We start from the raw sequence: 132,223 nt of genomic DNA, 5'->3' as shown, positions 1-132,223 counted from the left end.
TGAATTTAAATAAATTTTATATTTTTATACGAGATTAAAATTAAAATTTACCAAAATTTTACATACTCGTATTTCAATTATTATGTATAAAAATGACATACAAATTGAATTTATTGTGTTAAATCAATATTTTTATAATTTTGTAAGGTTTAGATAATATTTTTGTAGAAATTTGAAACATTTTGGGCAAAGAAAACTTTTATCAACGTTGACTTGACACAAAATAAATGCAAAAATAAAGATATACTTACATAATATCTCCGAGCTTGAGACGCGTTTGAATAAGGGCACATGATTTATGGTCCGCGGTGTTGACGGCGCGCCGGCGGCGGGCATACCGCGGGGGCGGCAGGTCATCGGTGGCACGCACCGCCGGCGAAGAGCCGCGCCGCCGGTTAGACATATGCCTGCCAGCAACGCCACCCAGCATTCTGCAAAACAAAACCAAACACAACGCATCAATCACCATGTATCCGATATTTTACAAACAAGCAACACGTGTTTACACCACAAACTCCAAAATACCGCATGTATTATCATTGCTACAAACGCAGCAATTTACCGACTCATAAAATCAAATATTTGCAAATAATTTAAAATTTATTTCAACCGCTAATTAACAACAAAAAACATTTTTAGGAATTATTATATAAATATACTAGCTTTTGCCCGCGACTTCGTCCCGGTAGTGTTTAATAAAAATGTAATTCTTTTTTACCCTCTTGTTCTAGACATACTACTCGTATGTGTCAATTCTAACAATAAGATTTGCTAATTTATTTATAGAAATTAATTATATAAAGAATTGCTAATAATGCACTTCAGCGCGCCATCTCGGATTCAACTATTTAACTATAACTATGATTGAAACTCAATGCCAACTTTTATCCTATTGAAAAAGGCTGTCTTTAGGGTTTTCCCGGCAATAATTCAAATTTTTATCGCGGTACAAACTATACTTGGACATTAACGAACATTTAAAAAAAGAATTGGCCAAATTGGTCTAGGCGTTGTTGAGTTATGCGCTTACCAACAGACTTTGCGATTCATTTTTATATTATATATATATTAGTTTTCGCTTGCGATTTCGTTCCTAGACCTAAAAGTTAGTACTTTTATTAAAAAGATTCGCAATTTTTATTTTAATAAAATGATAAATATTAATAATACACTTTAGCGCCATCTAGGATTCAATTATTTATCAATAACTATAATTGTATCTCTGTAACAACTTATATTCCTTATTTAACATCCTTTTACTCATAATTTCTGACATTTAAATAGTTATTCTGCTATTCCATGTTGAGGCCTATCTAACAAATCATAAATCATTAAAATCTGTCCAGTTATTCTTGAGTTATAAATGCTGTAACTAACACAACTTTGTTTTGTATATAGAGATTATAAATTAAAACATTCTGGCTGTAGTTTTAGCCAAAAATATGATGGATGTTGTTGTCGCGTCGAAAAGTTGTGCGACGTACTGAAAACTGCGATTTTAACTTCGTGGCGGTTTTGAACGATTTGACGTAATCGAATTTTACTATAGTTTCCACTCGTCTGAAATCCATTTACGAGGTGCGTGCACAACCCCCGCAGTTTGCGCTGTTTTTACACTTTTTCACCCTCGGCAATGTACTCATAACCCTCACTGGCCTTCTACGAGTGTTTTAAAAATTCAATTATCAAATGTGTCAAAAGCACAACATCAAAACCAGTTTAGTTCGTAATATTTCCACGAACCTCACCAGATTTAAACTTTTAGTTATAAAAAAATTATAAGTTTAATGTAAAACACTTAGTATTTTATTCCTGTCTACTTTTATACTTTTCATTTGGTTTGCAAGATGCAGGCGTGCTCGTGAGCGTACATCAAGACGCAGACGTCTCGACGCCAAAGACGCGCTACGCCGTTAAAGTAGTTACAAAGTGGCAGTTAATCCATATTACCGTGGCGCGGTACCTCAGTGCCTGCAAAGTTGCCTTGTTTTCGGTGCTTTCGCAATGCCTGTCGTACGCGAGTGAAGGCGCCGGGACGTACACTACCGACGCAAGCAACAAGCAGTCAATTTCCGGCGCCTCCACCATCACATCACCCAACTTTGAAAAATAGATTTCATTTAAGTTTATTTGCTTAAACTTACACATTTTCAATTTGTTAACCACTTTATATTCAAATATGAAACATTTAAAGCATAATTTTCTTTTAAAATTAAATTTAAAGTGTAATACGCTTAGGCAGGATGAATCTCCGGATAGGATTTGAGAAGCTTTTGGAAAGCCTGTCCGTTTGCGGGTCCAAGCTCGCTTGATACACGTATAACTTTTCTGCTATTGTTTGCGCAGGCCACTCCAACCCTCAACCCGCAACCCTCACTACTGTCATGCTGCAAGTTTTAATTGGATAGCAAATTTAATCTCAGCATTATCAGATTATGCATTTATTAATTTGTTAATGTACAACAAATAAAAATTTTACACGAGCTTCGATTCGATTATATTTATATATTGAATGATGAATAATGCAGTGGCGTAATCAATCATGCATTTAATTAATTGAGTTTGAATGGTTGTGATGTTGGATGTGACGGCGGCGTCCATTAGAAAATTTCACGGAACAGCGTCAGTTCAGCGCGTTAAACCAATTAAACAAGTAACTCAGTTTTGCCAATTTGCGGTGCTGCAACGCAATTTCGAGTTTGTTGTTGTAGCTGGCGTTAGTTGAGTAAATCCTGTTTAAATTGCGACAAACTCAATCAATCACATTTTTACACATTAATTACAACAGGTAATTCACATACAAATCAAAAAATAAAACTGTTTTAACAGAAAAACATGTTTACATCATGCAGCGCCATCTAGTTATGTAATTCTGTACTAAATCGTTAATTTTGAGGTTAGGTTGATGTAAATTGGCCTGATTTTAAGTTGGTTGTTATAAGTGGCAGTAGTTGAGTTAATCCTGTTTAAATTACGACAAATTAAATCAATCACATTAATGTTTAACTGTAATTTACACAAAAAACAGGAAATTGCATTGTTTTAACCTAAAAACACGTTTACATCATGTTCATAAAATTCTAACCTAAATAATTAAGTTTGAGGTTATTTTGATGTAAATTTAATTGAAATAATCTATTATAATGTTAATACCTGCTATTGTATACGAGGAATTGTAATCGCATTCAATTCGCGTTAATCACAAATACATTGGCTACATTGGTTACGCCCGCCAGTTGCTACACATAATGAAGTTTGCGGTTGTTGACAGCTTGAATTCTGCATCCAGGTTGCGCGAGTAGGTAAAGACTGTAATCCTGCCGCTTACAAGCTCGCCACATTCAATAACATTGACAACACAAACGATAACAACGGCAGACGTCGAACGCATCAAAAACTCGCAGGTTGAACAATTGTTTGTGTCACACAGGCAGCTAACTATATTGTCGATGATGTTTTGCTCTTGTTAGATGTTAATTTCGCGCTGTGGCCATTGCAAGTGGATTTCATTCAATGGTTTTATTATTTCGGCGAATAGCGTTGGATACGCGTGGGTGGCGGGACAAGAAAGCAACAGGTTCTGGCGGTTTGGAAGCAGCAAAGGGGATGAAGCACATCGTTCAACAAGTGCTGCCGCTGAGTTAATGCACTTCAGTACAAAACCAAAAACAAAATCAATCATAATACAATATAACATAATAAATTTTAATTGAAATGACGCGGAAATATCTTAAAACTTTTTAATTATTTTTTATCTTCATACTTAATGCTTATAATAAAGAATAATAATAAAATACTCGCGTTAAACATGCGTCTGGCTAGTTGTCGGTCGTGAAGCATCATGAATAAATCATTAAACGTGTCGAGCGCAACTTTTATTCTTCGCAACAACGTCGAGTACTCGTGGAAAAAAAGCTCAGTTAAGTGCAACCAGTAAAAATTGTAAACCGACGCAGATTGCAGCACGTCGAATGGAATTACAGAAATCACGAATGCGATGCGTTGGAAAGCGATACGATGCGCAGCTTTGAGCGACCGCAGCGAACGTGCCTGCTTTAAAATTCGCTGAACGGTAAATATACAATGCTAAATAATTTTTTAGCGTCGTCAACGACTGCGAGGCCAAACGTGGAAAGCGTGGAAATGCGAGCGCAAAAATTCGAATTACATCTCTGAATATTCATCGCATATTAACACAAAAGCGTTACGGTTTGACGTTATGAAATATTCTTACTAACTCAAGTGTCATTTTACACAAGTTATGTAATAAAAGAAGTTTATTTCAATACATATTTTATTTAAACACATAATGTGTTGATTTTAACTTTTTAGATTCACAATTTGTGTGAAAATTACAAACTAATTACTAAAGTTTCACACTAAACTTCATAAACTTCATAACTTTACTGAAAGCTTAACAACGTGGTAGTGAATTTAGTAGGGGAGGGTGGGGCAAAGTGGGCCCCAAAAGCGAAAAAAGGGAATTTGTTTACCTTTTTTCACTCGTTACACTATTTTTTACATCCTTGTTCAGTATTCAATATTAATAAGCCGTGTCTATCAAAATAAAAAAAATCAGAATATGGGGCAGAGTGGGCCCCCACTCATAAAAATTAGGCTCTTACCTTTGTATCAATTTTTTGCTTATATTATTTTCTTTTTTTATTTCTAACTTCGAATTTGTTGTGGATAAGTTGTTTTTGCAACTTCATCTTATATATCAAAAATTTTAGGGGGCCCACTTTGCCCCTCAATTGTTTAAGCCTCCTGAATTTCAGGGGGCCCACATTGCCCCCAGGGGCCCATTTTGCCCCCCCTTCCCCTAAATCGACATATTTTACGTTTATTTGTATATAAAATGCAATTTTTCTCAATTGTGGTTCGTAAAATTGATTTCTTATTAATAAAAAACGAATTTTTAAGAATTTCACAACTTTTATTAAAAACGGCGACCTGATTTTGCATAATACCTACGTCGCAGTTTTAAATAAAAATTTATTATAAATTCATTTAAAATAATAAATTTATGGCATTCAACAGGATACCTCTCAATATAGCATCTTTTCTACAAAACTTATATGAGAAAAAGTTTAGGTCCCGCCACAGGTGTTGCACTGGTTGTCGCTGCCGGCGGCGCAACAGTTGCGCGGTGACTAAAGTGCGCGGCTATAAATATAGACGAGCCGGCGGCGGACCGGGCGAGATCGATGAGACCGCGAGGATTCGGTGCCCGGAGCAATGCATGCACCAACGAAGCATACCGTGGTTTCATGCATTTAAGATGTTTCAACGCAGAATCAATCTTTCAATTTGCCTGCTCGCAGTATTTCGGTGTTTGCAAAACGATGTCATTTTCCTACTTTATTGAGCATTCCAATTTATTATAATGTTGCACTCACAGAAACTTTCCAAGTGGTGCATTTTCAAAACAAAAATTCTCTTTGATTTTATAACGTCACGAATAATTGTTAAACTAATTGTACGTACGCAGAAAAGGTTTTCATTAAATTTTAAGTTATTATCATATTTGTAATATTCATACGCCGCTAGAGGCATCAGTAGTTTCACTTTTATTTATTTAACGACAAGTATTATTTCTGATAGCCTTTAAATATAAAGTATCTATATAGTTCAGCAATGTGTATTCCTACACCTGGTTTGCAAGCGACAAGATATTCGTTATCATGTCATCATTATTTTGTGATGTGGGTTGACTAAGCGTCAAAACCACACGTATTAATCGCTGGAAATTACCGCAACACGTGAAATATTCCAACTATGGCCATTACACACCTGAAGAATTTAATTAAAATTCTTTAATTTGTTAAATCTTTTTCACATTATTTTAATTTTATTGGTACCAACTCTGAAAATATTACACGTTTTATTTCTTAGGATTGGTGTCTAAGTATTGAAGAAAGGTAGTGCGTAGAAAATGGTGGTTGTGGTAACGGTGTTGAGAACAACTCTCCACGGCACTTACAATCAATCAATCAAAGATTTTTCTTCTTTGTTTGCTTGGAAACAACCTAGATTCTACTTTGAGTTGTATGAAAGCAAGATTACTCAGGAGTACTTTGTCTGGAGTGCATTTTACACTTTATGACATTTGATTAACAAGCAAATATAAACTACTAGCTTTTGCCCGCGACTTCGTCCCGGTAGTGTTTAATAAAAATGTAATTCGTTGTTTCCCTCTTCTAGACATAGCACATGTCAATTCGATCAATAAATTTGCGATTTTATTTAAAGAAATTAATTATATAAAGAATTGCTAATAATGCTCTTCAGAACGCCATCTCGGATTCAACTATTTAATTATAACTATGATTGAATCTCAATGCCAACTTTTATCCTATAGAAAAGGGCTGTCGTTAGGGTTTTTCCGGCAATTATTCGAATTTTTCTCACCGTAAAAACAATCCTTGAACTTTAACGAACATGGTAAAAAAAGAATTGGCCAAATTGGTTAAGGCGTTGTTGTGTTATGCGCTTACCAACAGATTTTGCGATTCATTTTTATATTATAGATTTTTGTTGCCAGATGATAAGAAAATTGATTACAAACAACTGCAATTTATCTAAATATGTGAATAATTACAATAAAAATGATTATTATTCAAAAAATAGCAAATTTAATAATAATTACATAAGAATTGAAACATGTTGATTAAATTTTAAGGTTAAAATAGTTCTTGTCAATGTACTTTTAAGGTTATTATCTATTAATGTTCGAAGTGATTTGTTTCGCAAATTTTCCACACCGCCGCATCAATATTTGATAATCTGCAACTGATCCCATTTTGAATTTCGACTCGGACGCGTCCACGCGCACCGGAAGTCGATTCGTCAGGTGCTGGCGTAAAGCGTTAATTGTACAGCTAACTAGTTAGAAGAGTCGATCAGACGTAAAACGGCACGTCCTAATTATTTCGAATCCGGGCGACGCTAATTAGTGCCACGAGCTAGCTGTTCCTTTCAACCCTCGTAAACATTTCACGGTCGCCGACCTTTAACTCCAGTTTACAACCGTTTGTTGTTTTTTTTATCATCGTCTGCAATCACGTAATACTAATATAAATGCTTGTTGAAGTAAGAAATTAAAAAGATATCCAAAGAAAAACAGCGTGTTGTGAGGAAGGTAGGGGATGAAGCTTTCGGAGGCGGTTGATTTGAGTGCAGCACGATGGTAAACAATGCAAACGTTTCGGTCGACAGCCGGTGACGAGTGTGCGTGCTGAGCAACGCGCGTCTTTGATCTCGACACGGCCGCATTTTTGTTTACTCCGCTTTAGCCTAAGCCGCCGCCGTCGCTCTGGCAGAACAATGCTAAAGCAAACACACGAAACGCCTCGAAAAACTGAAGAGGCTGAGTCGGGGCTGTCCGAATGAATGACGGCGATCAGCCGTTGAAGCTCGACCCGAGAAAATTGCGTGTCTTAAGGATTTTTACGGATTTTATAAAAAGTTTTAACGTTTTGCCTTCAAAAACTCAAAAAAAAATTTTAAAATAATTCACATTTTTGTTAACTTTACTTAAATATATTTTTCGGCTTTACAACAACATGCTTGCCTGTTTGCACCCGTCAGTTTACGCTTTGCGCTGTTTTTTAAGGCGACGAAGTAAGTGTTTGCAGCCTGTTGCTTCCAGAGGTTTGCGATCGATGCGTCTGACGCGTGGTAGTTCTTTCATCTCGTATCGCCGCTCCGTTCCGCCACTCGACTTTTCTAAATATTGCGTATTGTGCTCGGCTGCGCCATTTTTCGTCCGGGGACAAACACCAAATCAGTGCCAAATGAATAGACCGGCTGGGCCACCTTTTGCTTGTACAAATCAAAGAGGAAATCGAAAGATTGCGCGTCGAGCGGAGACACAAAGAAATGGGACTACTGTCGGTGCAAGGCATTACTAAATAGAAATGTCAGCCATTCTTATATCATTGTAAAATGTTAATATATAAAGTTTAAATTATGTTAAACAAGTAGTATAACACTTTTTAATGCAAAAGAATTGTTTTTTTGAGGTTATTTCTGTAAATCAACAGTTTTAACAGTGAATTAACCTCAAATATACTCTATTCAATCTGTCAACAACCAACTTAACCTTCAAATATGTGAATTATTTTACTATAAAACTTGTTCATTTCCTGAATGTTTACGATTTATATTAAAATCCTATAATTATCCTGAATAATCGAAATATTTACATAAAATGAAAACTTAAATGGAAATGACAGTCATTTCGACTATTGCACCATCTTTAAAATGAAACAATATATAAAGTTTAAATTATGTTAAACAAATGGATTTAGCACGTTTTGTCGTCGAAACAGTTTTTTAAAGGATTATCTGAATTCCTATAGTTGACGGTGAAATAGCAAATGCCTCTATTCCCCTCAGTCAGTAGCGCGGCGCAACCTCAAACCTAATTTTTCCCATCACAAAAATACAAATATGGTGATTTTTAGTATAAAACATGTTTTATTCTATATATATATACTATCTACATTTAAACCCAATAATTAATCACAGATAATCGAGTATCGCATCGTTACGTCTGCATTGTCACAGAGTGTCAAACACTCGCCGCGATAACTATCATGAAATGCGTTCGATGTTCACCGTTCAGCGTTCAACTTATGGGTTCAACGTTCAATCTTCTGCGGCTCAATGCAATGTCGAATGAACTGCGTGGCGTGGTTGCGCTTGCGAATGGAAACTTGCGATAAGCAATAATCAACAGCAAACACGCATTCCACACATTTACTCGCTCGAGTTTAACGCCCAATAATGCGGTGCTAAACTTTCAGCTGAAACGATCGTCAATGTTCGACGAGTTAATTAAACGCTAATCAATATCCACACACTTATTTTCACGCATACGCTACATATTTGTGTAATGTATTCAAATCGAAAGTATTTCAATCTCATCTGTCCAATTTGGTATTGATTAAATTGCGCATAATTTCCTATTTGATTGTTTAAACATTTCATCGTCTACTATTGAAGGATTAATCAAACACATTCCTGGAAATGCTTGAAAATAAATATTATGTTGTTTTGATGGTGTTAATATTCGAATTTTAAATAAAATTTCATTTATATTATATTTATCATTTATATTTATATTTGAAGTATTCATGTAAATTTTATTATCTATATATATAAAATTTGCGTGTCACAGTGTTTGTTTCCATACTCCTCCGAAACGGCTTTACCAATTTTTACCAAATTTTAAATGCGTATTCAGTAGGTCTGAGAATCGGCTAACATCTATTTTTCATACCCCTAAGTGATAAGGGTTGTTCACCCTTAACTTTTTTTAAAATTTTTGGACAAATTCTTTTGATTTTATTTTTTTATAATGTGGCATTAAAAAATACAGACATCTCTATATTTTTATTTTTTTATCACCAACCCCTATTTCTTTATAGCCATTTTAGTAATTTAATCATTTTTCATGCCGCTCAAAGAAAAATTTTATATGCGTATTCAATAGGTCTGAGAATCGGATATTATCTATTCTTCATATCTCTAAGTAATAAGGGTTGTTCACCCTTAAATATTTTTTTTAAATTTTGTTCGAAATTTTTTGTTTTTATTTTTTTATGTGGCATTAAAAAATGCATACAACTCTAAATTTTTACTTTTTTATCACCAACCCCTATTTTTTCAGTAGCCATTTTAGTAATTTAATCATTTTTCATCTCGCTCGAAAAAAAATTTTATATGCGTAGTCAGTAGGTTTGAGAATCGGCTACTATCTATTCTTCTCGCCGTTCAGCGTTCAACTTATGGGTTCAACGTTCAATCTTCTGCGGCTCAATGCAATGTCAGATGAACTGCGTGGCGTGGTTGCGCTTGCGAATGGAAACTTGCGATAAGCAATAATCAACAGCAAACACGCATTCCACACATTTACTCGCTCGAGGTTTAACGCCCAATAATGCGGTGCTAAGCTTTCAGCTGAAACGATCGTCAATGTTCGACGAGTTAATTAAACGCTAATCAATATCCACACACTTATTTTCACGCATACGCTACATATTTGTGTAGTGTATTCAAATCGAAAGTATTTCAATCTCATCTGTCTAATTTGGTATTGATTAAATTGCGCATAATTTCTATTTGATTGTTTAAACATTTCATCGTCTACTATTGAGGATTAATCAAACACATTCCACAAATGCTTGAAAATAAATATTACATGTTGTTTTTGATGGTGTTAATATTCGAATTTTAAATAAAATTTCATTTTATATTATGTGTATTTATCATTTATATTTATATTTGGAAGTATTCATGCAAATTTTATTATAGTATTATAAAATTACTAGTGGATTTTTTAACATTTTGCTTTCCTGTTATCATCTTTCATTCTAAAAATAGCAAAATTCGTCGAACGTATTTTATGATATGATTTCCGACAAATCGTATGATTCACACGCAGATATTGCGTATGTTGGGATCGGTTTTCACCTGCCCCTAGACACCTTATTAAATTTATCCCATAGTAGATAATATTGCGTCGTGTTGAAAGTATTGGCGTTGAGTTTAATTGGAATTTATATTACTTTTACACCTCGTAGAATTGATGTTAATATAGCTTTTGCATTAAAAGTTATAAACAATAAAATTTTGCTTTTGATAATCTATAATAAAAAAAAAATGAATTGCAAAATCTGTTAGTAAGCCCCTACCTCAACAATGCCTAGACCAATTTGACCAATTCTTTTTTTAAAATGTTTGTGGAAGTCCTACGATGGCTTTTACAGTAAGAAAAATTCAAATAATTGCTGGGAAAACTCTAAAAACAGCCCATTTCTATAGGATAAACATTGGCATTGAGATTCAATCATATTAATAATTAAATAGTTGAATCCGAGATGGCGCGCTTAAGTGCATTATTAACTATTCTTTACCAAATTAATTTCTTTAAAATAAAATTGCAAATCTTATTGATAAAATTGACACATACTAGGGTCTAGAACAAGAGAGTAAAAACTAATTCCATTTTTATTAAACACTACCGGACGAAGTCGCGGGCGAAAGCTATTTTTTAATAAAAACTACTGAGATTAGTAGCTAGTTTTGAAATAATGATTAAAATTTAATATTTTACTATTTAATGTGTTTTATTATTATTTCGCTTTCGTATTATCTCCCTCTAAGTACATCGCACTATCTCCCGTGTGATGAGATTTAACAAACAATGAAAATGTGATTGCATTTGCATATTAGATTTGTGCGGTTGGTAATCCACGTGCGTGAAAGCAACCGCAACGGCAGCCCGCAAGTGGAATGACGATTAGAACGCAGCGCCGCCACCAGCCTGCCCGGCGCCTTCGCCAAAGCCAGCACCGATACACGTTTCCTTGTAGAATATGCCAAATATGTTGAACGTGCCTGCAGCAAAGGCACAAAGCAAAGTGTTACTTTACGATTGTACGCGATTACAACCGTGGCAACTAAACAAATAATACCCGCATTAGCGGGGGTTCTTCACGATGTAGAGCGCTGTCAACTGCAGATGTAAGAATTTTAATTATATTTCCCAAAAGAAGCAGAAATTTAAAAAAAATCGTTTTTAGTCCGTAATAAATTTTTAAATCCGATGTGGGATTAATTTTTTTGTTTTCGAGCGTTCTATGCATATCAATCGTTGATTACCTGCCGGAATGTGAATCCGTGAGCATAGAATTCTGAATTTCGAAAAGAAAATGAGAATAAAACAGCATCACACACATCTGCATGGAATTGATTAGTAATTCTAAGCAATTCATAACAAACCCACGAGAGATTGATTGATGAATCAATCAAATTTTATTTTGTATATTACTCAATAGGAAAAATTATAATTCTAAGATTTTTCCATTTTTATATCTTTTGTAGTAAATATTCTTTAGAAATGTTTATCCGCATATTGAAAACAGAAGCAACAAATATTTACTCTACTCGTTTCTGATATTTTTTGGCTTCGTTTCTTTTTTATCTGTTTGCTTACCAGGGAATATTTCTGCTTTTGTTATCGCTGGTGCAAACGTAAAAAAAATCAAAGATATTACACAAGGTAAAGAAAAAATTATCGATTTTTGTGATGGCTTTGCCCGCGTGGCTAGTTTTGTTTATTTTTATTATTGAGAATGACTTTGTATACTGTACAGCGATAAACAATTATGAATGTGTCAATCAATCAACGTCTGATGAAAGCAACGCAATATGTGTTCACACCTTTTAGTAGAACATTAAAAAATTAATGAAAACACAGGTTGCACTAAAAGACAAAAAATATTTTTCTTAATCTGCACGCCACTGGATTAACTCTTTGTCAGTTCAAGAAAATATAGCATCTATAGTTGCATTTTGCTTTTGTTCCCATGACAACGCCATGGCAACGCATAACAACCAGTGGCGTGCACTAGAAATATATAACTGGATTAAGCCGCCATCTTGCGGTGTTAAAGTAAGCGTTACACTTGACTATATACAATTTAAAGATTAATTTAATGTTACAAACGACTTTACACGAGCAAATATTTGAGTAATTAATACAATATGCACCATTTTGCTAAATCAACAGCATGAATGAGAATTACCGACAGTCTATCATCCGAATATAATTACAGTCATGACCAGTTGCCTACCATTGCACATCCATGACTCCAGTCGCAGTCATGGCGTTTACGTTTAAACTTTATCAGCACCGTACACGTTGACAATGTGCCTAGCATTCGTCGATAACGAGCACAGCAAGCCGCCTTTGACGTCCTCGTCAACGATGCACGAGCAATAATCTAATGGCGTTTGCATAGTTTTGCGCCTTGCGAGTCCTCCACATTGTTTGTTATCGCTATCGATTTGCTATACTTGTGTAGAAAACTTCACCTACAGTGCGTACAACGTGAATTTTACGCACTTAATGATTCATTAACAATATACAATTAATATTAAAGCAGATATTTCATTGGTGAATATATAATGTGGTATTTTACTATGAATTCCTTAAATTTATATTTCAATAGAAGCGAATTGACAGGAGAGAAACGCGACCGGAAAAGAAAGGGAACAATTGAATAAACCGAACGCCAGCTTTATTGAAATGTATTTCAATAGATCCCATTAGCTTGATAATTAATTAAATTACGCTCTGTTTGCTTTCATTCAGACAAGTTCTTTATTGCATGCATTTTTCATCAGTTCCAATTTATTGAAAGTGTTCAATTTTGCAATTATTCAATATTTTCTGTTTGGCATTAAATTTTGAAAAATATTATGTCCAATTTCTGAAATAAATTTACTACGAAAGTTTGATACTACAGAATGATGGAGAGAAAAAAAAGTAACTACATTGCAAAACATGAACATAATGTTCAACTAACGAAAAAATAACACCTTAGGTGAAACGCTAGCCGGGCCGGGCGTTTTATTAATAGGTTTATGCATTATTTATGGTCTAACATCATTTTAATGTCGGTGCTTATGAGTTTGCTAACGCTAGTTTATACCGAGTGATCTTCAAAGTTCAATCAAGTAATAAAACTAAATCATATAAAAATCACACTTAAAGTAGTATTATTATTTATATTATATTAATATTAAATATTGTTTATATAATTATGTTATTTAACATTTAAATAAATAAATTTATCTTATTAAATTATCATTTTGTAGGGTTTTACTTAGAATAGAATAATATTAGAAAAGTTGTAAGTACATGAACTTATTGAAGAAAGAACGCATTATGGCGGTAATATTTTACTACAACCATGATAATACAACATAGTTTCTTTTAGGTCGTAATGTAGAGTGGAAATAACCCTCGTTTACAAGTTCTTATATTAAGGATTTTATTGTTATATAACAGGGTTTACTGACTGATTCAATGGTGAATCGTAATGATGTATTTAAAAATAAATAAATCATTTTTGGGGTTCAATTAACATAAAAATTTGTTTACATAACCAAACAACTAGGAAAATAGAATATAATTTTATCTATAATATAAAAATTAATTGCAAAATATGTTGGTAAGCGCATAACTCAATAACGCATAAACCAATTTGGCCGATTATTTTTTTAAAATGTTCGGTAAAGTCCAAGAATGGTTTTTAAGGCGAGAAAATTTCGATTAATTGCCGGGGAAACCTTAAAAACAGCCCTTTTTTATAGGATAAAAGTTGGCATTGAGATTCAATCATAGTTATAGTTAAATTGTTTATATAATTAATGTCTTTAAAACAAAATTGCGAATCTTTTTGATAGAATTGACACATACTATGTCAAGAACAAAAGAGTAAAAGCGAATTTTATTTTTATTAAACTCTACCGGGACGAAGTCGCGGGCAAAAGCTAGTTTCATATATGTATATATATATTTACTAGCTTTCGCTTTCGCCTTTGTACCCATGTGTCGATTCCATCAATAAGATTCGAAATTTTATTTTAAAGAAATAGGAATGGCAAAAATGCACTTTAACACCATTTTGAATTCAATTATTTAGCTATAACATGATGAAAACATTTTTACCAACACCTTCCCTTATTTAACACCTTTTAAATCATTTTTTAATTTCTTAATAGTAATTCTGCTATTCGGGGCGCAGACAAATTCAAAAAAATAATAGATTATCAAAATCTGTCCAGTTGTTCGTGAATTATAAATGCTCTAACTAATACAACTTTGGTTTATATATAGGTATGCTTTTATATTTCGTACTTTCCGTTGGATATTTGATTTTAATCATCACAGACTAAAGTTAGTTTAATATACCAGCATGAACTTGGTTACCTCAAAGTATTTAGCCCCGGTGCATAATTTTCATTTTCGCAATCAAGATGCAGTACATTTAAAACACATTTACAACATCGGAGATACTAAATTACACACCTGTTCGTGATCCGATCAAAGCCAGCGCAAATGATAAAAGCGCAGCTCACGCAAATTAAAGCCTGCATAAAATAGGTCACAAGTAAGAGTTCACTACCATACAACAACCACTTGTCGACCCAGCCATGCCCAGTTTTCAACTTCTAATAGTCGCTCGAATAAAACACAAACATGGCGCGTTCAGACGCTTTCACGTCAAACGAACAAAGAAATAACAGGTGAGTGCACGTATACACACACACACATAAATAAATTAAAGTAGAATTTGTTTCTTAGGAGTGTTTTTAGGTGTTGGAAACACTATGCGCGGTTTCGGCTGAGTATCTATTAGTTGATTAGTATTGATTCTACATTTATTTTAATACCATGTTTTACTCTAATCACATTATTGTTTTCAGAACACTGTAATTCAGCTAAAAATGTATTTATTCATTAAAGGCAGACGCAGTCCTTAAAAGATTCAGCAGTGTAAAAATATATTCTGCATTTTTTTATCGACGGCAAACTATTGTGATATTTTGTATAAGGCGCAACAAATGAACGAAATACGAAGGAGGAATTATGCGCCTCGTAAAGCAAGTAATGGCTATAAAGCTTATAGACGCATTGAAAAAGCTCACGTTCAGCGCCGGGAGTGCAATGATAAAGAGCAGGTACATAAAAGCTTTTTTATATTTAAATCTGCGACTTAAAACTAAAAAAAAAAAACTAAAAATTTTAAAAGTTGTTAGGCACTCGTATTATTAATTCGTTAACATTGTATTTATTTGACGTAATATTTGCGTCGGTTTGTTATATTTTAATAAACTTCACACGTACGCACACATTTGATGAAAGCAGCACAAACAAACCCCTAATAGCAGTCGGGTTATTTGCCTTGTCCTTCCGAGCTTCCTCGACTTCCGCACACTTTGTATCCGCGCCTAATACGAATACATTTACAATACTATACCGAATGCAAACCTTTGCATTTGACGAGAGTTTATAAGTTTGTGATTATATGTGAGCATGTGTGTGCGTGCGTGTGTACATAAGGTTGGGAAACATCCAATCCTTCAATCGGGCGCAACCGTTTGAAGTTCGCATCAAATAAACCGGCTGGGTTTTCCCAAGTTACGGAAAATGCTTTTATTGCATTCTCCTGCGTGCCGATAAAGTTTTAACCTTATTTTTAAGTTTAGATTTAAAAGTTAGTAAAACTTACAACAGGTGGCGCTGGTGTAACTTAAATAACCAACATTACTATAAATATATGCAACTCAAAATGCAAGTGAAAGGAAATAAACACAAATACATTATTGCATCATTTCTAGGGTTCAATGATATTTTAAAGATGTTTGTTTGTAGAGAGATTATCCAAATGCGCATTATTCATACAGGAAAATACAATAAATCACATCTGGCATGTGCGAACAGGATGCAAATGCACGCACACGCACACACGCTCGAGCGTTTTATTACGTATGTTTGCCGATCATATTTTTACGATAATGCAGCGGATATTGATAACTCGGAATAAAATTCGCGTCTCACACGCGTAAAGTAGGTTTTATTACGTCACGTTTATGTGCGTCTCCGTAATGGTGGCGGCGTAACAGGTTAGCAGGAAAAGGAAACGCAAACCTATAATAAGATATACCGGCAAACAAAAATGCGGAAATAATGCAAAAGGCTCGTAAACGAGTGTTTGCAAATTTATATTATGCTAGAGTAACCATAAAAATGCGGAAATAGAAATTACAAGAAATATACCAATAAAATATCATTAAATATCTTAAAAAAAAAAACAAATATAAAGGATATAGTAAATATATATTTCATTTTATTTCAGATGTATTTGTAAAAAATATACATTTTGCAGTTTGATGCAAGAAGGAATAAAATCGATCAGATATTCAAAAGTTATTTGATGGAATTGAAGCAAAAGCAGCGGATTGAAGCGGAAAATGTAAAATCCGCTTTTTAAATTCATAAATCCTAGTTTACACTGCAAGATCTATACTCGTAAATCATTTTTCGGTTTTACTTTTATTATTACATTTATAAAGAAACCCAGGATAAAGTTATTTGTTTTCGTGGAATAATTGTTGATTAAATAATTTTTGAAATGACTAAATGTACATATATTTTTAAATAATTTGTAGTTGCAATAATACGAAGGTATAATCAGCTTAACTGTTTAAATGTCTGCCTCAATGTCTAAGTTTAATCCTTTTAGCGCTAAATAGCCGTAATTTTCCATTTTGTCCCGACTGAAACTGATTTATAATTATCTTCTCAACAGACAAAGAGGGATTATGAAACGTCTAAATGCAGAAATGCATCATACGCATGATGCAAATTTAATATTAATACATTTACAATATTTCTAACTATCATTCTAATGATTCTTATAAGAACACTTGAATATTTGTGAATTTTAAATTTTTTGTTAACTTTTATATCGATTATTTATTTAATTGTATAACTTGCTGTGCACTACGTACCACCGTGCACGTTTTATAGGTTTTATTTTGTCACGTGAAATAAAATTGTGATGTGTACGAGGAAATGACGAGTTCCTTCCTTCGGACGCATTATTGATGTGACACCTGTTGGTGGAAGCGCCGGGCAAACAGGCACATATCCACGCTTACGAGCGCGCATACGACTTGAAACACACCGGAACACAAAGAAATTGGTCACGGACGAGGTGCACACACGCGCTGGAGTGCCTGATAATGTTGTCACAACGATGCAAAGCGGAGACGGTAGAAAATTGTCACGAAATATGAACGTGATCAAACTTGACAACAGACCACACAGGAAAAATATTAGTATTAATTTCTAATTTTAAATTGGTGTTGCTTGTAATATACCAGCAATTGTAATTAATTTTGATAAATGTTTAGCAATAAAAGGTGTAGTTATAAAGTGCTTGCGTGTCAAACGATAATTTATTAAAATTTCTGTTTATTTACATTTCAAACATAAAAAATTATGTATGTGTGTGTATTTTCACCTCATCATGATGTAAAAGCTATATTTCTGTTTCTTTCAACAATAAAAAATCATTGTTTAGGTTATGGTGCATGTTTATGACTTTAATTTATATGTTTTTATCATTTTTCATAACATAACCTCAAATATAAACTATTATACCCTGTTTTAAGTAAATTATCGCAAATCTACTAGCAATAGACATAAAAACAAGCACCGTCTGGCGAATTCGGCATTATCATAAAAAACACATTTGATATGCACGTGATACAAGATGTGTTTAGGTTTAAACATGTACTTACGTGCGTGTGTTTGTAGTTTTCACGCCGCACACGCGATTACACGCCAAACATTCGGCTAACTCAAAAGTACACCTATGGGCGCATGGGCATATTTAAAATGAGACAAGAAAAGGTCGATTCGGCCGACTGTCCGAGTTGCTAAGCACGCAACCCACCGATTACCGATTAAATATACGACGTCCCGATGCGGACGATGCGGTGGCAAAAAAATTATGAGCGGGCGTGTATTCTACGCGCTATGTGATAATGCGACCGAGGGGATTAAACAAATGTGAGGCTCACATCGATGATAACATATTGTTGGATAATTACGTGTGTAGTGCGACTAGTCAAGCGTTCATGGTATTATGATTTAGTGTCACAGTAAATACCGTTAACAGAATAATAATTTACATAAAAATGACAGCATAGATCGAAAAAAATTGAAAAAAAAATTATGGTTAAAAATGTATTTTTCTATCAGTTAATTTAATATCTTCGTAAAATTTTATAATTATCTCATTTACACTTATTTTATTTGTGTGTTTCTATTTGTATTTCAGGTTGTGCTGGCTAAGCAGACAGGATCAAAGCATCTTTGCGCCTCTCACCCCATTCGCAAAAGTGTCCTAGTTGGGTAACCAAGTTACAAGCCGCCGGAATTCGCATAATTTCGGATTCGTGCGCGAATCCAAGTCGACGAATGTCCGCATCTCCCTTTGACGTTATAGGTAATTACGAGGGACGCCGGCGGGCACCGGATTTCTTTATGTAAGGACCGCTTTCAATCTGCGTACATCTTTTCACTTTCTTCTGCGCTGTCTCGTGCAACTCCAACTTCTGCGTTTCACTTTCGTGGATTTTCGCCTTACGCATTCAAACTGGAGTTTCAACACTTCATTGAATTGATAGGAATCCGCGTTATTTAAATTTGCTTCATTAATACCTACTTAAATCATACTTACTGAAAATTTCAATTAAATTTATGTAAAATTAGACTTATGTTTAAACAATAAAAGCATGTTAACTGTTTTCTTGCAAAAGTAGAAGAATAAATAAGTAGATTACAATAATGCCATTTTTGATTCATAAACAACTCTCTTAGTGAAATTGTCACGCAAGTTTTCCAAGAATTTTCATTCTCAATCGGACTTGTTGTGTCTCAAACTCGCGCGCGAGTGCAATTAGGTCTAATTAACTGCAATCCGGCGTAATCAAGTCACAACCTTTGCAATATTTACATAATTGCTACTCAAATTGCTACAACTTGACATAATAACCAAGAAAACTTTATTATTATTGAGGGGACATAATTAACTTCCTTATTTTCAACTAGAAGTAATAAAATCATTATAAGATAAATGTGTATTATTAAAAATCTTTTATATTTTGTATGTGTGCTCACTTTATACTCCATAACCACTCAATATATTTTACTATATTTTTGTATAGAGGTTGATAAAATATTAGAGAAAAATATAGGATACATTTAGTTAAAAACTAATACGTAAGAATAATTTTAAAAAACAATAAAAAGTATTAATGATTATAATAGTTAAAAAGTTGAAGTGATGACTTTGCAAGTCTTGCATAATTATGGAATATATTTACATTTAATTTAATTTAAATTCAGTTTGTTTGGATATTTTTGTTTGGCGAAATTTCATTCCATTAAAATGTAAGCAAATTGTTAGCATAAATCAAATATTGTCCCTTCCTTTTTAGGAATGCCGTCCGTGCAGTAAGGCACGATTTTAATTAACTCACCCGGCATTCTTGAAATCCAGCGCAAAGGCTTGATGAGTCACGTTCATACCTGTTGAAAGCGGTGGGACCTGCAGAGTCAGAGAGCACATAGACGGTTTTACGTATTGCATAATGTTATATGAATTGACGCAATTTGAACACTTGTTTCATTATTGTAATTTAGGTAGGGGAGTCAGGTTATGTTCTGATTAGTGCAGAGAATCAGAATATAAAAATTACATTAAAAATAACAGAAAAAATATATGTACGATTTACTACAATAACTCTATTACATAAATAAAGTTCAAATGTAAATTTTAGGTTATGTTAATTTGTAGTGAGTTATATTGAAATTTATACTCATACGTAGGTAGTAAAAAAACACATAGCACTCATGTGTCGATTCCATCAATAAGATATACTGAAATTTATTTTAAATAAATGAGAACTTACAGCAATAATGCCCTTTAGCGCCATCTCGTTAATTATAGTTAAATTATTTAAGTATAACTATAATTTGTATCTCTATACCAAATGTCATCTCTTATTTAACGCTTTCAAACATTATTTTTGCTATTTTTAGTAGTTATTCTGCTATTATTATTCAGGGGCGAGACAAATCTAACCAATCAGCAGATTATCAAAATCTGCTGCACTGTTCTAGAGTTATAAATGCTATAACTAACAATATTGTTTTTATATTGAACTGTAGCTTTTGCCCGGCTTCGTCAGTAGTGTTAAACAAAATGTAATTCGTTTTTACTTCCTTGTTCTAGACATAATATATTGTCAATTCTATCAATGAGCTTCGCAATTTTATTTTAAAAGTAATTATATAAATAATTGTATATAATAATTATATAAATAAAATTATAAATATACACTTCAGTGCGCCATCTCAGTTCAACTATTTAACTATAACTATGATTGAATTTCAATGTCAACTTTTATAATTATAGAAAGGGAGGCTTTGCCTTTTGAGGCTTTCAGCAATTATTCAAATTTTTCAGCTATAAAAACTATCCTTGGATTTTTAAGAAACATTTAAAAAAGAATTGGCCAAATTGGTTTTGTACGTTTGTTGAGTTATGCACTTACCAACAGATTTGCGACTTATTTCTATAGTATAGATATAAATTGTTATAATGATTTGCATTTCAATATGAATTGGAAATTACCGCGAAGTTGTAATACTTGCATTGTTTATCATAAATTTTAAAAAGCCACAAGTTTGCTATACTCAACGGTAAGTTAGGGAAATATGACAATATGGTTTGTCAATCGAACTGATCAAAATGTTTGCATCAGAAAGCAGCTCCGCCTGTTTCTAAGTTATTCAAATAAGCTCACAGTCAGGCTTCACTTTCGACATGCAATAACTTTATTAACGCAAAGTTTTGCCAACTTGGTTTTTCCAGACAGCTTCGAACATGCGAGCGCTAGAATTAATGTGGCGGACGCTAAGTTACTTTGAAGGCGCTGACGGTTTTTTGACAAAGGTTTGACGAGCATGTTTTTGCTGAATTTTTAAAGTTGAAAGTCAAGGAGGCAATAAACAAGCATTTTAATATTTCATTAGGCGGCGTAGATGGAAATTTGATTAAGTCACGTATCGACATTCAAAACAAATAATTTATTATTGCATTAACTAATTTAATAAAAGAAATTTGGGTCAGAATCAAATTCTGATACAATTTTAATTCGTTTGAATGTCATTGTAGTGCTTCCATTCGTGTCGTCATTACGTTTTCATTCAAACTTTACATATTCGTTCATTAACACTATTTTTTTGTAAATAAATAAAATATGTTTGTTGATAAACGCGTATTTTAATTTAGAAGATAGGTTAGCCAAAACAAACAAAAATGCATAGTTAATCAAATATTTGTAGCATTTACGTAAACATTTTATTGTTTCAATGGTATATCAACACTGTCTGAGTTCAATTACATTACGTTTTATGTTTTCGTTAAAAAAAAAACATGCAAAAATAAATTATTTATTGAAAGATTATTGGCTCAAAGCACGCGCTTCCTAGTTTTATGCACCCAGTTGAATCGAATCATATTGGATGTGAGCGGAAGAGGATTTTGCCGGTTTTGCTTGTGGATGCTGCAGTGCAAATCTCCAAAGCGAACTTTTTATTTGATGCAAGTAAAATAAAAATAAAACAAATCAATCGAGCGTGAATAAAATTTTCGACCGAAACTATACTGGTATTGAAATTTTACCATAAATGAAATTATAGATTAACTAACAAAGAGAAAAAAATTTAAATTAATGTAGTTTTAAACGTGCAATGCAAATATATAATAATATATAATGAATATTCTACATTCCTCAAATTATCCTAAAAATAAATTTATTGAATTTTGTAAAGTTGCGTACCTTTTGATTTCATTTAATAGAATCGCTTATTATTTTGAGCTTAGTATTATGTTGGTAATTAATAATAATACAATTCATCCTCGCGTATTTATAGACTATAAATTTCTCTCAAAACCAAATTAGTGCTTTGTGCTCTATGCGTAAAATTTGAAAATATGAGCAAATTCTCACAAGCATTGTCAGTATCCATATGTTCTGTAAAACGTTGATTACATTAAATACTGATCTACATGCTTTCGAAATTGAATTTTAATTAATTTAATCAATTTATTTGCGCATATAATTTCAATTGTTAAATTTAATAGAAAATTATTATCAAATCATGGAATATATTATTGATTTGATCCTAGAATTATTATTGATAATAAAAATAAGTGACAAAAAATGGATTGTAATAAATTGCGTTGTTTTAAAGTTAAAATAGAAAAGTTCCATCAAATCGAATAACGTAATGTAAAATACAATTTAAATTAATTTTGCAGATAACAAATAACCTGTGATAATAAAGCAAACTCAATTTGGAATTTTGCTCGTCAATCAAATCAATAATAATATGAGTCACGTGATAATATTGTTTTATTAAATTCTCGCATCTGTTCAATCAAATTAAATTACACAATACCTACATTCCATACTACCTAGATATTCACGCTTGATGTTAGAGACAAAAACGTGTTTTACTATATTTTTCTATTTTTATTTTTCTAATTAACTAAAAATTAAATTAGGTAATCTTAAACCAAGTTAGAATTGGCTGTCTTGACACGACACTCGCAAAATGAAAAATCACAAGACAAAAAGTTAAAAGAAACACATTTTTAATTAAGTAAATTATTTCACATCACATAATGATGTTTTTTCTTGCGCGCTCATTTTGAACTCAGCGATTCTTTTTTCGATGCTTCGCATTTGAAACAAACTTTTAATGAGTTTTGTTCAACGAGCGACGGGTTATGCCTAGCATTTTGCGTAAATGCAATGTTTCAAAAATATTTAGGTTTTAATTTGAGTGCATAGTTTTCATTTTTGCATGTTTTATAAATTTATAGAATTTAAGAATTACGTGCAATAAAATTTTGTCGGAAAATAAATTTTTTGAATATTCTTAAATGAATAAACATAGTTTTAGTCAAAATTTTGTAATTTATTTCTTAAAAAATTATAATTTTGTTTGTGCGGACATTGTTAAATCTGTAGTGAATTTTTAGATGCAAAATTTATTCCTTTGACTTACTTTGTACGTTAATTAGTTGCGCTTTAAAAATTGTTGAAATCATAATCTCGCGTAGGCATTGCTGGCACTCGCGAACGAAGAAGTCCGTCGGCGGCAGACGGACTCACGCACGTGTTGCTCAAACTACAAAAAACTACGAAACTTCCTTCGGCGCTTCCAAAATTGGTCGATGAGAGAGCACGTAACCAAAACACTAGTTAAGCAACTACACCTTAAAATGTCCTAAATATTAAAGATAATTATTATGAAGCTAAAACTGCGAGCGGAACTACGCGCACTACCATTTACTACGAACGCGATCGCGGCGATGCTCGGGCCATGCTTTACGAGACGCGGCCGCCAGCCGACTGCCGTTGAACTGCTATGCCGCCGCCGCCACCGCTGCCGCCATACCAGCTTACAGGGATGGCGGACGCGATGCGCTTCATGTCAATCAACCGATTGCAAATGGATTATTTGCGCTGTGTCTAGTCAGTCGTGCAGTGATGGATAATCTCTTCAACAGGTTTGTAAATTAGTCGTATGGGCGGCCAGAAGGTTTTAAATCGTTTGTCTCCACTTGTTGCGCTATCAACTTGTATCATTAGTTTATTAACATTTATATATCATTTTATAACTAGTGAAATACTGCTTTACCTGATGTAAAACAATGTTTGTGGCAAAAATGTCAGTTTAATTTTTTTTATCTTTGAATTTTGCAAAAAATACAAGATTTCTATAAATAATTCTTTGAGAATTGCTTGTCTGTCACTAACACTATTATATTGTCATTAAATTTGCCGTTAATTTTATCAGGTAGCCCAGATATCCTAGCCTCAAACAGGAACTTGTTTATTGCAGGCAGCCAGCTGAGTAATTTCTTATTAGCCCAGCGCATCCGCAATATTAAATTCAGTGCATTAAAAGTAATTGCAATAAAGTGCATCGTGTGACAGATTTTGTTTTCATATAGAGTGCTAACCAAACCTGATTATTTTACCGCATGAATTCAATATAAACAAAACAATTTTAATTATTTATTGCGTTTTTATATTAAATTAAACAAAAATTGTGTTTTAAAACATTGAAATTTATCTTATAATAACTTTTATTTGTTGTTTAAACTTTTAATTAATATTTAATAACTTCTTTACTTATTCTAGGGAATATATATTTTAGATTATGATTGCTCGTTACTAAAACTAACATAATTAGATAATATGAGAAATAAAAGTTGATAATATGATATAAAATTATTTGCTGCCGTTAAACGAAATGCGAAATGCGAGCTGCATCGTGTCAGATGCATCAAACAGCGCGCGCTCGCGAAGGAACAATGCCAGCGCCTGCGAAGGTGGCACAGAGGTAATGCAGAACGCATTAATTATCGCTAATTAGGTGCGGTGATGTTATGCTTGCCCGTCGTAACACTAATTAGATCCTGGCAAATATTATCCCAGGGTGCATTGGCTAGACAATAAGCAAGATGCAAGGAAATGCTAAGATGATAAGATTAATGAAGAAATCGAATAACAAGATTAATTTACAAGGAAGACTCCAATCCAATTATATTCAAATATAGTTTCCGGTCCAAAGACGATATGGTAGATAAGTTCATTGCAAGTTCGCTCCACTATTCTTTAAATAATGATTTTTATTGAGTTAACGTAAGTACTCAGTACTGTGGCAGTAAAAAATGCGAAATGATTAGACGAAACATGTCCAAACAACAAAATAACTAACACAAAGCACTATAAAATGGAAATAATTAATTATATCCTTTAAATATGTATAAATTACTTAGGAGAAATAAGTATCTTCCTCTCACAGCTGAACCAGTTCCCTACAGGCGTCCACGACTTGTACCCTTGCGCGCATCACACACTTAACTCCTGCTGACGCGTTTACTAAAACATTTTTTCACGGTTGGCCGCAGGTACAAAAGGCGAGCACGCAGTGCGCACCGCGCTCAGTCGTGCCTGAGTCGATCAGCACTCCAATCGCAGTCCTCTAGGTTCCTGTCGTCAGGCTTATTTGGATAGTGCTCAGCGGATTAAGAGCTTACGGCTAACATAAACTGCGTTAATAATTGGTTTTTGTAATTTTTTATTCTATCCCAATCATTAAAACAAAATTCTTAACACAAATGAATAAAAGTAATAAGTAAAGTAGAACAATAAAATAAGGCATTCATGTTCCATAATTCAGCTAAATCTAGCTTTCCCTATGACTTAATGGACAAATACATCTTCCCTTTGAGCATCTGCTTGACAGGATTGATCTTCTTCAATATTTGCGTCATAATATTTACCAACTGCTCGCTGGAAAGTCCAGTCTTCTTCGATTTGAACTTTTGAAGCAACTCTGTAGTAGTCATTGGCTTCCGCATCAAATACTTACGTACTGCATCTTCAGTTATACCAGATTCACTAAAAATAAACATAATTTTAGTATTTTGTATAATTTAATTAAATTAAAACATACCTTGCTCCAGGAATATAATTAACAACAGGCTCCATCTTAGATTTCTTTTGTGGTAGTCCCGATCCACCTGCAACTGCACCATCCATTTTCCTTTTATTACTCTCAAGCGTGGGACTACCTGATCGAGAACTATTCGGACTATCAACCTCCTTCTCAGGTTTTGGTTTTTCTTCAGCAGGTTTCTCACCTTTGTTCTTTTTCGACTTCTGTGCCGCTTTTTTCTTCGTTACTTCTTCGTCTGTTGAACTGTCTGAACTAAAATCGCTGTTGTCATCCTTTTTATCTTTCTTATCATCTTTCTTCGAATCCTTCTTGCTTTTTTTACTCTTACTCTTAGAAGACTCCTTGGGTTTGTCTTCTTTCTCATCAGACTTCTCTTTGTCTTCATCGTTCTCATCCTTTTCGGACTTATCACTGTCGCTGTCCTCCTCTTCGTCTGAGTTCAACAACTTCTTAAGACCTTTCTCATCTGCTACACCTTCGAGCTTAGAGGTTTCTGGTTCACTATCAGAACTATCAGTGATATAATCTAATTCTCGTCCTTCACCATCGCCATCATCAGAGTCTTCAAATGCTTCACCATCTGTATCACGCTTCTTTTTCTTCTTCTTGACATCCAATTTCTTTCCTTCTTCTTTTTCTTGTCTGCTTTATCCTCATCATCTTGTTTCTCACCATCTTCTTCATCATCTGAGTCATCATCTGATGTTTCCATCCATTCATCCATTTCAGATATTTTCAATTCCTTAGATTTACTTGTCTTTTTACCTTTTCCTTTACCATCCTCACCTTCTCCATCTAAAACTGTGTCATCTTCACCCTTCAGCCGTTTACGCAACATAAGAGAGAAGAAGTTCAAGTGTTGATTCCTCTTGCTAAACTCCTGTTCAGCTTCTTCAGCTGACAAAGCTTTGTATCTTTGAATGGGTTGAAATTTGTACCATTCATTAAGTGGAAATGCTTGTATCACATTATTAGCAGCATGTGTAAATACATAATAAGCAGCATTCTCAGAAACACCACCCTCTCTAATGCCTTTGAATTTCTTCACAGTACTGCCAGATGATTTTAGAATCCATGGCTGATTGTCAGGTTTGTACTTTTTGGGTATTATTCCTAATTTTTTACGTCGAGCTTCCTCCTTTGCTTCTCTACCAAACTCAGAACCTGCACCAAACCTACAAATACACAGTAAATATTAAATTTCTCTTTTAAATGATGGATTTTAGAATTCATACTTTGGATGTTCTTCTTCATGGGTTCCTTTGAACTCTCTCATGTTATTTTCTCTCTCCATTTTCACCTGACTCCATTTATCAAACTCTACCCCAAGGGTAGAATTAAATCTCATTACATGATATTTTTTATTTACATTTTTGGGCACAATGATGGAATATTCTTTAACAGTTGTTCGCTGCAAAAATATATAATTTTGATTTAAAATGTATTATTAAAAGCTTATTGAGAGTACTTACAGGATTAGAATTTGACGACATGTTTAAAAGCTTTACAATACTTATATAAAACAAAAATATGAGAAATTATCTGCTCAAAGAGTGCAATCCAGAGTGTTGGCCAGAGAACAAAATCAGAGGTTATAACTTTTACTGGTGATTGCTTGATTTTTAATTTTATTATGCAAGAACTCTAGTCTTGGCTGTAGTAAAAATAAAAATAGATGAATAATAATTACAAAATAGAGAATATAATTTAAGATATTTTAACTTCTATCTAAAACTAAATATTACTTGTAATAAGTTTAAATTGTAAATATGGTTGCATACCTTCAAAGTGAATCGAAATGTCACAGGTGTTGAGGTTGACATCTGGATGAGTCATTTAAGTCATTTCTCCTGCACTGAATACAAACAATTTTCACTTGTTTAGTTTATTTCTAATTAACAAATAGTTGCACATAATGGAGGTTTTTAATAAATTTGTGTCGCAAGTGAGCAGTTCTGTGAGCAGCGCAGCATCACAATTGTCAGGGGTGCTGCCAGGAAATCCAGTGACTCGCGAATTCGATGCAAATGAACACATTGCATCTGGAGGATCAGGTACATTTAGGTTTTTATTACTCTACTTACGTAGTTGCATTAAATGATTAATAAATACCTTAGCAAAGTTGTAAACTTTATCTTGTGTAAATTACATGGTAAAAATTAGTTAAGTTTTCTTATATATTATATTATAACATTTTCTACAATAATATGTTGTTTTAATTACAAGGATTGCTGTGGAAAATCTACAGAGGAACAAAGAAATCCACCAAACAAGAAGCGTCAATCTTTGTATTTGAAAAACGCCAGCTGGACAAATACAGTAAAACTGACCGTGATATAATCCTGGAAGTATTGAGGCGAGGAGTAACTCAACTAACTAAAATTAGACATCCACAAGTGCTTACTGTTCAACATCCACTGGAGGAAAGCAGGGAAAGTTTAGCGTTTGCTACCGAGCCGGTATTTGCCAGCTTGGCAAATGTTCTTGGTGAAACATACAACATGCCCCAGTCTCACAATATGGCTGATTACAAATTCTATGACATTGAGATTAAATACGGCCTGTTGCAAGTGGGCGAAGGCCTCGCCTTTCTGCACAATGACATGAAACTTCTCCATAAAAATATCTGCCCTGAAACAATCATTATAAACCACCAGGGCGCGTGGAAAATCTTCGGTTTTGATTTTTGCGTGCATAACACAAGTGCGGCGAATGCTCCGCCACATTATCCATTAGATGAGTTCGTACCATCGTTGCCAAATGTTGCACAGCCGACTTTAGATTATCTAGCGCCGGAATGTATCGTGAGTCAGACTCAATCAGCGGCGAGCGACTTGTTTTCGTTGGGAATGGTTGCTTTTGCACTTTATTCACCTAGTCATGTGAGTGTTATGCCTGTAAGGGATATACAACAGTTTCGAGGAAGAGTTGGCCAGCTTAAAAATTTACCGGCATCGAAATTGTCACCTGTGCCGGAAGCTCTCAAAGAATATGTTAAGTTAATGTTGCATGTTACTCCAGAGTTGAGGCCGGATGCACATCAATTTATTAAGGTACGATTTTGTTATAAAATTATTTTTGACAGTACAAAGAAGCAACATTATGTTTATTTATTTTCTAGATTCCATACTTTGAAGATGTTGGTGTAAAAACTCTCAACTACTTGGATTCGCTCTTGCAATGGGATAATTTACAAAAATCACAGTTTTACAAAGGACTCCCTGAATCTTTAGCCAAACTACCCCAAAGAGTGCGTCTTCAACGAGTATTTCCTTGTTTGGTACGTGACTTGACTCAACCTGCGATGGTACCCTTCGTGCTACCGAACATTCTTGACATTGCACAACACTGCAGTCAAAAAGAATTCGTCAAGTATATTCTACCGTTTTTAAAACCCGTGATGAAACTAACAGATCCCGTGCAAATTCTGTTAATTTTCTTGCAACGAATGGAGTTGATGTTGAAGCTGACACCGGCTGAAGATGTACAACAGCATGTTTTACCAATGTTGTACCGTGGTTTGGATGCAGACACACCTCAGATTCATGAACTGTGTTTGTCGATTCTACCTACATTTGCCGGTCTTATAGATCATGCCAATGTTAAGAATCATTTGTTGCCACGTATCAAAAAGTTATGTCTTTCTACGGCAAATCTCTCCGTACGTGTAAATTGTTTATTATGCATTGGCCGTCTGCTGGAACACCTTGACAAGTGGCTGGTACTGGATGAGGTGTTGCCGTTTTTAACACAGATACCATCGAGAGAGCCGGCTGTTTTGATGGGCATCTTAGGTATTTATAAACTTGCGTTAAATCATAAAAAGCTGGGTATTAGTAAGGAAGTAATGGCGACGCGTGTTCTACCATTTTTGATGCCTTTATGCATAGAAAATGGATTGAATTTATCACAGTTTAATGCTTTGGTGGCATTGGTGAAGCAAATGTTTAGTTTAGTTGAGACTGAACATCGTACGAAATTAGAACAGTTAAATTCCGTCCAGCAAGAGCGAAAACTTTGAGGCTACCATGCCCGAGGTGGCATCACCTACGAGTACCAATGGCGTGCAACTTCATTCCGCATTTAATGGTCTTGGTTTAGATAACTTTATGTCATCTTCAACTACCTCACCTTCTTTATCACTTCAAGACAAACAAAAATTGTCGCAGCAACAGGAAACGATGAAAGTGTTGCAGAATCAGTCACCGTTGGATCCAGCGCCAGTATCGAATGTTTCCAGAGTTGTGCAACCTAAAGATTTAACTCAAGAATTGCCCAAGAATATCATTCCACAGATTTCAAGCCCGCCACAGTCAAAAACGCCATTGAATTCAATGAATTCGCTAAATTCGTTAAGTTCTCTCAGTATGATTGGTAATGATTTAATATCAAAGCCTGCAATTCCCACATCAATGACATTCCCGACAGCAATGAACATGCAGTCACCGCAATCGTTAAAAATGCAACCTGTGATGGGCATAAATTCCATGCAGAACACAAACGGAAGCAACTGGAATAAAGCACCAGCACCCATGTGGCAGTCTCCAGCCCAAAACATGTCTAATTCACAAAGTATGCAATGGGCAAGTCCTACTCCTATGAATGGACAGAGTAAAAACTGGAGTGCTCTTGATAATCTGTTACCAAATTCAGTAAATGCGCCTGCGATGGGCGGTCGAACGCCAATGAATCAAATGATGTCCAATCAGCCCTTGATTCAATCGCCTCCGAATAACACAAATAAAAGCAACGCGTTGAGTAAAGACGATATCATGGATCTGCTTAGTTGAATAATGTTCATGTATTATAACTTTCGTGTTTGTATCGCTTAAATTTTACATTTTGACGAAACCGGTTGAGAAATGTTTGCAATGTGATGCGTCGTTGAAGTATTGAGCATTTGTGATGTGAACTGATCAGTGTTCATTAATTGTTGACTATTTATTATGATAATAGGGAAGAATTAGTTCGGTGCGGCGCGCTTGTACTGAATATTTTTGAATTTATCCATGAAATTATGCTATTATACAACATTGTAATTATGTAATTAAATTATAGAGTAGCTTTTGAAGAAACTGTAACATTCGAAATGAAATTCAAACATTCTTTTCTCATTAATATTGCAAGTTTTGGTGTAAAATACAAAGTGAAATATTGACTGTTGTATGTGACTGTAGTACTATTGGTTGCCTACGTTAGATACCTGCAACTTATTTTATTTGACTTAAGTAATGGTTACTTATACACATTCGCTCAGTACACATGGCTATGTTTATGTTTTGTTTTGCATATGTAGGAGCTAGGTGCTTGAGCCAGTTTGAAATAACTCGCTTGGCTCAACTCAGTCGAGCACGAGAACACCGAGTGGTTTGGCACTTATCAAACAAAAACCGTCTCAATGAGAGTTGTATCATCCCATCAATAATTATAAGTTTCACTCGCTTAGTGCCGTCGCTCGCTCGACCGGTATCAGTTTGAGTGTGTAACCGACGAGTCGCGGGGTCTAGGCCGGTCACAAAGAAAGTCGTGCGTTCCACATACACCACATCCAAACTTAAGTCACATGGACTTGACTTGACTCACTTGACTCCACTTTCGTGTCGTGTGGAGTTGATGCAGTTGTGCGCTTACCACACCATCATCGAAAACAAACGACCCGTCAACAATAAAAATAAAATTATCAAAATGTTTTTAATTTATTTATAGTTATGGTGCGGAACGTGTCGGTGTGCTGCTTAGCGTCCTCGACAGTGCGTGTTGTGAACAATAATACAATGTATTTGTGATAAATGAGTAAACTAAAGTTAATTCTGAGTCAGATAAAATGCGTGATAACCGAAGTGCAATGTGGGATGATTAACACATCAGAATTAATTCAAGTTATAACAGACACTGCACGCAATTAACGTTCAATAAAAAGAATATTTTGAGGTGTAATTCAATCAATTTCTCACAGGTGGGGACATCAATACTGAACGTGATATAAATAGACAAAGGTAAGTGGCATATGAGATCGTCATACGGTATTTTGTACAACACAATAATTACTATGACAATTTGCACAGTTTACATGTAGTGTTTCCGATATCTAAAACAAAATTCAGCACATATATTATGCATTCGTGTTTTATCTTCGCATTCCACACATTTGGATGGTAATTTATGCATACAACATGCTTTCTAACTATGTATATTTTTTAAAAATTTGTTTGTTAAAAGTCAAGTTTTGGAGAGTCCTCTGTTGGTTTTAATATAAGAGTTGTACTTGTTGAAATGTAACTAATGACGATACACATTAATATATACTTCCGAGATAATAAACTGCGTCCGGTTGTTTATTGTGCGGTATGCATACAAATTAGTTAAATTATTATTTGCGCCCATCGTGTTTACCATGCTTAAATCTTTAATATTATTCATAATCGAAATTATGCGTAACCGTTTTCATTGTGAAAGTAAATTGTTTTTGTATAAAGATCCGTTTTTACAATAATATTGATGATTTATACTTCGAATAAAATTGACCTTGTTTAACATTGTTTAACTTGTCTTGTGGTAGTCATCCACGGGTAAGCAACGCTTTAAATCATATTAGAAATTGTTGTGTACGTTATTAGATATGTGGTCGCCTTGAAATCTTTCTCTCTAGTTCGCAAACATGTAATTTTACTGATTAATAGTATGCCTCACTTTAATATAAGTACTTCAGTTGTTTGCGCGCAAACAGAACTCCAATTATATTTATCAGTCTATGTTAGTTAATCATTTTGCAAACAATATATTGCCATAATCTCTGTACTTGTTATGCTACAATCTATAAGTTATTTCGATTGTAATTTTTATTGTAATTTTGATATAACCTATCATAAAACTATTCATGGTGACAAACAGAAATAATAATATAAAAAAACTAAATTCAGCTTTTTTAAAAGTTTTATTGGTCATTTACTCGTAAAAATCGAATATACAACGATTCTAGTGCATTTTATGAGCCCAGACATACAATGGCCTTCAGGTAGAAATTGTTCCCCTAATTTGAACCGTACTTTAAAGTTGGTTGCACCTTTCTCTACCAAAATAAAATAGGGATGCCCTTCATATCGGTTTACAACCTTTATTCCCTTTGTTATCCCTCTACTCACTTTTTATATAGTAAATTTACGGTCAGTATGTGTGGAACGTTATCCATAAATAGACGTTTAAATATGCGTGTTTAATAAACATTAAAAATATTTATAACAAAGTGAGTTATTATAGTGTTTACACATGGACACATTACATTCCACACGACATCTTTAGGTTTAAAGGTTGAAAGTGTAAAAAAAACGTTTTTTTCAGTGGAACACAATGGATCTCTGGAAGAAAGCGAAGAAATGGTATGATTCCAAACAAACTCCCAAAGACAGTTCAAAGAACAACACTCCGCCATCGGGATGGATTGACGATGGTTTGGAAACCGATGCCGAGTACAAAGAACGATGGTTTTCCATTTATATTATTTATTTCACCATGTTTCTGATATCGCTCGGTTTCGGTATTATTCTGACCGGTGTCTGGCCATATTTAGATAGAGTGAGTTATAATTTAAACTATTTATTTTACACGGATCTATGAGGTTTATTTATTCTAGCTTGATCCTACCGCGGGAAAAGAGTTTATGGGTTACGTGGTAGCAGCGAATCCGTTTGCCCAAATGTTGCTTTCACCCTTGTTTGGCTGGTGGAGCAACAAACTGGGTTCCATAAGACTGCCTGTCATGTCGTCCCTGGCGGTTTTTACTATTGCCAGCGCTATGTATTCGTCTCTAGAAGTAGTTGCAGATCATCGAAAATATTGGATGTTGTTTACTAGATTATTGGTTGGGGTCAGTTCAGGTATGGTTCAGACCAATGTATTTCTTGATTAAATTATTGATTGATTTAATTTACAGCTTGTATAGCACCATGTCGATCTTACGTCTCTGCTGCAACAAGATTTACAGAACGAACCAAAGCAGTCTCTATGATCTCCTTAGCTCAAGTATTGGGCTTTGTTATAGGCCCGGCGATCCAAACTAGTGTTGTACCTCTTGGTAACCATGGTTTCTGGCTGATTAAGAACTTTATTAAGCTAGACATGTACACTGCCTGCGGTTGGATCAACGTTGTGATGTCCATCTTCAATTTTTGCCTCTTTATGCCCAGATTCTTTAAGGAACGTCGCATTGCAACGAAAGAAGCTATGTTGAAACAGGGTGTCAGCACTGAAAAGACACATATGATGCTCCGGATTATTTGTCAGCGTGGACTCTAATCATCGCTTTCTTTGTTCTCGTATTCAATTTTATGTTACTGGAAACTCTTGGAACCTCCTTGACGATGGATCAATTTGCGTGGACGAAAAGCGAGTCTTTAAAATATATGGGTATTATGATGTTTATTGGCGGGATTATTTCTATTATTTGCTTCATGATGATATCGCCACTTACTGGAAGTTCCCAGAACATAAAGTTATGATCTGGTGCGGGTTCTTCTTCATGGTAGTGGGACGCCTCGTGCATATTCCAATGGGGGATGCTCCACCTGTGATCTATGATGATTCTTTAAGAGTTCTAAATCAATGTGATAATACAACATTTTTGCCAATTGTTAATGAGACATATGTAGACACCACATTAGATTATTTGAATGTGACTACAGTTCCTCTTGGAATTTTGAAAGATGAAATTTCCTGTAATAATACTCTTGAGACTATTGAATTATTGGGGTGTCCATCAAGTCAAAAGTGGTGTGAATATACCAATGCAATGACACTCACACAGTTCATAGCCGGCTATATTTTTACTTGTTTTGGATATCCGATTGGTGTGACGTTGATTCAAACAATCTTCTCGAAGATTCTTGGACCTCGTCCGCAAGGTGTGTGGATGGGATTACTCACAGGCGCAGGATGTCTCTCCCGTGTCATGGGACCTGTATTTGTTACTTACATCTACACCGAGTTCGGTACTTATTGGACTTTTGGATTTACAGCAGTAATGATGATTGTTTCTATGATTTGGTTGGTGTTTTTTACCGATAAACTGGAAGTAAAAGAAAAGGTTAAAGAGGATGTTGAAGAAGCGACTGAGTTGAATAATTTTGTTACGGTTTCATTACCGAATGTCAATGAGATTGCAAACTAAACAAATTTATAAAATATTATATTACTGACGCTAGTATGACAAAGACAAATCGGTATAATTCTACCATACGTAATGTTATTGTTAGGAATCGTGCCAAAAATGTACTTATATTCATATCATGACTTAATGAGACATGTAAAACCAACAACGATAAAGATTATTAATTTCATAAATAATTCAGGCAAGTTACATCACTTTTTATTTTTACAAATAAAACTTTGAATTCAAATTCCAAATTAAACACGCATAAATAGAATCATAAAACAGAGTGATTTCATCAAATATAGATATATTTGTTTAAAAATAAATAGATTGTATATTTTAAGTCATAAATTGTTTATTTGAAGAGCTCAAGTGAAAGGCATGAATATTCGACATGTGTCGGTGACTTTACATGTAAAAATCAACAATGCAATGAACTTTGTATTTTTTATACAGAAACTGGTAAAATAAAAAAAAATAAAAATTTAAGTTTATAATTCGTGTAAATTGAATATGTATGAAATGTTTTTTGAACACAATGAAATCGTGTTTGCGATTTGATTAACGAACTCCTCGAAATTCGGCCGGTGGCGTTCCCAAAATAAACAACCGGCATAAAAAGATACGACGACACGAAATTTGCTATATATTCGGCCCACCGCGCTCGGAAAATGTTAAATCATGTGCAATACGATTCATGTCGGAGACGTTCAAAGCGTTTAGAGCATTGAAAGCCAAAGTTTAAAGCGGTTTAACAGCGCGTGTGCATTGTCATCGTTATTACAATTATCGGACCGCGCTCGTATCATCCAGAGTAAACTACAAAGACGCGTTGTGCGATAACGACAATGGAAATTGTTCGCATTCGTGCGGATGAAAGCGAAACTTTATTATAATATCATTATTGTCTGTGATGTAGTGTCATGATGCAAGTAAAAATAGTTGTTAAACCTTCGTTGACTTAAGTTACGTGACTTTAATTTTAATGTATTAGACACAATGTAAAGCCTTTTATGTGAGGTGTAGTTTTGGTTAATTCAATTGTAAACATGCGAGTGTTAAAAAACGTCTTATCATTGCCCAAGTAAGCCATCTTACACGTAACGAAATGAGTGATTAAGCAAGAAATTGTTTTCGAGGGCGACACGCCGCTTGTGAGTGAACACAGTGGAAATTTTCAGCGTCTCTTAGGTCGTGTACAAGTGTAATCGAATGACGAAAATATCTTGGAAAGTCTAGTTCTGGCAAATTCAACGGGTTCCGCGCTTAATAATAGTAGTATACTAGTGCACATTCAGAAATAAAACGAACAAACAGCATTATGTAGTTACAATCATAGTATCAAAATATAATTGGCATAAATTGTCATATTTAAAGTGCAAAAATGGGGCTTTGTTGTAAATATGGAAAAAAGAGCGAGTATGAAACTGAAGAGGAATATGAAGAGCGTGCGCGATCACATTTTATTGTTTTCTTCACACAATTCAACGTTGTCATTTCGTATAGTACGATATTAATTGGGATATGGCCATATTTAGTTAAAGTACGAACATAACCTAAAATGTTACCTATTTTGTAATGTATATATTTGTAGATTGATCCATCAGCCGGTAAAAGCTTCTTGGGATATCTAGTAGGTGCAAGTGCTCTTGGGCAAACAATATTCTCGCCATTGATTGGTTGGTGGAGCAACAAACTTAACTCTAGCAGAGTGCCATTTATTGTTAGTCTAGTGGTCCTGCTATTATCTCATTTAATCTATGCAACATTAGAGATTTTTCCACATAAGAAGTACTGGATGTTAGCGTCTAGATTTTTAGCGGGCGTTGGTTCCTGTAAGACTTACGTGACTATTTATGTTAATACTTTTGTTTTATTATAATGCTTTTTTGTTAACAGCAAATTTTGCTTTGTGTCGCTCGCACGTCTCTTCAACAACTTTAGTAAAAGAACGCCGGAAAGTGGTAACCATTCTTTCATCATGTGCAACAGTATCATTTGCTCTTGGACCAGCAATCCAATCCATGACCATCCCTTTTGGAGAAACTGGAGTATGGTTAATCCCAAACACTTTGAAACTAGACATGTACACCGCTGTAGGTTGGATTGGATTGATAATATCTGTCATCAACATGCTCTTGTTTATGCCATCAGTGTTTCAAGAACATCCAATGAATAAGCGTGAAGAAATTTCACCTGAGAAAGACGTCTATCGATCAAAGAACTATAAAATATTAGCAATGCTCTTTATTCTGCTGAATTTCTCATTGACTTTCAATTTTATGTTTTTGAAAGTCTTGGGAACTCCATTGGTGATGGATGAATACGCTATGACTAGAGCACGAGCAATGGCATTAAATTCAATTGTCGTCATTGTAGGAGCTGCGATTTCTTTTGTTTCCATCTTGCTGATTAATCCAGTCAGCAAATTCTTTAGTGAAATAACGTTGTTGATATTTTCTTTACTACTTATGATAATAGGAAGATTCTGTTTCTATCCGTTTACTAATGAAACAGTTGTTACTTATAACGATGTGAGTTTGAACGAGACTGAACTCAGTAACACCGAATATGTTGGATGTCCTTTGAGTCAACAATGGTGTGCTGGCGAAGGAAAGATATTTTTCTTTCAATTTATTTTAGGGAATGCTTTAGAGAATGTTGGATATGCAATCGCCATTACTTTGACTATGACTATATTCTCACAGGTGTTAGGCTCCAAAAAACAAGTATGTTTAATTTAATAAAATTATTTATTTATTATTTATGTTAAAATAACTAAAAAATATTTCTAGGGAACATGGATGGGTTTCCTAACGGCATTTGGTAGTCTGGCAAGGATTACATCTCCGGTTTTCATTACGTTTTTGTATGAACAATACGGTCCACGAACTGTTACAATAGTAACGAATACGATGTTTGCGCTTATCTCAATATTTGTAATGAAAACATCTCATCACCTATTTATTAATAAGAATAATGATATCGATGACGCAAAGGAACAGCTCCAGGAAGATAAACCGGGTAAGGAGTCTACAGTTGACGATGAGACGGCCGGCGATGAACCCGCCAGCGATAATAATTTGTTGAACAAACAAGCCAGAACGCAAACAAACACCATCGAAATTGTGAGCAATGCGTGATGACTATGGAATTACTATGTTTTGTTTATATTGTGAATTGTATATAGGAAATAAATAAATATTGACTGTGATTTAACAAAAAATAAATACTTTTAAAAAAAGCATTTAAAACTGGAATTAGATAACTAGTTCAATAAACTGATAACATTTTTTTTTGTTTCAGTGCGAAAAAATTTAAACATTTTAACTGTTCTCGTTGTGTGGCGAAGTGTAATCGTTTTTGTCATTGGTTTTATAACTATCGACTTGTTTTTAAATATATTTTTATATTGTTGTTTAATTGTTGGTTTACTAAGTCATTGTCAGTCTGCCAGCCGGCGTCGTTTCGAGCAGTTGAAAGTAGTGAAAACTGTTGTAATCTTAATCATTTAATACTATTTATTCAGTGTTAATATATTAAACATACGTAGATGCGCTTATTGCTTTGAATTAAGGAGTGAGTATGGACATTTACGTTCAATTCAAATAAAAACGAGGGAATGCTTTAGAGAATGTTGGATATGCAATCGCCATTACTTTGACTATGACTATATTCTCACAGGTGTTAGGCTCCAAAAAACAAGTATGTTAAACGTTATGAGGACGATTTATATTTTAAAATAACCAAAAAATATTTCAAGGGCACATGGATGGGTTTCCTAACGGCATTTGGTAGTCTGGCAAGGATTACATCTCCGGTTTTCATTACGTTTTTGTATGAACAATACGGTCCACGAACTGTTACAATAGTAACAAATACGATGTTTGCGCTTATCTCAATATTTGTAATGAAAACATCCCATCACCTATTTATTAATAAGAATAATGATATCGATGACGCAAAGGAACAGCTCCAAGAAGATAAACCGGGTAAGGAGTCTACAGTTGACGATGAGACGGCCGGCGGTGAACCCGCCAGTGATAATAATTTGTTGAACAAACAAGCCAGAACGCAAACAAACACCATCGAAATTGTGAGCAATGCGTGATGACTATGGAATTACTATGTTTTGTTTATATTGTGAATTGTATATATGAAATAAATAAATATTGATCAGATTAATAAAAATAAATACTTTTAAAAAGCATTTAAAACTGAATTAGATAACTGCCCAATAAACTGATAACATTTTTTTGTTTCAGTGCGAAAAATTTAAACATTTTAACTGTTCTCGTTGTGTGGCGGCGTAATCGTTTTGTCATTGGTTTTATAACTATCGACTTGTTTTAAATATACTTTTATATTGTTGTTTAATTGTTGGTTTACTAAGTCATTGTCAGTCTGCCAGCCGGCGTCGTTTCGAGCAGTTGAAAGTAGTGAAAACTGTTGCACTTAATACTATTTATTCAGTGTTATATTAAACATACGTAGATGCGCTTATTGCTTTGAATTAAGGAGTGAGTATGGACATTTACGTTCAATTCAAATAAAAAATATTTATTTCAAGGTCAGCCAGTTATAATTACGAAGTTATATGATTTTACAATTTCTTAATTGTGGAAAACTATTGAATTAACGAGATTAGTTTTGTGCAATACAAGTGACTTGAAGTGATTTAGGTTACATGACCTAAATAGTTCGTCTGTAAAACTCGATATCTCGTCTTTACTAACTATTTATAAATAAACTTTTAATTGGTTGATTTATCTCAAAGAAATCTATTTTGCGTCAAAAGATAAACAAATTATCGATCACGATGGTATGAATAAGGACACCCGATGCGGGTAGAGATCTGTTAATGTGCATGTTTACTTTTGTCTGGAGCTAAACTAATAATCATAATTCACATTTGTGCAAACTTATCTTTTGTTATGTTAATTTACAAAAGTGATACGCATAATATAATTTAAAATCTAAGTTGCTAGTTCATTATCTAACCGTTTTTATTGTTCAAGCTACAAGCTACAGTGCAGGCAACATGAACGAATCGAAACTATTACCAATATCCAATGAAGCCGAGAAATCGCATATTGAATCACCACAAGAATATCGCTATCGAAAAATTTCACATTATGTTATATATTTTACGATAACAAGCAGTTCCTTATATTACAGCGTGATGCTTGTCAGTTTATGGCCATATTTAAACCATGTAAGTATTTGTTAGAATATTTTTTATTTTTATTATTATTGAAGGAGTGTTTTTAGTTAGATTCTTCTGCAGATAAACAATTTCTGGGTTATTTAGCTGCAATTGGTGCTATTGGAACTACATTATTCTGCCCGTTATTTGGAAAATGGTCAAACTCACTGAAATCATGTCGCACGCCATTTCTTTTTACTTTAATCTGCGGTGCTGTCCATTATATCATTTATGTCAGCTTACCTTTGATTCATCGGGATAGTAGAAGAAATTGGTTTCTATTTGCTCGGTTTATGACTGGAATGCATGATAGTAATTTGAATGCATGTAAATTCAACAATTCATTGTATTAATAATAGATATTTCTAGTCAATATTGGATTAGCTCGTGGATATATTGCGGAATCCACGTTGAGATCTGAACGTCGAAAGGCTGTGTCCATCCTGACAGGTCTTCAAACTGTGGCATTTGCTTGCGGCCCATTATTGCAATCCTTGATGGTACCACTTAAAGAAAATGGGTTCACTATATTTGGAGGATATGTAAGGATTGACATGTACACTTCAATTGGTTGGCTGGCGTTGATAACAATTGTCATCAACATTATCATTTTCTTGCCTGCAATATTTCAACATAAAGATGTGCGTCACATGGAAACATCTACGAGTAGTAGTACGAGTCTAAATCAAAACTACAAACTTATTGCGTGGATTTTTATATTTTTACAATTCTGGTTAATTTGTAATTACCTATATTTGAAAGTGTTGGGCACACCGATTGTTATGGATGGGTTTGCGATGAATCGCCCAGATGCCCTACAATTTAACTCGTATATTATGACAGGCGGGGCAATTGTGTCTTTAGTCGCCATCGCAGTCTTGGATATGTGCTGTAAAAAGTTTGGAGAAATGGATGTTATGTATCTTGGGTTTCTTATAATGATTGTGGGACGGTTTTTGATGTACCCATCTGTGAGTAGTACTGTTGTCACAGCCGTAAATCAAACAGAGCAAGGCTGTCCTCAGTGGTCCCAAGAATGGTGCATGGATGAGAAGCAAATGTCTCAGCTCCAGTTTATTCTGAGTAATGTTTTGGATAATTTTGGATACTCGTGGGCCATCACAATTATCTACACAAAATTTTCTCAAGTTCTTGGAACAAAACAGCAGGTTTGTTTTTTATATGCGTTTTTGAGGGTGGTTAGAAATAATTAATGCTTCTTTTTATTTTTGCTCAATTAAGGGTACCTGGATGGGTTTTATGACATCATTTTCGGGCTTGGCAAGGATTTTAAGTCCGGTTGTTCTGTCGTATCTATACGTTTTGGTGGGAAATCGTATTACTATGCTCATTTCGAACTTTGTTTTTATTGGACTCATTGTGGCCACTTTATGGGCGATTAAACACTGGACCCAGAAAGGTTCAGTTAATTCAGTTGAAGAAAGTTGCGAAATGATTGATCAAAACGGCAAAGAAATGAACGAAATTATTAAATAATAATGATTAGAATCTGAAGCAATTATTTTCGTTAATAAATGTTTAATATTATATGCGTGTTGTTAAAACTTTAACATTAAAAAATAATCATTTCTTTCTTGAATACATATAAGCCCTTTAGCAAACAAATACTATAAGCATGAAATCCTAGAAGAATCACCCTCCGCCAATTTTTGACACGATCAGGCCACCAAATGACTCACAAAGTCACCGTTAGGGGTGGAGCCACGAGCTCCCCTCGCCACGACAAACTACTAGGGTGCCAGCCAACACCACGGACTCCCCTCATGGGACGAACTACTGGGGTGCCAGCCAACTACGGACTCCCCTCGCGAGGATGAACGGTTGGGGTACCAACTAAATTTTTTCACGAACTCATCTCATTTCCGTTTTGTGCCAGCATCACACTACATCGGTACACGGTATTCCATTTTGCAAAATTACTGCTACAAGGTACGACAGAACTACATCGGTACAGTATTTCAGTTCACCCCAAAACTACTGCTACAAGGTATGAGTAAACGCATTTATTACGAACTCCACTTGATACTAACAGCCATCCCATGCGACTCAGCTACCTAACCTCAATCGACCAAGGCTACGCTCATTAATAACGCTGTGTACATTTCTCTTTCTTTTCCGGGTAGTTCAGCCCCTCGTGCTGAGCTGCCCCTGGGGATTCAAAAACTCCGTACTGGGTTTTACAGTGTTATTTTGGAGTCTTCGGCTTAACTTTGTCTGTGCAAGGTTTTTGTTCGAACGCTCGTACTGAACCGCCTCATTTAAATGTTACTTTATACACGTGTTGTGTAGTATTCTCCCAGATTAAACAGCCTTAATATCAAGACAAACATTCCAGTTTGCACGCGCAACGCCCCATGTCCACGCGCACGACAGCGTAAAGAAGTTTTTCGGTCGATTCGGTGTTGCGATAGTCCGGCACGCTTCAGCCACAGTCGGGCGCACCAACCTGCTGGCTTTATAGGTTGCTTTTGTTTTCACCGCAGTATTCCCGCACGGTTGCTGGGTTGAGCTGCGCGTATCTCGAGAACATGTAAAATTTCTTGCGATTTTAACATTAAATTGCATTGATTTAATTAGCCGTGAAAGTGAGTTTGTGATCAAAAAGTGTGTACGCTTTCCTAATGCTAGAGTACGAAATATTCATTAAACGGAAAAATAAAGTACCGTGTGTTAAGGGATTTATATCGCTGACCGTCGGATCACTTTACATATAGGTACTTCCAACGGGCATCGTGGCGACGCATTTGCACAGGTGAGATGCAGGTATTTTAATTTTTCAGTAATCATCGCTTGTAGTAAAGCGAGAACCGCGCAAAACTGCCACTTTAATAAAATTTAATTAGATTTTCATCCAAGCGTCTGATTTGAGATGTTAAGCGTACGATTGCACTAAGTTATAAATAGCTAAGTACCCTTCACAGTACCCTATTGGTAAAATATAATTCAAATATTTGATGATGTAAATAGTGCACCAACACGATCTGCGAGAGAAATGTTATTCAAAGGATTTTATTTACAGATGTTCAACTTTTTAGATTTTGATCTAAAAGATAGACGATTTCAGCTCTGTGGCCTGATATTATTAAACCGCGCCTAAATCATAATCCTTCGCTTAAATATGTATCTCCTGCTTTGTATTTAATTTTTTATCTCCAAAGTAAATAAACTCTACAGTCGATGAAGATATATTCAACGCAAAATTTTTTACCCTCTACAAAAATGATCTCTTTGGTTTTTGGTTAAAAACATTCCTGTAAAAGTTATTATTTTGCGACAAGTTATATACACAGTTTATAATCACTTATGGTAAATTCTAACTGCGCTACCTATAATCAATTGATCGAAACTAGAGTTTACGTTGTTAATAATCGCGTATCGACAACGCGACTTAATTCCAACAATTTTTACAGGGTTGATTTATCGAAAAGTATTCAGACCTTTTTGTAGAGCGCGTACCCCGGACAAACAGGTTCCAGCGGTATTTTTAGCTATATTTGTTTGATAAAAACAATAACTGTAAAGTGCAAAAATCCTACGTTATTTTAAAATGGGAAAAGGATTATGATTTAGGTAATGGCTTCAGAATATCAACTTAAGGGCTGAAATGACCGATGCAGTCAAAATCTAAAAGTTTGGGGGGCGTCTGAAAAATAAAATCCATTTTGGGAAATAACGGACACCCTAATATATATATACGTAGATAATGATTTGTGCGTGAATCGATGATAAAACTTGTATTACTCTGATTGGTTTTACGTAATTTATTTCCATAACTTAATATAATTCCTTTAAAAACTTTACCATATATTTAACATTATGTATTGTATATTGAGTAGTATTCGTCGTGAATACTACTAAGTATATTTGTTTATACTTTTTATTGCATTGAAGAGTAGATTACGGTACTACGTATTATCCGGTCTATACCTGCACGACCTTCACCATATTGGCCGTGGGGAGCTGGAGAGAGGATAGTTTAGCAGACTGCTAACTGTTTCGGGCCGATTGTCAGCTGATACTGTGGCTGATTCGCGTTATTCACTCGCGTGTCTGCAGATACATTTGTTTTTATTTCGATAGTTGTATAGGTATATCATTATTTTTAATATCAATTAAAGAGTAGCCGTTTCAAGAAGCGTTATAAAAATATGGTGTGGAAAACGCCCAGTATCTCGTACATTGATTCACTTTTTTCCGTTTTTTATCGTCATGTTAGAGCCGGAGAGCTCTACAAGATGCATACCCCTCCTACCTACCCTTTTTTTGTCCTTCAAAAATGAACAATTTTTGGAAAATTTAAAAACATGGTGTGGAAAACACTGTGTATCTAGTGAATTAATGGACTTTCTTTGAGTTTCTCTACGCCAGAATAGACCAAGAGAGTTTTTCTATACGATGTATTCCCTCCAACCTTCCAACTCTTTCGGAAGTGCCCTAAAATGCCCTTTAAAAATAAGCAATTTTAGGAAATTTTGACTCTCTTAAAGTTTCTCCACACCAAAATAGAGTTAGAGAATTCATCTATTCGATGAATATCAATTCAAACTTCCATCCCTTCCGGAAGTTCCTTAAAATGTCCTTCAAAAATCAGCATTTTTAGGAAAAGTTTTAAAAGATGAAGTGGACAACACTCTATATCTCCGAAAATAATTGACTTTTTTGGAGTTTCTGCACGCCAGAATAGAGTCGGAGAGTTTGTCTACACGATGCATACCTTTTCAACCTTCCAGCTCTTTCGGAATTTGAAAACATAGTGTAGAAAACACCCTGTATCTCGTAAACATGACTATCTGCTAGTTTCTCTTCGCCAGAAGAGAGTCAGGGAGTTTGTCTACACGATGCATTCTCTTTATACCTTCCAGGCCTTTTGGAAGTGCCCTAAAATACTCTTCAAAAATGAGCAATTTTTGGAAAATTTAAAAACATGGTGTGGAAAACACCTTGTATCACGTGAACTAATTGATTTTCTTGAAGTTTCTTAACGTCATGTTCGAGAAACCCTTTATACTATGCATACCTCTTTAACCTTATAAACCTTATGAAAGTGTTTTAAAATACTATTCGAATATCGCTATTTTTGTCAAATAAATTTCATTTTTTGGTCGAAAACAGGGTCAAACTTGTTTTACGAGTAATAAATATTTTTCGGTCGAAGAACAGAGTCGAACTTTTTTACTTAAAATTTTTTCGGTTGTATTTTTTTGTTAAAATTTTTTCGGTCGAAAAACAGGATCGAACTTTTTTTCATAAAATTTTTTCGGTCGAATTTTATGTTAAAATTTTTTCGGTTGAATTTTTTTGTTAAAATTTTCTTTGTCGATTTTTTTTTATTAAAATTTTTTTCGGTCGAATTTTTTTTGTTAAAATATTTTCGGTCGAAAAACAGGATTGAACTTTTTTACTTAACATTTTTTTGGTCAATGAACAGGGTCGAACTATTGTGTTTAAATATTTCTCGGTCGAAAAGCAGGGCCGAATTTTTTGGCGATTATGTCAATAACAAAAAGGTTTACGAAAAACGAATGAATTTTTCTCAAATATAGTAAATAGGGTCTAAACGGTTAATGTTAGTTACTGAAATAAACGATGTAGAATTAAATTATCCTTCAGAATCCGATTAAGAATTTAATAAAAATGAATAGTTCCATGCATGGTACGAGTTCAATTCTTCTCATGTTCTGCACTACCGCATGTAATGAAAATGTTAGTTTTTACAAACAAACATGTTTTCTTATCGCTTCCAATTTTTGTACGGTCGTCACGCGGTTGGCTTGCGTATCACGTTAGTCTTATTTTAGTCGTCAAGTGATCTGGACGCACATTTTCTTTACAATATTTGGAGTTCCTTAATTTTTTGTCGCGTTATTACGTAATGTTTCTAAATGCTCCTTCGATTGTGCGCGAGTGATGTGCGGCATTCGTTAAGCGCGGATTGTACACACATACATGCAAAAATTTATTTTGCATCAAGGTATGTTCTCACATTTCTTCAGCCATATGAAAATCAAATCCATTATTGACTTAACTTGTTTTTACTTCAACCGCGTGGTCTTTAACCACCCAAATAATTTTTGTCTCTGGCATTGGCATTTATAAATTCTGTTTTTGGATTTTGAAAGATAATTTAATTCTTAATTGTTTATTTAAGTAATTATTTTTCTATCACTGAGGGTTTAGGCCCTATTTGCAATTTTAATTTAAAAAAAAAAAGATTTTTAAATGCCAAAATGGCTTTAATCTACAATTGTGTTACATGTTTCAAATGTTTCAGAACCAAAAACAGAATTCAAAAATTCTAATTGTTACAGGATCTGAAATTGTTGAAATAAAATATTTCGACATAAAAAAGACAAAAGATTTCTCTTTTTTTATGTCGAATGCAGTTTTCACTAAAATTTGCAAATAGGGCCTGAACGGTTAATCTTAGGAAAAAAAGTTAAGAAAATAATCGACGATAAATTAAAAGAACTGTTTTAGTATTTATTATCCTAACAATGAACGTTTAGGGCATATTTGCAATTAAAAAAAATAGGTGATTTCACGCCAATAAATCTATAATTTTGTTACTGGTGTCCTAATTTAATCGAAATTAAAAGTTCCATGCATTGTACGAGGACAATTCTTTTCATGTTCTGCATTACCACACTGAATGTATCAGTGTTTACAAACAAACAAGTTTTCTTATCTCGTGCAATCTTTGTGCGGTCGCCACGCGGTTCGCCACGCGGTTGGCTTGCCTATCACGTTAGTCTCATATTTGTCGTCGGTTGATCTGCTAACCCTTCCATTGTGCGCGAGTGATGTGCGGCGTTCATTAAATGCGAATTGATTATACACAGAGGTAAAACGTGAGTGATGTTCCGTCGACCGTCGGATTCTCTTTTTGTATGATAGGCGTATTTTATCATTTCTACAATGTGCATAATTAGGTCCTTATAATTTATTGGTTAGGCCAAAAGCGCAAAAATTAATTTTGCATCAAGGTATGTTCTCGCATTTCTTAAGCCATTTGAAAATCAAATCTATTATTGCCTTTACTTGTTTTTACTTCAACTGCGTGGTCTTTAAGCCTACAAATAATTTTTGTTTCTGTTTCAAAACCGTTGATTTGCATTACGTATTTGATACCTTGTTTTGTTTTTGTTTAATCTACAAATTAAAAAGATTAAGATAGACGCGTGCCGTCGGCTGCGCCCTTGATCCTCTGGCGGCTTTCCGGGCTGGTCGCCGGTTGTTTTACATGATTTAAAATAAAATTCTGCTTTGTGCTATATTTTTGTAATATCCAACCCATCACTTTTCCTTCATAACCAAAGAAAATACAATTTTGGAAATGTCCTATTTTTAGGTTTTCTTCTTTTCACTATTCTCTGATTTCCGGTTTAAACATTTTGATTTTTTAAATTTCCTGGTGGGTTTCTTCCTTTATTATCTTGTTAATATCGCCTTGTTAATTGTTTCTATCCGTTTTCCTACTTAAATCTTAATTTTTCTTTGTGTATCACCCAGGAGATATAATTTCCTTAACATTTAATAGACCAAATTTATTAGTGTTTGGGCGTTCTACTTTTAATACTTACAGTTTTCTTTTTGTAACACCCTGTATTGGACTGAAACTTAGAATTTTCTTTTAAAAGATTGTAGTTTTCTTTTGTATCACCCTGTATTATAATTTCCCTTGGTGAATTTGTCAAAAGGGGGAAGATATACATATGTTATCCCACTGAAACTTAGGATTTTTCTTTAAAATGTTGTCGTTTTCTCTTTAAATCACCCTGTTCATTAATTTTCTTTGATTTTTACTGTGGTTTTAGATATGTATTTCCCTACTTGAATTTTGCATTTTCTCTTTAAATGTTATTATATTGCTTTTGGAACACCTTGTATAATAGTTTTTCTTTGTTAACTTTTACCCTTGGTAATTGTCTGCATGTGCAGGGCTATACTGCTCTTATAACTAGATTCAAAATACTATTAGTATTACATTTTACAAGTTTTCATTGTATACATCTATATATATATATATATAAAAGAAAGTCGTGTTGGTTACCTTGATTTTAACTAAAGAACGGCTAAGGTAGCTTAGGGCCAGGAGAAGGTAATGGGATACTTTTTGAAATGAAAACTTTTCTAAAAAAGGTACTAAACGACACTAAAAATAGACAAACATATTTGCGTATATGGATTATCTTGCGGGAGAATAAGAGAACGCAAATACAAAGTTTTCTATTATCCCCGTCTCCTCTTTGTGCGATGCTTCGTAGCATAGACGTGTGTATGTGTGTGTACGTGTGGGTTGAGAGTTGACCGGTTGATGTTTTGTTTTGGAGGAAGGTTACTAGGATACTTTTAGAAGTAGAAAACTCTTTAAGGGAACACTAGAAACGACATTAAAGAAAAGGGAAACCGACATATTCGCTTATATGGTTTTAGCCTACGGAAGAAAAGGCACACAAATATAATGTTTTCTATTATTATCTCGTCTGCCCTTTGTGCAATTCGTAGCTTCCCCTAAGCATAGACGTGCGTGAAACGTTACATTTTTAAAGGAAACCGCAACCCAAATCAGTGTAGAAACAAACACTTATTCAGCTTATATGGTTTAGCCTGGGGAAAAAAAGAGCACACAAATATAATGTTTTCTAGTATCCCGTCTCCCCTTTGTGCAATTCGTAGCTTCCCCTAAAGCATATAGACGTGCGTGGGATTTGTACGTGTTGGTTGAAGTTGCCAGTTGATGTGTTTGTTTTGAATAAGACTTAGTAAGTGTAGGATACTTTTTTTAATACTTTTAAAGTTAGAAACTTCTTTGGAAGATACTAAATGAAGAGTTTTCTTTGTGCGATGCTTCGTAGCTTCCCCACTCAACGTACACGATCAAAACGATTAAGATACTTATCCGACAAAACCGTAATGCAACGCTAGGATTCGAAGGATTGCGAATGAAAAGGACTGAAGAAGAACAAAAATTGCACGTGAAAGCGCCGTGTTAGTATGAGCTCGACTTCGTGCTTCTCAATCCACAAGAGCAAAGCGAGGCGGAACAAAGAAGTTTGCCAGGTCAGCTAGATGTTTCAATAAAGAAATGTTAAAAGTGACTGTGCCTCCTATGATTTGTGTGTACCCACTACATCATTTCAGGTACAAGGTCAGAACTTGTAAAATATTTGTACCAAGTGTCGCCTTATTAATTTGGAGACGACTTAAAACTTCGAAATATTTTTACAAGTCCTCATAAGGAATGTCCCCACCATAAAAATTGTTGATATACCTAAGAATCCTGGGGATGAAGCGTAGAGGAATCGTAGCTGTAGGATGGGCCGGGAGCATCGATAGCAGTACACTATAGAACGACACGCTGCCAAAAAATTTAAAAATCCGAGCCACTCCCGTATTCTTTCGGGGTGGCTTTCCTCTATTCTGTCCTCTCGTCTAACTGCTCTCTCTCTCTCTCTCTTATACTCTTCATCTCTTTTCACCTGTTCTGCTTGTTTCTATATTGTATTGCATCTTCTCATCTTATTTATTTGCCTTGCACCTTACTAAATTGAACTGACATATGCAACCCAGATTGCACCATTTATTTTTATATTTGAGAAAAATGCCTTCTTTATCTGAAGATCGAACCATCGACCTACGGTATGGCAGCATGTGCTTCACACCTGAGAGCCACACGGCTCACTTATCAAATCTTATTCGTATCTTTTTATCTTTTATTTATACTTTCATATCTTACAGTACAATAAAACTACAGCATACATAAAATGCACTGTGCTATACTACACTATACTATGGTGTCCTCTTAGAGTTCAACATGGCTTAAAATACTAATCCTGAAAACGACTAAGTGAACACTAGGGACTCACGTAAGCAATAATGTAAAATTAAATTAGCCTTTTGTTAAGTATGGCCTTGTGGCGTACTCGGCTGAACTGCGCGCAAGCGCTGCGGGTGAAGGGGGAAGGATACTCAAGGTGTGCGAGAGACGACAGACGAGAGGGGAGTCGACGAGAACGCGGCAGAGACGACCGTGTAAAAGGGGAGAAGTCGAGATCATGAGACATACGAGTATAGAGATTGTATAATTAGAGAAATAAATAAGAGATTTTGAATTAGAGACCACATGCGGAGTTATTTCTTAACACTTTATTGACTGAATCATTTTCATTATTATAAAGCAATAACATGGTGTAAGATTTAAAAATTAAATAAAAGTAAAGTTTTATTTGATGCTACTTACTCCTATGTTCTTCTATCAATAAAGGACTAAGGCGCACACACACGTTTCCGCAAATTGAATGTAGAATTGATTATACGCACTTCTTTACTATTCCACGCAGAGATTCTAAATGTATTCACGTCAAACACATAAATTTAACTTCATTTAACCAGAACATACCTATTCGACGGACGGCACGCGCGCTCCGCAAAGAATCACTCAAATCATTCGTTGTGCGCTGCAGTGGGCTGTTACTACTAAATGCCGCTGATCGTCAATCGATTTAAGTAATGCTACAAAATATCAAGAATCGCGAGAAAGGGTCACTACGTTTGATTAATGAACATGAATAAACAAAACACGTGAGCACTCCCAACAGCGCTTAACCGACTAAGCCGAACTAAGCAAAACAGATTGACAACCGACCCGCAGTTGCAGGGGCACTAGTCGGACTCTAGTTATAATACAGTTTACCATAAAAAAAAAATTGGTTTGAGTTTTATGTGTAATAAAAATGAACTTAAAATTTAAATTAAGCAGGCATCAATCGTTTTTTATCTAAATGTTATTTTTGTTTCAACAATAAATTACAAAATTTAAAGTAAAATTTGTATACAATTTTACCCTAAACATTTTATTTTATTTTGCATTATTTACGTTGCACTTTAATGTCATAAGTACCTCAGAATTCCACCCTTTCCAAATGGTTCAATTAAAACAAAAATGCAATGCAAAGAATGCTACATACACTTCATATTCATCGACTTAACTATTCATTCATATTAGTAATCTTATTATTTTACAATATTTTCTTTTGCAAGCAGAACAGCACCGTCATTGATTTTGGTGCGGCGTGCTGTCCCCTAAAACGTTGTATTGTCTTATCACACACTTTGTCACTGAATTTGTTCGTTTTTAAAAGTTAATTTGCTGAAATTAATTTGCAACTGTTGTCATCACGTTGCTCGTATTATCATCTTGTTGTCATATCATATGTATAATAATTGTCACTTGTTTATCTTACCAATAGGTTCGAGTCTACTAGATTAATCAGGGCATTCATATCAGTTCTGCGACAAACTCCGTCTTGTCGAGACCACCGCTGGTGTTGTTCTGCTTGAATCGGCTGCGATTAAATGAGTTGAAATCTTCGGATGAGCTGCTAGCCGGTTCTGGGACTTGGAATGTTGAGCCTTGAAAGCCCATAGCTGCCTCATAATACTGCAATACAATAAGAAAACATCGTGTAAATTAAATGAAACATCCACTAGTTTCATAAGCTTACATTTGGCGATCCACGCAGTGTACTGCTATTGGAATGTTGTGCCACTCCAGATAACGTTGCATAATCGGCGAATTCATCCGCCATTGATAAGGTCGCCATATGCACAGAGCCACGGCGGTTTGGATGTTGAATCGTCGCATATGTATTGTCATCCTGAACAAGCAAGAGATTAAGCAACATGATCAATTTACTACCTTGAATAGACTTACTGGCATAAATTCATCACTACTTCTCCGATTATTCATATTCTCTGGCTCATTGAAAACCTGCATCGTCAACTCTTGTTCTTCATATATTTTTAATTTCCTGAAAATAATTAAATTAATAATTTTAAAATTATTATAATATTATAATCGACTTACTGTTCAATCCACAATGGATTCTCGGTTGTGTTGAGATCGTCAATTATTGCCTTCTTAATAAGAGCGTCCTTTTTCTTTAGATTAGGCGCAATAGTCCAATGACGCAAACAACAACACACCACCGTAAACGTAATAATTCCAACAATCAACACAATGAGCAAAGCTATGAGTGCCGCTAATGCCGGATCAAACGCGTCGTCCTTTTCAGTAGCAAATGCTGGTACAACGTTTTCAATGGCAAACCCAGCGTAGTAATCCTTCAAGAAGTCATACTTTGAATCGATTGTTTTCAGTACTTCAGGAACGGGAATGATAGAATGCGTTCTGGGATCTACCACGAGGATATACATATCACTCCTGAAAAGTAAAGAACAGAGAATTACATAATATTCGATTGAGTAAAATATTACAAAAGGCTTACCATTCTTCGTTCTTTTTACCCATATCATCTGTATGATATCGAATCTCGTCTACAATCACACGACTTTCAGTTGCATTGCTCAACTCTGCGACGATCTCATCCTTTTCCCGTAGGACCTCGTCTACCGGTCTCGACAGAATAATCCGATTTAATTGATTTGGCTCAAAAATCCATACGTGCACCTTCGTGACTGTCTCGCGTTCGGGAAAGGCGTTTTCCCTAGCTACCACGTCGACGATAAACCGATGCTGATTGTTCTCGGCAAGATACGAAGCAGTGTTGATCTGCCCCTGCTGCGTGATGTTGAAGGGCGAAGGGATGATCGAACCGGAGCTCTTGTCCGACCCGTACTTGTATAGATTGGACGCCTTGATATAGTAGGATATGCTACCGTTCGCTCCGTAATCCGGGTCCGAGGCGGTTGCGTTTAGGATAAAATTGTTGACTTTGGTCATCGCGTTCACCGCCGTGTAGTAGACGTCTCGCTCAAACGTGGGCGCGTTGTCATTTACGTCGCGAATGTAGACCTTCACTTTGGCGATGCTACCGTCGTGCGTGACCTGCTCCTCGGTAAGATTGTCGCGGTCCTCGCTGGTGAGATAAAAGTCGGGATCGTTGTTAGCAAGAATGTACAGGTCGTACTCGGCACGCTGTTCGCGATCGAAGGAACGATTCGTGTACAGCGAGCCGTCAGACTTGTCCAGGGTAAAGGCACCCTGCTCGCTACCAGACAGGAGGTAGTAGTAGACGCGGGCGTGTTTGCCCTCGTCTCGATCCAAAGCTCGTACTTGTCCGATGCGGACACCAGGCGCGTCGTTCTCGCTGATATAGAACGTGTACGGATTAGTCGTCTTGGAGTCGGGGAACTCAGGACGGTTATCGTCCATGTCCACCAACAAAATTGTTAAGTAGCAGAGGGTCTCATACCACTTGGGCATGCCGTGATCGCGAGCAGCCAAGATTAACTGAAAATTCGAGTAAATAAAACAAGAGCGGTAGAATGGAAATTGAGCGAGTGACCAACACGGTTGGTAATCGATACTCACATCATATTGGGCGCGTTGCTCTCGGTCTAATAATTTGCGAGTTTTCAGCTCGCCAGTATTCGCATCGATGGAGAATTCGGGAGTTTCTTGTGTGATCATGTCGTCGATCTTCAGATGATATGTGATTCGACCGTTTTCACCAAAATCTTTATCCGTCGCTTTCACAGTCATCACCAAAAAATCGGGAACTGCATCAGTCTGTACCATTGTATCAAAGAAACAAAGATTAGTAATGCAATTAAGTAAATTTAAGTAAATTCAACATTACCTCGGTAACTTCGACGGTAGCGTTTGCTAACGCAGGCATAATAAACGACGGGCGGAATTCGTTGACGTTCTGCACTTCGATGTTCACACTCGCTCGATCAGTCAGCGCCCCGCCGCCTTCACCGTCTCTCGCCTCGATAATTAATTGATAATTGCGAGGGCCGTCGATTAACGATTTATGTGCGTACAGGATGCCGGTTTCCTCGCCCAACAGAAATACATCTATCGCAGGAGCACAGAACAACGGTTAATTTATCATTAAAACAATTGCACCCTTCAACAAGACAGTTAACAAAACCAAAACGTTGTCGACATAGCTAGACGTCTTAGCGCGCAATTAGAATACAATGAATAGTGGGAAAATTATATAGCAGAGGTGCTTACCTTTGTTGTTTCCTGCGATAATCCTATATCTTACGACGCCATTGGCACCCACGTCCCCATCTGTGGCATTGATGGTCAACAATGGTACGGGTGGGTTGAGTCTAACGTTTTCTACGACGCTAATGTTATACGTGCTCTGATTGAATTTCGGCGGGTTGTCGTTAACGTCGAGGATCTCGATGTGAATCGGTACGCTGGCGGAACGCTTGAGCGTGCCAGGCGCATTGTCCGAGGCAACCACTTGTATCGTCGTCTCGTGAATGGCCTCGCGGTCGAGAAATTCGGGGTTTTCCACGCGTATGTCGCCCGTCCGTGGATCGATGCGGAAATGTTGGCTATGGTGGCCGATGAGGGCGTACGTGACGTCGCCGAAGACTCCGCTGTCGGCATCGCTAGCCTTGACTGTGAGCACGTGCGCGTCCTTGGCGAGATTCTCCTGAACGCTGACGTTATAGCTGGACGCGGAAAAGATCGGGTCGTTATCGTTCACGTTGATCACGCTCACGAGCACAGTCGCGGTGACGTTCAGTTGCGGAAAGCCGGAATCGAACGCGACGATGGTAAAGTTTAATTTTTCGGTCTCCTCATAATCGATTTTCTTTTTGATCTGAACGATCCCCGTGCCGTTGTTCACGGCAAAGTATTCACTTGGGGGGATAATACTATAGCCGGCAATCTCCGAATCTTCATCAAATGCACTGTACGTTGCAACGATAGTCCCCACGGGTTGTTCCTCCTTCAATTCCAAAGTGTAGAATGGAAAATCCAATGTCCAAGGTGGCGTGAACATCGGAGGAGAATCATTTACATCTGTTATCGTAATAATCAACATGCCTTCGCCTTGTTGCATGGTTGATGCAGTAATGTCCGTCACCAGAACGGTAATTCTGACCACAGCAGCAATGTCTCTGATTAAAGGATTCACCACTGTAACGCGTCCGGTGTTCCTATCCACCGAAAAGAAAGCTTTATAGTCGTCACTATGCAGCACTTGATGACCATGTTTGTCCAGAGCTGTTATAGGTTCAGTCGCCGCAAAATTCAAAGCCTCTGAATTGTTAACATCCGGATCTAGGGCAATTAATGTGTGAACATGTGTGCCAACCGGAGCATCTTCCAATACTTCTGCTTTTTGCGTGGTCGGAACAAAGTATGGCATTTTATCGTTTGTATTGATAACATTGACAGTCAAAGTGGTGGTGCCGGACAATGTAGGAGTGCCTTTGTCATCTGCGACCACTTCAATCGTGTACGTGTTGCGCCTGTCATAGTCCAGTTTGTTGGCGATTGTCACGGCGCCAGTCTCAGAGTTAATGGCAAAATCATCAAAATGACCCTTGGATAATCTATAGACTAGCTCGGCATTGATGCCAGTGTCAGCATCCGTGGCGTTCAAGACCAAAACTTCACTTCCTACAATAGCGTCTTCTTTAATGGCGATCACGTAGTCGTCTTTTGTGAAGACTGGAGCGTTGTTGTTTATGTCCCGAATGTTGATTTCAACTTGGGCGCTAGCGGTGAACTTGCCATCACTTGCCTAATGCAAAAAAATGTTTGCCCGTAATTAAGTTTCTGAATAATGAGTTGACTGGGACTTACCTCGATTGTGAGTAAAATACTGTTTGTGTTAGTATCATTACTAAGGTCCAAGCCACCGTGCTTGGCAATGCGGATCTTGCCAGTGTTGGGGTCCATGTAGAAAAGCTTCTCGGGATCGCCGGCAATGAGCGCGTAAGTTATATGCGAAGTTTTGTCCTTATCGCTAGCCGCAATCACCAGCTCGGGATCGAAACGCGTCGCGCCCTCGTCGACAAACACCTTGTAGATCGATTGGCTGAACATGGGCGCGTTGTCGTTGTTGTCGGTGAGGGTGATTCGCAGTGGAACGATTGATGTTTGTCCCATGCCATCATCATCCGCGGCGCGGAACGAGAGTAAATACTCAGATTTGGTCTCGTAGTCAAGGCAGTCACCCTCGCCTGGTTGCGCACAGGGTGCGATTGTAATAGTGCCTGTGCGGTTGTTCACCGTGAATTTTTCAGCACCATTTCCAACCAACGAGTAAACAATGCCATTCTCCCCAAATCTACCACTATCTCTATCCTTAGCCACAATTGTAGTAACTAAGGTTCCAGGGGTTGCAACTTCAGATACAGTTGCTGCGTAACTGTCCAGATCAAACGATGGCGCGTTATCGTTAGCGTCTGTGACCGTGATGGTCAAAGTAGCAGTTGAGGACAATTGTTCTTCAGTGTGAAGCTCTTTCGCTACCACAAGTATCAAGAATTTTCGTTGGTTTAGGTTTTCATAATCCAAAGAACTATTCACAACGCGAATTGTTACCGGAGTTGATCCGGTCGCTGTTTTCGGTTCAATTGCAAACGCATTTGAGATGTCAATCAACGAAAGAGAAAATTCAGCGTTTCGATCCTTTTCAAGCAGAAAGAAACTAAATTTAGTTTATGTATGATATTTTATTAGCTGACAAGCTATGAACCATTTAATAAGAACGCTATGCTCGTTTTCAGTTATTATTAAAAAAAAGGCAAGCGCATTAGAAGTCGTAATCGGCAGCAAGTGTTACCAAACACAGCAAAGAAAATTGCTAGCAAACGAGGATATAACTTATAACTTATGACTTACAACATCTGGATCGCGGACGCTCATATCCAGATTTGGCAAAGGCGATCCCTCGGCGATGTTTTCCGGTATCTCAACGTGGTAGTCGCGCTTATTGAACGTGGGTGGCTCATCGTTAACGTCTTTTATCGTTATCGTCGCCCGGGCGGTGCTCGTCGTCAGTGGGTCGTTGCCTTTCTGTCCATCGATTAATTCCCTAGCCTGTAGAAACAAACACACGCAAAAAATTAATTGTTATCGAGTATGTAAGCAGTTCTTGCATTTAAGTTTATTGCGGATGCACTGAGTAAATATTATTTAGGTTCTGAAACTTTTCCAGCGAATTATTTCAGATCGTTTGAAGTTCATTGAGAGCTTTTCCCCGACAGTAAATCATTGAAATTGAGAATTTAATCAAGCGATGGATTTTCCGCCCGCGTTAATTCCGCCGGTAAAACGCTCGCGGTGGCTGCGGCACAACCGATAACTTTTCTTTTTCGGTTTTCGGCGTAAGCGCTCCTTTTCGTCTTCTAATTTGGCCTCCTTCGGCTCCTTCCTTCCTGCGGTGGCCACGTTCGTGCGTTTACTTTGCGCGGCGGGCACTTATAATGCATTCATAATTCTTCAAATAATTCGCCAACGCTTGTAGCCATCGATGCGGAGAGAAGCGCCGAACAAGAATTTACGCCAACCCTATTACCTATCGCGTTTAATAACTCGAACTTTGATTACTTTCATAAAGATTTAAGCGCTCTGCGTGGTTATATTTCCACGGAAACTTGTTTTTCTAAGCGTAAGCGTTCGAGCTTGATTTTACTCGCGTTCAACGACGGGCCGCTCTCAAAGTTTCTCTTCAAACTCTGTAGGGTAAGATTTCATAGGACCGTACCTTAATTATGAGCGTGAGGGTGCCATTTTCCAGAACTTCTCGATCAAGAGGTTTCGCCGTGCGCAGCTCCCCAGTATGCGCATCCAACAAAAAATAGTTCATGGGGTCTAGTAAAAAAGATAACAACAAACAATAAGTATTAGTTTACAAACACTCCAATCACATATTTACTATTGACTAGTTCGTAGACAATTGGTCGGGGATGTTGACGATCACCATCCTCAGCGTGCACAGTCATGATCAACGAATTTATCTCAGCATCTTCATAGACCTCGGCTTCCAAATCCCCTTCAAATTTCGGCGGCGTATCCTGCACGTCTTCAACCCAAACCACTACCTTTGTAGAATTCGTCAGCTCTCCATCCTGCAATAAAAACATTTTTACGTGCCACGAGAAAATTAATTAAATCTTATTTTTAATTTTGGATTTAATTTGCTCTGAGCCTGCGAATATAAATGAATGCAATTTGGACGAAATTAGACTCCTTGAAGACATCCCAAATACTCCCGGCGTAATAGATTGAAATAGACTGCACGCTTGCACGATGAACCAGGATGAAAGGTGTTAGGTGGCAAGAGATAGTGGAATGAAGCCTTGGGTTGCCTCCGAGGGTGTGAGTGGAAGAAATACTTACAGTCGCCTTAAGTAACATCTCGTACTCGTCGCGTACGGTGTAATTTAATTTGCCGGTGAGCGTGAATACACCTTTATAACTGTTCGTGGACGCGTCGAGCTGCTGCAGCTGAAAGAGATCGCAGGCGTGTTCGTATCCGGGCAGATTGATGCACTCCACTTCGATCGTCTGCCCGCTCGAATCCGGATCCGCAAGTTCCACGTGCGCGAACACCGTCGAACCCAATTCGGCGTCTTCTTTCACTGATATCTCATATGGCACCTAAACACACCAAAATATGTCATTACATAGCAAAATTTCAACTTTTCAGACCTTCTTTTCTGCGAGGCACTCACGTTGAGAAACAGAGGAGCATTGTCGTTTTCGTCTAAGACGATCACGGTGATTGGCACTCGAACGATATTGTTCCCTCCGCGAGGCGCATCTTTCACTTCATCTTCGATGGTGACATTGAAGTTGAGCGTATCGTTCACCTACGTAAAGTACGAACGAAAAATTGACATGCTTGAGTTTTCACTGGTCTTTTGTAATATCAAAGTAGGTATTGATTTTTTCTCGTGAAACTTAAACTTTATCAATAAATTACCTCTCTGTCCAATGGCTTGACAAGCGTCACGTTACCATTAAGTCGATCGACTCGAAACAAATCACTGCCTTCAAGGCCATAATATAAGGGGCCTTCCTCAGGATCTGTACCTTCCAGGCTGTAAACGATCGACCCCACTGGCGTGTTTTCTGACAACGCTAGGTTGTCCATGTCCAATGAGAACGTCGGTGGTAAATTTCCACTGCATACTGCAACAATTAAACAAGTAGAAATAAGAAATATGAATAAATAATTTTAAAACAATGTTTCTTTAAATATTACAACTATATATTTATTAATTTTCTTAATTAAAGAGGGTTAAATAAACAAAAGTTCGTTTGTTATCGGGATTATGCCCGTCTGTGGTTGATCGGTTTCACATTTCATTAGAAGCATATTGACAGCGGAAACAGATCGAAGTGTCACTGATGTAGCGCCGCCCGATGGGCGCCTACGACCAGCTGTTGTTACGCCGTCAGTGTTTGCGCCTTTGTGCGCTCGTTATTTGTCTTTCCCAGAGCGTCCTCTCCCGTTCGCCCGTCCGTTTTGTTGCTTTATTTACCCGACGTTCATTGCACTTTCCGCCATGCCGCTTTCCGCATTTGTATTCATAGACGGAAGCCCACAATAGCGAACAGCCTCCTCTTGGCTGGCTGGGACATTTTGCAGGATTCGTGATTCGAGGGATGTGCGTGGCGTGCGGCGTGTGAATCGACTCACTTCCGGCGCGGTGCCATCAACGCTAATACTCTAATCGCTCGTAACGTAATAGTTCCGACTCACGCGGCTCTCGGAATACAACTCCAGCCGTTTCGGGTGTTCACCTCCTTGCCGGATTCGTCACGCGATCCCGCAGCATTCAGAACATCCGGAGGAGCGTCGGAGCATTTGGCGCGATGGCGCGATTTGAAACCACGCTGCCAAAACGCTCCCGAACGTAATCTGCACAACCGGCGATGAGGAAATCGAGTCGGCGAGATTCCTGCCGTAGCCACGGAATGCGCGGTTGGCAGGACGACACAAGCATACCGATAGCAGCAGATTAGTTGATTACGAAATGAGTGAAGCGTCTAACTGAGCGAAGAACTGAATGCTCAGACCTGACACGAGAGCCACGACTCATTTGTTAACTGATTTCGTAAAATAGCCCAAAATGCGCTTTTCCTTTGCTCAGAATTCAGTTTATCTAACCAACCATCAGAGATAAAATTAACAAAATAATATACTTAATTTATATTATATATAGGTACTAATGAACAAATATTATCTTAATGATGTTCCAATGAAACATAATACAACGTAATTTGTTTCAATTTATTAATTTTTCTCCAACTCTCAGATTGCTTCCCCGGTTTCCTCATTTTCTATATTTCTATACACATAAATTAAATTTCCTGATAAGAAACGCAAGCTACGTTTCGTTTTGATTCATCCTGACCGGAAACTCAAACGCTTGCAATGCAATGAATCACGCGCGCCGGCAAAATTGGAGAAGCACAGAAATGAGGAAACACGGAAATATTGGAAACGGAATCGCGCTGGATGCGCTGCCAACAATATCGCCATTAGTCTTCTTTTTCATTTTTCCGCTTTTATTTTCATATTTTGATGAATCAAGTTTAATGCGAAAGAAATCAAAGAACATCAATAACCGTAAGGAAAACGTGAGAAAACCCTCAGCTAAACCTGGAAATCATGAAAGAAATCGACGATTTCAAGATTTCGTGGAAATGGTAGGAATAAAATAAAAGAAACCTGAGTCAGGAACACATGCAGGTATTGTCTAATCGTACGATGTGTGATTGATATTTCAGTGGGATTGCGGGCAATAGGAAATGATGGTTTTCCGTAGACGAGTGAAAGAAAATTTCATACTCAAATGCCTGCGTTCCAAAACGAGATGTGTGCACGTGCACAAGTGGAAAAACCGGGCGCAAGGTAATCGCCCACTTTGCAAGAAAATCGCGATATCGCCTGCCTGGATAAAATCTTGCACGAGTGGAAAATCGCGTGCATTCTGCACAGCTGCGGTTCGATTAGTACGATTTGATAGAAAAGTACAATTTTGACATCTTTACAATCCATCATATTTTCCAGCAACAAATTTAATTAATTCTGCTCCATCATCAGATATTAATTCCAACCTTATTTGTCCCTTAACTGCAATATATTTACATTTACATTTTCTTAATCAGCTCTTACTCGAAACATGTTTTAAGGAAGAAGACACGACAAGAGCTTAACAGTGAATCTAAATCGCGTGGAGGCGCCGGGCAAGAGCGTTGGATACAAACGAGACGGCTCAATTTAAATCCTGCGAGGCGATTCGCTAATTCGCACGCCAGTTGGCAGTTTGTCCCCTGCCTGCAAAGAGACCAGCAAAGACAAAGTAGACGTTTCGCGAGGCTTACAAGTGAACGGCGCAGAGCGTTTGTAGCATTCACAAGTAGTCGGCAGCTTTATTGTCAAGACAATGTCAGTCCTGACTGCAAGAATATACCACTACTGGTTGTCCGAGCTGCGTTGTTTCAAGACGTTTGGCGTGTTTTAGGTTTTGCAGCAGGCGGCGGCAGGAGAAACAACAAGAGCAAGAAAACTACATAGAGTGCGTTTCAAAGGTGGCGAGCATAGCGACCGGAGAGAATAGGAGGTGAAGCAAGCACGTCGTATTATTCACTGTGTGTACTTAGGTGGTTTAATACCGAGTGTTTCCATAAACAAAAAAAATCCAGTAAAAAATAAGAAAAATTTAAATGTTTTTTTTAACTTTCTATTTTATTTTTAAACTAAAGATCATACCAAATACTTTACACTTTAATAAATCCTATAAATGGCATGACTCTGTAGATGTGTTTACATCCCAACCGCAAAATAACATAAGTTATTCTCCGCTCCGTCGAACTTTCGCTAAATCACCTTCTGCACAGGGCGGTTTCTTTGCTTTGGACTCGTTTCTGTTGCGGACCGAACGCGTTAGTTTATGTATCCCTCGTTTACGATTAAATCTGCGCGTTAAGATTGCCATTCCCGAGCGGATTTTTTCCGGAGCTCTTCGCCTGGCTTGGGAGCTTTAATTTCCATCGATAATTTACGTTCGCCTCGTAACGATCGCCGCGTCGGTTTAATCTGCGTTTCTCGTGCGCTTAATTTTTAAAATCTCATTGCCAAGCTTCAGAATTGTATGTTTTTTTTGCAGCAGCGGTACGCTCATTTGGAAAATTGCACCCTCGACGAATGCACAAGTCGCACAAACTGGTAATCAAGTGGATGAAATAAATCTTAGGGGCACATAAATAAAATACAATAAAACGAAACATAAATCGGCAGTATTATCAGTACGGATGAAAGAAGTAATGAAGAGCACGTCGTTAAAACCGTCAAGATTGTAAAAATCTGCAAAGTCGGATAAGTCCACAGCCGAGAAATTGTATTTTAACAATGCGTCATTAAAATGTTAGCTACGTGAAACACAATACTTAATGCGATTAAATTTATGGTCGTATTAAGAAAAATATAATTTAGTACATACAGTAGTATTAGTAAATACATAGTAGTAAATACATAAAATTAAGTTTTAGGTTATAAAAATCAACAGCCGTTTTATTTTATAGTATATTATAGGTATGACGGTATTGTCAAGATTTTAATTGGCTGGCGATTGAATAATTTCTTAACCAAATTTCGAGTTGAATAGTTGGAAATACTTTTTGTGCAAAAACGTATTCGTCCAAAACGCTGCTTCTGGTTTTGATAGGTTTTCTGTGCAACGTGCGCGATGTGACCGGAACGCTGAAGCACTCTAAAGACAATAAAGCTTTGCAAACGTGGCGGCAAGCGCGCGAGCACGAATGCGGCATAAATTTTAATTAACCCCAACGATCGAGTTATTCGGCTGGCTGGCAGGAAACACATCCTTTCTTTGGCCTTCAAATTACTCCCGTAATTAACCGAGATCACATTGGGAAACCAATAAATATGAACAAATTAACTCGTAATTAATGAATCTGTTTTATAATAACTCCAAAATACGTTTTTTTTTAATTCGTGTCGTCAGGTTAAAAGTCAACGTTTTTTGTTCGCCAAGTAAATTGGCAAATTTGCTTTGCGCAAAAAGAAAAATATGTTCCCGATACAATAAATGTAAGCTGAGCGCAAGTCTCGCCCGTAGAAATCCAATAAAAAACCGTAGAAAATTGCAGCCGAAGCTCGAAGCGTGACACATAAAAGCGAATAAAGTGCGCTGCAGAATCTCACGAAGCTTCGCAGCTTTCGCGAGCGGCAGTCGTCAGTCGACGCTTCATTATCGACATCCAAAGCGGCCCTCTCGACGCGGTCCGCGACGCAATTGCAGGATGTCGTTGGATCTCGTCGGATGGAGGAAACGTTTCTCCACTTTCTTGTCCGACGCTTCGCGCATTTCTAAATTGGAGCTCACGAGACGCGAATATGGACCAAACGACCGATATCTGTGGCCGACTTAGCCTCGTTTCGTCTCAATAAACCGACTCACTGCAGCACAAACTCACCTAAACTCATCAAATATTAAAATAACAAATCAAAAAATACATAAATTTCTTTCATCAATTATTAAAATAATATTTAAAGATAATAATCTTTGATTGCGATGTCTGATGAGTATTATAACACCTCGTATACTGTTATAGGGTAATTTCTTTTACTTCGATTTCCAGCTCGTGGTCTGGAGACTTTATCTAGACGTAAAAAAGCTTCATAGCTTCATCCGGCGCATTTTTCTTGCTTCCTTTGGCACCTTTGTGCCGAGAGAAAATCGTTTCACAGAGGATGATTGAACAGAGCCCACACATATTCGCACGTTCGTCGCGAACGACGCTCGAAGGTAAAAAATGCTAAAGCTAAATTACATCGAGAGTTCAGCTCTTTCATCTTCTTCCTAAAGTCTAGCCCTTACTTTTATCTTTGAGTCATTGGACTAAAAAATACTGTTAACCACGTAAAAGAAAATTTTAAAATAATCCAGGTACTTATTCACGACTCTTTTTAAAACGCACCAATAATGAAGTAATTTATTTATAAATATAATATAAATTTTAAATTTTAACCAGCAGGTAAATAAAATAAATTATATATGTTCATAACATACAATTAGGTTTATAAATAACTCAGCGATTTGAGGCAAAATCAATTCCAACCGCACTTTGATAACACCCACGCAATCCGAATGAATATTAATGCGCGTTTATGCGCCGTTGTTGTTTGTTGTTGTTGTGCAGGTATCCGAGAAATATTGTTCTAAAATGAGTGCTTTCATTCCGCTCGGTTTCGGTTATTTCGTGTAATGTCACACGTAATGTCCGCGTGGACGCCTTCGTCAATGCGCCACCTCTCGCCACCTTTGAATTCGCGCTCGACGCGCACTGCCATTACCATAATCACTAATTAGGTATGCGTCGAACGTATCTATGATATTCCGGAGCTGCCGCCGGAACGGGCCAGGGGTGGTTTTGCATGCTAACCGACTCTCACTCAGCAAGCGACAGCCATCAAACGCAAACGTACAACTATCACAAGTTACAAGTAAGTCTATAGAATCACATACAGTATGTTTAATTATGCACACAAACTTAATATTTTAAAAACTAGATAAAAATATTAATTCTTTAACATATAGTTTATTTTTAAATTTTTAATGTGATTATTTGTTGTATTTGTTTAAATTTAAAACACACTGTATATTTTGTAAGCAATGATTTGACTAAGCAATGTTGATGACACCTTATAGCCCCCTCTGAGGGAATCTCCTGGTTTAGTACCTGAGTGAAAGGTATGCTGCTCTCGTGCACTACACTATTACCACCAAGCGAATTTGTATTTGCAAATCGTGATGTTCGTGAATTTGAATGTTATTGGACCACACGTACCCACGCACGCATTTCAATGCGTCCAATCACCAGAATACGTAATTACGATTAAAATAAAAAAGCATAAGTCAATAAACCGTAACACTTTGTATAATCCACGAGAAAAGTAGGTTGTGCTTACGGACATTCGGTACATTAATTATATCCGTAACTATGGGAAACTACTATGGGTATTTATGGTAATGGTGTTAACAGGTTGAATGCGAGCCAAGCTGTTGATGGCCTCCGCATGAATTCTCTATATCCATTAACAACCACCCTAAAGCCATGTTGTCAAACAATTCGTTTGATAAATGTTAGAAGTTTCGACTTCAGAGGAAAGAAACTTGTAATAAAATGCAAATTAATAAACAAAAAGAAAGCAATATACATGAGGAAAATAAACAATGTGTTATTATGAAACAATGCGCAAATTGTGAATGCGTACAACATAAGAATGTCGGCGGTGATGGAAAAGATGCCCGCGGAGTTTTCGACGCGCGGCAATAAAGCAACGAGCGAAAAGGTATAATAGCACAAAGTCAAAGAGGAAATTGCGTTACAAGCCAAGGACGAAATAATGAAGCTTGCGCTGCGCGCAGTTTATTTTCATCAGTGGTATCTACCGCCCCACCATGCCCACCCGCCCCTTGCTTTTATTTGTGTGCGCTCGTTGGTTTCATTAACTTTTGTTCAAAGCCAAACGGCGGAAGAAAACAAGTACGAGTATGGAGCCAATTTAATACAGTCGATGAAAATGTAGTACACATAGGGGAATCATAGGATAATTACGATTTGAGCCAACTACCTTTTTTATTTGATAAAATTTGCTTAAAACCTTTTAGTTGCAAGTTGATGTATTAAAATAAATAACAAATTAAATTAAAAATAAATAAATTTTCCATCCATAACGCTAAAAAAGTCAATTTAGTTCTGCAAAATTAATTGAAACTGAATTTGTAAAAAATACGAAATTTAGTTAAAGTGCAACAACGTGCAAAATTGAATCGTTAGACGCCCGTTGGGCTTTCATTAGCTAAAAGCCTGAAATCCCTTTCGGGATGAAACGAGTGAAACGAGTCGAGGCCCACTCGAGGCCACTCGAGCGTCCCAACGCACAACACATCGGCTCTCCATTATTATAGCAAATATGATATTTTCGCATCGTACGCTTCGTTTGCACGCCCATGCACGTCGCCCGCACACTCTACCCGACTGCATTATAATACAACGCGCAAAAAGCGTGCAGCGGTGCGTCGATGCGCGACCCAAAACGAGATTCAATCGAATCTATCGCATTCGAAGCAAATGCAGCACATTTCTATGCGGCGCGATTCAATGCAGTCCACGAATCGGATAAACGAATGGCGCGCAAGTTTCATTGGGGAAACCGCATTACACAACTCGGTTCCATAATTGTTATTACATTCAGCTACCGGATCATAAATTTAAATCTGTTTACCAAAAGAGAGGGTTGTATGCACCGTATTAATGATTGATTGATAATGAGTGTAAATAATGTGGGATGAAGGGTGATATGTGGAGGTTTCATTGATGATGTTTCCATCAAACGATCAAAATGGACTAAAATCTGATAGTAACTAAAGGAAAAATCAGGCTACAAATAAAATAAGTAAAAGAATAAGAAAAATTATATTTCGGGAAACTAGAGATAAATATCAATAAACATCAAACTATTATTTCAGTGCTAAACTAAACTTCCACAATTATTTCCATCGTAGATAGGAATATTGTTTTAAAGCCCACGTACCTGGGAATATTCGCAGATGACCAATAATGTCAATAATATTGTGATAAATGACTGTTTTTATTGCATTTGTAAAAGCTGAAGTCAAAAATATTCATTTGACTAAAATAAAATAAAATCATCAAAGTAAAAAAAATATTGCAATATCATAATCGATGAGTATCAATTTTGTAAATGAAAGTATTATACAATTGTCATTTCTATAAAAATATATAAAATAGCTTCATGTCATGTGACAAATAATTTGTTTGCAGTCCGTTGGTGGAGGTGCCGCCCGCAATTCCCGATATGATTCAACGATTCAAACGCAATTTTTCAACTTTCGAAATGTTGCAGGAAGCGTCGCATGCTCTAATATTATTGGTGCCGTTGAATGCAGAGCGGTAACAGATGGAAAAGTTTTGCCGGAACGTCTTGAATGGCCCGCCGTCCAAGGCGCTGCCGACAAAACGGAAAAGGTATCAATTTTACTTTTGTGCTCCGAGGCGGACAACTTTCTGGCACGTCTGCCACGTCGATACGTCTTTGCAGCGTGCAACCGTACGACACTATCTAACAAAGTGCACGTACCAAATATACAGTATGTCCGGAACTAGATACTTATAAGCATATTTTTGTGGTATATTTTAGTGAATTTGTGGTTTGGAGCTGACTGTGAATATAAACACAAAAAAAAACACAGAGCTGTGAAAAGTATGAACGAAATGCAGCCGCTTTGTGCGGTGTTATCCGAACTTACACTCCACTTCTTCTCCCCCACCCACTGCCTTTTCTTTCGCGACGCATCACGGTTCCAGAGGATGTAGAGCTTTTATTCTCAATATGGTATATCTGCAATCGTCAATCGTTCAATAGCACCGGCGCCGGGCACCTCCACCAACCATGCTTCTACGCTTCCGTTTCAAAACAGGCGCAGCTTGCGTTTTCATACACGGAACCACGTGGCGGGCAAAATTTTTATTCGCTGCTTTCTCTCCAGCCAACGTCAGCGCGACATTTTTCATTTTATTCACGATCACCGTGATACAACGTCTTTTCTTTATCCCGTATTTTTCTATTTTTTGCCAGCGGCGCGATACAATAACGTCGAACGCATCTGTTGTCCATTAACCTTTTGTGAAATATTTCCCATCTCGCACAGTAGGGGAGGCGCCGTGTATCTCTGCATCGCATAATGCACCCTTATTTTGTTCCGCGCCCTGCACATAGGTACTTACATGCAGAATACACATTTTAAAAGCCAACTTTCTTGCTTGACTCGTGATTTTGCGTGACATTAAAAATTCCCGGAGTGACATGCGTGTAAGGAACGTATACGAGGGAGTGAAATACAGCGGAACGTCGCTGGTGTACGGGAGCGAGTAAAAGCTTTCCCTTCTGGAGCTTTATGATGAATGTAATGAACGTTTATTGTGTATAAAACGCAATATAAAACTGTAAAAATGTTGGAAAACGGCGGAAAAATGCTCGAGCGCGGGAATGGCATGTGTTCCGCGGGTAAAATATGCGCAATTCGGGTAAATTATTGTCGGTTAATGCTTCCGACGCACTTGGAATTATACAGGTTTTATGTAATTATAATTTATTCACTTTTAAACAAACACAGCGAAAAAACATTTCGAGTGTGGGGTAAAAATAAAATTTAATATACCCGCCATAAAGTCAAACATTACAAAATAAACATTGAGGGGGTAAACTGTCATGAGGACCATGTTTTTCTTCCGCTTTCTCTTTAAAGTGAATTTAAGAACAAAATTTCGTAGAAAAATCAACTAAATATTTAATCTTAAAAAAAAACAGCAAAAACAAGCTATTTCCTTATTTTTCACCGCAAATATTTGTATTACATGTTAAAAGAAGTCACCACACCATATGTAACAGTTTTTATAGTGGCGCTTTCTTCCAACAGATCATATTTAGTGTTTTTGTGTCCCTCCGCACATTCTGACAATAAATTTCAGTTTACGCCCGGCTCACCGGCTTGCACGCAACCGCTATTCCTTATAATCGCCCAACGCGCATCCACCCTTGAAAAGAAGAAACTCGCCGAGAAATCGCGCGGAAACAAAATGTCCGCACATGCACGCCTAATCTCGTCACAATAACGCGCATCGTTGACTTCGTTCGTCGTGCCATTCGTCTTCCGGCAATACGTTCCTTTTTGTACTTGCTTGTTTTTCGTGGCCGCCTCATGTATCATAACACGACGGCAGCGACGCCGTCACGATAGCGAAATGAAAACGAAGCACAAGCTAAAACCAAACACGTCCAAAGCTCAAGACGAAAAAAGTTAGATAAACGAGGAGAAGGAAACTGCAAGTAAACGAGAAGGCACTAAGATGGAAGAATATTGTTGTCACACACGTGTTATGTACATAAATACAGCTCAACGTCGTCGGCGTCGACGTGCAAGCAGCACCAGCGCAAGAAAAGCAACAAAACCCGGGTGCGTCGAGGAATTTCCCGCAGCAGTTTCGCATCCAACGCGCATCCACGTGACAAGCCGGCACGACACGACTGCAAATATCAACCATAAAGAATGTTTGTTGTGGTCGCTGGAAATCGGAAAAACACAACGTGAGACGACAACGAACAGAATACAAAGTACAAAACGTAGAAAAAATGAAACAAATTTTCAGACACATATAATTCGTGTCTGATGGAATTAAATAATTAGATTTTTTTTACGGTTGACTTTTTCGGCATTTCGCATTTGCACATTGCAGCTTTGTGCCTGGATGGATGTAATGCAGGTCTCTAACGACATCAAAAACCAATTGCGATGCAAATTTGGCCGCTGCCAGCCTGCATCCGGCCGCACTCCACTCGCCACTCAGCCGTGCAACGCTCGTGATCCACTTCCCCGCGAGCTTTTGGTCCTTTGGTCTTTGCGCAGCTCATTTCCTAGCTAGCTTTTGCCCGCCTCCTACAACTGACGGTCGGTTGTTGCCCTGTCACCCTTTGCAACCCTAGTGCGCAATTCGTTTAGAGTTCTGATCACATAAGTTTCGCAACTGATACGCAAATGCATGCGCACCACTTTATGACCAAGCATAAAATATTTTGCTTTACTATTCGCGACATGTCGTTGCATAAATCATGTCGAACGAGGCGTTTTAGTGTCAATAATATCTTAACCAACAGATCGGCAGTTCATTAGATTTGGAAATTCTTCCGGAATTTGTGTTTTTAAGAGAATTTGATCATATAATCCAATTTTCATTTGATAAAAACCAAACACCCATTAAATAAAAATGTCGTTATGCACATCGCCGAGAAAATAAAAAATAAAAATTGTAATATATGCATGTACATAAACGCGAAGAGGCAATAAAAATGAAAATTTAATGCCCGCCACCGTCATAGACTACGCAGACGAAATAATGAAAATGATGATTAAATCTAATAAAAGTGAAAAAATATCTCGCCCATTTATTATCCAATATTCTGTGCGCAATTTCATGCGCTAGTTTTTTACGAGATAGTTAAAAACGCAAATTTTAATGATAAAAACATGTTTTAAAAATTGGAAAAAGCATGCATGGCGTAAAATTTGTTCATTGCTTAATTCACAATAAAAAATGCTTCATTAGAATCTCAGCCCCGGCGGAATGTGAACAGCTTTTTAAAGTGTAAAGCATTGAAAATTGCTTTATAAGTTGTTAATGGTTTCAAGTGAAAAGTTCGCAAATGCACCGAGTAAGTGAAAATTCATGTACTTTCATGCTGTGCTTCCAACTTTCTCATTGTCACTCACGTCACGTCAATCTTATCAATGTTAAAATATCCAAAAACAGTCGAAAGGTTTTGCGAATGCAAAATTTAATTAATAATTGTGCAATATTCAATAATAGCAATTATTGACATATCACACCAGAATAAATTTGACACTGATATTCATCCATAATGCATGAAAAAGCAGATGTCATTAATCTTATTGTGTTCCAATAATTGAATATGCTAGAACCAGTCATCCTGTATATTATGTAAAAGCTTTTATAGTTATCTACTTTTTTCTATAATAAAAATAAAATTGCATAGTAAGTTAAAAACCATGTGCAGTTTTGTTTGGAACCTTTTTGTACGATATATTTTACCTATGGCTATTATAATGTGCCCCGACGCATACTTTTTGCCCATAAAATAGTAAATAGATTTCGCGTTTAGATAAGCTGCGCACACACGTCCATCCAGGCGCATAAAATTGCTCGATTTATAACACAACACACGCAAAGTCCGAAAGCCGGAGAGCGAGCACGCCGATGTGGAAAATTCACGTGAAATTCTATAATATACACAATTGTATATAAATCCCACCCTTAACTATATTACATAAACATATACAAAGTGTTTAAGCAATCCAAATCCAATTAATTTAAATAACAGTTTTCTTATTTAATTTTTTTGATTTGTGCTATAAATTTTGAGGTAAAATTAATTTTAAAATAATAACAATTAATAGATAGATGTATACAAAAAAAGTAAATGCATATTCATGGCATTAGACGATGTATAAAAAAATCGATTGACGCTATCGCGAGTTTGTTACATCCTCCTCTCAAAAAAACCCGGTCAGCGAGTCAATGGTTTACCCTTTGCAGACCCAAATCACCCCGTAATAACCATACATATTTCGACACACATTTTCATAATATCTGGTTTTCCGGTTTCTACTGCCCCGTTTGTTTTGTAGCTAAATAATTTGAAACCTGTAAATTTTTGTGCAAATACATAAAAAAATTAAAAAATTAAACAACACTCGGTAGAAAATTCATAGTTATGATATCGGTAGAGCCGAGCATCAATTAAACACGCGCAAGAGTGCGGTTCGACGTTCACGTCCCACGTTTATCTGTTTAGTTAATTTAAGACGCGTTTCATTAGGCAGATCATCGTATGGCTGCGAACGCCCGATAGCGCTGCCGCCACCGCCGCCGCTACTACTTGCCTCCGCCGGAAATGCTTGCGGTCGCGCCGCGAGACCCAGATGTGCTTAGCGAAACCTAGTTGCGATGCATTAAGTAATAAACAACGAAATGTGCAAGGAAACCGGGAAACTCTAGTAAATATAGCAACTTGCAAGCACTACTCGCGCGCAAGTTTAGCACGGTAAACGCAAATAATAGCGAGCATTCGCCCGCATCACCAAGTTGTAAACAGGCGATAGAGATGTTGAAGACGTGCAAACTTTGTCGAATTTAATTATTAATTAACGCCTACACACAACATGCGATTTTATTTTAAATATGTACATATAAAGTATTATGTGGAGGCGCTGAGCAATGGCAAATTATATTATGATAAAGGTAATCTTTGGTTCATGCAAAATTCAGCAGATTTTTCAAAGAGAAGATAACAATTATCTGGAATAACTTTGGAAGTTACTTTGCGTTCTTGGAATTTTTTTGGTTATCTTTTTCAATGGATTTGGGTTTTCCTACTCAATTTCCCAGCTCCCCATTGACCCATTTTCAAATCTAACATGATTATTATGTAATGCTACACAGATTTTCCCGTAATAATGTTGCGTGGGACTGTGGGATGGCTGGAGGAGAAAAAGAGGCACGAAAAAATGCAAAGCGGGAAATTCCAGGACTGCGAAAGCCCGGCGGGCCTTCAACGGCGTGCTTTGCGTGTCTTGCCAAGCAGGAATAGATAGGGATTCGCATTTTAGTCTTAAGAGAGCAATGATGATACGTGCACAAAATAACTACTCGTATCATAATATAACATACTGAAATTTCTCACAGAATTTTTAAAATCCTGTAAAAATACGTGAAAAGTTCGATAGAAAGCAATTCTTCCGCGTTTCGAGAAATGTTTTTTTAGCGACTTAAAAATATACTTTTAGCACTTTCATGGTTATTAAACCAGCTGTATAAAAATCGACTCTGGTCTATATAACCATCGACCGAAATTCAACCTATAAGGGTTTTCCCTCGGGTTCAACTTTCCAGATGAAACTACTCGGGTGTACGGGAGCTTGGCGCTGCATTCAGCTTCCACAAGACGCAACAATTCCGCCGAGGGATGGCCGAAGTCGGCAGTCGGTGCAATATGGAATCGCGGCACACAATGTAATTGTGGAACACTGCCGGCAACAAAGGCGAAATTCTCGCGTCCGAAAGTCCGCTAATTAAAAAAAGGCCCCGACTCACTCGCCAGCACATACACACACGTAGAAAATGCCAGCTGGAGCAAGAACAACTTTGCAGCCGAAAAGAAATGGATAAGATAAACATTTGGCAAAGTAATGAAAACTCTGCACGCAAAAGGTGCTGAAACTTGCTGGAAACTTACGCAAGATTAAGGAAAATATAAAAGAATTAAACGAAAAATACAAAGAGAACTAACGAACAAATACAAAGGGTGATAGCACAAAACGTAGGAAACAAAGAGTGAAATAATTTAATTAAAGCAGGTGTATCACACTAAACATAAGAATTTCTTTTATCAAAACTAAAGAATATTAAAATTTACTCAAGAGTAAAAATATAAATAAGGCATAATCTAAGAATAAATGAGAGAAAAACAATTTTAATTAACTTTTATCGCCATTACCCCATCGTTCCATCATAAACTCGCCATGCCAGCGAAACCGAATTCGCTGCCAGCGTAGAAAGCAACACCAAACGCGACGCTTATCATTTTTATCTATACACCCCGTGCGCCGAATGCGGAACATGTTTCCTAATCATCTTTATCTTAATCTTCATTTCGTTTCTCCCCCCGGTGGTGGAAACGAGCCCTTTAACGCGCCCAAACTTTCCACTGTACTCATTTTTTTTTCGTTAATCCTTTGAGGCGCGGCGCGTATAATCAACAAAAACAAAAAAAAGCGGAAACTTTTTCTTTCGTTGATAATGATGTTTGCTCAAGTGATTTTGTCCTGGTTTGCTTTTATTTCCCAGATCTTAACTTTTAATTTTTTTTTGTTACATTCACTCGTGATGCGACTTCTTTTGATTTTAACTGAGAAAGTTTTACATGTCGCTTTGTTGTTGTTGCAAAGATAAACACAGGCATATAAAAAAGAAAACTTACCTTTTATGATGAGGAAAAAAACGAAGGCTTTCAGTGCTGTCCCCATTATCTCTGCTTTGATGTATGATGACAAGGAAAACCTGAAAAATAAATATTTTATATAAATATTAATCACATTAACATTCACTGCAGGAAAATTTACGCATGTGAAAAAGAAGCAGTAAATATTTCACATATTTCGAAAAGTTTTCCGCTCGCTAAATTCGACTTTTATATTAGTTGTCGTTTATTTATAACAAACTTTTGCCCATTTTTATTCGAAGTGAAGTGAAGGAGACGCGAAACTAAACCAACATAAATTCCTATTTTTGGAAACGCTTCGCGCAAAGTTGACGCTTTAAGTTTCGTCCATTCTGGAAAGAAAATCTAGGACGTTCTCTACCTTCGCTGTTCCTAACATTTCCAAATCGTAAAAATATAAAACGTCGAATAAAATACAGGCCGGGGCATTACAATGCATGGGCATAAATAAAATACCATAAAAGAGCGGCGCAAGTCGCACAACAAAAAGAATACGGAATAAGAATGAGAATCCGAATAGAAGTAAGAAAAGTAAAATCCAATGCGGGCGCAAAGATGAAAAACATGTTGAATTGACTCCGCATTTCGCTTTCGAGCCCGCTACACAGAACCATAACCAGAACGAGAAGCTGAATATAGAAAATCCCAGTAAATAGAGCCACAATAAAAAAAAAGAACGCGGACGGCGAAAAGAAGAAAAGTTTAGGACGTGATTTAGTGGGCTTCGAAGAGTCCTCAAAGTGTGCGGCCAGCGGTTTGAGGAAAACCGATATTAGTAAGCTATAAAATCGCCGAAAAATGTAAAATAACCTTCCGCGGTCTACCAAACAAACTAAAAACTTTCGTTTACCAAAAAAGATGCTTCCTTAATGTCTAGCCCATAAAATAAATGAGGCGTAGCAGTATTATAACTTCGTATAAATCAATAAATAATAAATTAATCAAATTTAGATATTTTTGTAAAATATATTTTCTTTATAGTTTCATAAATCTATATTTAAAAGAGAATTCTTTATGGATTCATTTCCGTTTGTGCACTTTTCTTAAGTGGCTCATCTCGGCTTTCGAATTTTTAGTTGCTACTTTCTGCAACAGCAGATGCAAACTGCAGTCGGAGTCTAATTTCCTTCATTTTAATTTTTTGCTTCTGATGCTACTGAATAAAAACAAATTTGATAAAATATAAATAACTTACTTAAAAATCACTTTCATGGAAATATACTGGTGGAACAATTTGAGAATGTCGGCAAATGTAGAGAAAGTAATGGAACTCCGGTGGAAAACGGTAGAAAGACTTAGAAGGCGTTGTGGAAAACGGTAGAAACTATGAAAGGTGGAATCCCACCAGCTTCCAGAAGACAAGCGAGCTGGTTACGACGATTGAGCGACGAGTTCGATAAATTCCGCCGTCTTAATCAGACCTATTCTCCGGTTCTCTCCAGGCGCGCATTTCAGCCCCCCGGCTGCCGCCTCCACAGCAAAACTGCTCTCATTATACGCTCGATTCGAGCGCTGACTGGCGTACGTGAGACGCTCGCTTCGACGTTCTTAATCTTCGCAATCCTAACGAAAGTTCCAATTCGAAATTCTACGGAAAACACCCGAAATGAAGCACCAGAAAAATAAAAATAATTAGAGACATTAGACTAAATGCAAAATGAATTAATTAAAAAAAGTGTCCAAATTTTCATTTTTTGATAAAGTTTAGTTAAAGTTTACTATTAGAAAGATTTGGAATCTTTAAATTGGTTTCCGATCGTGTCACTGCAAAACTTTGCTCACACGGCGTAAAACTCGTAAATCCTTTCGTCTTCGACTAGCGTTGAAAGCTCAGCGCCCCCAAAGCGCAGAAAATGAAACAACTAGCAAAATGGCATCGACACCACGGGAAAAGAAAGATTTACACGACTGATGCGCCAATGTCAAACGGCTATACCAGATAAATCTTTCTGCAGCTTTTCGAGATTTCACAGATAACCAAATGCAATGTTGAAAAATCAATAAAGTAAAATCACTGGCTTGTTAAATCACACACAAAAAAACACAAGCAAACAAATTCGAATGGTTGTCTCTCGCATGTTCATAATATCCGGCGTAATTTCCACAATGAATATTCGCATATTTTACATTTCGCCGTTTTGATGTCAACACAAGCCGTGATAAACAGCGTTTGAACGTTCAAACGTCCGTGATCTATCTGCTCTTCGGCTTCGCACCTCCGCTTGCGGTGCCGCCGCTCGGAATAATGAAAAACGCGGCCTCACGCAATCGATGAAATTATCCTCCCGTGCGATTTTTTTTGCGGCACGCAGAAACGATTTGACCCGCACGAGCAGCGAAAATAACAGCGCGCGTGGCGGCATCGACGTGGAATCGGCGGTGATAAATGGCGAACGAGCGGATTTCCAAACGGGCGCTTTTTGGAAATATTAAAAAAACGTTTGTTTACCATTTGTCGCTATCGTCGTTCGGCATACTGAACGCACCCGATGAATATTGCATGGGGGCGATGATTTAAATTAGCATCATTGAGTTACATTTGTTTTCGCGGAAAATAAACATGAAGAAGTGAGCAAAAGTTAAAAAGTAATGTTCACAAGCGAAATAATGGTTCACAGAGAATCAATCTACATTATATATTATACTAATCAAAACTGATACAAAGTAAAAATGTGTAGGTATTGCCTGGAATTTTAGCTTGATAAACAATATTTCGGCAGTAAATGTTCAAGTATATAAATAATATTCGAAATTTTTACCATATTTTTGGCCACAGAACGAAATTTGTGCACGTGCGTGCCATTTGTTAGAACTTCCCCGCAATGTGCAACAAAAGCAAGCATCAAAGGAAAGCTACGCGCGTAAAGCGTTCCAACCATCGATGGAAAGCCGTAAAAATGTGTGGAATATTGGAAAATACCACGCCATCCACGCATTCGCACGTATCGTCGTCAAAAACGAAAAAAAAAACACACACACACAAAACTCAAGCGAGAAAAAAAAACGCAAAGAAAAATGCTCATGGATTTTATCCAGATACACAAATGAGCTCAGTTCGATATGCTCGCAATGGATATGCGTGCGTATATTACTGCTTACTGATATCCCCCTATCGCATAAAAGATATTCATATGTATATACCTTTAGCGGAGCGCAGCAGCCGCAGAACTTGCGGTTTGTGGCATTTTTCGCGTTTTTTTTCTTTATTTCGCCATTTTGCGGCTTCGCTCGTTTGGATGGCGGTGTTTTTTTTTCTGAATTCCTGCGTGCCTGCATGGTGCAATTCAACGGGCGGTAAAATAGGGAAGCCCGACGCGACGTGTTCTTTTCATACTCGATGGTGTTTTTTCGGGTTCTTTTTTGCATATATTCGAACGTTATCGATAGCATATCCAGCGGAGAGAAGCCCAAAAACCGAAAAAGACTAAGAGGAGTCTGTATAAAATTGCTTTCATAATAAATTCATTCCAGGTATATCACAAGTAAAACATAGCCTTAGAATATGCTAAGAATGTGAATTAATTTTACGTAGGTATTACAAAGTGCTTTCAACATTCAAAGATTCACAAAAGAATAGATAAAGTTATCAGAGCATAAAGCAACACTTTATATTCAAAAACAAATAATACTTCTTGTCAATTTAAATTAATGACAATCTATAGAAACAGTTCAGATCAAGTAATGATAATACACATTTCTTGCTTGGTGTATTGTAAAGTCTAGATGATCGCCCAGCGTAGAAATTCCAAGCAAAGATGATTTTAGAACGTGATGTGAACGCACAGCCCGACGATACAAAGTGCGCGATGTTATTATACCGACCAAGTGGATGCCACATCCTAGCCAAGCATCTAGTGCGGCATGCAAAATAGCTGGCGGCGCCCGAGGGGAAACTCCTACAGCACGCCAACGTAAAATAAAAAAACGCACATAAGGCGCGAGCCGGAGCGCCGGGGCGGCACAACAACGCTCCCAACAAGCCGTCCTTATATTTTCGCATACTCGCGTGAGGTGGTACAAGGGAATCGTATTTTTCTTGCGTTTTACATTCGCGCGGCCCGGCGCCGCCATCGTATCTCCTCATTTGTTATTCCATTTCGTTCGCGTTTCGGCGACGCGAGCAGCGCTGGATTCCGTCGTGTGTCGTTCATTCTGCTTCTTGTGCGTCGGTTAAAAACTCACATCGCAACAAACACAACATGCTCACAGAGTATTAAAATAGATTACGGTGTAATTCGATGTTTCAATTTGGGAAAAATCGAAGTGATTTTGTTTAAATGAAAATTTCAAAGCAGAATTTCGCATTTTACAACTTATAAAGGATTAATTTTGTTACATCCTGTAGAGCACTTGTACGTTTATGTTTGGTTTAGTTTGAATACCCGAATGTGTTTTGAATGGTTGCTTTTTTTGTGATGTAAATAGGCTGCTGCATGCGTGTGACGTTGGAGATGGCAATGGCAACAAATTCGTTTGCAAATGTTCCAGATAAATGTACTCCTTTTTGCTCACAGCAAGCTAAGAACGGGTTTGTATTATAAATATTTGCCTCGCATAACGCGCAAACTAAAACAAAAAACACAAACGAAGGCAAAGCTCGAAAGCGAAACGACAAGCTTTTAAGACACGGATGACTTTTACTTTTGTTCTCGCGTCGTTTTTCTCTCGCTGCTCGGGGATAGAAGGGAATTTGCGTTTTCGTCCCGATGGCCCGAGAGCACACGCCGTTTTAGACATTCACTACTTGCATGCTTTTTTTTTATTATTATGCATGCTTTTTTTTTATTATTATTATTTTACCCACAAAATAGAACGTTTTATGACCCACAAACAAATAAAATATGTGTGCTCCCCAATTATTTGTTCCTTTGCCTAAGGTTTATTTCACTTAACTCATGATAAATTCCGATAAAAAAATTGCGGTAAAAAAGATATAAAATTACTAGCGAATATTTGTGTTTTTATTGTTTGGTTTATACACTGTTTTAATTTGACTGTTCAATTGATTACCAAAAGCCAGGCAATATTGCAAATTCCAGATTAATCAAACAAAACCGATAATAATTTTGACATCCGCGTTTCCACATTCAATGGGCTCAATTTTGAACAAAGCTTAAACAAACACAATAAAAGTATTATTTTTGAATAAAATCGTAATAAATGTTGAAATAGCAATGTAACAAAGTAAACATTGCAATAAATCCCTTTGCAATATGTTTGAATGTTAATGAAATCCACTCATATTATATCATTACATTTCTGCTTTGGTTGTGGCAATTTCTAATTTCGCTTTGGTTTTAGTTGCGTTGCTGAAACTAGTTCAGTTATTGGTTGCTCAGTCAGCCGATTGTTTGCCATCCGGTTCGACTCGGCGCGAATTGCGACCCGTGAAATCGCACTCCCGAAAATATGTCGGATATAATTGCTTCCTAGCGCATTTCGCCATGAAGTATCATACTCTCTCGCGGCGCGCTCGCATCCACCCACATCCTCCACAAATTCTCACATATTACTGTACCGCACACTCCTGAACAAGGGTGCGGAGCGTTTCCGGCTTGGTCGAGGGGCAAAAAGGACAAATTACGTTATTAATTGTCGATTATTGGAAATTATCGGGCGTGAAATTGAAATAAATGGTCTTCTAAGAACGTATACACATTATTTCAGTATCACTTGATCTTCAATGAGATAAAACATTTATTTGAAAACATTTCTTTTAACTAATGGTCAAAAAATATTTTTAATAATCAAATAATTTATTCTATAATAATCTAGTGCTAAATTTAGTGATAATGGTTATGAAGTTTTCATTGATTTCGCATATTTTCTGGAAAAACGAAAATTTAGTTCTAACGATAATGGAAGTGGATAAAACTCTATTGGAATTTGCGAAAATGTATGCAAAACGAAAAATAAATGACGCAATAAAAACTAACGATGAAAAGTTCAGCGAAACTAAATGTAGAGGCAAACGCGACCAAAAACGAACAAATTACTAAAAAAATATAAAAAACTAAAAGTCTAAAAATGCATATTTCCTAAATTCCTAAGATTTCCAAGACGAGTAGATAATAATAACGAAAAGGTGTTTTAATTACAGGAAATTCCACTTCGCTCAACAATTTCACTAACAAATAGATCAGGAAACAATAAAATTCCTTCAAATTAGAATCATTTCTGGAATGGAATTTAATCCAATTTCATTCGCACTAAAAATTCATTCTACTTCTAAAATTCCATCGGAAAAATATGAATATTCGATGAAATATGCTCATAGAAACACTTGAATTATTCTTTCAAGCTTTAATACAAACTGTATTTAATACAATAGAATTTCTGCTGTAGTCTACATGAAAAGCTTCTTATTCTTTATACCTGAATTCGTTTTGTTTCGATGTTGTGTGCACGAGAGCGTATTTAATTCTAGGCGGGACGCGAGGATATTAATTAAGACGGTTTTAATTTCAGGTTAAGTAGATGCTCCAAGTGGAATTCGTGCCTTGGAAGGCTCATGATTAAAGCTTTCAAGTATGCTCATGCTATTGTGTTTAACATTCGCGTGCATTTTGTCGATAATTTCAATTCCCGACGAATTTAATTAAATTACAACATAAATTGTGTTTCTTATCAAATAAAATGATGATTTCCTTATAACTTGGAGTATACTGGAGTATACTGAAGTAAATTGGAGTTTCAAAAATCAAAGAAAATGTGAAAAAAATGAAGTAAACCTAAACGAAATCCACCTCGAGGCAGATTTCTTCTTAGATTTTGGATTACAAGTTCGATCTCCGGTTTGGTCTCCAAAGACGGTCATTTGCAATACGTCCTGAATAGTTTTCTCACGAGTAAACTTAACTTTCAATACCGAATGTTTCCGAACAAAGCCCAAATCACATATGAAATAAAACTTTCAAACAATCGTTGACACCCAAACACCTATGTCAGACCTTGTCAGGAATCAATTTAAAAACCGATTGTTTGTTCGTATCTTAAAATTCGAATGTTCCGCATTTTTATTCGATTGATTTCGTTTTGTTTCTATCTCGCTGTACAATGCCGGCGCAGCATTCAATCACGAAGCGACGTGAACGTCGCACGCCTCGAAGACGATCGCAAAACTTTCGAATCCCTAAAGATTTCCTCCACATTCTCATGTTTCTTTTACATTTTTAGATTCCCGCCCGCATGTGCTTTGTATTTATTGGCGTTACGCCAACGTTAAGCCAATAAAATATGTCAAGCGAACAAATTCGCCCGAGAAAAATTATAAATAAATGACGAGTTTCAAAGTACATGTTAAGGTGCGCGTTAACAATTTATTCGCACGTTTATTTCAAGCCGCAATTAATTATTTAACTAAATGCAGTGAGCTGAGTGTACCACTGCGACGTGACAAAAACTTTCGTCGATTTTCACGATTCGGCCAGCTTTGCCGAGTTGTTTCACTCGGTCAGCGGCAAAAAGTGCTCAGCGAGGCAGCTGTTTGCGGTGTAAAAGCCGCCTCCGCCCGTACCGAGCGCATAAATCCGCAACGAATGCATTTCCAAAACGGTGACAGGTGTCTCTTGCGCGAACACTCTTTTCACACGACGCTACACAGAGACGTGGAAAGTCCAGCACGGCGTAATATTTTCGCTGACGTTGATACCTAGAATTTCACAGTTTCGTTCACTCAAAAAAGACACCTTTTGATGTACTGCAAACCATGTGAACTAGATAAAAACTAGGGGAATGTTATAATTTGAAATTTACACTGTTTTACTTCTGGAAAATCATTAAAAAAATAAATCATTTTTGTTTTTTTTCATGACTATATTTCAATAAACTTCAGATAAAATAGTGAAAAGCAATTAAAAACTAAAATTAGCTCAAATGTATTCCCAATCCAATTTTATGTTTCAGTTTAGTTGGAGTTTTCAGTGCTATACCTAGTTTCCTAGTATGGTTCGTGTTACAAGTTTCGTTTTAATTCAAGTGTGGCAAAAGTGGCGACGACGCTTGAAAATAAAGTTGCGAATGAACCGCAAGAATGTTAATTGACGGCATTACTCGGCACATTACTTTCGGCAGCGCAACAATGCGACAAAACAAAGTCTATTAACGCCTTCGGGAGCCAACATCTGCGCCTGGCGGCCGAAAATTTCCGCCAATTTCCGGCTGTGCGAAACAACTTTTCTTCGCTGCAAAAGTCTAAAATTCTACAACCGCAAATGGCACTAAAACTTTTCTCCTAAACCTAAAATTCAAACACGCTTTACACAAAAACGTTTCATCAACCGGTTGTCGTTTTAATCACAAACAATTTCCGGTATTGGAATAATTCGAAATAAGTTATGTTGTTGGATTTGTACAGGGTAGAATATGCGTAAATGGTGTCTTGAAGACGATGGCAAATTAACTTAACGCGGCCGAGGAACTAATTTCTAATTTGTGTACAAGTTAGTAAGTTGTAAACAGTAAACACTGCACGCAGCTAGTAAACACTTCCGGCGAACACTGCTTGCGTTGGTGGCAGGGCGTCGGGCGTACTTCATCCTTCCGAACATCTTCCTCTGCGTCTTAACGCGTTCCTCCGAGGCGTAGCATTTCATTCCGGCCGCAACCACCAACGACTACCCACTCGCGTTACAACCGCTTCCTTACAGTTTTAGTTTTCTCTTTGATGCAAACAACGGATGTTTTCTCAAACATAATGTGCTTTCTATGATAAACTAATTTCAACTATAATATGAATTTATTTTATCGCTTTTGTTGTTGTTGGTCGTTGTATTTTTTATATATTTGCGACTGCGGTAACAAACTTCTTGCAAATGAGCTGGCGTTGGGCGTCGGTGTCATTATAATTACTGCCAACTCGCCACCCCTGTGTTACCGCCTCCCATTTGTGAATCCCTGATGCTACACAAACAACGCTGCGCAAAATTTTCGTGTTTCTCATCATCGCCGTCATCAACCTCCATCCTACTCTGTATCCCACGCTGCAAAGTTATCTGTTTACTGCAGCTTTTATTGCACTTTCATATGCTATCCAGTTTGCGCGATAATCAAGGCAAACAACGCGCACTGCAGCAATAATACAAAACCGGAAAATGCATTTTAAGCTACAACCCAGGTCAAAACTTATTTTGGCGATTCAAAGGATATTAAAAAAGAAAAAAGGCCGGGCTAAACAAAGAGCAATTTGCTCCCTGTCCAGGAAGCAAATAAAGGTAGGCGCTCCAGTGAATTTACAGCGGCAGTCGAATTAGAAGGAAAATTGGGTCATTGGAATGCGCGCCGGCGAAGAAAGCGTCAGGACTTGGCCGATCCCAATTGCCACTCGAGTGAATTAGTGAGATGGATAGCCGTGGCATTTAAATTATTGCGGCGGTTGAATATTGGTCGGCACTTAGTTCCCACCTTCAAACATACACCAATTGTTCCCCAAAAATATATATACAGCATAATCCAATACAATGTCTCCACAAGTATTGTTAAGTTTAATAGTAATACCACTGTTTGACTTTGAATCAGTTGGGAATTATGTTAGTAGTAAGTAAGTATTCCAAATGTTACATGAACGAATAGATTCGGTAGGAATCGTAGAGGTACAAAGATACAGCTGGTAGGATGCACATAAGCCAACAGCTTCAAGTGTGGCGCGGGTATTGTGCAAGGCGCGCTTTAATCTTAACAGGGCCGAAACAAGAAGTGCGCCCGACATGCTAACCGGAAAAGCGAGCGGCATGGTTGCGTGGAAACGCGGCAGCTGGAAGCCGCCGACGCCGAAAGGGTTGGGCGGCGGTGTGGTAATGTCATTTCCGCCGAGGCTCGTTAACCTGCCGTCTAACTAACGCTCGCGAAGCAAACGGCGCAAACTGCCAATAACAAAATACTCTTCTGCCACCCGCAGATGAACATGAGCAACAAGCCAAGTCGCAAAGGAAAACAGTAAGAAATTAAGTTGAATTAAACAAAATATCTTTGACTTGATTTTATGCTAGGTTAAACTTTAAAGTTTTCTAAAATAAACATACTTCTGGTATGTTTCGCTAGGCGTCTTTTAGAAACCTTTCATAAATGTTATTTTCCTTGTTGATTGTAAGTAGTGTTTGTTTTTGATTCTTTTTCATGTTCATTACATTTCATACCCCAGCAAGAAAAGTAATGCAATAAGACGCAGACTGTAGAGTAAACGAAACTTTGCGCAGGCGTGCAAAGAAACCTTGCAGGACTACGTCCAAGCCACGTCGCCAATTTTTCCGCCCGGCGCTCGAGCGAACACAAGCGGAAAATTAGATTTAACGCCCGTGCGCGCGATCGCGACTCGCATATGACGATAAGCAGCAAATAAACTAACAAACACTTTTCAAAAATAAAAAAAAAGCAATAAAATAGAATGGTACTGAGTGAGGGTGATAGTGTAAAGATGCTTCTACTAGAAACTTGTTTGCACAAGGCGTGGTGCGCCTGGTACACACGTTCAAACAAAAATAAAAATTTCTGTTCTTCGACACGACGCTAGAGGTAGAGTACATAGGATTATCGGAATTGAAATACCGGCAGCGCAAGGCGTCGCAAACAAAGTGAGTGAAGTAAGTGGTAAAGAGCAAAGTTAAGGGCTGAAGTTAACACGACGACAAGTTTCCTTGCCCATACTTGGCTAACTTTGATAAATAAATAAATAACGCCGCGTTCTCCAGAATTGCATCTTCAGTTTCAAAGCAAAACAAAAAATTCAACTTGTAAACAAGTACTAAATATTTGCACTTAATTAACAAAGTGTATATTCTTGAAATATGATGTCAATTTTCAAATAAATCAATTTGACGCTTATAAAACTCTCGAGTAACTTATTATCTTATCGACATCTGCTTTGTAAGCGATGACAAAGTTTAGAAGATATTTCTTATTAACTCCCCTTATTTTGCGAACATCAAAGGAATACTTCGGGTTTAGTTTCCCGGTTATCTCAAAACATTTTCACAATTTCAATTTTACGAAACATGAGCAGAAAATTTTCATTTTATCAAATGAAATATAAAAACACAGTGCGTAAATTAATAGATAAATAGGAGTATGAGTTTTATTTGTTGTTTAAGCAAGTTTGTGTGTTTAAGAAAAAAGGAAAACAAAGAAATTATGATATTTCCAAATGCACTGAAACTTTCAGCGATCGCTTTGCGAGCGCGTTGCAGAATTTCGTGCAATTGAACACTTTTTCAAACTCGGCGCTAACTCCCGCGAAACCCGCGGAAAACGCTGAAAGTTCGAAAAGTTTGCTTGTACTTTCCACAAGGGCTGTTATTAGTTTGCCGAAACTGTCACAATAAACATTCTTTGTTCATAAAAATGGAGCATGTGCAACTTTACAAAGTATAATACTTTATATAATGCAACAATAAAAATTAAAAACACGGAAAATAATTCAAATTAATTTAACAAGCATAAAACATCAAATGAAGTCATAAATAACAAGGTGTCACAATTGGATACAATTTTATTTAAGTTGTTTAAAAAGTTTATGGAACAAATTATCGTAAAACCTTTCCCGACCTGCAGACAGCTGTAACTTTTCTCTCGAACGCTAAATTCTCATTTGTGTTATTGTCGAGAACGCTTCCGTACGAGAAAACTTTATAATAAGTTAATAAATCGTCCGTAATGAAAATAATCCATTTAGCAAATGAACATTTTTCATTCGGGTTCGTTTAATTTATTGTTTTATGGTTTGGTGCCGGCGGCAAGGCGGCAGAAAAAGCGCAGGCTTTCGGACTGAATTCGCTCACTTTCTCACTCAGCGCATCTGCGCCAAAAACGGCAAAAAAGTCCGATTTGCCAAAACGAGATGTTAAACCCCCTGCTTTTTTGATATTCTGTATGTTTTCGCACGTAGAGAACAGCCAGTCATTGTCTAACGAGTTGGCAACTGATGAACTAATAAATTAATGAATTAGAGACCCAATCGATATATAGCACATATATAGCGCATACAGTAACCAAAGAAAAATAAAAGACGAAAGAAGGATGTGCCAGATAAAAGGCTACAAAATATAAATGAAATATTTGCGTCGCGGCGCGGTGGTTGCGCTGCAAGCCGTTCCGTTTATCGCCGCCTTTATCCGTTATCGTAAACATGATTAAAGACGCAATGAATCAAAGCAACGCCGCGCATCTTTTCATGGTGGCAGCAGCAGCGGATCTCCGTTTTCTTCGCGGCATGAACGAAGAAAACTTGGCGCGCATCTGAATTACTGAATAGACTTGCGTTGGGTTCAATGGAAGTTCATTAGATTAATAGCAAAATATCATGTTATCAGCAATTCTGTAATATTCCGTTCCGTTGCAAGCATAGAGAAACTCATACATTTTGTCAGAGAATATTTTTCACCATGCAAGCATAAATTGACTTCCGCTAGAATAGAAAATTTCTTATTCAAACTGAAATATATTTCAACAAAATGACTTTCAAAGTTTGCATAATTTCCGCAAAGTTGTTGCATGGTGTTAATTTCAACTTTCAGCTCCAGTTGGAGTTTAAGTTGCTTCAAACAAAAGCGCACATATAACCGGTCGGATTTGAAGCGGTCCAGTGGCAGCGACTAAAATATGCAGAGCGCTGTGCGATGTTTAGTGTGGTCATGGACTCGAGCTCATGCAAGTTGCACAACAAGTTCGGTTGGAAGGTAGGTGCAAAGTGCACGTAAAGTGTGAACAATTCGAGATAAACCTGTTCACTCTAGCTTTAAAATTGTGTATAATGTATGCTTATTGTTAGGCAATATCCTGCCAGTTAATCCAGGGAAAATCCTAAACAAACCAAAATTACAAAATTCTATAATAAAATAAAATTTATTTTTTATCCAGTTATTAGCAAATATGATTGCAATATTAATTGAAACAATAAAAGTAAGCGAATAAAATTGTACTAGTTACAAAACTGATATTTATTCAATTGTATTGTGTGATTGAAACCATAACTCTATTTCAATATACATTAATATCGCAGCATTAACAGTGCTTTGATATTACGTAAATGTTTTCCCATGTAAAAGGCTCTAAAGCTGCCACTCGCAGATATTAGAATGCATTATTTATAGCAAAATGCTTTTGAAGCAAAAAAGAAAGGAACGTTCCAAGCCACTATTCGATTTTCAAACAGCAGGCGGTTTTAATCGATACACAGAGCATTATATTTAATAAATAATACAACTCCTTCATTGCATGATTTAACTGGATCCTTTTATATACAATTTTCTTGAGGGAACACTCTACATCAAAGATTAATTATAGTTGTCGAGTGCACGACCACACAACTTGCCTTGTGCCCGGCGCCTCCACACTATACCACACACACACAAAATGTGAAATATTTATGTTGACGTTAAAATTTCCAAAATTCTGTGATGTATAAAATACTGTGATGAAATAATAAGGGTCGTTGTGACATCCCGACAGGCGGCTTTCGGGCGTTGGAGCTCAGTTCTGACGCGCTTTAACACGAAATTAAATTAATCTCGGGGATCGAGAAGACATTTGTCAAATCTTGCGGTCTTGTGCGCGAGCACCATCCGACCGCCCGACCTCTTGGCCTTTTCATTATCCTTTATATTCATACAGGACGCGCTCGTCCTCATTCTTAACCTGATTATGCGAAGTTATCTGCTCTGCGTCAATGCCCGCAGGCTGTACGCCGACTTCATTTGCGCCGTCCGCAGATTTACATCGACAGCGAAAAGTTCGACTTGAACATGAATCCAAAAGCTTAAAATCCTTCTAGGCTAGCCTAGGATGATGCGATAAAAGGTTAGCGCATAGGGTCGGATCGGCAGCAAGCGAATCTATAATTCAACGCCTCGACGAACGCAGCGCAATCCGTCTTAATTTAATTAACGATTCGCCCGCGCAAAGAACGGAAAGCGCGCCGAGACAAGCCGAGTGGCGGAAGATGAAGGGCAGAGTTCAAACGGCGTCGAATTAAGGGAATCCCAAGATGACAATGTGAGAGCGAATGGGTGAGTGCGGTGCTTTACACCCACTCGAAGATCTCCTAATTAATTCAAAAAGAAAGGGATCTTGAAGCCAACAAAATAGAATTTTACGCATGACGAATCACAATTAATTAAATAACCCGGCGCCTCCACTATGTCGCGATCGTATTAAATATTTTCATTGAAATAAACAACTTGTAGAAATGTCGTGTGCGAAATTCAATCCGAAAGTTTAAGCAGAATTTATAGTCCACCTGAAGCGATGTGCTTGAAAACTAAAAACCTCACGACCCTTGGAACGGAGAGCAATCACAGTCGTGGCATAATATTTAATACACAGAGTGTTTCTCTCGACATAAAAGTTTTTTTTTCTTTTTGAACTTGCTGTAAGAAATTCTGAGATGAGAATGTATCGTTTCGCTTGGTGCGAGGTGTTCATCCTGTAGAATTATATTGCGCCGACAAATAAAAGTAAAGTGGGATTAATTTCGCCCCGCGGCGAAACGTCGGCGAAAACGTACTCGACGGGAATATATCTTGCGGTTGGAAATTCGACGCCTTGAATTTTCTACTTCGTCGTCGTTCGTTAATTTTCAGTTAAAAATGCAGAAAACGCAGATAAATTTTATGAATAAATAAAATTAAAAACAATGTGTCTATTGACGAGTTATATCAATAATAAAATAAACTTACGTTTGTTGGCACCGATGATGAAGTGTCTGAATTTTCACTACACAAACTTGTAAGTCATCTCGACGAAAATGTCACTTTCACTATTCTGAAACAAAAAATGTAAATATGTTAAATTAATTCATAAAATGCAAATATTGAAAAATAAATATCACACCTTTTATGCATGCACTACGCCGCACGACAAACTAATCAAAATCCAATAAGTTCAATCGTGAATCCTGTCCAGATTGAATATCAACCCTACACAAAAAGAATAAATTAAAATTTATATTGCCATTTTAATTCATATCAAAGCCATCGTTTCTGTTTCGCACAAAATAATGTAAATTATTAATGATTGAAATTGCACTCCCGGCGTATCCACAATATATTTTCGCGTTTTGACAATCACGTCACGAATTGTAGTACAATTTTGAAACAAGTAAATTTACATATTAGAATATCGCAAACCGAACACAATATTTCCATTTCGAAAACAAGGCATGTGTACAAATAACAAAAAATATTCGTCGAAATTTTTGCATTTTGCACAAGTTTTTTTCGCCGTTAGTCTGCTGGACACAAAAAATTATTCCAATCGGAGAGCGCACACAATTCGTCGTCCGTCATCGTGGCGAAAAAAAATAATTTATGCGTTTTCATCTCGATGCTACAGTTTGTGGCAATACTGATTCGATATTTGGCATGCAATCGGACAGAATCGAATGCGATCAAACATAAATGACAAAATGCGTAAAAGTGTGTTCACGCAACAACGCGGTTTTTAAAGTAAATATTGCATTGATACATTCGACATTTATTCAGCAATTGTCAACGCAAAACAAAACGCATTGTTTTCCTATTGTGGTCGTATCCGGCGTCCGCAGAGAATTCAAGCGTTTCGATATTCAGCGCGTAATTTTCCGCGGTCCTCTCAACCACTTTTCATGCAATACTTTACTCCACTTTACCGAGGGTGTAAATGTGTTAAGTATTGATGATTTCGCACAACGAGTATTTGTGAAATTGTTGTTCTTGTGTGATGTTTGTTGAGGACGGACGCGCTAGCCCTGATCCCGTCGGTTTTCCCAATTGTTTTACATCCACACATTGCAATATCCTTTCCGACATCGCAACAATATCAACATGCGCAACATCGAAACAATGCATTATCCTTGTTCGCAAACAGTCCAGCAAATGTTTGCTTTTTAAATTGCTATTTGTTTTTTCAACAACTCCATTTCCACATGATAATCATATGCTCATAATAAATACAAGATTATACACTTTATAAATAATAACGAACAAAAATATTATTTTTATTATTATAATTAAAGTAATGACAGTAAAATTATGTTAATTTGCTTACTTCGTAAAGGAAAATACGGGATTTTCGCGTGTTAATCCGAGCTTTGTCCCGTTTTAATCCATAATAATTAGTGTTGTGTTTATTTTTGTGCACTGCGTTGGTGTCCGCAGTGGAAAATCGTTTTAATCTCGCTGGAAATGTTCAGGCAAAGTTTCACATCTTTACGCACACGAAATTTGTTAACAAGTGCACGATTATCCTTTCGCAATCTTCTTCGCTATGCTAATTTGATGAAATGTTAAATCGCTTAACAATTATTTCATAGTTAATTATCTTCAACAATTCAATTTCAACATTTAAGTATATTACACAGAATATATTCTAACACTTTGCTTAAAAATACGATTTGTAATCACACTTAACACCGAAGATTAGAGATATGCATTCAATTTTAAAACGGTTTAATGTTGCGCTTCGTGCGAGAGTTGCGAGCGAGTTGCAAAAAGGGCACGTGACGTGTGTTGGTGGCGGCGTGAAAGGTGGCGAACGACTGAACGTCGGTGCGCGGCCAAAACGTCGAAAGGATAACGACGACGGCGGTGCGCGCGTGTGCACGTTGGTGGCGGTCGCGCGGTTCGTGCACGCCGCCGCCGCCCAGAAACAAACGCGAATGCACCGCGACGTCGCAAATGTGGGCTACGACGAGGACGAGAAAATAACTTGCATATTATTATTCGGCGCAATGCATTATTACTGAAATTGATGAATTGAGCCGAAATTTTAATAATGCAAATATTACTTTTAATCCGAATTAATAGTTGCCGTATCAGTATCAAATCCATTACAAATCAATATATAAATTAAATTTAAAATGTTTTACATCACGAAAATAAAGTGAATGCCAGTGTAAAATTAAATTAAACTAATTTATTCGATGTGATCGGATAGTTTTTTCGGGTCGTTTCATCAGTAACTGGCAAAATTCGCACGAGGATTGAAATAGTTGCCGAAATTCTGTTTGTTTGTTCACACAGGATGGCAAAGCTCGTAGTCGCGAGTGTAACGCATTCAATTCAATCGAGTAACGGTTTCAACCCCTTGACGCGTGGCGCCATTGTAAAGTTGTGAATGCACATTTTAATGCATTTGCTATGCGCGCGCGGTAATTTCATAAAGTTCACCCAATACGCTTCAAATTTTCACTCAATGGAATTGGATTTAATTGCAATACCCAATAACCAAACTCATACTCAAAGTATAAACAGGAATCGGAATATTACTTTGATGTAACAATAGTACACATGTAATATACTAGCAGTAATACTGAATTTTGTACACGCCAAAAAATAACATTAATATATTACGATTTCATGTAAATAATTATCGTCTAATCAATTCATATGTAGTACTTAGTTAAACTAACCGAATAAATTATAACTTGGTTTTACCCAAATTAATTTATTCCAAATATTTACATATATTAAACTTTTTCTACATGTAAGCGTATCTTTTGTAATATATCATGATTTTTCAGGGGTTGAAAGCTCTGCGGGCAATGTAAAAACGATTTGTAAATATACAGCTACGTGGTAAGCACATGATTATAAACTCGCATGTCATGTGCGGCAGAGAAGTAAAGCCAAAGTAAAGTAGTAGCCCCCAATCGCAACAAATGGACGCAGCACCGCCCCCTGAGCTATTACCCTTCGCACGCGGCACGGAACACAAATTTCGGCCGGATCTCAACCAGCACGCGATCTTTCAATAAAGCCTCGCGCTGATTGTTTTACTTTTAATTTCCTTCCTTAAAAAAAAGCACTAAAGACCTACTTTCAAAGAAAAATAATTGTGGTATATAAGATGTGCTAAGAAAGTATAAAGAAGAAGTTTGACTGAAAGTTTTGGTGACGTTATGATGACTTGTATTATGATTATGATGCCTTTTCAGTCGTAGGCTGAGTCGGCATTTTCGTACCCTGGCCACAAAAGCGCGTTAGCTCTATATCCTTAATATCCAAGCGTTAACAAACGCAACAATGCGTTAAGAGTTAACATTAGCGCACGAGAAAAAAATGAAACCCAAAGTAATACCAAGTTAACCTGACTGTCGCCCATGCAAAGGGATAGACGTGCCACGCGCAGACAGGGACAACTAGGGTGGAAGCGAAAGCTCAAAAATGAAAGAAGAGAGCTTCCGCCGACTGGAAAAATATGCTAAAAGCTCAAATGAGGTGCGCGTAAAACGCAAAATGCCAGACGGCAACATGAGCGACGCGTAATGGTCTCGAAATGTTTTTATATTTTTTTGCTTCATTTCCGCCCCAAACATAAATTCAAGAAGTCGACAACGTAACATACAACCGCAGAAAAAGCCACAACAGAATATGAAACAATATTCTGGCTGCAAATGAATATTAGTCGGCTAATCATATCTCACGCCAGAACGCTCGGAACGTCCATAAGAAGAGAAGATATGCGAAATTGTGCAGTATGAAGATATGAAAATGTAAACGTCAGCAGGATGAAAGATATGGCACACCGGTGGTCGGTTCGGTGGAATGATGTGTGTGCATCCCCCCAATTTGTATCTGTTTACGCTCCTGTGAGCACGGCGTCACAAGAAGGACGATCAACTCATCTCCGGAATGAAGAGCTTGTCGTTGGACAGTCAGTGTGCATCCAAAATGCACTCGTGCGCCATGCTGAAAGTCAGAATTCCGAATTCAGGATTCACTGAGTGTGAGATTAACGCTGACGTTTTGCGGCTTTCGTGGCCAAACAAGTACATCTGAATTAATTCATCATCATGACGTGTTACCACTTCGCTGTTTCGCAAAGCATACATTTTGGCGATTAAATTACATAATTTAAATATGGAATTAAATTTGTGTATGAAAAATCATTGGATTATTATGAATTCAGAGCGTGACAATCTAATCAGGAGCATTCCTCGTTCGGGGTGTCGTGTTTCGGCTGTTTGCACATTTCGTTAGCGGAATCAACGGTTCTCGACCACTCGGAATGTTCGAATCGAAGCAAACCTGAAACCTCACGGCTTGGTGCGTGACGAATTGAATCGAATTTGCGACACGTCTAATGAAGGCAAACGCCCAAATAGGGGATTTTACTTATTGACTTTCATCCTCTAAACGTGGAGGCCAATCAGGACTTTTGTTTTGAGATAAATTTAGAACAAATGAAGCAAATGAAATATTTTTTTTTCAAATTGGAAAAAAATTGAAAATGCAAATAGCAACAATAAATAACAAATTGAATTAAAATATTTTGTCCCTTTTTAAATAAAACCATTATTAAACAATGAAAAGTCAATTATATGCCAAAACTCTTGATAAATATGTTGTTGAAAATGAATAATTGAATGAGCCAGTCAAATAGATATGAAACAATATTGACAAATACCGAAAAGTACAATTGGTAATTGATATTCGTCACCAACGCATTAAACGCCAATCGCATCATCGATCAAACAAAAGAGTGCAGTTAATTAATCGCCCTACCGCTTGGTGCGTTATTTATTTGTGATTCTGCACCCCGTGCATTACCATATTATACAAAAACTATACATGCTGTTACATCAAAAGCACAAAATTCTCCAAAAGCTGGTATGTGGTTCGGTTAAACCATAATACTCTTCGAGAATTGAATTTTGAAAACATCTGGTATTGCAGCCAGCGGCTGGATACACTGACAGCTTCAGCGCGTATAAATTCGGGGCGATCGGAGGACGCGATATATTTATGGTTCCATTATTAATGATGATTAACGACGATGGCGCAATGGCGCCGGTGCGCGCGACAAACAACTGCGAGAGGATCGGACACATCCGGGACCGCTTACAGAAATTGCAATAGTGCACACACATCACAAGGGTGGACAATGCAAGCCATACCAATCTCATCCTAAAACCAGCTATGGTGCGTAATCGCGAGGGTGTTTAGTATAGCATCAATATTAATTAATAACGTGATTATTTTATAAATAACACACGAAAAATCAAAAACAATTTTGTAGATGAGATGTAAGTGTACCGTAAAAGTTGAATTTTAATTTATGAAGATTTTGCAATTACAATTATTAATTCATTATCGATGCGGCTGTCACCGTTACCACCGCCAACACACAATATCACATCAGTGTTCACCGTTTCGTCAAAACAATAACCGCGAGTTGATTAATTCGATCGCACGCTGATTATTCACCAACGGCTGGCTAAATTTGCGAATACAAAACATTTTATTTTTGCAAATTGTGGAATTATTCGTCGTCACTAGTGCTTACTAGTGTATCTCGAGTGGGTTACACGGAATTACAGAACATGCACTGATTCGCAGATTCGCAGAAATTCCAGGTGCGCGCAGCTTGTACGCGTAAGCGCATTAAAAGATTAATGTACGTGCTATGGCTTGTTAAACAAAGCAAACGAACGCGTTGCCGAGCTTTTTTTCCAGCTAGCGCGTTTGTTTGCGTCGGGCAAAGCGAGCAACTCGCCCGAGTTTGAATTCGACTCTTTTCGGATGCAAATCTCACGTGCAATGCACACGTTTTATGCTCCATTTTGATAAATGACACATCAAGCTGAAAACCAGAAGTGTACGCTACTACTATAATGCGCAAATAGAAAAAGAAGATTTCACAAATATAAGAGTTGTAATTAAAATGACTAGATTCTTGATAAACTATAACAAAAGGTTTAAAATTTGATAATTTTCATCCTGCAGTCTAAAATGAGTTGCTGAATACATCACCGTTGTTTTGTGGCTGGCAAAAGCATCAATCATTAATTGCGCAACGTGAATTAATAAGATGTTAATTAATAATACATTGTTCGTTAAAAGTTTCGCGTTCATTTAAGGCAGCCACCGCCAAAACTCAAACTTTCACGACGTTCGACTTAATTAAAACCACACGCAAAAAGTCAAACTTAATCCAAACTTGACAAGAGAGACAAAAAATTAATAGGAATATAATGATCCTTATGGCAATGGCAACAAGAAAGTATTCTAAATGCGACGCATCATTGAAGAGCGGATATTTTATTCCAGTGGAAATTTGTAACTGCAAATAAAATGTGAGCGATGCAACGCTACATCGCCAACTTTTAATACGTACGTTCGAAACTACCGAAAGTTTGAAAGCAACAACAAAGGGCTTGTCCATGTTTATGGAAACATTAATTACGAGCGCATGCATAATGAATACATGCTTGTTTAGTTTTGTTAAAGCTAACTGATGAAAATAGTGTGAAAAGAGTGAAAACTACAAAATGTTCAAACATAAAATTAGTTTTCAATAGTTAAAAAAACGTTATGATCGTCAAATAATAAATATTCTATATTTTGTTTGACATGAAAAAATGCGTTATAAATTTTTAAAATTGTTCCATTTCTTATGTTTAGCATGTAAATATGCAGAGCGTCATTCATATGTTATGTTTAACAATGCAGAGCAAATCTCTGCATTCAAGAAATTTACGCTCAGAAATGCAAATTTTCCCGCGTCAAATAGAAATTCAGAAAATTAACAAAAAAACAGGCCGGATTTGCACTTCACAAAATGAAATATTCAAAGTCAAAACTGAGCAAATCTCTTTTTGTTTCGCAGGCACGTTATAAAGCAAAACAAAAAAGATGATTGAATCAAATGTGGGCGCGCACATAAATAGCAACAAACGCAATAAATCAAAAGCCTTTATCTGGCAATAACCGAAATTGCGCTGGCACGAAGCGAGGATTCTCGCCCCGCAGGAAAACGGGAATTGACTCAATAGTCTCGTCTGGCATCGCCAGTGATTCGATCGCATTATATGAATAAAAGTTTATCTTTATCCTCCTTGCGTTTTCTTTGTGCTCTCCGTTTGCAGTACAAGTACAGATCTAGCCGTTTTATCAATTTAGATTTTCAGTGGGCTTAGACTCCCGAAAATGACGAGCGGGACTTTTAGGAGTGATTGAATCAGAGGATGATTGAATCAAAACGACACGGATTTGTGTTGGCGATAGAGGTTGAGTAACTATTATATAACAATAGCAAAAAAGAAGCAAAAAATCGTATCAAAAAAATATATGAGTAAATGTATTGACAAATAATAAATAATATGAAAAGTTAAGTGTTAAATGCTGAATGCAGAGCGAAACAAAAAAACAAACACATTAAGCTAAAAGTTAAATATTATACAAGGGTGTGCGCCACTTTTCCAATATCATTAATTGTTGTTTACATCGGCCATATCAAAAATCCCCCTTCGTTGAAAATTCCGGAAAATACCAAGGGAAACTAAGGGAAAATGAAGAGCGATGAACGTGGACAATGAAAACGACACTGAACGCTATACAAAATTCACCGACAACCGTCTGCAATCTACTCAACTTAGAGTACATCAACGAAATAAAACGTAAACAAAATAAATATAAATAAATGTTATTTGAACAATTTTTTATACAAACTAATGATTTTAGAGGATAATATTCAGTGACCTTTCAAAATTTTAATACCAGTAAAATCCATCTGAAAAAATGAAGCTTTTAATATTATAGTAGAGTAGATAACTGTAACCTTCTGGCAATAGGGAGCAATATATGCGTGGACAACGACATCAAAAATTAAAGCAGTAAAAGGGCAGCCGAAAAGCCGCCCACGCCGACACGACACTGAGGTAATATAGATGGCACGACACAAAGAGCAGAAATAAAGAAAGAGCCAGCAAAGCCAAAAAAGGACGAGCGGAAAATGCGACACGCTGGAAAAGGTACGACCGAAGCTCGAAGGTGGGACGCATCCGGGCATACTGCCAGCGGTCCGAGAGGACCCAACCGATGTGACCAACAACGGTCACAACTTACATTCGGTTGCGAAATCTGGACAACAGAAAGATAAAATCTACACCACCGGATGCAAACAAATCGAAAATAATACAAACGGCAATCATTTATAAACCAAACAAAAAATAAACTAAAAATATATGAAATTATTGTAATAAATAAGAAGATAATGTTTTAAAACACTGTGTATTGCATTAATATTCTATGTGTTTTTGTGTTTTTATTCATTTCGAAAACACGCAGTATTTGAATAGGTATTTTATTGCTGACATCGAACAGTGTGCACCCTCGAAATGCTCGGAGGGTAAAGTACATTTAGAAACGGGACACATCTAGGTGGCGTTTTTCGTCCTTTTTCTATTCCGAAATGGGGAAACCACACCAGAAGAAGACCCAAACAAGGAAAAATAGCAGCGCAGAAAGTGAAATGCTCGTGCCGGCCGTCGTTACGCCTCGCAACGGGAGCAAATGAACATCGCCAAATTGGGATTGCCTTCCTTTTCAACCCCCTACCACTTCGCCACGCGTGGAATTTATATTTGGTACGCTCATTGATAAAAAAAAGTAGAAGACATAAAATAAAGCAAAAACCTGTACAAATTAAAGCTTTCGTGGCAAAGTAGAAAAACCCTAATCAAAGAAAGAAAAAAAATCCAATAAAAGAAAGAGTAGAAAACTAGAAGGGATGATGTAGATGCTTGAGTCGAAAGATTGCGCGACATCTCGCTCGGTTGGCGAGTGGCATTTTCAGCGGTGGTGGAAGCGCCGGGCTACAACGGTCACTAATGCACTGTTTCAATTAATTACGGGCGACGCTTTCGGTTTTCACTAAAGCCAAGCATCCGCACAAGAGAGGGAAAAATCCGTAGAGTAGAGTTCATTCATTTAAAACTAACTATTATTTCATGAAGTTAATTATTGTTACTCAAACATTTTTTATTATCAGTTTGTAAATATGACCAATTGCTTTGTTAAGTAGCAAAGAATGCTCACAATCTTACATAATGCATAATTAATTGCAATTAGCAGAAAGCGAACGAATTCAAACTCAATGAATACTCAAAAGAAACGCAAAGCTTGAGTCTGACAAGTGGAAACAATAAACCTATTCATGATCGCCGCCGCACTTCGAATATGAATTGCCGTAATCAGCGAACGGAAGCCGAGCGCAAGCAACAATGTGAGACACAAAAGGCACGAATAAATATAAGTAGATAGCGGGCCACAACAAATATAAATATACTGCAGGACGGGGCGGAATTAATGAACGAGCACTAATTGTAAGAACACAAAAACAGAAATCCTGGCGAAAATGCCAAAGCAAGAAAGTAGCAAAGTGATGCGCACAATTTCTAAGCAAAAGGAAACTTTGTAAGGATTATTCTAATAGCATTATCAAATTAAACGTAAAATAATACTTTTTTCATTTGTAGATAAAATAATTACAATCCAAATGTAATAATTCAATTATACTCACAAATACAATAAAATACTAATAAACAAATTTGTTTTAATAAATTGACATTCACAGAATTCAGTTTATTCTATTGACCACAACTCACTTCACATAATTGTCTGTCCACCAAACAAATTTATATTGCGCTGTTTTTGAGTGGTTTATTTCGTTATTTTGTAAATATGTCATCGATGTGAGTAAATTTATTATCCAAATTGATCATTATGCACTCTATTTTAATTGAATAAATTATAATTTGATTTATATCAGCGTAATTGTCCAAATTGTGTGTTTGAAATTCAAACAAAAGAAACTATAATGAAATTAAAATATCTAGTGGAGGCGCCGGGCGACTGTATTGAAATAATGTGTAGTATTAATATATTTAGTAAATACGTCATCGCTCAAAGTCAATTCGTTAATAGAATTTAATATTATGTCCACTAATATAATCCGATATAGTTAAAGCTTGTTTATTCTATCGATTTCATCGTAATTAAACGTGGATTGTGTTTCGAATGGAAACGCAACAAGAATGTATAAAGTTTCGAAATGTTTGTGAATTTCTGCGAGTAGTTCTGCGTGCATGGTAGAGCTCGGAGAGTTTTGATACTGCACATTCAATCAAATTAAACTGGACGAAAATTCGTAGGAAAAGTTGACACAAAGCAAAAACTCCCAACTTTATATTTAATTTGCGAAATTGAAATTTATTTAAAAAGCAGGTCAATACTTTTAATTTTAATTGTATCTCACCGCGCATCTGCTCTAAAAGTCTCAAACTTTTAAGTGCTACTGTCCGCCTTCCTTCACACCAGAGACACATGATGGCCGAAAACTATCCCTAAAAGTAGCAAAACCTCCGAGAGAAACTAAAACTTGTAATGTCCTATGTGCTAGCGTTACCTGTGATACTACTAGTAGTAAAGCTTTAAAATGTACGCAAGGATAGTGGTTGGTTGTGCATTAAGAAGCGTACGCGCTGCGAAGCGTATGAGATATACGACTACACGAATATAGCTACTACGCGGCTGTAAACCGCGTTGAAATAAACCGAGAGAAGTCGGTAGTAGTAGTGGAGAGCTTGTTGGAAGGACGTCGTGCCCACGTGGACAGCGGCGTCACGCTTCACACTCTCGTGCGTTTGGACGCCTTTGGACGCATATACGAGTATGTGCTTCGTTTACGAGTTTGCCCATTTTCCTATTACGCTGATGTATTTTACGTGGCCGAAGATAAAGCTTCGATTTTATAAACTTCCAAAGTAACGTAACAACTATAAAATTTTAAAATAAATATAAATTCAGTTGAAAATTTAACCAAAACAAAATTATTTTTCATTTTTGCATAGTATGTTGTTAAATAGGTAATATGAAACTTTTAAAAATTTATTTCCACTCGGCTGTGTTTTGTCTATTTTATTTTGTATTTAAAATTATAAAAAACACACGACTTGAATTATTTTTAAGCCCGCTTCGCGTGAATTCCGACAAATAGATTCACAGATGTACGTAAAAATTGATTAAACTGCAAATTGCATCATCTAGTATTAATTGGTTTTTCGGCCAAATTGAAACAATTTCGTGAATAGCAACCACGCGCATGCTTTTAATTAATCATCTCACGATGCGTCGGAAAATCCGACGTTCCATTCGGTGGGCCATGGCCAAAGCAAGCAAAATTGCCAATAGAGGAATTCTACCCGCAAACAGTGATTATCCGAATTTAATTGGATTAAATTACTAATTATGCTATTTGTAACAAACTATCAAACCGCATGACCGCAGGGTATTCCACAAAATTCGAATAAACAAACACATACATACAATATTAATTTTTTTTAGTAACACTAAATATTTTCTCCTCTGTCAAGTTTCACGGAATGACTGGCAGCACTCGAGATGAGAAGGAGATCGGTCCGTCTCTCTCTCGTTATAACGAGAGGGGTATACCTGCGATCGGCCTCGAGAGGCCTCGTGACACAGTTTCTGAACATGTCACCCGACTAAAACGATTTTAAAGACGTTATCACGTCAAAATGCAGCAAAATATAATGGATTGTTTTCAACTCATACTATGCAATATTCTAACCAAAATATATAGGTTTGTAGAATATACAGCTAAATTAATTATTCTCACGAGTTTGCTCGGTCGCATATTCCCTCCGCGCGGCATCAGCAACAATTTCACGCGTAACATTTTATTAACAGTGATGTAATGGCAACGTTAATTTAATCAAATCGTTAGCACGTGCGTGCATGCAGCTATGCAACCGCGCCCGCAAACGCGGTCCTTGCAACATTGACAAACAAGCAACATGGATGCAACATATTGCACTAGCTGATGCATTAAATTATTTGCGACCAACATATTTAATAGAACTGCTTATAATTAAACAATTTAATTATCTAATTTTTCACACGTTTGTAGCATTTTCTGTGACCAAAAATATAATTTAATGTACTTAATAAATAATTTAAATCTAGCGAAACTGAGACTATCAATCAAAGTGGATGTATTTCAATAATCAAAAGCTGTATGAAAGAAAATTTCCCTTTGTTCATAATTAAACTCGTCTTTACGGAAATAAACCTTCGGATATATAATTATTATTATTAATACTTCAATGTGAATGTACACGAAACATATGTTCTACGATTAGAGTAAATTGATATAAACATCAAAGAGAAAAATAAACAAAATTATTGACAACGAAGCACATTTTCCAAATGAATAAAACATAAAATATGTAGCTTGCAGATACAAACAAAAACTAAAAAGCTACAATTTATACCTTGTCACATAATGTTTACTTTGCTCGTTCGGCATGAGGTGCGCGTATGCTTTATCTCTAATAAAAGATTTTTCGCTTGCTAGACAAAAATCTCGAAAGGAGCACGCGTCCTAAAGTTGATAGCTTGAAGGCGTCGGCCACTGGTCACACCATTGCGGCAAGTCTGTGTTTGTGAAGTTTTGCGCGAAGCACAAGAACAAACAATACTGTGCTTTGAAGACGAGCGAAGATAAGGTTTTTCCGCTTTTTCTTTTCATTTTTGCTTTTGTGTACGTTTTTCTTGTCATTTTTTGTTTGTTTTTAGAATTGAGACGGACACAGAGACTTTGGGCACCGATTCTCGAAGGAAATATACCTGTCCAAGCAGGTTTTATACTGAATGTTAAAGAAATCAACAAATATAGAACACTTTTACTAGTTTTTCACTTAGAAATCATTAACATTTTAAAATAGAGAAGAAAATCATTTCTGATTTAATAAAAGTGATTATAGAATATTCTTTAATACAAAACTTTTGTTTCAAAGGATGCAAGGTGAGTACCTAGTCGTATCCTTGAATGCTTTTTACTTTCGGCCCAGACTGGACACGATAAAGGACGACCGGACTCGATTTATCTGGAAAAGTGCTGAACGAACAACTGCACTCTTCGAATCTGTACGCTTTGACTCAATGTAACCCGTCTCCAACTGCGCGTTTTCCTAAAATTTTCAAAGACTTCCACAAAAGCCCAGCTTCCACTCTTTTTACTTAATATTTTATTTTTTGTCTTTTCTTATTTCTTCCCTAGTATTTCTTCTTTTTTGTTTTTTCATAAACAATCATTGTCAGCAGATTGCTCATACTTATGTTCAGGTCTAGTAATACAAGACCTCGAGGAGATTTCATTTCGTCCTGCTCGTGACTTTATGCCGCGCCCTTCTGTTTAGCTTTCTAGCGGATTTTCCACGTCGGGTCGTCATCGAACATCATCCGAACGACGATCGTGCGTCCTTATGTTCTTCACGACTCAGCGCGCCATTGCATCGCCCCCTTGTTTTGTTCGCATGTTATGGTCATTGCGACAGTCATTACGCAGGGCGATATCGCCGCGTCGGATCAAAATTGAACGACAAGGGTTGTGCCAACAATAAAAAAACAACAGCGCACGACAACAACAAAAAATCCAAGAAAAGCGCAATAAAACAATATAAAAATAAATTGAATCTTATACAAACGCGGAATAAAATTGTCAAAGGAGCAAATACCTTAATAATCCTTTAAATTATGATTCAATCCGTTTGTAAATCCTTTAAATCCAAATATAATCCAGCAATATTATAGCGGATTTACCTGAAACAAACAAAAATTTCATTACTCTTCGATATTTCTGCTTAGTATTGAGGAGCGGGCACCGCGTCCGCATTGCCAATCAAAAGTTAAACAATTGTTGTTCCGACGCCCGGCAAACAAGTAAAACTTATTCCATTATTCCGATGCGGGAAGTACGATTACCTCATCCCTCTTGTTCTTTTTGTTTTCGCTGCGTCCTGCGGTTCTGTTCTGCAAATATTTAAGTTTGCAGCCTGCCCGCTTGCGGATGAACACGACAAACGCGGAAGAATTCATCGCGGGTATTGTGTGAGTTTTATGAGGAGATTGCAGGAGCGAAGCGAAGACTACGGAAGCAATTGGATGAAGTAAAATTTATTTGCAAGAAATTGCGAAAACAATTTTTTAATTGCATTACGCCTACAAGAGAAAACTCAGACAACTCATAAATATTGAAGAGAATCTCAGTGAAATAAATAATTAAGTTATTGAATAATCTCCAAGAGGGACAAAGTACCTTCAACAAGAAATGTAATAATAATTTAAATGGAATACAATAAAATACTACGGTAATTCAATATGAAGGATAGTAGATAATTGCTGTTTGCAACGAGAATTGCCATTTCAAAACACGTCCAACCACAAGTTAGCCGCGATGGCGGAGGCGCCGGGCGCGCAGCGCGACTAATTGAATACGCAAATGCGCCAATTGGCGAAATGGCGGCGGCGGCAGCGGTCGCAGGTCCGGCCGATAAACTGCACGAGGCGCATTGTGTCGCGTAGATCTTCGCCGATGCCAAACCGAGAATACAGATTCGCCTCCGGCTGCCAATGGTGGTAATAAATTAGAAAACCGTAAATTGATACCGACCACGTTCACCAGCACGTAGCGAAATGCCAAGTTGTAAATGTTAATCGAGGGCAGCGTCGCGGGCAATTTAGAAACATGTAGATTAATAATATAACCCAATCGATATTAGCCAGAGGTGAAATTTAGTTAATCAAGCAGGTAAACAATCGCATCACTTTGATGCATGAATTGATTTGTAGGCAATAATAATTTCATACATCTAGATATACATAAGCTTAAAAAAGAATAAGAAATATATACTTGCCAAAAATATTAAAGAGAATAATAAAACTCAACATAAGGAAATTTCGTACAATGATCACGTGCGGCACATTTTTTTGACTGAAAAAGTTTCCACTTTATATGAATCTTCTTTTAACGTAAGGCAAGACATTTTTTTGTTTTAAGAGCTAATATTGTCATATTGCGTTATTACGAGTATCAATTCTCTCAAGTCTTCTTTTTTATAAAACACAAAGAGAATTTAATATTAGTAATTTAATCAGAAGATTTTTTTAAATTTAAATTTAGTACAACATGAACAAAAAGGAAAACTCCGAAAAAACATGACAAAATTATCAAACACACTTTTAATATGATAGTAACCAATTTAAGTTAATAAGTTTATTGCTAATTATGAACATTGCGATTGATCTTAAAGATAACGATCAAAGTTGGTCCGCAGAAATTTGGGTATTGCTACATACGCGTAATTAAATCGATCGCAATTCCTCGAAGTAGCTTGAAAGCAGATTGAACAACTTTATTATCTTGGGAACAAAGGCGAATTTATAATGAAGATCGTATTCCATGTTCAAGATTAATCTACAAACTACAAGTTGCGAACAAATTTCACGAGATATCAAATAATGTCACTCACTTTTTTCCAATTTTTATATAAATATAATCAATTATTAAAAACTAAATGAACACGTTATGAATGTTGGCTAAAGTACGTAATCCAGTGAAGTTGTTCGCGCGTGTTATCCAAAGCATCAATTACGATTTATTCTATTATATCGCAGTGAAAACATTTTCGTTCGCCGCCTTCGTCGCCGCCACCGTTCGCTATTACTATGCTCGGACAATTCGTCATTTTTATTAGTTTTATACACGTAACCGAAGGAGTGGATCATTATTCAAGATGATTAATGATCGCGCACTGGCCGGCCACTCAGTGCTAGGATGGTGGCGGTGGTGGCGGCGGCGGCAAGCCGGAACGCCCATTCATGATACATCGTTGGAAAATACTCGCGCCTAGAAGAGTGCTCTTTATTTTTAGGCAAATGCTTTTTTTCTTCTTTTTTCGGTTCGACGCGAAAAACAAACAAATATTGAATCTGACGTTTCATTTTTTTTCATAATGCTTCTTATTTTATAGCTTTTGATAACATTAAATTTGAACACAAAATGACTTTATTTGTATTCTTTTATTTTTAACAGGTATGTATAGGTAAAGCCAAAAACGAAAAAAAATGTTGGTATTGTTAGAAAGCTTGAGGGAGAGCGTAATGGAGCTTTCCGTAGATTTATTGGCGGCCGTTTTGCCCGCAAATATCCACGAAATCCACCGAGTCGAGCCGCACGCCGCCTCCGCCGCCGACGCCTCTCGTCATGAAACGGTCATACAAGTCGACGGTGAGCACGAACGCGCGCACAGAAACTGCCAGCACAATGACGTCTATAAATGCGCTCGACGGATGCATATGCCGCCCCCACGGCCTCCGGTCTACGTCCCTAACAATATGTATTTCCATCATCCGCGTCACCGGTGCACCGCGCGTGTACAACTCGAAATATACAGGCAATTTCAAAACAGATTCTTTAATCGTTAAATAAACATAAACATTAAACAAAATAATCAGTTTATCACTATACAAATAAATATGCAAACATTGGCAAATATTTATATGGAAATTTTTGTTATGATTTTATTTATTTTTTAATCTTTTAGAGTAGCATGTGAGCAAATAATAGTTTTGAAGAAGTGTACGGACTTTAGTACATATTCCAACGGACGAAAGGGGCGAATAGAGCAGCAGGAAACCGGATGTTGAAGGCGACGTGCGGCGCATTCGTCATTTTCGGCGGCGGTGCAGAAAATGACGCGATGCTCGCCGCACGAACTGGCACGAAAGCAACGAATTGCACTGCTCGACCGCCACACGTGTGTGCAAAACGATGCAGTCCGCCCGACCCCGCCGCCAACACACTTAAAATAAAGTCAAACATCTTTCTAAAGTCTTAAAATTTACGTTGTAACTTTTTCGCTTTTCATAAAATGCAAATATTCACTTGCGAACTCTAAAAATAACTTAAAACATCATTCTTTATATTCTGTATATTCTGAATTAATCTACCTCCTTATACCATAGAATTTTAATTAGTAATTATCGATTAATTACAAAAATTAATTGACTCGATAACGACGCGTATAATTATTTCGCCGGTGCGGTTAAACGCTCGCATCGATAAAACTTGGTGAACTTTGCCGCTGGCGTGGTGGTATGTCGTTATCGTCATCCCCAAGTTAAACATTTGCTCGTCTAACGCACCTTAAAAAGTTTAATTGCTTCTTCTTTGCATTGCCCGTGACTTCCGCTTCGGCTCGCACTCATTCCGATAGCCTGATAGCACTCATTCATTATAGCCACGAAGAACGCAAAAAGCACGAAAGCTGCGAGGAACTTCAAGGTTACGTAGAAGGATGACTTAGACAAACACTAGATGAGGTTTTCTCGAAAGTGAAAGCTCTTAGGCGACTAGAATGAATAGAAGCTTGCTGGGTTTAATTAAAATGATCAACCAAGCAGCTAACAATCTCACAAATCTAAGATGCCAACAATACAACAACCAGAAAATAGCAATCTATTACAAAGTTGGGAGTACAGCTCAAGATTACGACAACGCGGAAAAGTTTAAAGGCTTAATTGAATAATGTAGTTTATTTAAAGTGAAATGAACTTGACAACTTCGAAAACTTACAAAGCTTTGAAAAATAATATTAAAAGTGAATTTCCGAACAACTTTATTATCAATTTTATGCGATATGACTGATTCGACGTAATGACACACTCAGACTTTACATTAAAGCCTATTTAATCTAGTATTAGCTTAGCGAGCAACTTGTAATGAGCAAGTAAATATGACGGAAATGACAGCTGACCAAAATAGTGCACGTTTAAGTCTTGACGAAATCGAAGCGCTGTTTAACGAAAGTGTTCAAGCACTTTTGAATATAGCCACAAGATGTGACAATTTCTCTCAAAGAAAAAGAATTCCACCAAGTCCACCACCCAGAACACCAAAACCTAATATGGGAATAAATTCAAGTGCACAAAAAGTCATGCCAACAAAAGAAGACGTAGAAGTAATCCAAAACAACGATTTGTACACTAATTTGGGAGCACCAAATGATAATCATAACGAAGCAGTTCCCAAACCACCAAAAATAACCAATAAGTAAGTACTAACTCTTCCTAAATTACTAAATAATAATAATGTTTAATTTTCAAGGTGTGGATATATTATTAATGAATTAATTACGACCGAAGAAGATTACATCTCTAAATTAGAGTATGTGTGTACTAATTACAAGCAGTGGTCGCTTGATAACATCGGCGTGTTCAAAACAAGAAACTTGTTCAAAAATTTTGATGAATTGTTTATGGACAGTGTGGTATTTCTTCAAGATTTGAAATCTCATCAATACACTGGTGATTGTCAAGATATCGCAAAACAATTTATTAAAAACGTATGTTTATCAATATGGAATTTATCATAATTTATTTTACTATGCTTTTGTGTAATTTTTAGATATCATTATTCCAAAAATACACAACATACTGTCGTAATCAACAGTCTGCGGAAACGGCTTATCAGAACTCCCGAGATAAGATTCTTGTATGTAATTTCTACGAAATTTATTAATTCAAGTACTTCAATTTTTATATTTGTTTAATTCAATGATTACGACCAAAATGCAATCAAAAATAGTACACAGCGCAAGCGCATTGGCGTTATATTTAATTACTTATTAACTTAGAGTGATAACTTTGTGTTTTTTGTTTTATATTTTAAAATATGTGTGAAATATGATGATTTATGAAGTTTGATAATTTTTGTCAGGAACGCGAAATTGCACTCGATGACAAATTGGGCCTGCACACGGGGCTCCTACGGCCGGTGCAACGACTCGCCAAGTACGAGATGCTCCTAAAGGAGCTGCAACGCGCCCAAGAAGAAGAAAAACCTATCCTCGACGAAGCGCTCTCGCTCATACAGGATGTCTCCCAAAAGAGCAATAACGTCGTCGAACTGGAACACCTCCTGGACCCGAAAAAATATCAGGCAAACTTACGAAGGAGTAATTCGTTCCAGGTTGCACACAAGGTTTAAAATTAGATTTTATAGTTACAAAAAAGTATTTTATTTTTATACACACTAACCTATATATCTATTATTAAGATTATTATTGATTGTATTTTATAAATATCAATAAAGATATTTGGAGTTGAGATTGAAAACTTAAAAAAAATTATCAGTCAACAATATAAAAGCGTCGCTGTAAAATAACGCCTGCGAACAAATTATTAAATTGCTTTCCGCTGCCTTTACTCGCTTGAAATAAGGACATCGCGGTTGTAACTCACCGTGTGTGCACTTCCTGCCGTGTGCACGGCTACCCTCAAGAATCTTGAGCGTCAAGCGCTCGCATGGAACAAAATTCCCCGCAAGAATTCTTTACTTTCTTTCACCTACTTCTAGCTATTCTTTACTTACAGACTCAACTCAACACGGGAATATAGCGCCTTTTAGTCCTGCAAGTACAGCATGATTTTCTGGCAGAAGAAGAAGTTCAACAAGGATAACCACGAAAATTATAACTAGAATATGTTAACGACAGCAAACGTGCACAAAGTGATAAAACTTGATAAAAGATAGTGTGCGGCCGATAGTATACCAACGAGGAAAGGAGGTACACTTTAAGGAGATGAAAAGATATGAGAATAGTTGGTTCAAGGGAAGAATCCTTGAAACACCGCAGTTCAAGGAGCCCGCTGAGGAAGGAAGAAAGAAGGAGACACTTTTCGGATTGTGTGCGCGAGGCACTTTGGTACTTTATCTTACAAAACTAATATCGTCCTGTTCACAAGTATTACGGTTATATAAGTTGTTCCAAAAATAAAAATTTGCGAAAATGTGCAATCTAGTAAGTTATGAATCATCATTAATATTGGTAGTAGATAGATGTCGCTAGTAATATTTTATTTACATAATAAAATTGAAGATTTTTTTATTTTTTAACCTTTGCATGATGAGTTATCTTGCCACAAATTAAAAAACGAATATTAAATATTCAAAGTGCAGTAATTAACGATTGAGTAATTAATTCTCGCTTTATGAACTATTAATTAACATTCGTTTGAAGCGCGCTTTTCTACTCGTCGAGCAACTTGTTTAATTATGCATTTGCGTTTGAAGTAGAAGCGGCGATGTCGCAGTTGAAAGATTCTACACATTGTCATTAAAAACGAAACCAAAAAGTAAATTTGCTCATAAGTACTCTACAGCAAAACGCGTACAGCTAATTACTGAATTGGTACAGCTATTATATATTTCGGTTTTTAGTTTATTATGTACGTATTTTTGCTTTCTGCTCAACTGGAGCAAAGCACATCAAATTTCAAATTTGTACATTTTGCATTTTGATTGTTTTAGCAATTATCGCATAAAATCGAAAGTAATCAACGCGCAGTACAAAAATCAAAACTTTCAAAAACACAACAAGCCGTATGATAATTTCTGTTGGTCTAATAATTTTAATGAACTTTTAATTAACGCATTTGATGAATTTGAATTTCATATTAAAAGTACATAAATATAAAATTGCTCCAACACAAGTTGTAAAAAGTATCATTTGCTTTTTTTATATTCACCAGCAAAATTGGAATTAAAGTGAAAGCAATTCCAGAACATAATATTCCCTACGTTTTCGCATTGACATTGGCTTTCAAATTTAAATTTTCAGCAATCTACGACGTAATCCCCGGCTGAAATTTTATTTATTCCGCGAATAGTGGAGGCGCCGCGTTTTATCTCATGAATTCGTCATTGTGGTTCGCGGTCGCAAAGGCGGCTGCTTCGCAATACGTGGCGGCGCACGGCGAAGATTCGTTTTGTTGATTTTCTAAATGGAAGAATCGTGTCGGAGGCGCGTCGCGCGAGCCTCTCGGTGCTCGTTTCTTCCGGGAGTTTTCCAGCCTCGCCTCTACCATCTAATAACAAGAATTGCTGCGTGCCACAACTCGACTTATACTTGCAGGAAATTATATACTGAGCAATCAAAAGTTTTTCTTTATTTTAAAAATTATGAAGATAAAAATGAGCGTGAACAGACTGTATATACTCGTAAATATATATGAATATTAAAACATGGAAGATCAAATATTTAGCCCCAAAATAAATTTTTATTCTAAACAAATTCTATACCTGTCAAATAAATCAAATAAATTATATGAATGCTGGTATTTTCCATATTTTGCATTTGAACAATCTGTATATAATATGTTCCCTTCCTCGGCCAAAACCAAACAAATCGTATCCCATTATGCGCGAAGGCACCAAGGGCATTTTTCACCCTCAATCGCCCCGTGCCACCCAAGTACCTTTATAAATACTTCTGGTTCCCTTCATGCCGATACCTGCCTCGCTCACACTTTTTCCCTAACCTCAATTTTGGCATATTTTTCCTCACTCTCTCCTTTTTTGTAATAGTATATGAGGTATAGCTTTCTTCACGAATATAAACGAATATATAAGACGCCCTTCAAAAAGCAAAAAATATGGAACACAAGAAGCACGAAAAGCAAGGAAAGCAAATTGTACGCAAATTAATTTTTCATCATTTTTCTCGGCGGGGCACAATTAATTGAATTAGGCGAGACATTCGAGACCGTTTCCACTTGCGCGTTTCCACTTTTTTGTTTTAAAGTGGCTTCTGTTAATCATTCCGCAGCGTAACGTCCACGTCGACGATGAAGAATTAGCAAAATATGAGCACTTAACCGTGGAGAACAAAGTGTAATTAATACTCGTTTGTCTTCGAAGAAATATAAAATTACACAGAAAAAAAATTAAAATAAAACCGACAAAAACAACTTGTTTTGATAATAGTATAGAATTTATAAATAGAATTCGCTTCAATGGGTTGGAATGGCATATTATCGGTTCAATAGAACAGAAAACAACGTTAACAAATAATTTTAGAATTAGTGCACAAATATGTTTACGGTAAACACGTGCATTTAGCGTAAACAAGGTCAGACCCTGTTAAAATTCCTTTCGATTAAAAACAAACCATTATTTCTGGATTCAAAAAATTCCGAGATCAAAATCGGGAGCAGCGTCTGAAATCTCCACGTTTTACCTCTTTGTTTTTACTGATGTCGTCGTACAACACAGCGAAAGCCACACAATAATAACGTTAACATCAACATCAACATGAACTGAACTCATGAAGTCGTTATTTCTGCTCAAAACTGCGTGAGAGAGCAGGCGAAATAAACTCATAGTCGTACTTTAGTCGTGCTTGTTCCTAGTCTCTAGTATACACAGTTAACGTTGTTATTTCCGCGGTTACGAGACGAAAACCGCACTGCTTTTCAAGTTTAAGTTAAAGTTGAAGTTTAGGTTTAACTTCACTCGTACATGTGGATGTACAAGCAGATGAAGACGAAAATAAAGTTGAACCAGAACTAAAGTTGAACTTCTCTTAAGGCTGAAAGTAAAACTTAGCGGCAGAATTAAAATGTAAATGCGTACTCGTGAAATATCAAAAGGAGATGTACCAGGGGTGTTGAAGTGTTAAAGAGGACGTGTTCGTGGCTACGATTTGTTGTTCAAGTCTTAAATGATGAGTTTACAACTTGTTTACAAGGATTTTACCAACATCCAACTTAAAATAATAATATTTCATTAAATATTACAATGTATTAACTGTTTCGATCTTTTTTTATACACTAACGCCATCTATTTGCAGAGTTTTGTAATACAAATATAATTAACCTCAATATCAAGCTCACTCTGTAAGTGTACATCATCATACTTTATAAACACAAATGTTAAATGTTTTCCACAACGCTGGCCTTTCCTCGTCTTCATCCGTGCCCTATCAGGATCTGTCAATTTACTGCTCCCAAAGGTGGGATTATCCTTAGATTACTAAACATCCATCTCACGCTGCTCAACCTACAGTCGAGTTCAAGTCGACGCTAGCCCTACTCGTCCTTCTTTTTCATATATTTACGTATCAAGCAAGGATGTGTTCAGGTCCACAATACTGCCATACGCGGTAGTATATCGTGAGCAAACATAAGTGTGTGTGTTCATATATATCCGGGCCGTATTTTAGACAAGACCAAGCACCTCATACAAAATTCTACCCTAGACGGTTTGTTTGCAATAGCAACCGAGACCCAGACCGAGACCTTGCTTAGTACCCGGCTAGCCTGGGCTTGTTTGGTCTGCGAGTGAATGCGAGGGACGCTTTTAGGACACGACCCGGCCGTAAAGCGATACTCTTATGACAACATTCAACTTGCACGCCGAGATTAACAACTATTAGAACATTAAGCGAGACTAAAAGGTCCTGTCCATCATTCGGGAAAACCTAAATATCAAAACAGGTATCAGTATCATGTCGTGCATTATCCACTCTGATGGATGGTTAAAATTAATCGCATAAAATTAAATTTTGGATTTTTTTTTTTTTTACAAAAGTAAAAGTACAACTAATCTCATCACGGTTTTATTTAAGTAAGAATCACGTAATTGTTGCCAAAGTATATGAATTATAGAATAATCTCTGGACGTGTTCATGGATAGAAAATATAATTGGTGTCTTTTTCTGTATTGTATTCTTCGTCTTGACGTGACTTGCAAAATTCCAACACCAACAAATCTAGGAGTATTGCATTTGTGAACGCGAAGTGTGTAACGCAATAATAAATGTGGTGTGAAATTACGCGCGAACTTTGTTGCCAACGTTGGGGCTTTGTGTTGTATAATTGCGTTGTCGCTTTCAACCACACGAAATCATTATCGAGTGAATTATTGCTGTTTTTTTCAATAAACTAGAAAAAATAATTGCGGTTGCTTCAAAAACAGCTACTACGCTACACGTTTAATAACAAAATGATTTATATTTCAGGGTAAATGTAGCTTGTACAATATTTACTAGTACTAGTTTGTAAAATAGTTGTGCATTAGTGAAATATTATACTTTATGGTTGCATTTTTGTGACAAACAACTAACTAAAATATTTCTAGTAAAAATATATTGATAATTATATTTTTAATTATTTTTTAATAACGTGGTTGGATCTACTTAAATGTTCTAACGGTATTTGTCTGTACATCTTAATTTTTGACATCGGATGTGTGAAAATTTCATCAAAACCCGTGCATTGTACCGCCGGGTCCCGTAATTGTGATTATGCTAATGGGTGCGTGCGAATCCGGCCAATTAAAACGTTTTCTTCTCCCGTTCGTAATCATTTTCGTTTGCTTTGCGTTTAACAAAGACACATTGTTTGCAAACTTAATTTATTTCGGTTTAATTGCTATGTAACCTCAAATTAAATTTAATTAAATTTCGGTGGATAACATCTCACTTTATATTAAAACAATTATTAATTTTACATCAAATAAATGTCGGTTATTTAATACTTGGTATCATAAAAACAAAGCTTACAAAAAGCCGTAATTCTCGCAGATTTATGTGAAAATGAATTTGTCATCAACAAAGTGAATTTTGCAGTTTAAAAATTATAATTTTTTAACCTGTCAATTACGCAAATGTGTTGAATATTTGGGTTCAACAACAAAAAACACATTATACTGTATAATTCCGTGTAAATGTGCACGAAATGTATTTTTTACTTAGTTTCGTTGGTTTCTGTCGGGTTCATTTCTTATTTTTAGTGTTTTCGTTCTTTTAACATCGCTGCTTTTGGTTTTAGGCGTAACGCGTTGGCGTTACGATTATTTCAACGTTTGTTCCATTTCGCTTTCGCACCTCTCACATTCTTTCATCGCGATTCAATTGTATCGCACTCGCGCGTGCATTGAATGGTGTTTGTTTGCAACGTGCCTAATGTTGAATGCGCCCATTAACGATATAAGTGTTGTTTTTTTGCGCGTCGGCTCGCAAACCCCGCGAATAGAATTAATTTAACTCAACGAGCCGACAATAGAAACACACACACAAAGGTCAATTTTGAATTGATTTACGCATCAGCACACGAAGAAAGGCGCTTTGAATGCCTATTAACTTAACACAGGTTATTTCTAGATTTTGTATTGACATTACTACGTCTTTCATACACCATATATGTTATATATTACATCAAAGCGTGCAATGCAATGCAATCGATTTAATCCCACTTTATTCGTTTAATTTAATATTTTGAAGGCGCACTTCAAAACTTGTTCGTAATATAGGTCATAACAAATTGACTTCATTAGATCAGAGTTGTTATGACTTAACTGAAGAATATTTCTAGAGTCCGACCGAAACTGGATTTTAGCCGAAACCGAAACCGAAACCGAAATTTCGGCCCTGCAATCAGTTTCGGCCGAAACCGAAACCGAAACTAATTTACATAAACATATTTTTCTACTTTCACCTACACATCGCCAGTTTTTTCACGTTTTTTAGACACAAAATCCATTTCGGGAGTAAAGTCCCCGTCACTTGATACTTAATATAATATTAATTTAAGTTTCTATGAGCGAACTGAGATGGCAAGTAACGACCGCCATTAGCCGCGAAGTTAGCCGAGCGACGCACGACAATTCACGAAAAGTGAGTTTCGGTGCGGCCGAAAGTTTCGGCCATTTTAGCCGAAACCGAAACTGAAGCCGAAACTCGAATTCTTGGCCGAAACTGGCCGAAACCGAAACCGAAATTTCGGTCGGTCTCTAAATATTTCACATTTATACGCGTAAACAAAACGCAATTTGATTTTTAAAAATCTAGTTAACGTGTACATTCTCCAATCTTCGGAATCCAATCTATTACGCAATGCTATAAATATATTTTCACATTCGCACTAATGATAACAGTCTTCTTTCAGTCACAACACAACAGAATTGTGAGACAATTTCCGTAAGTCATATTTAACATATTTAAGAAGTTTATATTTTCGTGGCATTTATAAACTAGTGCAAATACTCTTATTAGCATACAAGAGATTCTGACCTCAGTCGCACAAGTTCAGTATTCTCACTGATTAACCGTTACGTTTACGTCTGAGCGAACGCGAGACACTCCGAACGCTCGGAACTTCCTCTTCTAAGCCTCAACCTCAAACTTAAACAAACTCTTCATCGTGGTGTACGCCTAAGAAAACTATCTGAGTGTGTGAATCAGTCTTCATGCGGATGTTCTAATTGTCCCAAATTCTAGATTTTAAACTTTTTGCTACAATTTTGCGATGTTGCAATTTTTCTTCAAAAATTACCTCAATATGCGTTGCGAATAAAACTACATACCAATTTCATTTCTTATGATTACTTGATTACTTCTAATTGAACTTTCGACCTTTCCATTCGCAGACAAATTGCAGTTTTTTCCATCAATTACAACATAAAATAAACTTGTTTTCGTTGATGATTAATTTTAGTTGTGCTTCAATTGGGTTTTATTACATTCGGAAATTTATACTCTCTATATTTAGACAGACAATAGCAGACAGTTACAAACTATTCATGTCAAAAGTTTAAACTTTTATCATATTTACCATGTTTTCACATTTAGCTACACCCGACACATTACGATTGCAGCATTGCGCGTTATGTAATTATACAATTTCGTCGTTTTTGTTAGCCGTACGCCTATCAGTTGCTGTTTAAACTTTCGGTAAGTTTGCCATCTGTTCGCTTTGGCGATTTTACGCCTAGCACAACCGCGGTTGCTGTTTTTTGTTGACGTACTTGTGTGCATAAATTCAGCAAGTTTATAATGTGTCACTTTGCGGTTTGACTACAGGCACTGCCAGCGTACTGCAGGCACTTCGTCTACCTATATACATTCATTAAAACGCCAACGATCCAAACAAGCCAGCAAGCACCAGAATGTAGTCGAGGGAATACTGTGTGGAAATAAAATTATTCGCAGAGCAATGGATGTTTATGTACCATGACATTAAAGTAACATTTTTATCTGTCTCCAAGCATTACCAATTTCCTTTAAAACCAGTAATTGTTATTAAAATATTTTAAAACTTTGCAGTACATAATTGCGATGTTATTCAAATTTGTTGTTGAATGCACTTCGTTAAATCGCGAAAAACAAATTCTTTCTATGCATTCTTAAACATGGAATTTACTATGTACCTACTTAGTTTGTAACAATAACACTGTGAAACAATTTATTTCTACTTCCTTCGTGTATTTGATAGTTTTGCAAAATTTTATATTTGCAAATAAATTCAAAAATTATCTAAGAATAAAAATAGCGCCGAAAACTTTGCAAATTTAGAATTATTTAACTCGTTCAAGTTAAAAACTTATCAAGTTTATTTAAATTATTTAAACTGTTGTAACTAAACAAGTGTTCATGTGTTACCCTGTGTAATTATAATAATCAATTTTAAACCTTAATTAAAACACCGATAGAATTTCGAGCATGTGACCGAACCGATGTAAACAACGTGATTATGAAGTAAGTCATTACCGTGTGTGTCTTCGCAACGACAAGACTAAACTTTTTTATTATTAATCGCTCTGTTAAGAAATTTTTTTTTAAAATGGCTAAGGATCCACCAGAAGCTGCGTCTGCTATAGATGTAATAATAGAAAGAATAGGAGGTTCTGGTGCATATCAAAAACGATTTACTTTCTTGTTCAATATGATTTTACCCGTTTTGGCAGCGATGCCCTACATGAACATGATCATCAGTCTTGTAAGTCCTGATCATTGGTGTCATGTACCAGGCCGAGAACATACAAATTACACGATGGATGAATGGAAAAATCTAACAATTCCCAGGTAAGACTAAATAAATATAAATTTATTTAAATCTTCATTTAAAAACTGAATATTACAGAGAAGTCAACTCGCAAGGTCTCTTAACTTACGCCAAATGTAGCAGATATGCATTACCAACTCAAAATTGGAGCAGTACCTTAATATCTCTAGATTTAAAAGAAAAGACAGTAAAATGTGATAATGGATGGGACTATGATCATACCTGGTATGATATGACAGCTCCCATTAAAAATAACTGGGTGTGTGATGATCAAATGGTGCCCAGCAATGCTATAGCCATCGGATTTGTTGGTGAAGTTGTAGGAACTTTGATATTTGCTCAAATGGCTGATATTTGGGGAAGAAGACCAATTTTCTTCCTTGCTTTAATCGCAGTTGTTTCTGGTCGAGTGATATGTACATTCACCTCAACTTCGATGTATGCGTTTTTCGTTTTTAATTTTATTGGATCCCTCACTGGAGAAACTGTGATGCAAGGACCTTTGGTAATAGCTATGGAAATTTCTGATCCCAAAAATCGTGGATTGATTGGAATGCTGTTATTCTGCGGATGGAATATTGGTATGTCCATAATGCCACTTTTGATGTGGTGGTTACGTGATTGGGTTACATTTTTACTTGCAACAACTTTACCTTGTGCAATATATCTATTTTCATGGCCGTAAGTATCTCAAAATTTATGTTTTTAATTAAAGTAATAAAAAAATTATTTAAATTTAAAGGTGGATTATTGAGTCTCCACGTTGGTTGGCATCAAAAGGAAAAATAAACCGATGCCTTAGGGAATTAAGAAAAATCGCAAAAAGCAACAAAACCTCAATGCCTCCCGATGCCGAAGCCAGATTAATCAAATTCTACGAACTTAATAGTAATGAAAAACATCACTCTATCCTGGGACTGATTTCCAGCCTTCGATTAGCAAAAAACTGCTTTTTAATCTCGTGCATCTGGTCCATCATATTACAAATCTACATCTCGCTGGCGATCAATGTCGCCAACTTAGCAGGCAATCCATTTTTAAATTATTTGTACCAATCACTAGCGGAACTGCCTGCGTTTGTAATCGCAAAATATATCAGCGATCGTTTTGGAAGACGCTATACAAGTATTATAAGTTTTACTTTAACATTCCTAGGCTGTGTTACTATAGTTTTTATAATCAATGGTAAGAATCTTTTTTATTAAATGTAATAAATTAAGTTTTAAACTAAATTTTATTTACAGATCCAACAAATGCTGCGTTTGTAAGAGGTCTTTGTATATTCGTAAAGTTCGCTGTGATGATGGCGTACTATTCCGTACATCTGCAAGCCTTAGAAATCTATCCAACCTGCATACGACAAATTGGATTGTCATCCGGAGCGGTTCTTGGATGTACTTTAGGAACTCTAGCACCATACATCATTGCACTGGTACTGAAACTCCTAAATTTCAATTGAGCGATATTTATTTTTATTTTATATTTATACAGGGTGCTACAGTGGACGCAACACTTCCATTTTTGATATTTACAGTCTGTGCAATTGTGGGAGCAGTAAGTACAGTATTCCTGCCCGAAACCAAAGGTTATCAGTTACCAGAATCTCTAGCTGATGCGGCAATATTCGGAGCTGATCAAGATATTTGGGGGCGGTCATTTTTCACTCATGTGGATGATAGTGATAACGCAGAGGTTCCCTTTCAAACAATAACTGCTTAATTTATATAACCTACACCTATATATTTTTATATTTATCTTAATAAACATATTTTAACTCAAACAGAGCAAAAATGAACTCAACATAACCCCAAATTGAATTTTTTGTTTTATGGTATGTATAATTATTTTCAGAGGTATAAATTAATTAGCACTTATTCACACCAAGTACACATTTGCGAATATACAGTTAGCGCACTTGAGCAGATGAATAACTTCAACAAGATCTTTTTGCGAAATGAATTTCACTGTTCGAGTTCTGCCAGCGAGAACAATAGCCAATGCGGTCGACGTTATTATGCTCGTTCATTGCCTCGTTTCACCTCTTGGCCTCTTGATTAATTCACAAACAGATTTATTCAATTATTACCGCAATTATAGCGGCTAATTCACTAATTCATCTCTAAAACCCACCTGGGAATTATAAATGACGTGACCGGGCGCGCAAACCAAACAAAACAATTGAAATTAACTTTATAATGAGAATATTAATTATTTACTGGAATAAAAAAATTAAAAAAGCAGAAACTATTCGTAGAGGAATTTTAACGTCTATTTGAACATAAATTTAGTGCGCTGTACGCGTATCTACTTCAAGTTTAGTTCAATATAACTGTCCATGGATCAATTAACATCCTGACCAAGTTTCGTCATCGCTCACGGGCTCAAACTCATCACACATGAGAAGCAACACGAACAGACAACGCACACATTTCTCACCAATTACCTATTCTTCTACTTCATCAGTAAAACTAGTGTCTTGTATCATCTAACAGCAAATCAATTATTAAGTAAAAATAAAAACCTTTGCTTACATCCGCAAGAAATTAAATGACTATTATTCAATTAATTTTTCTATATATGAATGAATTCAATTTTCTTTTCTGTATTTTTGTGTTGTTGAAGTTGTCAATTTGCGATTTGCAGCCATTTCTGCGCGAATGAATGGCGGTGAGTTATGGACAATTGTGTGTACGTGAATGCGTTTTTCAATATCGTAATCTCTTGTATGAGCCATGCGGTAGCAATGCCGTAACTTCCTTGTTCATTTTCTATTTTAAGTGGAATCCGCGCAGCAAGAAACAGCTTTCTCGTGGCTGAGGTGAGCCTCACCTCGACGTAAACCGGAGTTTTTGTTAGTCAATATATTGGAATTTTTCGTTCGCATCTTCTAGCATTTAAGATGAGAAATCGTCATATCGTGGAATCATATTGCATCATTTGAAATAACCTGTCTGAGAGAAAATTAATCATAAATACGTAAAAGTGCATTTTATAAGAAAAAAAACTACATTTATAGCAATACTGAAAGTAGTAAGTTGTAAAAGTAAATTGTGTTGCGCAGTATTAAGGCATTATCCAATAAAAACCATCAAGTCATTCAAGCTCAATTAAATCAAACAAATTTGTAGTGGCTGATTCGTTAATGTGAAAGATTAAACGTGTTTAAACAAATTGTTTAACATCTACTTTCTTATTGACATTAGTTTGTCTGAAAATAACCTTCCAACACCTTTCGTTTCTTGTAAGTAACAAAAAACACAAAAATTTAGCCTTGTTCAACTTCAATATAAATAATAGAACGAAACAAAACTCCATACAATATTTCGCAACATTAATTTTGTAAAACCTAACCACAAAATAGAACGTAATACCTACATAGTTAACAATATTCTGCATATAACAATAAAATAATGAAAGGTATTTCTTGTTGCTACTCTTGTTGTGGTTGTAGTTGGTTATTGATGATTTTTTTCTATTTAAGTTATGTATGCTCAGGTATGAAACACACCCATCAAGAGACAAACTCACATAAATTCATGCACGTTCTCCTGTGAAAAGTTTATGAACGCCGATTGTTCACACCGACGTTCACACGTCACATGCGCACAGCATGCACATGCAATGCAATGATCTAACGATATGACTTAAGCCAGTTTCAACGTGGTCATGGGAGTGTAACTCGGTAGGAGACGACATGCAACCTGCACTTTGCTAACGCACGTAGTGAAATGATTTGTAATCAGGCGAGTGGTATGCAAGGAATTCGTACTTGAACGGCGATCGACCTAAGTTCGAAGAATCTAAGTAATTCAACTGGACTTCTAGGCATTCGCCGAGAAGAAACTATGTATAAAGTATTCACTAGTTAATTCATTGACATGGATTTGTAGTGATTAAAGTAATCAAACTAATCGAAGCAGTAAAGCAACGTTTGTATCAGAATATCATAATATCAGGATTATAATTTGCATAAATTAATGAAAAATATTAAAATATGTATTTAAATATTTTCTTTTATTTGTTGTTTTATTTTATGCGGAGATAAAACAACACATAGTTCACCAAACCGTAAAATGATACAATTTCGGAAACTATAAAATATGCTTCGTGAATTTTATGATGAACCTTGACTTTCAAGTCTTTAATGCCTCTTAAAACACGTAAGTCTTGATCCGTGTCGTTGAGTAACACCGCAACGACAAACAAATAATTATACTTTATGGAACAATTAAAAATCACTTTTCCACGCCTTAAACCGTCATCACAGTCGCATGAAACAAGATTCAGGCGGAAATGTTATTACATATTAAATGTTGTAGAATTTAGCCGGTTCTACTGCTACAGCCTCTACAGGAAAATGTAATGAACACGATTCACGATCAAAAAGCAAGAGTGCTTGGCAAAGCGGTCAAGCTACAATATTGCTTTTCTACTTTGTTCCGGCAAAAGTGCGTAACATTATCACTCTGGAGAAGAACCGGAGCATGCGAGCAACAAGTATCAGAAATAATGCGTTCAGCACACCGTGTAAAAAACAAAAGTGAGTATTTCCGTTCATTCTGTTGAGAATACAAAGAAAAGCGTTAAATAATTAAGTATCTTATTCGAAATCCAGCAAGATTTTCCTCATTTTATGTTTATATTTTACTGGTAAACATAAAGCATTAAACACACTGTATATTTAAAGAAACTTTGTGGAATATATTGGACTAACCCCAAAGTTATCAATAATGCAAAATGTAGATTGTAAAATTATTACAGGTAATTTTAATCTGAATATTTTATATTTTTCATAATAATACATTGCAAAAGCAATAATTTTGGAAATTAACTTTGCATCATTGTTACACAAAATGCATATTTGTAAATTTTAATTAAAATCGCGTAGTGCTTTACCCAAAAATAATGTAAACTAATTAATCATATTTATGGCCATAAAACACACATTCTTCTCGTATGCTGGAATTTATTTCCAACAAAACCTCAATAATTTCCATAAAATTAAACAGAAATGTTAGTGACATTTCCATCCGACGTCACAAAAATACACACATCATAAAATTGTAGAAAATATTCGCCAGTTCAGAACTAACAGTTTTTTTTTTATTACTATCTATAACGTAAAAGGAAAACTAACATCCGTCCAAAGATGGACAACTAATCATACTTATTCAGTCACTTTGCAGGTTATAATGTATTTACATTAATGTGTAATGTAATCAGCGTATGATACGTTATATAATTTTATTAATCACTCTTGCCCGCAAACATTCACACGCATTAACCGCTATGCTATTCGTTGAGTTTTATGTTTTCGCATATTACAATTTGCATTTAGCAGCTTTGCGTTCGATTCGTGATGTTTTTCCCTTGCTGATACATAGAATTGCGTACAGTTGTTTTGTTTAAACCTAGTTTAAAGCGAGAAACAAGAGTTCCTGCAGCTTTTAACATGCAATTGTGGATTATATCAATTTGCATGTGTTCCTGAGTGACATTTGCATTTTCCAATACTTTCTATGCTCGGGCAATTTTAATTACTAAACTTTAACCATTTCCGCATAGCGTTTTAATTCTAACATAGATTAATATCATTCACAGTCACTCGCTGCAAAAGTTATTTCATTTGTTTAAAAGTAAATAAATATTCCTAGTCGAAAAACGTCGATGGTAGAATTTCGTAAACATCAAAACAAATGCAATATAAAAAGTACGTTGATGGTGGTAAAATGTAGCGCAATAAAACAACGTGCAAAATAGATGAAAAACGAGGCGTGGATAAAGCGACGCCAGTGATGATGATGACGACGCCGAGGACTCGAGTGAATAAACAGTGCAAATGGCAAACAATGAGAGCACAAAAGGCGCAATTCCTCAATATAGCAATTGCGCTCGAACGCGCGCGCGCTCAAAGATAAGAAAATTCGCGCGAATAAAAATGGCATAAAAGAATGCTCTCGATGTCGATTCGTAAACGCGCATAAATTGTATACAAATGTGAAGATGATTCGAAAAAGAGAAAATATAAAATGTATGCATACAAATCATACAAGTTCAAGAACAATAAGAAACGACAATAAATTTAAAAAATAAAATGAAATGAATAAAAAAGTTTGATTAATATAATAAATAATAATAATCGTTTTATTCTGAATGAATGCTTAGAATATATTTTTTAATTTCACAATCGCATTATATTTAAAAGATCATATTTTTTTAAGAACAAAAACTTCAACTTCATTATTTGTAAGATGATATTCAACGTGCGAGATGTGCAACGATGAATAGAAACTGAGCCAAGTCGATGTCAACACTCGGATGAGTGCAATATTTTTATGAAATAAAATAAACACAAAAACATTGCAATGTTTGGAATAAATTTATAAAATAGTATAAAGTAAAGTCGCTTTTTTTTCCGGTCCCTTTGTTCGCTTAAATATTTGAAACTACGCAACGGATTTTGATGCCGTTTTTTTTAATAGATAGAGTGATTCAAGAGGAAGGTTTGTATGTATAATAACATCCATTAAATAGTGGAGAAGTACTGTTATTTTTGAGGTTTCTAATGTGATGTCGTAAATACAAAGTTTTCGATTATTCCCGTCTGCTCTTTGTGCGATGCTTCGTAGCTTCCCCCTCCAAGCATAGACGTGTGTATGTGTGTACGTGTGGGTTGAAGTTGACCGGTTGATGTTTTTGTTTGGAGAAGGAAAGTCGCTTTCTCTGTCTGTCTCTTTGTATGCTTAAATCATTGAAACTACGCAACGGATTTTGATGCGGTTTTTTACTTCCGTGCGAAGCCGGGGTAGGTCGCTAGTAAATTTATAAAATGCAAAAACCTGATTAAGCAAAACAATAACCCGTAATAATGCCAACATTATGAAATAAAATAAATTAACTAGAACAAATATTACTTCTGCATAGTTTTGGGTCACTTTTTCTATATTATATTTTATTCTGAATCCAGTTTGCAAAATCTAGATTCAGATTTAAGATCGCCGCGCCGAAATTGCAAATTCCGTCGGTCGTTTGCGTTCCGTGCGCGTTCGAGTCTTGACTCACGAGATATTGAACAGATTGAACCGAGAAAAGGTCAACCGGCATTTCGCCTCCCATCCTCCTCGCACCAATTCCTACCGGCCGAGAATCGTGTGTTTCATTTCGCTTTTCAATCGACGGCATCTAGACACGTAACTTCTCCCACTTCCCACTGTGAGAGCTGACTTAGCATGCGAGGTAAGTACAAATACTACCAATGCTAGTCGAGTATGTGTGTGTACATCCATACATAACTTATACATTGTTCATACAAGACGAGAATTACATACAGCAAACAGTCGTGCATACCAAGTAACTTTGCTGTACCCAAGGTACCCAAGAGAAGATTTTGAAGAAAATATTAAACTTTTGGGGTACAGAATATTACCTGAATGCAAATGTGTGACATAAAGTAGTAGTAGCCTTGTAAAATTTGTTTTAAGCTTGTAAATCAAATTATTTACTACTTACCTATGTGTGTCCGGGAGTTTTGTTCTTCCTTTCCTTTTAGAAGGTGCGTTTGCTGTTAATCAGTTAATCTGGTTATCCGTTTACGCCTTGTTTTGCTATTCGCGCACTTTGTTTCACTCGCCAGTTGTTCACCCTCACTTCCTCAACGTGAAGGGCTTACGGCAATGCCCTTGAGTCCTCACAGTTCTTGCATTTTACCTGTTTAACAACATTAAGGTTGATAAAATCACAAACATCACAATTCGCATGCGAGAAAATAAACACAACACACAACACAATATAAACAAACACTGCTTATCAATTTATTTCGTTCAACACAAACAAAAGGTCACCCCTACCACTATAAACGAAGAACACTTGAATTAAAAACCGTCTTTATATCAAGTCCGAACTAAAAACTAAAAACTGCCACACAATTCCGATCTTTTATTTAATCCAGGCGTTGTGTGTGGCTGCTTGAAAAACTAAAAATATTATATCAACGCGTGGTAATACCACGAGGCGTTGCGCTGACCGAACGACCGAACGCGATTGTGGAATGGAATGAAGTTAAAGTAGTGGCACGGCAACTACCGAGACCCGAGACACGACTCTTGAGTAAGAGCGTGAGCTGCGGAGAACTTGCTCAGCGAAGCGCAGTGCACAATGCGCACGCGGCGCGGCGAGGAAGAGGAACACGCCATGGCGCAGCATCGCAGTACTTTGTACAAGACTTGAGGCAACATGAAACCACTCAAAGCACCCAAGGCAAGTGCGCATGCGCGCACCATTCAACTGCACAGCCTTTGAATAAATTGTGAATCGTGAACTTGGGTCAGAATCATTTCATTCGTGCAGTACGAGTAGAATGCAATTGCAGTGCGGTGTTGTTATAAAATAAGCTAAATTTAAATCTGGTTGTGTGAATAAAATGAGCGCAATTTAAATTGATTGATCCCGCATAGAAAGAAAATCAATATTTTAGAAAGTGTGTCAAAAATGATAAACATACGATTGGGGTCAATTGTAACGCAAAATTCTCAATACCACAAATGATTGCACCCTGTAATGATGAGTTATAATTGCAATTAATCATACTAATGCAGCATGAATAATCTACCTGCTCAAACTGGAAACCTACTCGAAACTACGCTTTGCAATAGACGTTTTAATCCCTAGACATTACAGATTCCTGTATGCATCTCAGATTATGATTACTTCTAAGTGCTAGGCTTTGCTAAATAATCATTTGTTTGTAAACCATATTCCTCAGTGCATATCATTAGAGTCTATTCCAAACTTTTTACACTTTTATACCGGTAATTTACGTTAAAGCTATGTAAATTTAAAGGTAACTCGACACAGATAGTTTGAAAAGTGGGAATATTGTTTGGAGTAGCAGGCTGAAGTTGAGAATATTGGCCGGGGTGGATTTCGAGGGTGGATATGGCTGCTAATGGAAGCCAGTGGAGGCGGCAAGCTGGCGCACACGGCTCGTCTTAATCGGTCATTATTAATGGGCGCCGGATTTAACGTAATAAATATCTAATCGCACCCAGCCGCACCGAATTCGGGCGAATCGGTAAAACTCACACCCGCGCACGCCCTAACTAGTTGGAGGTGGGTACAAATTGTTCTTCGGGCCACTCGAAAGCCGCTTACCCATCGCATACCATATGTAATACTTAGCGTTCATTAATTTATCTAATCGTATAAATATTCATACATTTAGAGTTAGGTACGTATAAATTTCACATGGCTCTTAAAGTTTTATTAAAATATGAAATAGTATTGAAATACAATGGTAGTACGAGAGGGTGAATATAAGCTAAGTAAAGTTAAAGTTAAGATGAAATAGTATATTAAGTAACAAGTGCGCCAAACGCCACTTTAACCATGTTAACAACGTTTAGTGAAGTGATATTTTTGATTATTTTTTCTACTTTTACTCTATTTCAACGTTGAAGTTTTTGTATTTTAAAACTTCGAACTTTGTTCGCACACTACTGGGAAAAGTAAGGTTATAAATACATGGGGGTTTGTGCACCCACTCGAAATCACTTACGAACAGACGCGCCGCACCGACAAGAGCAGCAGCAAAGCATGATGAGAGTAGGTTTGATATGGCCTTGTACTGCATCGTAGGCAAAAGACCAGACGCAAGCTCCACTCCGTGACTAAAATACTTTTGTCACGACCTTGACTGTCCGTGATTAAAGTGCTACTTTTAGTGTCTTAAAATCGTGGAAGTACAAAAAAATAAATTTTTGTTTCTTTTTTAACCCGAGAGTTCTATTTTACTCTGATAGTTGGTTGGTTGTCGGTCAGGGATGGGTTTGAGGGTGGTTGTGGGTTGTGTAAAGTAAAACGTTTGCAACGCTGGTGCGGCGACGTCCTGCCAACGATGGCATCTTTATCAGCGTCAGCAGGAACTCATTAATTACGGAAACGATGTAACGCGACCATAATAAGTCTCCCGCGTCGCTTCAGACACCCCAAGTGTCTGGATTTTCTAAAGTGTAAAGAGTAGAGTGTAAAGTAAACGTTCCGAGGTCCTGTCAGTCTTGGTTGTCCTGCCAGCAAGCAGAAGATGCAAGTGGAAGATAACGTCACGCCACTGCACCCTTAAATAAAACAACGTTTTTTTTTATTTCTTCAATTATTTACTAATTAATATCAAATTTTAAGAAATATTTCAAACATCTGCAAGAGACACCTGTCATATGCAATGACGACCCTTACACCAGACACTATAATAGCTTTCATAAGCAAAAAAGTTGCAAGACTTGCAAAAATTTGCAAAAACTTTAGCAAAACTTTGTTTTTACTACTTTTCCGCCCCATCTCTCATTTTTTTCATCTTCAGCCCTCATGCATAATACATGTACCCCACTTTGTCCGCCATTTAACTTTTATCTCACTAGAATACATTTTAATAATTTGATTAAACCACGCAATATTTTTCTATATATAATTTACACTTTTTAGGTTATCGTCAACACAAGTCCGAGTAACAAATGATTTGTATTGCAGGTGTTTGCAGCACTTTTTTTACTCCTGCAGTCTGCAATGCAGTTGGCAGCATTTTCGTGTCGGCAAAAATGTTTCGCAAACGACGCGCAATTAGTCTTCGGCCGCGTGCACCTCGCGCAGCGGAGGGTGGACATGTCTTCCGGCCAGGCACAAAGGGGCGTAAAAAATTTGCCTAAATGATAAATGACACTTTTACGACGCGTCGCATATTCGAGCTACGGGCACGAGCAGCTTGTTGCCTTAACTCCTAGTTTTAGCTAGCTAGTCTTAATTTCAGTCGGCGACGTTGGGACGAAACAAGGGCATGAACAGGACAAAGACTGAAAAACGTAGAAAACAATTTTTTCCTCATAATTTTTCTGTTATACGGCCGGAAACAGCAAAGCTGTAATTATTTTACGACGTTGACGTTTTGTCCTCTTTTCGTCTTTTGTCCTTACTTTTAATTTTCTTTTGTTAGAGAAAACATGGCTGACGTTTAAAACATTTTTCTAATATTAAATATTTTTATAAAAGCGCAACAAAACAGATTTTTACGTAATAAAAGTTAATATTTCGTGTTTATGTGTCAACTTGCGGCGCAGTCACTAAGTATGTCATTGCTTTAGGGCCAAGGGTATGTTTGCTTTGGAAGGGTTGACGCGGTTGACGCGTTTGTGCCCGGAATTACGGTGACGCTCCGGTTTTATGAAAAGGGTGCGAATAAGACTCGGCGCGTGCGGGTCGCGCGTAAAGGGGTGCTAATGGCATACCACCCTTGCAAACGCCATCCTCGGCAAGTCCATTTTCATTTCTGGCATCGGTGTGTTAACCAGCAGTGCATAAATTCAAATGTTATTGCAAGGATTAAACATTGAACTAAGTAAAACTTGATTTTAAATCTTCAACTTTTGAAAAACTAACAATCAAATTCCTAAACTTAAACTTTTTGATCAGCACTATTGTCATGGTGCATTCAAATTTCAATTAGTTTTGCTTGATGTTAAAAAAAACCGAATCTTTTCGCGTGCAACTTTTTTTATTAAACAATTCCGAAAGTTTCGTTGGCCCAGACGAACACGTCGCAATCTTCGTTTCTTTTCTAGTCTCTGTAAGCTGGGAATCTTCGCCCGCTTAAAAGCAGAACCCCCGGTTGGGTGGGTTCTTTTTAAAGATTAATTTTCCATAATGGCATGCTACCTTTCGGCGGCCGTAAAGAAGGCAAAGAAGTTTTCAGTTTGCGCGCCCGCGCGATTCTCAGTTCTTAGTTTTCAGTTCTTAGTTATGTGCCTTTCCTGCGCCATCGACGTGCTCGAAATCTAGCTCGTATAAAAGACTTAAAAACTTGCCGGGGTGCCACGAAAGAAACTTCACGCCAACGCAGAAGGCGAACCTTTTCAAACTCTCATCAGACGTCGTTACCTGCGGCATTGTCCTTCTTCAAAACTGAAATTCTATTTTAAACTTTGCTCGAAACGCTCAGACATAAAAATTTGTGCAGACGCCAACGAAAACAATCAGTTTTAAATTTTTAACCATAATTTTTGCTATTTTCTTAGGATTAAAGAAGGACTCTTGTAATGTGTCAATTATTTTGTGATAATATGACGCCTTGGCAGATGTTTTCGACATGTCTTCCGCTACTTTATATCCTTGTCACTTACCATCATCCCCGGGGATTTTTTGCGGCTTAACTCAAAGGGCAATTTGTATCATTCGCTGGTTTATGATTGTCTCGATTGTCACGCTTAGTCGTTTGCTTTTGTTTCCATCCACAGCTTGTAAAAATCAAGACGTCATCCATTCGAACGTTATCTCCGACATTTCCTCACATCTTCTTTCATCCCCAGCAATGACATAATATTTTGCGTTGTAAACGACCGGAAACCCGCAACGTTTTAAAAAAATCATAAAAATAACAACAACATCCACAAGAAAGCGTAAGCAACTCGCGGAAATAAAGATTACAATTATCTTAGTCTGCTCTTTGCAATCCCGGCAATTCTTGCGTGTTTGCCGGGATGTGTTTGACTCGTTCGTATCTTCCGCGCCGTTTGTTTTGTTTTATTCGTGTTTTATTACGTTTTTATGATTTGTTTCGCATTCTTTTTACGCTGGCGATGTTTGCCTGATCTCGTCTCTTGGGAGTCCGCCGACGTCGTTCGCGCAAGTCAAAAGATCGCAAAGTTTTGCGTCGTAATTTAATTTGCGTACTTTATTGACGTCTTTATCAGCGCCGCGCAAGGCGTAAAAAATACAGCGAAGATAAAAGTCGAATTGAAATAAAACGAAACTGGGTGACAAACAAGTCGCGACTTTTACGATTGTACTTTTCATGATCGCGTTCTCTGAAGATCCTTCATAATTGATAACCAATTGCAGAATGGACGAATAAAACCCATATAAAAGCAATAATACCAAACAATTATATATATATATATATATATATATATATATATATAAATATAAAACGTACATAAACTAACAATCCTAATAACTCCATTAAAATGAAATTATTTAATAATGAAATTTTTCTCTTCGTGATTTATATTTAATTTCGCGCAGATTTTATATATTACACAGCGCTATTCTCTTATTGTGGTTTTAATCCGTTGCGATTCATTCAGAGAAGGATTTTTTATAGCCCCTAAGCGCAAAGCAAGCACAATTCTATTCACTCGGGTTTTATATTAAAAATTCCTAAAGTGTTCCGCATTATCATCATGATAATAACTTCATTTTTCAACTTTTAGACATGACTATTAGAACATGCAGAAACAAAATAAAAAACTGAAACTAAACTGACAAATCTCTATTGTTTTGAATTTTAATTAAGAAATAAAATAAAAACAAATAATTTTCTCGCTTTAACGCTTACTAAAAGCTTCTTTAAAAGTCGCTCGACATTAATTTGAATTTTTAAATTAAACTCAGCACAAAAAATGTAAATATGCAGAAATGCAACGTGAAATGTGCGCAGAATGTGGATTTAAGTTGAGGAGAATTTGCTTCGCGGTTAAATCCCGCGTCCTTGCATCTTGCAACATCCTAATGCTTGGACGCGAAAGGAAATCATCGCGTAGGGAACAAAGTGCGAGCGAACGCTTTTCCCCGCGGTTTAATCCAAGAAATCGCCATAAAACCAACGCGCCGTGATAAATGCCCGCTCGTTTAGTTAATCTGTTGAAGATGTTTCAATTGTCGTGCGCGCGCGAAAGTCCATTCCGCAAAAACCGACCCGGAGGAAACGAAGCAGACGATGAAGAGGAAAAAAGTTTCTTGGGACGAAAGTTGCAGTCAAACGAAAATAGAAAAAAAGACAATGAAGTATATAAAATGAAGTGGAGCATTTTTGGGAAATGATAAAATATTTGTCTGATATGTTTCCTTGTTTTTAGGTCATGTTTTTATCTTGAAATCATTGATCATTAGCAACCTCTATTAACTTTATTGCGCGTTCTTTCCCTAAGAAAATTTTTGTTTTTTTAGTATTTTAGGGTGTTTTTATCCGCCATTAGAGTAAATGTCCTTAATGTTGAGGTGAGTATTGTTTAGGCACGTTTTTGTACTAAAGGATAAGTACGTATCCTTAAACCAGGACCCGATTAAGATTTTTCAATTACTCAACGCACATGATTACACTTTACTTTTTACTTCAGTGAAAATTTATATTTCAGTGCTTAACATAGTGATTTTATCCGAAAGTTTTATTTATAAACTTTTCGCTTGTTTTAAAGAAACCCAAAACAAATAAACTTTGTCAACGAGAATAAATGAATATAAACGCGAAAATACTGAAAACGGAAGTTCGAATGGCGAGATAGGCGCCGAAAAAAATGAATAAATGAATGCGGAAATTAGAAATTACGTAAACAAATTTCCACGTTGATCCGCACGCTGCGGGCATCGTGCGTGTGCGCCCGCGTAATAGATGTGAATATTAGAAAAACGAATTTCCTTCGCATTTTCGCGCATCTCGCCAAAATCCACTTTTGGAATACAGTGTGTTCTCGTAAAAATAACAAGTTTATCTTGATAACTATCTAATTATAATCATTTTTTAGGTTATATAATATAAAATAATTACCATAAAAGAGGATATTTATCGTTAACTTTATTAAAAATGAGTTACTCAGTGTGAAAATTGAATTTTTATCACTTTTTGGTACTTCAGGTACGCTGGAGAATGAGACGGTGTGCCAAAATAAAATTCGAGCGTGTTACCGATGGCTTTGAACGAGTAAAAAACGGATTATGCAAACGAGAGTGCGGTTTTCCATTCTCCGATGCGCCGCCACCGCCGCCGCTACCCCCCACGCTTTGCATATCGTTATGCTTCATACTCATCGCAAATTTGTTACTACCTATAAGTGGATAATCTACATACAAAGTGATACTTTTCATCATGAGCGTGCAAACGCATTTTTTAACCTATTTAGAGTTCTACAGTGTTGAAAATAAAACTTTTACAATTTTTATGATAATCGAACACATGGTATATGAGAACATGTTACCTACATAGTTCGCTAACAAATGTGAACGTGAATGAATGAATTTTAACGTTTAGTTATTCGTTTAACGACGCGAACGTCACGCGTTCGACGAGTGATAAAAAACACGTGCGAACACTGCCCGTACACGATGTCTGATTGTGGGTGTAACGGGTGGTTCTGTTAGGTATGGCAGAAGCGGCTCTATAAAACGATTCGGATTTTCATCCCGCTGTTCGAAACTAAGTTTGAAATGCACAACTTGTAAAATTGTTAGTGTCGCTCGCGGCGTCAACGCCGCCAACACTGCCGCTATCATTGCCGAGACACGTTCGAGCGATAAATCGTCAACGTAAAATTTGATAGCGCTCAAAAATTCATTGCGACGTTTCCGGAAATTTTGTAATTTAAAGTGCTTTTGCAAAAAACAACACACATACACCAACATAACTTTTATTGGCTGTAAAGTTAAATTAACATCCACAATTAAACTTGTGACTTATTTTATGCGAAAAATAAATATTTGCACACGACACGTGTACGAGTCGCTAGTGGAAAACAAAGTTTCCAATTCAAATATTTGGATTTACATTCAACGCGTGTTCCTACGGATTCGTTGATTCGTTAGCCGGCTATAACAACAACAACAACAACAACAAACAAACAAACAGTTATTTTGTTTGTTCCAGCAGTTTTCCGCGCTTTTCGCGCCGGCACATTGCGCTGGCACTAATTTGCGAAACATTTATTTATTTCTCCGCCGCGTAATTAGTGATGCAATCGCGCAATAAGCTACGAGCCGCCACCACGGTACTCTGATAGCATTAAACGTAATGATGTAAACACCTCTGGCCGCACGCCGGATGCGCGTAACGATCAAATTTCGACGGCGGCGGAGGCAGCGGCTATAATTTCAAACTTTAATTTTAAAGCGACAAATTTACTGCATTCACAGCATCGCACGCAAATTTGGCCAATTTTATCAGAAATTCTGCTTTCACTTGATTTTAGTTCGCGTTTTAAACGAGAGTTTATGATTAAACTCGGGTTTTTATGACTATCAGTGTGCTGCACATAACGACGGCTAAAAATACATCTAAACATTGAAAAAAAGAGTTCAAACATGTTTAAAACCCCGTTGATTTTATGTGTGTACATTTGCACTGAGAAAACGTGGCGGAATAAAACGCAGGAAATTGTTGGCAAAAAGTGTTTATTG

The 132,223-nt window shown here is 36.6% G+C and overlaps 8 protein-coding genes across 14 annotated transcripts; 6 read left to right on the top strand and 2 right to left on the bottom strand.

The window, feature by feature from the left end:
* Positions 1–25,583: 25,583 nt before the first annotated feature.
* Positions 25,584–27,756, bottom strand: LOC135790447 (general transcription factor IIF subunit 1-like). The gene is given in 5 exon segments (XM_065300650.1): positions 25,584–25,923; positions 25,979–26,604; positions 26,607–27,156; positions 27,217–27,392; positions 27,454–27,756. Coding segments are annotated over 5 exon segments (1,578 nt in total). The 5' UTR covers positions 27,475–27,756; the 3' UTR covers positions 25,584–25,718.
* A 33-nt stretch (positions 27,757–27,789) lies between these two features.
* Positions 27,790–31,076, top strand: LOC135790446 (SCY1-like protein 2). Its single transcript, XM_065300649.1, is given in 4 exon segments — positions 27,790–28,035; positions 28,208–29,034; positions 29,103–29,998; positions 30,000–31,076. Coding segments are annotated over 4 exon segments (2,634 nt in total). The 5' UTR covers positions 27,790–27,896; the 3' UTR covers positions 30,772–31,076.
* A 219-nt stretch (positions 31,077–31,295) lies between these two features.
* On the top strand, positions 31,296–35,623 carry LOC135790559 (major facilitator superfamily domain-containing protein 8-like). The gene is given in 6 exon segments (XM_065300793.1): positions 31,296–31,977; positions 33,320–33,553; positions 33,612–33,855; positions 33,912–34,229; positions 34,232–34,450; positions 34,453–35,623. Coding segments are annotated over 5 exon segments (1,698 nt in total). The 5' UTR covers positions 31,296–31,977; positions 33,320–33,328; the 3' UTR covers positions 35,145–35,623.
* A 150-nt stretch (positions 35,624–35,773) lies between these two features.
* LOC135790560 (major facilitator superfamily domain-containing protein 8-like) lies at positions 35,774–38,311 on the top strand. The gene is made up of 4 exons (XM_065300794.1): positions 35,774–36,669; positions 36,721–36,961; positions 37,026–37,855; positions 37,922–38,311. Exons 1-4 carry the CDS (start codon positions 36,511–36,513, stop codon positions 38,267–38,269), a joined length of 1,578 nt encoding a protein of 525 aa, XP_065156866.1. The 5' UTR covers positions 35,774–36,510; the 3' UTR covers positions 38,270–38,311.
* Positions 38,312–39,587: 1,276 nt separating this feature from the next.
* On the top strand, positions 39,588–41,880 carry LOC135791056 (major facilitator superfamily domain-containing protein 8-like). The gene is made up of 5 exons (XM_065301368.1): positions 39,588–39,646; positions 40,145–40,341; positions 40,398–40,644; positions 40,702–41,501; positions 41,575–41,880. Exons 2-5 carry the CDS (start codon positions 40,168–40,170, stop codon positions 41,827–41,829), a joined length of 1,476 nt encoding a protein of 491 aa, XP_065157440.1. The 5' UTR covers positions 39,588–39,646; positions 40,145–40,167; the 3' UTR covers positions 41,830–41,880.
* Positions 41,881–51,119: 9,239 nt separating this feature from the next.
* Positions 51,120–124,159, bottom strand: LOC135791217 (cadherin-87A-like). 7 transcript variants are annotated; one of them, XM_065301545.1, is made up of 19 exons: positions 123,524–124,159; positions 88,445–88,529; positions 73,758–73,837; positions 59,067–59,275; positions 58,816–58,953; positions 58,481–58,741; positions 58,017–58,209; positions 57,846–57,952; positions 56,981–57,178; positions 55,937–56,767; positions 54,338–55,874; positions 53,955–54,175; positions 53,687–53,884; positions 52,641–53,605; positions 52,220–52,576; positions 52,067–52,163; positions 51,858–52,010; positions 51,597–51,793; positions 51,120–51,519 (listed from the first exon to the last, which is right to left on the bottom strand). In XM_065301545.1, exons 3-18 carry the CDS (start codon positions 73,801–73,803, stop codon positions 51,632–51,634), a joined length of 5,673 nt encoding a protein of 1,890 aa, XP_065157617.1. In that variant the 5' UTR covers positions 73,804–73,837; positions 88,445–88,529; positions 123,524–124,159; the 3' UTR covers positions 51,120–51,519; positions 51,597–51,631. The 7 variants fall into 7 exon arrangements, with proteins under 7 accessions (XP_065157617.1, XP_065157618.1, XP_065157612.1 ...); XM_065301546.1 differs by having other exon boundaries at positions 51,120–51,502; XM_065301540.1 differs by adding an exon at positions 102,067–102,151 and having other exon boundaries at positions 51,120–51,793; positions 123,524–124,158.
* On the top strand, positions 106,069–107,460 carry LOC135790421 (guanine nucleotide exchange factor DBS-like). Its single transcript, XM_065300630.1, has 4 exons — positions 106,069–106,442; positions 106,497–106,734; positions 106,797–106,883; positions 107,109–107,460. Exons 1-4 carry the CDS (start codon positions 106,126–106,128, stop codon positions 107,376–107,378), a joined length of 912 nt encoding a protein of 303 aa, XP_065156702.1. The 5' UTR covers positions 106,069–106,125; the 3' UTR covers positions 107,379–107,460.
* LOC135791091 (organic cation transporter 1-like) lies at positions 115,634–117,794 on the top strand. The gene is made up of 5 exons (XM_065301411.1): positions 115,634–116,034; positions 116,093–116,695; positions 116,757–117,199; positions 117,259–117,446; positions 117,506–117,794. Exons 1-5 carry the CDS (start codon positions 115,793–115,795, stop codon positions 117,731–117,733), a joined length of 1,704 nt encoding a protein of 567 aa, XP_065157483.1. The 5' UTR covers positions 115,634–115,792; the 3' UTR covers positions 117,734–117,794.
* Positions 124,160–132,223: the final 8,064 nt, after the last annotated feature.

This window comes from Atheta coriaria, unplaced genomic scaffold (genome assembly GCF_025399875.1).
Source record: "Atheta coriaria isolate IRGN ID8LTWV9N9 unplaced genomic scaffold, Caltech_Dcor_3.1 hic_scaffold_4_pilon, whole genome shotgun sequence".
Lineage (NCBI taxonomy): Eukaryota > Metazoa > Arthropoda > Insecta > Coleoptera > Staphylinidae > Dalotia > Dalotia coriaria.
The sequence above is the reverse complement of the archived record's forward strand: the minus strand, read 5'-3'. Positions and strand labels throughout refer to the sequence as shown.

What these genes read in the sequence shown, in the direction of transcription:
- LOC135790560 (XM_065300794.1), top strand. Translation starts at nt 36,511, where the DNA reads ATGGGGCTTTGTTGTAAATATGGAAAAAAGAGCGAGTATGAAACTGAA. An exon ending in TATGGCCATATTTAGTTAAA is followed by an intron (nt 36,670 to 36,720) that starts GTACGAACATAA and finishes ATATATTTGTAG; the next exon opens with ATTGATCCATCAGCCGGTAA. An exon ending in TTTAGCGGGCGTTGGTTCCT is followed by an intron (nt 36,962 to 37,025) that starts GTAAGACTTACG and finishes TTTTGTTAACAG; the next exon opens with CAAATTTTGCTTTGTGTCGC.
- LOC135791091 (XM_065301411.1), top strand. Translation starts at nt 115,793, where the DNA reads ATGGCTAAGGATCCACCAGAAGCTGCGTCTGCTATAGATGTAATAATA. An exon ending in AAAAATCTAACAATTCCCAG is followed by an intron (nt 116,035 to 116,092) that starts GTAAGACTAAAT and finishes TGAATATTACAG; the next exon opens with AGAAGTCAACTCGCAAGGTC. An exon ending in CACCATACATCATTGCACTG is followed by an intron (nt 117,447 to 117,505) that starts GTACTGAAACTC and finishes ATATTTATACAG; the next exon opens with GGTGCTACAGTGGACGCAAC.
- LOC135791056 (XM_065301368.1), top strand. Translation starts at nt 40,168, where the DNA reads ATGAACGAATCGAAACTATTACCAATATCCAATGAAGCCGAGAAATCG. An exon ending in TATGGCCATATTTAAACCAT is followed by an intron (nt 40,342 to 40,397) that starts GTAAGTATTTGT and finishes GAGTGTTTTTAG; the next exon opens with TTAGATTCTTCTGCAGATAA. An exon ending in TATGACTGGAATGCATGATA is followed by an intron (nt 40,645 to 40,701) that starts GTAATTTGAATG and finishes AGATATTTCTAG; the next exon opens with TCAATATTGGATTAGCTCGT.
- LOC135790421 (XM_065300630.1), top strand. Translation starts at nt 106,126, where the DNA reads ATGACGGAAATGACAGCTGACCAAAATAGTGCACGTTTAAGTCTTGAC. An exon ending in CAAAACAATTTATTAAAAAC is followed by an intron (nt 106,735 to 106,796) that starts GTATGTTTATCA and finishes TGTAATTTTTAG; the next exon opens with ATATCATTATTCCAAAAATA. An exon ending in ACTCCCGAGATAAGATTCTT is followed by an intron (nt 106,884 to 107,108) that starts GTATGTAATTTC and finishes AATTTTTGTCAG; the next exon opens with GAACGCGAAATTGCACTCGA.
- LOC135791217 (XM_065301545.1), bottom strand. Translation starts at nt 73,803, where the DNA reads ATGGGGACAGCACTGAAAGCCTTCGTTTTTTTCCTCATCATAAAAG. An exon ending in TCAAGCCATTGGACAGAGAG is followed by an intron (nt 58,954 to 59,066) that starts GTAATTTATTGA and finishes TACTTTACGTAG; the next exon opens with GTGAACGATACGCTCAACTT. An exon ending in TGTCTACGAACTAGTCAATA is followed by an intron (nt 57,953 to 58,016) that starts GTAAATATGTGA and finishes CTTTTTTACTAG; the next exon opens with ACCCCATGAACTATTTTTTG.